This window comes from Dipodomys spectabilis, unplaced genomic scaffold (assembly GCF_019054845.1).
Source record: "Dipodomys spectabilis isolate Male_0828 unplaced genomic scaffold, ASM1905484v1 ptg000002l, whole genome shotgun sequence".
Classification (NCBI taxonomy): Eukaryota; Metazoa; Chordata; class Mammalia; order Rodentia; family Heteromyidae; genus Dipodomys; species Dipodomys spectabilis.
In genome coordinates this window covers 50,104,879-50,247,895 of record NW_024870679.1, presented here as the reverse complement: position 1 = coordinate 50,247,895, position 143,017 = coordinate 50,104,879, and the positions used below count along the sequence as shown (strand labels likewise).

At 47.9% G+C, this 143,017-nt stretch overlaps 2 protein-coding genes across 9 annotated transcripts in view; both read right to left on the bottom strand.

Annotated features, from left to right (window-relative positions):
- The window catches only part of Kdm4a (lysine demethylase 4A), a 55,089-nt gene extending 47,623 nt beyond the window's left edge, over positions 1 to 7,466 (bottom strand). For 2 of the 4 annotated variants that reach the window (XM_042677139.1, XM_042677166.1), the window contains exons 1-3: positions 7,353 to 7,466; positions 4,064 to 4,240; positions 1,664 to 1,839 (exon numbers count right to left, since the gene is read on the bottom strand). In XM_042677139.1, coding sequence (XP_042533073.1) covers positions 1,664 to 1,839; positions 4,064 to 4,201 — 314 coding nt within the window. In that variant the 5' untranslated portion in view covers positions 4,202 to 4,240; positions 7,353 to 7,466. Of the gene's footprint in view, positions 1 to 1,663; positions 1,840 to 4,063; positions 4,241 to 4,352; positions 4,375 to 7,055; positions 7,127 to 7,352 lie in introns of those variants that run through there. The other 2 variants (XM_042677148.1, XM_042677157.1) reach the window with 2 other exon arrangements.
- A 24,540-nt stretch (positions 7,467 to 32,006) lies between these two features.
- Positions 32,007 to 122,434, bottom strand: Ptprf (protein tyrosine phosphatase receptor type F). 5 transcript variants are annotated; one of them, XM_042685657.1, is made up of 34 exons: positions 122,215 to 122,377; positions 113,992 to 114,068; positions 106,786 to 106,915; positions 99,006 to 99,151; positions 98,715 to 98,856; positions 84,021 to 84,209; positions 75,787 to 75,897; positions 64,787 to 65,056; positions 61,832 to 62,413; positions 61,465 to 61,601; positions 60,849 to 60,993; positions 55,900 to 56,205; positions 54,867 to 55,060; positions 51,622 to 51,648; positions 50,281 to 50,398; positions 49,619 to 50,197; positions 48,844 to 48,941; positions 48,404 to 48,657; positions 48,221 to 48,314; positions 47,349 to 47,564; positions 46,646 to 46,800; positions 44,280 to 44,395; positions 40,276 to 40,373; positions 36,919 to 37,042; positions 36,578 to 36,753; positions 35,733 to 35,852; positions 35,301 to 35,455; positions 34,937 to 35,222; positions 34,657 to 34,835; positions 34,329 to 34,455; positions 33,981 to 34,106; positions 33,586 to 33,740; positions 33,335 to 33,470; positions 32,007 to 32,917 (listed from the first exon to the last, which is right to left on the bottom strand). In XM_042685657.1, the coding sequence occupies exons 3-34, from the start codon at positions 106,874 to 106,876 to the stop codon at positions 32,849 to 32,851; spliced, it is 5,721 nt and encodes a 1,906-aa protein (XP_042541591.1). In that variant the 5' UTR covers positions 106,877 to 106,915; positions 113,992 to 114,068; positions 122,215 to 122,377; the 3' UTR covers positions 32,007 to 32,848. The 5 variants fall into 5 exon arrangements, with proteins under 5 accessions (XP_042541591.1, XP_042541600.1, XP_042541606.1 ...); XM_042685666.1 differs by having other exon boundaries at positions 113,992 to 114,064; XM_042685672.1 differs by lacking the exon at positions 51,622 to 51,648 and having other exon boundaries at positions 122,215 to 122,434.
- Positions 122,435 to 143,017: the final 20,583 nt, after the last annotated feature.

Below are 143,017 nucleotides of genomic sequence, written 5' to 3'. Positions count from 1 at the left end.
GCCCAGAGTTCAAGCCCCATGACCGACCAAAAAAAAAAAAAAAGTCTCATGGGGACTTTTCTGCCTGGCCTGGCTTCAAACTCTGATCCTCAGATCTCAGTCTTCTGAGTAATTAGGATTACAGATGTGAGCCTCAGATGCCTGGCTCCATGAAACTCTTTTTTTGTTGGTGGTGGTAGTCATGGGGCTTGAACTCTGGGACTAGGCCCTGTCCCAGAGCTCTTCAGCTCAAAGCGAGCTCTCCACCACTTGAACCACAGCACTACTTCTGGTTTTCTGGTGGTTAACTGGAGATAAGAGACAGGGCTGGCTTTGAACCATGATCCTCAGAACTCAAGAGGCCTCTTAAGTAGCTAGGATTATAGGCATGAGTCACCAGTGCCTGGCTTCTATGAGACTTATCTCCAATTAACCACCAAAAAGCTGGAAGTAGAGTTCTGGTTCTAATAGAAGGGTAGGTTACTAGCCTTGAGCACAAAAGCTCAGGGACAGCACCCAGGCCCTGAGTTCAAGCCCCAGGAATGGCACAAAAAAATGAAAAAGAAAAAGAACAGATTTGAGACTGTAGCCAATGAGTACAGAAAATCTTTATGTTTCTGAAGACAGGATCCCCAGGGGAACTACCAAGGCCACTTTTTGACAAGCAAGGTGTATCAACAAATCTGGAAAAAGTTCTTTTCCCAACCACCTCCAACTTTCTCCTGTGTAACTATATAATTTGCCAGAGCCAGGAAATTCTTCTTTTTCTAGAGCTGGTGGTGGATCTAGCTCAATGGTTGAGTACTTGCCTAGCCTGTACAAGTAACTGCCTAGCTTATACAAGGCCCTGCATTCAGTCTTTAGGGCCTAAAAAAAAAATTTTTTTTTCAAAAAAAAAAAGCCCATATAATTATTTTACTTCTGGTAGGAAAAAATAGATTACTTTATACCAGAATATGGACTAGCCAGGTATCAATAGCTCATTCTTAGAATTCTAGCTGCTCAAGGGGCTGAGTCATAGAGTCAAGGTTCGAAGCCAGTCCAGGTAGGAAAGTCTGAGAATCTTATCTCCAATTAACCAATGAAAAATGAAGTGGAGCTATGACACAAGTGGAAGAGAGCCAGCCTTGAGTGAAAAGACTAATAGATAGACCCTGAGTTCAAGTCCAAGTACTAACACCACAAACAAAAACAAAAAACCCAATACGGACAAATTTAGCCAGGCACAATTTTATTCATCCCTGTATTTCTAGCTACTTGAAAGGCAAAAATCAGGAGGATGGGTATTCTAAGACCCCATGTCAATCAATAAAAGCTGAGCATAGTAGTATACTTATAATCCTAGCTATGTAGGAAGCATAAATACAAAGACACCATCTAAGTTGGTCTGGACATAAATATGAGACTGTATTAGAATAATAATTATAGCAAACAAGGATGGGGATATACTTAAGTGGTAACATCTATCTAGAGAGCACAAAGCCCTGAGTTCAAACCCCTATACTTCCAAAAAAAGAAGACTGAGATCTAAGGATCAGTTTGAAGCCTGCCCAGGCACTAAAGTCCATGAGACTCTTATCTCCAATTATCCAGCTTTGAGGAGAAAAAGCTAAGGGACAGTGCCCAGGCCCTGTATTCAAACCTCAGTACTGCCCCCACCCCCACCCAAAGGAATTCTACTCACTTATCACTGTTTGCAATCTTCCTGAACTCCCGAACAGTCATGGCTTTCTTCTGTATGTTATACTGGGTAAAGAGCCCAGACTGTCCAGTCACCAGCTGCTGGATGGGTGCGGGAATGACCAAGTCATCAATGTCATCATAGGATGTTCTTGGCTTCCATTCTTTGGGAGGAACAACCTACAGAGACCACAAAAAATAAAAGTCAGATGAGCTGGGTGCTGGTGGCTCATGCCTGCAATCCTTGCTACCCAGGAGGCTGAGTTCTGAAGATCGCAGTTCAAATTCAGCTCCAGCAGAAAAGTTCATGAGACTTTTTTTTCTTTCTTTTTCTTTTTTGCTAGTCCTAGGGCTTGACCACTGGGCCTGGGTGCTGTCCCTCAGCTCTTCAGCTCAAGGTGAGCGCTCTACCGCTTAAGCCACAGCGCCACTTCCGGTTTTCTAGTGGTTTATTGGAGGTAAGAGTCTCCAGGGAGCCAGGCATCAGTGGCTCATGCCTGTGATCCTAGCTACTCTGGAGACTGAGATCTGAGGATCGAGGTTCAAAGCCAGCCTGGGCAGGAAAGTCTTGTAAGACTCCTATCTCCAAAAAAACACTAGAAAACCAGAAGAGGCGTTGTGGCTCAAGTGGTAGACCACTCACCTTGAAATGAAGAGTGCAGGGGCAGCGCCCAAGCCCAGAGTTCAAGTCCTACAACCGACCAAAGACAAAAAAAAGTCTCATGGACTTTCCTGCCCAAGCTGGCTTTGAACCGAGATCCTCAGATCTCAGTCTCCTGAGTAGCTAGGATTATAGGCATGGCCACTGGCGCCCACCTTTGTGAGACTCTTATTTCCAATTAACCTCCAGAAAACTGTAAGTGGCACTGTGGCTCAAGTGGTAGAACCTAGAGCTGAAGAGCTCAGGGATAGCGCCCAGCACAGAGTTCAAGCCACATGACTGACAATAAAAAAATTAAAGTCAAATGAGAACCAACAAGGCAGTGTAGCAGCCTAAGCTGCTATCCAAACAGTGGAATGTACTACAAAGAGTGTCTCATTTACCTAGGCCACACAGGAAGTGATGCTGTCATGCTAATCCTGACCCAGTTCCAATACCAACCCTCTGCCTCCTTGCAACAACTTACTGGATGCCTCCGTGGCTTATCAGGTTAAAGACTGACTCTCTCAATTATCGCAAAATGTAACATCCCAAATATCCAGCAAAAAGCAGGGCTGGAATCGTGGCTTGTGTTACAGGAACCATCTAGTATAGAAGACCCTGAGTACAAATCCCAGTACCAAAACATATTTTTAACTATGCAATCTGTGGGTGGAGAGGGGAGGGAAGGAGTAGGTGAGAATTAGGAAATAGATGATACTATGCAATAGAAAACGTACTTATTGGGCTGGGAATGTGTCTTAGTTGTAGACTGCTTGCCTGGCATCCCTGAATGAAGCCCTGGGTTCAATTCCTCAGTACCACATAGCCAGGAAAAAAAAAAAAAAGAAGAAGCCAGAAGTGGCACTATGGCTAACGTGGTAGAGTGCTAGCCTTGAGCTCAGGGACAGTGCCCCGGCCTCAAGTTCAAGCCCCAGGATTGACACAAAAAAGAAAACAAAAATTTTTTTAAAAAGAGCTTAGGGACTGCTCTCAGAACTTGAGTTCAAGCTCCAAGACCCACAAAAAACAAAACATACACACATACAAAACAACAACAAAACATCCAGGCACTGGTGGCTCAGGCCTATAAATCCTAGCTACTAAGGAAACTGGAGAAGTCAGACTAGGCTAGAAAATCCATAAGACTCATCTCCAATAAACTACCAAAAAAGATGGAAGTAGAGCTGTGGCTCAAAGGGTAGAGCTAGCCTTGAGCAAAAGAAGCTTAGGGATCGCCGGGCGCTGGTGGCTCACGCCTGTAATCCTAGCAACTCAGGAGGCTGAGATCTGAGGATCGCGGTTCAAAGCCAGCCCAGGCAGGAGAGACCGTGAGACTCCTATCTCCAATAAACCACCAGAAAACCGGAAGTGGCGCTGTAGCTCAAGTGGTAGAGCTCTCGCCTTGAGCTGAAGAGCTGAGGGACAGCGCCCAGGACCAGAGTTCAAGCCCCACGACCGACAAAAAAAAAAAAAAAAAAGAAGCTTAGGGACAGCACCCTTGCCCTGAGTTTGAGCAGTAAGACTGGTTAATAGAAGCTCACAAACCACTCCATGCCTCACTAAGGCTCCACCTCTGAGCTGAAGAAAGAACCACAGACTCTTTATCAGACCTTGTGAAGACTACAATCAGCTCAGTCTCTCCAGATGTTAACAGCAGAAATTAGCTTACAAATCCAAGACACTAAAGTCACTGCCCCACCCAATTGTAGTCTCAACTGTGGGAAAACCAAGTCAGAAAAAAAACCTTATCCTACTCCTTACCTTGGCCAGCCCAGCCCGATGTGCTCCTTGTGATTCAATATAGGCAATGTACCGACTAAAGTTCCGGAACTCTTCCATAGTTGGATAAAAAGTCATTATCCTAGCACTGGGATTCAGAGTTTCAGATTCAGAAGCCATTTTCTTTCTTCTTTGAAGTCCCTTTGGTCAGAGAGGAATCTGAAAAAGGACAGAGAATATAAAATCATACAAAATGTAATTAATGCTGGGAATGCCAGGTTGAACGTAGTAACAGGTAATGCACAATTGTGAAGAAGCATTAAGACCTTACCTTTGGGGGCTGGGAATGTGGCTTAGTGGTAGAGTGCTTGCCTACCATTCATGAAGCCCTGGGTTCCATTCCTCAGTACCATATAAACAGAAAAAGCCAGAAGTGTCGCTGGTGCTGTGGCTCAAGTGGTAGAGTGGCTAGCCTTGAGCAAAAGAAGCTCAAGGATAGTGCCCAGGCCCTGCATTCAAGCCCTGGGACTGGAAAAAAGAAAAAGAAAAAAAAAAAGAGAACCTGATTAACAGGACATGTCCCCTCTCCAGTGATCTCAGTTTGGGGGTAGGGTAGCAGGGAAACAGACAAAACCCAGAATTCAAGGTCAGCCTAAGATATACAGAAGGATGATAGTGTCTCAAAAGTAGAATAAAAAGGCAAGGAGTATGTCTCTAGGGCACAAGGCTCTGAGTTCAATCCCTAGCACCTCTAAAGAAAGAAATAAACAATAAGTACATAAATAAAATATTGTTGGAAAAATTAAGAGAACTCAGTATAACAAAACTTCACGTATTCAAATCTCATTTAAACAGACTTTTTTTTTTTTGGTCATGGGGCTTGAACTCTGGGCCTGGGCGCTGTCCCTTAGCTCTTCAGCTCAAGGCTAGTGCTCTACCACTTGAGCCACAGTGCCACTTCCAGTTTTCTGAGTGGTTTATTGGAGATAAGAGACTCTCAGCCTCTCCTGTCCAGGCTGGCTTTGAACCTCGATCCTGAGATCTCAGCCTCCTGAGTAGCTAGGATTATAGGTGTTAGCCACAGACGTCCAGCTTAAATAGACTTTTGCTTCACTTAGAAAATAAACTTACTTGGCTTGAGGGCCTATCTAATGATACAACTGATTTGCTTGCTGCATTTTGCCCTGATTTTTTTTTTTTCCAAGTGACTGCCTCACTCTTTGTTAATCTCTTTCCTGTATTAAACACACAACAATCTCATTTTAAAAAACTACCCACATGCCAGACGCCGATGGCTCGCGCCTGTAATCCTAGCTACTCAGGAGGCTGAGATCTGAGGATCACGGTTCCAAGCCAGCCCAGGCAGGAAAGTCCATGAGACTCTTATCTCCAATAAACTACTAGATAACTGGAAGTGGTACTGTGGCTCAAGCGGTAGAACGCTCACCTTGAGGACAGCGCCCAAGCCCAGAGTTCAAGCCTCATGACGGACCAAAAAAAAAAAAAACCTACCCACAGGCTCTTTTGAACTTTAAAACAATATTCTAGACACTTGACAGTTAAATTGGCTCCAAGATTACAAAATTTAAGCTTTAAAAATTACTTTGATATTAGCAACATGGCTTACAACTATTAAATGTTTTCCTATGTTAACCAAAAGGCAGTTTTCACACTACTTAATGAAGTCAAGGTAGAGACAAGTTCAATGGCATTGTACTCAGAACACAAAGGATATAATTTAAACAGCCAATAAACTGGCAATGCAGGGCAAACTTCAATACTGAGCAGAGAAAGCCAAATAAATACTTTATAATTCTAGACCAAGACTTTAACTAAGTAGGAACACCCAAAGAGCCTGGTGACCCAAAACAGCATCTCAACTGAAAAAGAACAAAGAATACCAGCTAAAAATTTTAGAGTCAGTTTAGAAGCAAAATCTGAATGTCTTTTCTGTTACTGAAACTCCTTTCCACCAACATTCTCGCAATTCTGCTCCCTGCTCTGAAGCTGAAACCATGGCAGCCCACCAGCTAGATGAAACTATTTCCAACCAATCAGCAATTCAGTAACAGATTTGGGAGATAGCATGATACAAAGGTACAAGACAATACACACAACTACCAGGAACTCTCAGGCTTCCATGCCACTCTAAACGAGGCGTTTCTGGCCAGGCACTTTTCATAAACTTTGCATGCAGGAACACTGTTATCCCTGTTTTACATACCAGGAAATGTGCCCATCGACTATTCGTGCACCTTTCATTACTCTCTACTGCCTAAATCTTTAACTGCCACTTAAAACTAAGGTCTTGCAAAGGCGATCCAAGTGTGGAGAAACCTGAAACCTATTCAATTTTGGAGACCCTCCTTTTAAAAATATCTAAACATCTTACTTTTGCAAATTTTATTTTTTATTTTTTTTAAAATCATGTGAATACAGGTTTGGAGCCCCTTCCTCGGCTTGAAAGGGGCCCTGATAGGGCTTCATCTGCCTCTAGCCCTATTCATCTTTGTGCGCCTAGAACCCAGAACAATGCCTAGCAGAGTAGGCACTCGGGAACTGCTGAATAAACGGATTTCCTCACTCTCACCTCAGTTGCTAATCTCCTTTCTTTAGCCATAGGGTTCCCCTCCTCTCGGTCCTTCTCCGGGACACCTGCTCTCCCGGTCCCTAACACCTACCCTCTCGCAATCAGCCACAAAGCCTAACTGGTTCAAGAGCACCAGCTCCGGAGCTAAAACTCTGAATACAGAGCCGGGCAATGCCATTTGTGAGTTATGTGACCTTGACGGTGTGAGTTGACTGACTCGAGTCTCAGTTCTTCCACCTGTGAAATGGGATCCCAACCCCCTGCCCTGCAGGCTTAGTACGATTAACTCAGATGATGCAAGCGAGACGCTAAGGACTAGGCCTGGTACTTAAGCAACACAGAAAGGCTAACAACCACCCGGAACTCCTACAGCCTCCCCTCGCAGCCTCTGACCCGTGCATCCCTCGAAAGACAGCCCCAGTCCCCCAGATCGCTGCGCCTCACCACGTAAGGGTACAGCCCCTCTGCGCCCCGCAGCTTTGGATAGTGAGGCCCGACCGCAGGAAGAAGAAAAATAAGGCCCAGTGGACCCGCCCCCCTTTTCCGATGTCCATTGGCCTTAAAATATTGGAAAGGGCCAATCACAGGACGGAGTTTAGAAGTTCCTTCTTCTATTGGCCAAGAAACATGCCAATCATTTAACGTAGCAAGATCCACCCAGTAGCCCCTCCCTCACGAGAGCTCTCAATCAAGGCTACAGTAGAAATACACGTAAGGGAAACAAAACCCGATGGTTCTCACCGAAAGCCCAAAGCCCGGGGTAGGGCCCAGGCTCGATTTCGGCGGTCGTCTACTAGCCGATTAAAGTGCTTTGCCAGCAAGCAAAACCGAAGCTCCGCCTCCTCAAAGTCGGCCTCTGCGCAGCCGTACAGAGCCTCCCGAGTCAACTAATCAGAGGACGGCTACGACCCTCAGGCAGCCAATGAGCGTGTGCGGAAACCGCCTCGAAGTCGTGGAAAAATTAATCTGCTCGGCCTATGAGGCCGGCTCGGGCTGTTGCCAGGAGGAAAGGCTGTACGGCTGGGGACAGCGGCCATTGAGCATCTTCTCTGGGTTGCGATCTAGCCAATCATAAGCGAGTTTCAGGCCTTGCCTAGCTAATCGGGATAGAAAGAGGAGAGTACCCACAAATGGGCTGGTCAAATAGGTGGGTAAAGGCGATGAGGTTATTATAGAATGTTTCTGAGGAAAGAATAGCCCAAATTTTCTTGGGGTGGGTGGCCCCTGTTGCCTAAGGTAAAAGGTGCTAACTAACAAAGTCAGGGTTATTGAGAAAGTGACCAGATTGTCACAATTAGTTCCGGATGGTTTTCAAATTTTAAAGCAAAGTCCTAGCGGGGCGCCTGCGGCTCACGCCTGTAATCCTACCTACACCGGAGGCTGAGACCTGAGGGTCGCGGTTGGAAGCGAAAAGTCCCTGAGACTCTGAACTGAAGAATTAACCACCTGAAAATCGGAAGCGGTCCCTTGGCTCAAGGGAAAAAGCTCAGGGACAGCGCTCAGGCCCCACGACGAACAAGAAGAAAAAAAAAGTCCGAAGTCCTTAGAACTTACAGCCGACCAGCCAGGACAGTTCCTGAAGGGAACTAAAGGAGGAGCCCTGGAGGTCATTAGCACGTATCCGGAGGGAGGGTATTCTTCGGGTCATTAGAAAGCAGTTTCTTGGGGAGGCGGGGGGGGGGGGGGGGGCGGGGGAGGGTTCTACGAATCACTAGAGGCACTGCTGGAGGAGGGGGTCCCTAGAAGTTATTAGGAGCAATTCCTCAGAGTAGAGGGTTCCCTTGAGGAGTTCCCAGATCATCAAGGGTGATGGGGAAGGAGGCATTAAAGAACATCCTGTGGGTCAGATGGGAAGGGAGGATACTCTCATCAGAGACATAAAATAAAAAGCACAAAATTACCTATGGATGAGTAATGAGTAGTACATTGTAAAGAGCCTCAGGAGTCAGACCTGTTTTTTAAAACCATGTTCTACTTTGTGCCTGGCCTTTAATAGCAGGAAAAGGGTGGGGGGTAGGGTCTCTACCTGCAGGATTGTTGTTAAAATGAGTGTATTAGCCGGGCACCCATGGCTCACACCTGTAATCCTAGCTACTCAGGAGGCTGAGATATGAGGATCAAAGTTCAAAGCCAGGCTGGGCAGGAAAGTATGTGAGACTCTTATGTCCAATAAACCACCAGAAAACCGGAAGTGACACTGTGGCTCAAGTGGTAGAGCTCTCCCCTTGAGCTGAAGAGCTGAGGGACAGCCCCCAAGCCCAGAGTTCAAGCCCCATGACTGACCAAAAAAAAAAAAAAAAGTGTATTAATGTTGCCCAAGGGTCTGGGAATGTGGCTTAATGGTAGAGTGCTTGCCTAGCATACATGAAGCCCTAGGTTCGATTCCTCAGTACCAAATAAGCAGAAAAAGACAGTAGTGGTACTGTGGCTCAAGTGGTAGAGTGCCAGCCTTGAGCAAAAGAAGCTCAGGGACAATGCCCAGGCCCTGGGTTCAAGTCCCAGGACTAGCTAAAAATAAGCAAAGTTGTCCTAAAAGAGATATAACATAGAACAATATGGGTTTACTTATTTTTGTCAGGCCTGGGAGCTGCCCTGAGCTCTTCAGCTCAAGGCTAGCACACTCTACCACTGGAAGTGGCACTATTGGTTAATTGGAGATGAGAGTCTCACAGGTGTTCCTACCCCGGCTGGTTTTGAACCACAATCCTCAGATCTCAGCCTCCTGAGTAACTAGGATTACAGGCATGAGCCATCGGCGCCTGGCTGGTATGGGCTTATGATGTTATTAATTTATGGTGGCATCCCAGGACTGGACATGTACTTTCTGTTTTTTTTTTTTTGGGTCCGGTCGTGGGGCCTGAACTCTTAGCCTGGGCGCTGCCCCTCAGCGCTTCAGCTCAAGGTTAGCACTCTACCACTTGAGCCACAACACCACTTGCGGCTTTTTTTTTTTTTTGCTTATGGGTGCTGAGGAATGGAACCCAGGGCCTCAAGCATGCAAGGCAAGCGCTCTACCACTGAGCCACCTTCCCAGCCCTGGACATGTACTTTCTGGAAAAAAACTAAGTTTGTTACAACAGAGAGAGACAGAGACAAACAGCACTCATACTGGCTCAAGCCTACAATCCTAGGTTAAGGGATGGGAAGCCTGGAGCTAAGAAAGGGGATCTTAAATACAGTCAAGCTCAGGCCAAAAATAAACTAATCAAGATTCCATCTCAATCAATTGCTGGATGTTAAGGTGTACTCGTGCCATCTCAGCCACTCAGGGAAGTACAAATAGGAAGATCCGAGTCAAGGTCAGAGAAGGCATGAAGTGTAAACCTATTTCAAAAATAACCAACTCATTATCCTGCCCATGTAATTGTAACCCCTCTCTGTACAGTATGTTCACATAAAAAATTAAATTAAAAAAAAATAACCAACACACTTGGAGCTGGGAAGGTGGCTCAGTGGTAGAGCTCTTGCCTTGCATGCCTGAGGCCCTGGGTTTAATTCCTCAGCACCACATAAGCAAAAAGAAAAAAGCCAGACGTGGTGCTGGGGCTCAAGTGGTAGAGCGCTAGCCTTGAGCTGAAGAGCTGAGGGACAGCGCCCAGGCCCAGAGTTCAGGCCCCATGACGGACCCAAAAAAAAGAGTCTCATGGACTTTCCTGCCCGGGCTGGCTTTGAACCCTGATCCTCAGATCTCAGCCTCCTGAGTAGCTAGGATTACAGGTGTGAGCCACTGGCACCCAGCCTCCCCATTTTCTTTTTAAGGATCTAATTATTTAACAATTTTTAAAAAATTTACAAAATTTACTCAATCCAGTTTGGAACATTTCCTTCACCTCAGTAAAACCCCTCACCTATTCTTAGGGGAGGAAAACAAAGGCACAATGACTATCTGCATCTGATCATATAACATATTTATTGAAGTGAACTCCATGAAATGGAGAGGGTTTTTTTTTTTTGTTTTGTGTTTTGGTTGGTCCTGGGGCTTGAACTCTGGGCTTGGGCACTGTCCCTGCGCTCTTCAGCTCAAGGCAAGCGCACTACTGTTTGAGACATAGTGCCACTTCCAGTTTTCTAGTGGTTTTTATTTTTTTATTTTTATCTTTATTTTTTTGGGGTCCAGTCGTGGGGCCTGAACTCCGGGCCTGGGCTCTGTCCCTCAGCTCTTCAGCTCAAGATTAGCGCTCTACCACTTGAGCCACAGCACCACTTCTGGCTTTTTTCTTTTTGCTTCTGTGGTGCTGAGGAATTGAACCCAGGGCTTCATGCATGCAAGGCAAGCACTCTACCACTGAGCTACAGCCCCTTCTAGTGTTTTTTTTTTTTTTTTTTGTCGGTTGTGGGGCTTGAACTCTGGGCCTGGGCGCTGTCCCTCAGCTCTTCAGCTCAAGGCGAGCGCTCTACCACTTGAGCTACAGCGCCACTTCCGGTTTTCTGGTGGTTTATTGGAGATAGGAGTCTCACGGTCTCTCCTGCCTGGGCTGGCTTTGAACCGCGATCCTCAGATCTCAGCCTCCTGAGTAGCTAGGATTACAGGCGTGAGCCACCAGCGCCCGGCCTTCTAGTGGTTTTTATTGGAGCTAAGAGTCTCATGGACTTTCCTGCCCGAGCTGGCTTTGAACTGCAATCCTCAGATCTCAGCCTCCTCAGTAGGTAGGATTACAGGCGTGAGCAAGAACTTTTTTTTTTTCTTTGTTGCTGTTTTGTTTGCTATTTGTCTTGTTTGTTCATTTATCTGTTTTTGGGAGGATAAAAGGGATAGCCAGGCACCAGTGGCTCAAGCCTGTAATCCTAGCTACTCAGGAGGCTAAGATCTGAGAATCACAGTTTAAAGCCAGCCTGGGCAGGAAAGTCCATGGGACTCATCTCCAATTAAACATGAGAGAACTGGAAGTGGCACTGTGGCTCAAGTGGTAAAGCATTAACCACGAGCTGAAAAACTCAAGAACAGTGCCCAGGCCCAGAGTTCAAGCCCCATGACCAGAAAGGAAAAAAAAAAAAAAGAAAGAAAAAGAAATGGAGAGACAAAAGGTAAAAAAAATGTAGCAATGGTACTCGCTAGATACTATGTTGAAAATGAACTATACAACTTGTGCATGGAGACAGGAGGGAAAAACAGAGAGGAAAGGAAGGGGTGACAATGTCCAAAAGAAATTACAGCTACCTCACAGCTGTAATCCTAGGTAATCAGTAGGCTGAGATCTAAGGATCCTGGGTCAAAGTTAGGCTGGGCAGTAAAGTCTGTGCAACTCTTTTTTTTTGGTTGGTCATGGGGCCTGAACTCGGCCTAGGCACTGTCCCTCAGCTCTTCAGCACAAGGTTAATGTTCTACCACTTGAGCCACAGCGCCACTTCTGTTTTTTTTCCTGCTTATGTGGTGCTGAGGAATTGAACCTGGGTCCTCATGCATGCAAGGCAAGCACTCTACCACTGAGCCACCTTCCCAGCCCCATGCAACTCTTTTTTATTTTTATTTTATTTTATTTTTTTATTGTGAAAATACTGTACAGAGGGGTTACAATTACATGGGCAAGATAATGAGTATATTTCTTATCAAGCATTGTAGCCTCCTTTGTTTCCCCTTCCCATCCCTTCCCATCCTCCCCCTTCCCTCCCCCACCCAATGCTCCTCCCCCCCCCCCCACCGAAGTTGTAAAGTTCGTTTTCGACATAATGACCTGTATATCCCCATGCAACTCTTATCTCCAATTAACCACCAGAAAACTAGAAGTGGCGCTGTAGCCCAAGTGGTAGAGCACTTGCATTGAGGTGAAGAGCTGAAGGACAGTGCCCAGGCCCAGAGTTCAAGCCCCACGACCGACCAAAAAAAAAAAAAAAGAATCAGTTCCCTTTTGGGCTGGGAAGCTGGCTCAGTGGTAGAGCGCTTGCCTTGCATGCCTGAGGCCCTGGGTTCAATTCCTCAGCACCACATAAGAAAAAAAAGCCGGAAGTGGCGCTGTGGCTCAAGTGGTAGAGCGATAGCCTTGAGCTGAAGAGCTGAGGGACAGCGCTCAGGCCCAGAGTTCAGGCCCCACAACCGGACCAAAAAAAAAGAAAAAAGCTCAGGGATAGCACCTAAGCTCTGAGTTTAAGCCCCAGGATGGACAAAAAGGTGATAGACATTACCTTTATAATAACAATAAAAAATTAAACTTAATTTATTTTATTTTAATTTATTTTGTTGATTATGGGGCTTGAACTCTGGGCCTGAGTGCTGTCCTTCAACTCTTTAGCTCTTCGGCTCAAGGCGAGCACTCTACCACTTGAGCTATAGCACCACTTCCAGTTTTCTGGTGGTTTTTATTGGAGATAAGAGTTTCACAGACTTTCCTGCCCAGGCTGGCTTTGAACCATGATCCTCAGATCTCAGCCTCCTGAGTAGCTAGGATTATAGGTGTGAGCCACCAGGTCACTGTAAGGTATATTAAAGAGGTAGGTTTCATTAGGTAGCTGATGCAGAACACCACACGCTATTCAGGCAGGAAAAGAAATTTATTTACTGAACTGCCACCCCTGCTGTGCATGGTGGAGAGGCATGGCTGAAAAGGAATGGGGGATGAACCACCCCTGGGCCAGGACTTATTTAGGCCAGGGACAGGAAGAGTCCCTGGAAGAGGTGTGGCCAGGTGGGGGAAATGTGTGGCCACACTGGATCTGGATGGGACCTCAGGGTCTGGGACCCTCCTAAGTCATATGGGAGGCAAGTGACCAGAGGTGGCCCAGGATGTGACCTAGCAGGAGGGGAAGGTGACTGCTTCCATGTCTGCCAGTTACCTAGGTAACAGATACTGGGCAGAAACTTGTACAAGAGGTAGGGAGATGTCCCTGTGCAGACCTTACAGTCACAATCAATCTCTATTCCCCAAGCCCAAGAACCTAAGAATTTACTGTCTATGGATTTGCCTTCTGTGGATGTTTCATATAAATAGAGCCATATAATATTTGGTCTTTTGTGTCTGGCTTCTTTTCAGTGAGCACAACATTTTTGAGATTCACCCATGTTGCAGTATGCACCAGTGTTTCCTTCCTTTTTATTGTTGAATAGTATCCCATAGTACTATTGATTGACATTTGGATGGTTTCCAGTTTGGGGCTATTATGAATAGGACTGCTTGAATGTTTATTTGCAAGTCTTTGTGTGGATGTGTTGCATTTTTTTTTTTGATAGATAACTTTGGATAGATATTTAGAGTGCGGTGTAATCACTGGGTTGGTGTAGTAAATTTATGTTTTATCTTTTTTCAAGGAACTGCCAAACTCTTCTAGTGTGTCATCATTAACAATACATTAGGATTTCCATTTCTCCAGTCTTGCCAGCATTTGGTATTGCCTATCTTTCTGATTATAACCATTCCAGTGGGCGTGAAGTAATGTCTCATTTGTGGTTATGATTTGCATTTCCTTAATGACTAATGATGTTGAACATCTTTTTATGTGCTTATTATTCATTCATCTATCCTCTTTTGTATAATGTCTATTCAAATCTTTTTGTCCATCTTTAAATTGAGTTGTTTGAATTATTATTATTACTATTATTATTGTTATTATTGTTGAGTTGCAGTTTCTTTATATATTCTGGATATAAGTCCTTTATCAGATATAAGCTTTGTAAGTATTTTTCCCCCAGTAGTTTGCCTTTTCTCTTTTTTTGTGATGTCTTTTATAACACATGGCTTTTAAATTTTGAGGACTAAATAAATAAATAAATAAATTTTGAGGACATTCCATTTATTTTACAATTGAGCTTTGACATTAACATGGGCACCATTGTGATCAGCCTCCAAAATAGATCCAGAATTCTGCCCTTGATCCCAGAACCCTGGTCCCAACCATCTGTAACCTGAATAGGATAATTGCTCTGGCCTCCTAATTGTCTGCTTCTGCCCCTGCCCCCTGCAGTCTCAGCACTACAGCAGAGAGGGACTCTTTAATACTACAAGCCAGATCATGTTACTTCTCTTCTTCAAGCCATCAAAAGACTTCCCAGCTCCTTTTGGAGAGAAGCCAAGTCCATTTAACTGACTACCCACAATCCCCAAGCACCCTCTCCTCTACTTCCCTGTTCTCCCAAGTGTGTCTGGCTTGCTCCTTCTGCTCCTTGCTAAAATGTTCCAGTTCCTTTCCTGACCACCACTGCACCCTTACTCCACTGTTCTGTCACTTCCGTCTATCCATGAGTGTAGGCTCCTGGGTTCACCACTGTCCTTAGCACTTAAAGTAGTCCTGACTCTGTATTTGCTCACTAAAATTTACCAATTGGGTGAAAAAAGAATGCCTTAATTTCACCTGCATAATTAACTTTGGATGTGGGTTTTATTCCTGTCCTTATTTCAGAGTTGAGGAAATGAAGAAGCAAAGGATTAAGTCATGGAAAGGAGCTTTGGACCTGAGGATACAAATTGAAAGAGCAGAATGAATAAACAACCGGAGAGACTAGGTTTGTAGACTAACAGTAATAAGGCTTTTGGCCTTTAGTTCTTCTGGGTTGGTCAGAAAACACCCTACCTGTATCATTAGCAGCTGAAAGTAACCACTCTTCCCAGATATTCTGGAAGGCTCTGCCATGACAGGAGAGAGAGCTCCTGTTCACCAGGGAGAGAGCTCCTGCAGAGAATTTGGCTTCAACCTGGTTCTGCCAAGGTCAGCTAGAAAAGCCAGGACTTCTAACCTATAAAACATGAAAATACAAATATAAAAAGGGTTAGAGGCCAACCTATACATATCCACAAATACACCAAGCTCTAAAGTGGAACAAAAGCATCACTTTACTTCCTAACTCTGCTCCACCAAAGATGGTTCAGAGCTTCAGATAGGTGTACAGAGCCTGGGTTCTAGGGGCCATTTTTACATCACACTCGGACCTATATCCTTGGCCTCTACCAATGGCTCTATTTGGTTTTGTCTTTCAACTCAGGAAAGATATTTTAGATATCTTTCTCTTGATGCTAAATCCCATTCACTCTTCAAGATTTGGATCCAGTTCTACTCAGTTGTGCACTTGCTTAAGAATTTATCAGCATACATTAGTTGTACAAGGGGGGTTCATTGTGACAGTTCCACATTTGTATACAATGTATCTCATTCAGCCTCAACCCTCCCCGCCCCCATTACTCTCCCTTTCTCTCTCCTCCTTGTTAAAGCAATTTCAACAAGCTTCATTGTTCTAGGCAAGTACATTCTTTACATAGACTATATTCATCCTCAGTCTCTGTTAGTCCTCCCACTCCCACTGGTAGCCACCCCTCCCAGAGAGCCTGTTTTACTTTCCTGGATGCTTTTAGTTTATTTATTTTGTTGGGTGTAGAGCTTGAACTCTGGGCCTGGAAGCTATCCCTCACTAAGCTCGTCAGCTCAAGGTGAGCTCTCTACCACTTGAGCCACACGCCACTTCCTGTTTTCTGGTGGTTTATTGGAGATAAGAGTCTCACGGACTTTCCTGCCTCGGCTAGCTTTGAACCGTGATCCTCAGATCTCAGCCTCTTGAGTAGCTAGGATTACAGGCATGAGCCACTGGCACCCAGAAGCTTTTATTTATTTTTATTTTTTTGTCAGTCATGGAGCTTGAACTCTGGGCCTGGGTGCTGTCCCTGAGCTCTTCAGCCACTTGAGGCACAGTGCCACTTCTGGCTTTTTTCTGTTTATGTGGTGCTAAGGAATTTAACCCAGGACCTCAGGCATGCAAGGCAAGCACTCTACCACTGAGCCACCTTCCCAGCCCCCCCCTTTTTTTTAACCCTCTCTGTTGCTTTCTTCCTCCCCACCCATCCTCCTAGTCATCAGTAGCTTTTGCTGAGATCCCTTATGTCAGCTTCATATATAGTTGCAATGTATTTTGAAATTACCCAAGAATTATTTTTACCAAGCCCCTATCTATTTTGTGCTGGCCCTGGGAATGAAGAATTGACAGTTCTGTTCCTCTACTTAGACAATTACAAAAGCACCTGTTTGGTTCTTCCCCAATCCTCTTCCTCCCTTAGCATTCCCTGTTCTCAGCAAAGGACCAAGGCCCATCCAGGTGCCATCTTTGTGGCTCCTCTCCCTTTGCAGTCCACATTCACTCCTGATGGCTTTCCTTTCAGAACTGTATAGTGAATCCTGCTCTTGCCTCCCCCTCATTACCATCACATTGCAAGCTGCCCTTCCCTTTTACTGGCTCACTCTAACAGTATCTTAATTGGATTTTTCACTTCTGCTCTGGTCTTTTCCAACCTGTTCTCCAAGTGCTCCCAGAGTGATTTTGCCAAACATCAAATCCAATGAATTCCCTGGCCTGTTGAACATCCTTCAAAGCTTCCTATCCTGTCATCTTGAATTCTAAGTCTCTTGCTCTGGCCTTCCAGTGCCTGAGTAATTTTGTCCCCACCTTCTCTACACACCATCCTGCTCGACTCTTCCTTTGCCCTTGGTGCTGGCCCTTCTAGCACCGCTGGAGAATCAAATCTGAAATCCTTGTGCATGCTGGGAAAGCATTCAACTGAGCTACATTTCCAGCCAGTTTTACTTGTCTAAAACACTTTTTGTTTGTTTTGTTTTTTGGCTGGTGGTATTGGGATATGAATTCAGTGCCTCACACTTACAAAGAATGCACTATACATCTTAAACCCTATCTCCAGCTCTTTTTTTTTTTTTTTGGGGTCCGGTCCTGGGGTGGGGCCTGAACTCTGGGCCTGGGCGCTGTCCCTCAGTTCTTCAGCTCAAGGCTAGCACTCTACCACTTGAGCCACAGCGCCACTTCCGGCTTTTTTCTTTTTGCTTATGTGGTGCTGAGGAATCGAACCCAGGGCCTCATGCATGCAAGGCAAGCGCTCTACCACTGAGCCACCTTCCCAGCCCCTCTCCAGCCCTTTTGAACTTGTAATTTTTTCTCTCAGGCCAACCTCAAAACTGTAATCATTCTTACATATGCCTCACATGTAGCTGAGATAATAGGTGTTGGGAAAATGGAGGAGAATGGAAAAAGAATAGGCCAGACTTGATCATTAACAGGTGAGGACTGTTTGTTGAGAAAATGCAAGGGGCAAGACCTTCCCAGACCTTCCTGTGGGTTTGGAGGTTGTGCAAGGGAGTTGGGACAGGAGCTGGGTTTTTATATGAGATCTGAGCAAGGAGGCGGAGGTTAATGAAAAAGCCACTAGGTCAAGGGACATGGGGGCTTTTCAGCTGGGCCCACAATGGGACGTTTACAGCTGGGCTTAGGTGGATTGCCCTGCCAGCACATCAAACAAATTTGCACATACTTGGGATTTTGCCTGGTGTCTGTATGGACCTGGGACAATAGGGTGGGGGTCAATCTTTCAAAAGGCATAGGGTAAGATGGGGGTCTCACTAGCGCTTTGTCCGGGCTGGATTTGAACTCTCATTTTTTTTTTTGGTCAGTCATGGGGCTTGAACTCTGGGCCTGAGCACTGTCCCTGGGTTCTTTTTTTATTTTTTTGGTCCAGTCGTAGGACCTGAACTCTGGGCCTGGGCACTGCCCCTCAGCTCTTCAGCTCAAGGGTAGTACTCTACCACTTGAGCCACAGCACCATTTCTGGCTTTTTTTTTTCTTTTTTTGCTTATGTGGTGCTGGGGAATCAAACCCAGGGCCTCATGCATGCAAGGCAAGTGCTCTACCACTGAGCCACCTTCCTAGCCCTGTCCCTCAGTTCTTCAGCTCAAGGCTAGGGCTCTACCACTTGAGCTACAGCGCCACTTCCAGTTTTCTGGTGGTTTATTGGAGATAAGAGTTTCACAGACTTTCCTGCTCAGCTGGCTTTGAACCGTGATCCCCAAATCTCAGTCTCCTGAGTAGCTAGGATTACAGGCATGAGCCATCAGCGCCCAGTGAACTCTGATCTTTTTGACCTCTGCTTCCTAAGTAGCTGGGTTTAAAGGCATGAGCTACTACATTCTGCTTAAAACATTTTTGTGTGTGTGTGTGTGCTGGTACTAGGACTTGAACTCAGGGCTATACTCCTTGGCTTTTTCACTGAAGGCTGGTGCTCTATCATTTGAGCCACAGCTCCATTTCTAGCTTTTTGCTGGTTAATTGGGGATATGGAGGGGCTGGAAAGGTAGCTCAGTGGTAGAGTGCTTGCCTTACATGCATGAGGCCCTAGGTTTGATTCCTCAGCACCACATAAACAGAAAAAGCTGGAAGTGGTGCTGTGGCTCAAGTGGTAGAGTGCTCACTTTGAGCTGAAGAGCTGAGGGATAGCACCCAGGCCCAAAGTTCAAGCCCCATGACTGACCCCCCCCCCCCAAAAAAAAAGTCTCATGGACCCTCCTCTCTGGGCTGGCTTTGAACTAGGATCTTCAGATCTCAACATGCTCAATAGATAGGATTACAGGCAAAGTTGCCAGTACCCAGTTTGTTGGTTGTAAGGCTTGAAGACAATATAGGAGCTCAGACGTGGAAGAGTGGGGAGGAATTGCAGAAAAATGTCCTGATAATGTACAAGAGAGAAGAGCTGGAAAGTCAGCCCTGGAAAAAGATCTGGGACATAATGTCTTTGAGGACAATCCAGGTCCAGAGTGACATTTATTTATTTATTTATTTATGTTAGTCATGGGCTTGAACTCTGGGCCAGGGTGCTGTCCCTGAGCTCTTCAGCTCAAGGGGAGTGCTCTGCTACTTGAGCCACAGTGCAACTTCCGGTATTCTGGTAGTTAATTGGAGGTAAGAGTCTCAGGGACTTTCTTGCCCTGGCTGGCTTTGAACCGTGATTCTCAGATCTCAGCCTTCTGAGTAGCTAGGATTACAGGCATGAGCCACCGGCGCTCTGTTGACATTTTTTTTAAACATGTCATTGCTTGTTAAATCTCCATTTGAGCCATTTCTAACCATTAGCATAAGGGTATTGGAGGCAAATCCCTTCCTAGCGGAGGATGTGGGGAGATGGGAAGTCCTTTTGGAGTTGACTAGGGTATGTGCTCTCAGTGAAAGCAAAAGAGAAGGTGGGAGAGGAGGACTGAGTTCCAGCCACAGTTCTCTCAGACACTCAGATTTCCCTTTTGCCGAAAGCCAGTTGGAGCACTTCCTGTTTCACCCAGTTAGGAAACATGTATGGAGCCTCTAACTTTGGGGCAGGTTCTCAGTTGGGAGGCTCTGACATTCCAGTGCACTAGAGGAGCCAAACCATGGTTCATACTGCCAATTTACATTTCATTTCTGCACTGCAATTTCCATAATTTTCTTGGTATTTTTCCTCCCTGTGTTTCTATTTGAACAGCTGAAGAAGCAAGGAAAATAATTTCAATACAGTGCTATGGTTACTGGACCAACAACACTGCAGGAGGTAAGACTAGACTGTTAGAGGGTGGGGGAGGAAGGACTCCAAGGACGCCCAGCTTCCTTGGATGAGGTGTGTGTGTCAGCAAGGGCCTCCAAGCAGAGGGATAAATAACATCAGCAACTGTGGTGTGGTGTTTTTTTACCTTGGACAGATGCATGTCGAAGACAGGAAAACTAGAAAATGTTTCAAATAGATGGGGAATATCACTACCAGAAATTCCACTCACATTTTGGCACACATCATTGCCAGTCCTTCTCTGTCTTGGAAGCTCATACTAATCTCAGAGTGGAGTTCTGATTCAGCAGGACCAGGATGGACTAAGTCTGTTTCTCCCAGGTGTTTCTTTTTGTTTTGTTTTGTTTTTTGCCAGTCCTGGGGCTTCAATTCAGGATTCCTGTATGCTAGGCAAGCACTCTACCATTGAGCCACCTTCCCAGCCCTGATGAACATTTTTCTAAGTGTTGGGAGTACAAGGATGTGTCACCACATCTGACTGGAGTCAGCTTACTTTTTTTTTTTTTTTTTGTGGCAGTCCTGGCCCTTGAACTCCAAGCGTGGGCTCTAAGCTTCTTTTGCTCAAGACTAGTGCTCTACCCTTGAGCCACAGCACCATTTCTGGCTTTTCCTGAGTAATTTATTAGAGATAAGAGTCTCACAGCCTTTCCTGCCAGGGTGGGCTTTTCTTTTTCTATTTTTTTAATTGTATTTTTTTGTCTTTTCTTTTTTGGTACTGGGGATCAAACCCAGGACATTGCACTTGCTACGCAAGCTCTTTGCCACTGAGTGGGCTTTGAACAACTTTCCTTAGATCTCAGCCTCCTGAGCTGGTGTGCTGGTGGCTCATGCCTATAATTCTAGCTTCTCACGAGACAAATCTGGAGGATCCAGGTTCAAAGCCAGTCCAGAAGTTTATAAGTCTCCACCTCTAACTAATCAACAAAATGCCAGACTGGAGGCATGGTTCAAGTGGTAGAGCATCAGATAGGCAAGGGAAGTAAGAAGAACATGAAGCACACTCTCAGAACCAACTAAAGAAGACAAACCAATAAAAGACAACAAAATATACAGTGATAGAGGAATAGCTGTGTAGGTAATAAAACAAAGGAAAATGAACAGTTCTGGCTTAGACTGGGGTAGGTGTTTGAATGAAAAAGATTCCAGGCTCAGTTGTATATTCTATGTGTTGTAAGGAAACTGTCATGAGAAAGAGGAGCTACCACTTAAAAGGTCAAAATTATGTCTTTACTAGAGAGCCAGAGGATTGCTGGTAGAATTTGTCTCAAAGACCAGTAGCCTGAATGAAGCAAGCACAAAGCCTATATAGGCCCCAAACCACATAAGGTGTGTGGAATTAAACCCAATAAAATTACAAAGCAAAGCAGATGAGGATACTTAAACCTAATAGAAGTTAAATAAAGACAAACCACCTAGGGAAACAATTAAGGGAAACCAAGGGCCAATTATCTAGGGGAAGCATACACTAAGTTTTATTTCATATGTAACTTTCATGAGAATTATTTTTGTATGTGCCAGTACTGGAGCTTGTACTCTTGTTGTTGTTTGAGTCTGGTCGTGGGGCCTGAACTCTGGGCCTGGGTGCTGTCCCTCAGCTCTTCAGCTCAAGGCTAGCGCTCTACCACTTGAGCCACAGCGCCACTTCCGGCTTTTTTCTTTTTGCTTATGTGGTGCTGAGGAATCGATCCCAGGGCTTCAGGCATGCAAGGCAAGCGCTCTACCACTGAGCCACCTTCCCAGCCCTGAAGCTTGTACTCTTGCTCGGCTTTTTCCTCTTAAAGCTGGTAGTCTAGGTGCTGGGAAGGTGGCTTAGTGGTAGAGTGCTTGCCTAACATACATGAAGTCCTGGGTTCGATTCCTCAATACCACATAAACAGAAAGAAAAAAAAAAGTGCCAAGAAAAAAAATCTCAGACTTTCTTGCCAAAGCCACTGATGCCAGATTTGATTTTTTTTTTTTTTTAAACATCACATCACAAGAAGCTGGGAATGTGGCTTAGTGCTTGAATGTTTGCCTAGCATGCATGAAGCCCTGGTTTTGATTCCTAGTACCACATAATCAGAAAAAGCCAGAAGTGGCACTGTAGCTCAAGTGGTAGAGCTCTAGCTTTGAGCACAGAGAGGCTTAGGGACAGTGTCCAGGGCCTGAAGTCAAGCCCCAGGACTGGTCAAAACAAAACAAAACATCCTAAGAGCTGGGCACCAGTGGCTTACATCTGTAATCCTAGCTATTCAGAAGACTGAGATCTGAGGATTGCCAGCTAGGTCAGGAAAGTCTGTGAGACTCTTATCTTCAATTAACTACCAGAAAACTGGAAGTGGCACTGTGGCTCAAGTGGTAGAGTGCTCACCTTGAGCTGAAGAGCTCAGGGACAGTGCCCAGGCCCAGAATTCAATCCCCAAGACCGATCAAAAAAAAAAAAAGAGGGGCTGGGAAGTTGGCTCAGTGGTAGAGCGCTTGCCTTGCATGCCTGAGGCCCTGGGTTCGATTCCTCAGCACCACATAAGCAAAAAGAAAAAAAGCCAGAGGTGGCGCTGTGGCTCAAGTGGTAGAGCGCTAGCCTTGAGCTGAAGTGCTGAGGGACAGCGCCCAGGCCCAGAGTTCAGGCCCCACAACCGGAGCAAAAAAAAAAAAAAAAAAAAAATCACAAATTTACTTGCTTTTCTGTGTCAGTCCTGGGGCTTTAAGTGAAGGCCTGGGCACTGTCCCTAAACTTTTTTGCTCAAGGCTAGTGCTCTACCCCTTAAGCTACAGCTTCACTTGTGGTAATAGGATAATAGGTGTGAGCCACCAGTCACTAGCCTGAACAGGTTTTAAACTCTGAGTCAACAACTAAAAAGCCTGAGTGGGCTAGGGGTTGGTGTTGGTGGCCCAGGCCTTTTATCCTCCCTATTCCAGAGTCTGAGATTTGAGGATTATCCTTTTTTGTTGTTGTTGTTGGTTGTGGGGCTTGAACTCTGGGCCTGGGTGCTTGCTGTCCCTCATCTCTTCAGCTTATGGTGAGTGCTCTACCACTTGAGCCACAGCACCACTTCTGGTTTTCTGGTGGTTTATTGGAGATAAGAGTCTCATGGACTTTCCTGCTCAAGCTGGCTTTGAACCAATCCTCAGATCTCAGCCTACTGAGTAGCTAGGATTATAGGCGTGAGCCACTGGTACCCAGATTGAGGATTATCCTTTTAAGCCAACTCTGAGGGCAGACAAATCTGAGATTTTTTTTTAATTTTTTTTTATTTTGTCGGTTATGAGGCTTGAACTCTGGGCCTGGAGGCTATTCCTCAGCTCTTCAGCTTAAGGCTAGTGCTCTACCACTTGAGCCACAGCATCACTTCTGGTTTTCTGAGTGGTTTATTGGAGATAAGAGTTTCATGGACTTTCCTGCCTGGGCTGGCTTTGAACAACGATCCTCATATCTCAGTCTCCTGTGTAGCTAGGATTACAGGCGTGAGCCACTGGTGCCCGGCTGAGAAATTCATATCTCCAATTAATCAGCAAAAAGCCAGATATGGAAATGTGGCTCAAGTGGCAAACAGCTAGGTGAGACTGGAGGCCCTGACTTTAAACCACACACACACACACACATACACACACACACCACACACCTTTGAGTTAGAAATGTTAAAATTGATTGTCAGTATAAAAGATATTCTGAGACATGCAAGAATCAGAAAGCTTATAATCCTATGTGGAAACATGTGAAGAGAATTATATCCAAGTGAAAAAGGATCCAAGAAAGACAGCATCCTGAAGGAGCCAAAAGAGAAGACTTGTTTTTATAAACAAACAATTAAAAATGATGCTTATTGATTTACAATTTTTACATTGAAAGACTTAATTATATGAGTAGATCAGAAAGTATTATAAACCCTGACAAAGTGAAGTAGGTGAGTGGAAAGGTGGTTAGAGGAGGAAGCAGGAAGTCAAGTGAGCCGATTTTCTTATTTCCACACTGGTTAATCAGTAGGTACTGCATATAGGTGATGAATCAAAAAGCAGAAGAAGGCAACTGTAGAAGAATTTGTAAAAAGGTAATGTATCTCAGAGTCAGGAGGTAAAGGGAGATAAAGGTGAGGGGAGGGAACAAGTAAATTCCTGAAATCCTTCTCATTTTATAGCCCTGGAGTCAGCAGGCCTTATTTCCTAAAGGCATGTGAAAATAGTCACCATTATACTGCTGAAATCCAAAGTTCCAGAGAATGTAACGAAGCTTGACTGTTTGAGCTACTTTATCATGCACATTCAGTTCTTCTTTCACAAGTTATACTGATGACCTTTTTTTTTTTTTTTTTCTTTTTGCCAGTCCTGGGGCTTGAACTCAGGGCCTGGGCACTGTCCCTGAGCTTTTTGCTCTAGAGATAATATTCTACCACTTGAGCTACAGAGCCACTTCTGGTTCTTTCTGTTTATGTGATACAGAGGAATTGAACCCAGGGCTTCATGCATGCACTCTACCACTTCATGCAAGCACTCTATCACTAAGCCACATTCCCAGCCCTGATAACCATTTTTTTTTGGGGGGGGGGAGGTCGGTCATGGGACTTGAACACTGGGCCTGGGTGCTGTCTCGTGCTCTTCAGGTCAAGGCAAGCACTCTACCACTTGAGCCACAGTGCCACTTTTTTTTTTATCCTCCTGGTTTATTGGAGATAAGAATCACATGGATTTTCCTGCCCCGGCTAGCTTTGAACGGCAATCCTCATGTCCCAGCCTCTTGAACAGCAAGGATTACAGGCATGAGCCACTGGCACCTGGTCCTGATAACCATTTTAAAGAGCATGCTATATTTGTAACAGAATAGTATGTAGCAGTTAAAAAAAAATGAACTCCTATGTATCTCTCTCTCCCTACTCCCTACCCCCTCCTCTTCTCCCCCCTCCCTCCCCCAGTCATGAGGCCTGAACTCTGGGCCTGGGCACTGTTCCTCAGCTCTTCAGCTCAAGGCTAGTGCTCTACTACTTGATCCATAGCACCACTTCTGGCTTTTTCCACTTGTGTGGTGTTGAGGAATTGAACCCAGGGCCTCATGTATGCAAGGCAAGCGCTCTACAACTGAGCCAACTTCCCAGCTCCTGTATAATTCTTATATGTCAATTAGAAAGTAAATACTAAGCTGGAAGTAGAGCTGTCTGGAGCAAAAAAGCTCAAGAGCAATGCCCAGATCATCAGTTCAAGCCCCAGGACTGGCACACAGAAAACAAGCAAATGCTTTAAAAACACAGGCTGAATTCAGTGGTAGAGCACTTTTTTGGGGGGTAGAGGGGAGTGGTGATGTTGGTACTGTAGCTTGAACTCAGGGCCTCATGCTCTATCACCACTTCTGGCTTTTTGGTGATTTATTAGTCACTTGGACTTTCCTGACTTCAAATCTCGATTCTCAGATCTCACCTTCTTGAATAGCTAAGATTAGAGTATGTATGGCCCAGGATTGGATCCCAAGCATCACAAAAACAAAAAACACCACCTTGACATAGAAAGAAATTACAATATACTAAAATGAAAAGGTAAGTTGCCAAGTACATACAAACAGTATGATTCTAGTTTGTGTACATGCTTCTACATTTATTAAACATGCTCATGGGCCAAGTAATGGTCGCTCATGTCTATAATCCTAGCTACTGTGGAGGCTGAGATATGAGGATTACAGTTCAAAGCCAGACTAGGCTGGAAAGTCTGTGAGACTTTTATCTCTAATTAACCACACACACACACAAAAAGCTAGAAATGAAGCTGTGGCTCGCATGGTGGAACACTACTAGCCTTGAGCACAAAAACTGAGGGACAGTGCCCAGGTCCAGAGTTCAAGCTCCAGGACCAGCAAAAAACAAAATAAAACAAAAAGGTGAGTCGGTGCCAGTGGTACATGCTTGTAATCCTAGCTCCTTTGGAGGTTGAGAGCTGAGGATCAAGGTTCAAAGCTAACTCAAGCAGGAAAGTTGATGAGACTCTGGTCTCCAGTTAACCACCAAAAAAGGTGGAAGTGAGCTGTGTCACAAGTAGGAGAACACTAGTCTTGAGCAAAAAAGCTCAGAGACAGTGCCCAGGCCCTGAGTTTAAGCCTCAGGACCAACACACAGATACACACACAGACACACACAGACACAGTCTCCCCTTCCCCCCCACAGTAATAATTATACTAATCCCAGAATATAATAACTATACTAATCCCAGACAATATTAAAAGTTTGATTATTTTAAAATTACTATTAACACTTTAGAGAAATTACCATGAAGTAGAACAAAGAGGCTGTTAAGATTATGTTGGGAGATGAAGGGAGAATGATGAGTAGGTGAGAAGAGATGGATTAGGATATAGTATACACTTGTGTGGAAATGTCACAAGAAAGCTACCCTTATATTACTAATGTACACTAATAAACAAAATTAAAAATCATTACATTGAAAGAGAATCATCCATCCTTACAACCCTTTTATGTGGAGATAGTTCTGGAGTTAGGCACCCCTAGGGGTAATATTGCCAGATTCTAACCCTATTTCAATAAATGCTAACTTTACCTTTCCAGTTACTCAGGCCTAAACTGCTGGGTAACTCTTCCACTTCTTTTTTTCCTTCCTTCTTTTTTTTTATTTTTAATTTGGTCCTGGGGCTTGAACTCTGGGTCTGGGCACTGTTCCTGAGTCTTGTTTTGCTCAAGGCTATTGCTCTATTACTTGAGCCAGAACATCATTTCCAGCCTTTTCTGAGTAGTTTATTGGAGATAAGAGTCTCATAGGGGCTGGGAAGGTGGCTCAGTGGTAGAGCGCATGCCTTGCATGCCAGAGGCCCTGGGTTCAATCCCTCAGCACTACATAAGCAAAAAGAAAAAAGCCGGAAGTGGCGCTGTGGCTCAAGTGGTAGAGCGCTAGCCTTGAGCTGAAGAGCTGAGGGACAGTGGTCAGGCCCAGAGTTCAGGCCCCACGACCGGACCCAAAAAAAAAAAAAAGAGTCTCAGAGACTTCCCTGACTGGGCTGGCTTTGAACCATGATCCTCAGATCTCAGGATCATGGGTGTGAACCACCAGCTCTGACTCCTTCTGTCTCTTTTTCTTCTTTGGGTGCTGGTCCCTGGCCCTTGTGTTCTAGCTCATCCTTCTTGCTCACAATTGGTGCTCTACCAAACTCTGAGCCAAGCCTTTTGCTGGTTAGTTGGAGATAGAATCCTATAGATCCAGTCTGCTTTGAGCTGAGATTCTCCACATCTCAGCCTTTTGAGTAGCTAGGATTACATGTGTGAGCCTCTATCTAGCCTTCTCTATTTCTTTTCTAGTCTATTGGCTAACCCTCAGCCCCGTCTTCAAGATAATCACGTGGACACTTCTCATACTTGGACTTCTGCCCCATTCCCCTCCTGACCTGATTCTGCTACTCTCTTGCCCTTTCTCAGTGTCGAGGCCACCTTAGCCTCAACATACCAGGCATATTTCCACCCAGGGCCTTGGTACCAGTGGCCTCCTCTATCTCAATACTCATTCTGAAGATGGCAGAAAAAAAATCCCTCACCACATTGAAGTCTTCCTCAAATCCTCTTTCCAAAATATGTTTATTCACTATTTTTCATATCCACCTCTATCTCATGCTAGAATACACATGCCCCCAAGGGAGCAATCTGTTAGCTCAATGATATTTGTTCCATATCCAGGTGCCGCTTTGTTGCACAAATAGGTAAAACATTGGGTTGGGGGTGGAGTGGGGAGCTTGGACTCAGGGCCTAGGTGCTATCCTGTAATTTTTTATTTTTTTTGTCAGTTGTGGGGCTTGAACTCGGCCTGAGCTCTGTCCCTCAGCTCTTCAGCTAGCACTTTACCACTTGAGCCACAGTGCCACTTCCAGTTTTCTGGTGGTTTATTGGAGATAAGAGTTTCACGGCTTCTCCTGCCTGGGCTGGCTTTGAACTGTGATCCTCAGATCTCAGCCTCCTGAGTGGCTAGGATTACAGGTGTGAGCCACTGGCGCCTGGCTAGTCCCAGAATTTTTTGCGCAAGGCTAGTCCTATACTACTTGAACCACAGCTCCACTTCTGGCTTGGGGAGTGGGGGATGTCAATTGGAGATAAGATGCCATGGACTTTCTTGTTTGGGCTGGTTTCCTTCCAACTGATTCTCTGATCTCAGCCTCCAGTAGAGAGGATTATAGATGTGAACAATCATTGACTGCTCCGCTATCCATCTAATACCTTTTGCTGGTTACTTGGAGGTTGAGTCTCAGATTTGTTTGTCTGCACTGCCTCTAAACCTCAATCCTCAGTCTCCTGAGTAGGTAGGAATACAGGTGTGAGCTATGAGTGCCCAGCTAAAACACCGGTTTCTTTTCTTTCTTTTTGGTCAGTTATGGGCTTGAAGTAAGGGCCTGGGCACTGTCTCTGAACTTCTTTGAACTCAAGGCTAGTGTTCTACCCCTTGAGCCACAGCACCACTTCTGGTTCTTAAGTGGTTAATTGGAGATAAGTCTCACAGGGACTTTTCTGCCCACGCTGGGATTGAACCGTTATCCTCAGATCGCAGCCTCTTGAGTAGCTAGGATCACAGGTGTGAGCCATTGGCACCTAGCCTATAGCATTGGCTTCTAAAAGATAAAATGGGCATCAACAGAACCTAATTCACACAATGGGTTACACGAACAAATATATTTCAGGTAATTTTGTTAGGAATAGCTTCTCAAGGAAATCTTTTTTAGCAGCTGAGCTATACAAAATAGGGGGTTATCCAGGTAGAGAGACAGGGAGAACCATCTAAAACAGCTTGTGGAAAAGCGCAAGACTGAGACAGGGGAAGCTGGGGAGCACGGAAGGGAGGAGAAGGGGTTGAGTGCTGTAGAATCTGGGAAATGGGGAAGGACTTGGGGCTGACCCCAGGGCTTGGACAGAGTATTAGTATGAGAAGGATCACTCTGGCTACTGTGGAGAATACGTTGATCAGGACAGGGCTGGGGACAAGGAGACCAGATAGATGGTATGGCAGCAGTCCTAGGGATGGTGACCTGGCAACAACAGCAGAATGCAGATTGTTGAACAGGTTCAGGAGGCCATGTGGAAGTCGGGAACAAGTTGAATGTGAAAGTTTGGGAGGATGGGATGGAGGTAGGTGGGAGGTGTGGCATAAGAGGACAGGAAAGGGAGGACCCATATCAGACAATGGAACAGGGACTTGAAAAAACACCAGCAGGTAAGGACCCAGCTCTGATGCTCAGCTGCCCATGATTTCTGAGCTGGGAATCTCCTTATCCTTGAATAAAGAGTCCTCTAAAGGGGCTGAGAAGGTGGCTCAGTGGTAGAGCGTTTGTCTTGCATGCATGAGGCCCTGGGTTTGATTCCTCAGCACCACATAAGCAAAAAGAAAAAAGCCGGAAGTGGCGCTGTGGTTCAAGTGGTAGAGTGCTAGCCTTGAGCTGAAGGACAGCGCCCAGGCCGAGTTCAGGCCCCAAGTCTGGATCCCCCCCACCCCCCCCCCCAAAAAAAAAGAGTCCTCTACACAGGCCCTGAACTATAGCCCAAGCTTGCTCCATAAAGCACTTAAGATTGAGCCTATCCGAGGCAGTTTTGAATGCTGGTGTTTCTCAAGTGGAAATCTGCTCTTCATCTCACATGAAAATGTTTCATAGGCCGGGCGCCGGTGGCTCATGCCTGTAATCCTAGCTACTCAAGAGGCTGAGATCTGAGGATCACGGTTCAAAGCCAGCCCGGGCAGGAAAATCTGTGAGACTCTTATCGCCAATAAACCACTAGAAAACCAAAGTGGCGCTATGGCTCAAGCGGTAGAGCACATGCCTTGAGCTAAAGAGCGCAGGAACAGCACCTAAGCCCAGAGTTCAAGCCCCATGACTGACCAAAATAAAGAAAGAAAATGTTTCATAGTCCATTCTTTTATTATTATTTTTTTTTTTTGGCTAGTCCTGGTGCTTGAACTCAGAACCTGGGCAGTGTCCCTGAGCTGCTGCTGCTTTTTTTTTTTTTTGTCTTTTGTGGGATTTGAACTTGGCTTGGGCGCTGTCCCTGAGCTCTTCAGCTCAAGGTGAGCACTCTAGCGCTTGAGCCACAGTGCCACTTCCGGTCTTCTAGTGGTTTATTGGAGGTAAGAGTCTCACGGTAGGGGATGGGGTGGAGTGGGAAAAAAAAAAAAAGTAAAATAAAAATAAAATAAAAAATAAAAAGAGTCTCACGGACTTTCTTGTCTGGGCTGGCTTTGAACCGTGATCCTAAGATCTCAGCCTCCTGAGTAGCTAGGATTACAGGCTTGGGTCACTGGCGCCCAGCTCCTGAGCTTCTTTTTTTCAAGGCTAGCACTCTACCACTACCACGTGAGCTATAGTTCCACTTCCAGCTTTTTTTCTGTGTATGTGGTACTGGGGAATTGAACCTGGGGCTTCACTCATGCTAGGCAAACACTCTAACACTAAGCCACATTCTCAGACCTAATCATTCAAATTACAACTCAAGCAATGTGTGATGACCTTTTTCTGAGTGGTGACAGATGTCAGGCACAGAAGTAGGTACTAGGGACACAAAAAAAGCTGGTGCTAGGTTTCAATCACAGGCACTCACCAGAATCTCCTGTGCCCTTTACAATCAACTCAATATTTGGCTTCTTCTAAGCTGTGTCTCCCTACCTAACCACACTGAACTTCGTACAGCTTCCTGTTTATTTCATGCTTCCAAACCTTTATACACATCATTCTCTCCATTAGGAATGCTTTTCCTGCCTTTTACAACAAACCACTACTCACTCTATGAAACATTCATAATCGAGCTTATTACCTTATCCAGGAAGGCTTCCCTGTGGATTAGATACCTACAGAATCTCCAAAATGACTCATGATGCTCTTTCCTGAAGCAACTGCTGACTCAGGTGTTTTTCTTCACCACTTATTCTTCATCTTTATCTCTGTATCTAGAAGTTCCATGATTTTACAACTCACCAGGACTGACGTGATCACCACTAGAGAGGCCTCAAGGCTCAAGGAGTAGATGTTGCTGTGTGCCAGTGCTTTTGGTGACCAGTATCCACAATGAAAGAATTCCAAGTGACTAATGTCACAGAAACATCCTATTTCTTAGAATGGAGGTGTGTGTGTGTGTGTGGGAATTGGAGGGAGTTGCCTGAGGGAGAGGGAACCCAGTATTCCTGCCCACTGCATATGGCAACCTATGAGAAGAGGCAAGGCATATAAAGTATATGCTCCCTGGCCTGGTATTCTTCACAATTATGACGCAGAGCTTAAGTAGGCAGCCATGTAGAAGAGCCCATCCTGTGATGAATACTGGATGGCCACACAGTCCTCAGAAGCATGAAATCTCTACAACCCACCCAAGTTACTGATTTAGAGCCCAGACTCTGGATCCAAAAAGAGCTGAGACAGAGGCCCAGTTTTTAAGAAATTTGATTATTCAAATTTATTACCATCAAGAATTATGCAATGATGCTGTAGTTTTTCTTAACAAATAGAAAACAGACTGTGTACAACAGTGAACTCTACAGCACTAGCATCCACAAGGTAAAAATGAATGTTTCACCCAACATTTCCAACCCTGGATTGTTGATCTTGACTTAGCCGAGCTAGATTTCGGGACCTGGGCATCCTGTCCCTCAGCTAAAACAGCTATAAACCCTTTCCCGCCCCCACTTACCTATATCTAGATAGTCCTGCCTAGAGGAAGAGGCCCTCTCCCTGCCCCTCAGCAAGCCAAGATAATAAGATTATAGTACCATTGACAGAAATCCAGTAGTCTTGCCACATTGGTTTATGAGGGCATCTTGAAGAAGTGGAAAAGAGTAATTTTTCAGGGGCTTTGAAAACAGCTGCAAACCAGGGAGAAAATCCATCTGGCCCCTGCTGAGGACAGACATGTGCTTCCAGGCCCACTGGCCTGGACCAGAAGGGCCAGCCATGCCTTGGCTTGGCCCTGAGGTGTGTGGGGCGTGGTCCATGCCCTAACTTGTGCCATTCGCATAGCCAGACGTCTGGAACCCCATGGTCTGCACTGGCCATTATGCAATGCAAGGGGACTGTGAGGCTCTACAGGCCCGGTGTGGGTCCCAGGTACATGTCGTCGCCTTCTTGGCCATCTGAAGTAGAGGCCAGGGATGACTCTCTTTTTTATTTTTTTTCTTTTGATTTTCATGTTTTTTAAATTTTTTTTTAAACCTTTGCAAACATGATGGTGATGAGGAATGCCTTGCCAGGCTCCTCCAGACATGTCTGTGGTTGTGGGCTGTTGTGAATGTTAAACACACACTGGAATAGATGGCTGGGGATGTGTGTTTCCTATCGCCTCCCCGCCTACCACTGTCTGTGGGGCCTAAAAAAAGGCTGTAAAGGAAAAACAAAACAAAGACCTTAAAAAAAAAAAATTGTGTTTCCCTGCATTTGGCTGAAACAAGATCTCATCTGAAAGGCTAGAAGAGCAGCCCCACTGCCTCCCAGTCCACAGCCTTGCCTCGCTCAGGCTAGAGGCCCCAGCTCCACGTGAGGAACGCATACTCTGTCCCTCAGCACTAAGCCATACAAAAAAAGGATCCAAAGTGAACTCAAAAAGAAAACAAAGTGAGCTCCAACCCCTAGTGGCCCGTTCTGCAATTAAGGTTTTGCAAAAGGAAAACACAGGGAAGAGGCTAGACTCCCTATTCTAAAACCCAAACTTAAAAAATAAAAAAGGAGGCTTTGCCCCACCTCCCCATCCCCACCCATGAGAAGAATGAGAAACTCGGAGCTGAACAGAGAGCTTGAAGCGGGCTCTATTTGGGCCTGGTGAACAGAGCCTGACTGCCAGTCCACTTACTCGCCCAGATGGTCTGGGCTCTCTGATTGGTGTGGCAATGTTCCCGATGCAGTGATCCCAGTGGGCTGTACTTCACTGGCAACAGCATCCGTGCAGGAGGGCTGGACAATGTTGGTATGGCTCAGAGGAGCTGGGTCCCCTCCAGAGCCCCCCAGTGGGGGCGGCGGAGGAGAGGGAGCAGTAGTTACGTTGCATAGTGGTCAAAGCTGCCGAGGTACTCCAGGGCTGCGCGGTAGCACAGCTGATACTGGTCCTGCAAGGGCAGGGAGGCTGGTCAATGAAGGCAGTGCCAATAGATATCCTAACCACAAAGCTGAGGGCACTCATGCTGGCCAGAGACTGAGCTGGGTGCATATAGCATCTCCAGAAGGGGGAAAGAGCATCTGAAGGCTCATTGCTCCTCTCTCTCCCAGGTCCCTGTAACTACCTATAAACCATGTTCAGCTGCACCCCACAAGGACTGCTGTGTCCAATCCTATTACAAAACCAATCCACCAGTTTTCAGTCCTGAGCTACAGAATGAACGAACACATCTTACTTGTCTCTACTGCACCTGAAGTAGGACAGACAGGCAATGCTAAATGCCTGTCACATAAACATATATGCCTAGAGATGTCTATCTATAAGCACAGGCAGCTAGGGTTGCAAGGAGGGCTGCTGGTCCGCATACCTCTGTCTGCACCATTGCAGGACGCTGTGTGCGCAGGGTCTTCACGGTCTGGAACATGTCGACCACACCCTCATAGCGCATACGCTCCAGGACAATACTCAGAGTGATGAACACTCCGGTGCGGCCCACACCAGCACTGTTTAGGGAACAGCTGGGTCAGGAGGCTTGCTTGCTTGCTTGCTTCATGCAGCAGGTCTGCCAGGCCTTCAGGATTACCCTCCACCCCTGGCCCTTCATGGGAATAGCCCCACCTGCAGTGCACTGTAATGGGCCCATCCTGCCCAAACTGCTCCTTGGTCTTGTGCACCTGCCCAATGAAGTCGATGAAGCCCTCACCCGTCTTGGGTACTCCTTGCTCCGGCCAGTCTGTGAACTGGAACTGCCGGATTGTCCTCGACTGCCCATCCTGGGAGAGGTGGACAGGAAACAGTGAAGGTTTAGGGCCTTCAGCTGTAGCCCCTCTAGGCCAGAAGTACAGTAACACAGACACGTACCCACAAGACCATCCAGGAGATATGCCACAGCCTCAAACCCGTACCCCATCTTATATTCTGACAGATATCCTGTGGTCAGCCTCTGTCCCACATATGATCATATGCTGTGACGGACACACCTTTGTGCCAACAGGCATACTCTCAACACTTACCCGGGCATCTGTGACCTTGAACTCACGCAGGATATACTGGGGCATGTTGTATTCAGCCATTGGGTCAACGACAAAGTACTGGTAGCGAGCGGAGCGCTCTGCTGGCCAGTACTGGTGGCACTTCTCCTGTGAACAGAATGCCCAGCCCCCATGATCAGGTGGAGAGGACAGGTGAAGGGAGTGACAGGCTTCAGGACTCTGGGACAAGACTCCAGAGGTGGTGAAAAGGAGGGTCTGAGGCTAAGATAATGGTATGAAAGGAGAAAGGAGTAAAAGGGGCATGTTTCCCAAGGGTGGCTGGTGTCCTCCCAGGTATGGAAAGGGCACTAGAGGGAGAGGTGGGCTCACCCTGCCCATCTCCCGAAGCTTGGTCAGCATGACGATGATGGTGGAATTGTGCTCCCACAGCATGCGCCAGAAGTCCTCGGTGCTCTCTGCCAGAGGTCCTTGTGTAGCTATGTAGGCCTTCTGTTGTCTGGATGAAAATAAGACTGCATATACTGGAGGTGCTGCTGCCCCCGCCTCCCAAGACTGCCTGGCCCCTCTCCTCCAATATGTCCTCACTGTTTGTTCTACCCAGCCGGCCCCTCTGGTCTTTGGGCTGGCCCTGCTCTGCTACCATCCCACCAGCAAGGAGCAGGCCAAGGCATCATGGTGCAAGGACAAGCGCGCTGACCTATAGCCATCCAGGAAGCTGGCATTGATGTAATCAGAACCCTCCACGCCACGGATGGGCTGCAGACACACCCGGGTCAGTTCATAAGGCATGATGTTGACCAGGCGGTTCTTGAACTTGTTACAGGGCAGATTGGCACTAATGAAGCGAGATGTGTGGGCTTTGGAGCTGGCCAACAGCTGTTAAGAGGAAGGGTTTGGTTAGGCCTGGTCTCCTGTAAGGGGCCATCCCCCTGGCCCAGTCCAAGCCCCTGAGGTTAAGTAGGCACACCAAGCCCCACCTTGAACTCAAGTTCCATGGCAGTCACACTCTCCCCAGGAGGTACTTGGCCTAGCTTCTGGATGTGGGCATACAGGTTGCGGGCTGGCACTTCCGTGTGCCCACACGTGGCAGCCTCTAACAACGCCTCATGGATGAAAACATACTGGTCTTCTGTCTGCACCATGTAGTTCCTCTGTGATCGCATGCATGTCACATGGCCATAGATGTCTACTGTCTTCTCATGTTTCATCCTCTCCAGCATGGCGTCAATAACGATGAAGCAGCCTGTGCGGCCCACACCGGCACTGCAGGACATGGGCTTAGCTTGGGGCACTGTTCCCCACCTCCCACCCTACCCCATTTGACGGCACTGTGCCTCTCACCTGCAGTGCACCACCATGGGCCCTGCGTCCAGGGGATTGAACGCCTTGACCCGTCGTAGGAAGGCCAGGATTGGAGTTGGATACTCAGGAACCCCATGGTCTGGCCAGGCCATGAACTGGAACTGACGCAGCTCCCGCTTCTCACTGGAGCCACTCTGGACAGTAAAGTTGGGAGACAGGTCCTGACTAGGAGTCGGTATGCCATGACCCAGGGCAAAATGGACCCGTCACTGGGACCAGACCCTCCTCCCCCTACTCAGGACTCAAGAGTCACCTGAGGCATCCTGAAGGAGTTGTGGCATTCTTCCCATAACAGAGTCTGTCACACCACACTATCCTTTCACTTCCCAGGCCAGCACCCCCATTCCAGTCCACTGTCCTTACAAGGTTTAAGTGGAAGACAAGTTTCATGGCACTTGGGGCCATCAATACCTTGTGGAGGGCAAAGGTACGCATGGTGTAGGTGGCCAGCTCCACTGTATCCAGTAGGGTCACCTGAATGAGGCCGTAGGTCTCAGTGCCACGGGCTGGCCAATACTGATCACACTTCACCTGCAGAGGGACAAACAGAACAGGGGGCAGAGGGTACACGACAATGATGGAGCATGCTCAAACACTGACAGGCAAGAGCAGAGTGTAAGATTCAGCCCATCTGGCTACTTGGTCTGGCTACCCCAAATTTTCAGATGCACGGTCTCTCTCCTTCACCAAGCTTCATTACTGTGTCACTAACTCTGCCCTCACTGGTGGAATGGGGCCATAATTGAAAATTATTTATTTAAGACCAGATCACACCAGGCACATTTTCTGCCAAATTTACCCATAACGTTTATGCCCCATTTTCAAGCTCTGTAAATTTTATGTTCCAGTCAATGCTTTGCAGTGCAAAAGCAGATAACAGCAGCTCTTCTTCCTAATTAACTTAGGAGATGTGTTAATGCCTCAGGAATACTCTAGCATCTGGGGAACATGTGAACACCCCAGGAACATGCCAGCAACTGGGGAACACATTAGCATTCCAGAAAGTGATAGCATTTGGTGAAACACATTAACATCTCAGGAACCTAAGAGCATCTGGGGAACATACCATCTCCATTCCTTCCTCAAGCCCCCGGATACCCCAGTATTTTCGGAATATAACAATATCCCAGGAAAAGAATAGTACTTGGGGAATTCCTTGAGGAACTTCTGTCCATAGAATCAGAAGAGGGTGTCCAACACCACCTGGTGACTGAGTTATTTCTCACCCACGTCCTTGCAGGGCCCCTCAATCTCACCCGGGACTTCTCCTCCAGCCGTGTCATCATGACAACAGTGGCTGTGCGCTGTTCCCACACCATCCTCCAGAAATCACCCATGGTCTCAGGCAGTGGGCCCTGTGTGGCAATGTAGGCATTTTGCTTGCGATAGCCATCAATGTAGTTGGCATTGATGTAGTCACTCCCGGGGACCCCTGCAGAGGGAAAAGGACATGGACAGCATTAACCTAGGGCCCCCAGGCCCATCCTCTAGGCTTTTATGCACCCAAGAGTAGAGCATCTTCTACAATGAATTTTTACCCCAGTGAGAAAAGAGGAGGAAAACAGGGAAGTAGGAGATGGTGCTGTCCATGGCTCACCATCGATGGAGGTGAGGATGACTCGAGAGTGGTCATAGGCAATGACATTTGCATAACGATTCTTGGGCTTGTTCACCTCCAGGTTGGAATTCTCCCACGTGAACTGCTGTCCCGGGTCAATGGACTGTGGAAAGTAGAAGCAGGTGGGGTAAGAGACAAGACAAGAGACTGCCTTCTGGGACCCCAGCCTCTTGGGCTGTGCTCACTCCATCATCCCTCTGCAGGCCACATTACCCTCTACCCATGGTGCTGCTGAGATTGAACAGCCCCTCCCCCTCAGCCCCAAAGGTGATGGGTCTTCTATCTGGAATGTAACAGATAGCTCCAGTAACCAAGCACCAAATTCCCTCAAGTGATTAGAGTGGTATGGGATGGGGTGGGGCCAGGGAGAGGGCAGTGCACTCTCAGCTAATGAAAAGAGCAGTAAGCAGATCGAGTCAGCTACTTGGGCCACGTTGGAAACTGATGAAGGCTCTGGACACTGTGCACCTTGGCAGCTCTGTTCCAACTATTTGACTATTCCTTCTCCATCTGCTCCTCTGACCTGCCTTTCCTGCAGGTAGGACACAGGCTTCCTCTCATTTACAACCCTTCCCAGATGACCCTTACTGCTCACAGGATTCTTTTTTATTTTTTTGGTGATCATGGGGCTTGAACTCTGGGCCTGGGCGCTGTCCCTCAGCTCTTCAGCTCAAGGTGAGCACTTTACCATTTGAGCCACAGCACCAGTTCCAATTTTCTGGAGGTTTATTGGAGACAAGAGTCTCACAGACTTTCCTACCTGGGCTGGCTTTAAACTGTGATCCTCAGGTCTCAGCCTCCTAAGTAGCTAGGATTACAGGTCTCAGCCACCAGTGCCCAGCTTCATAGGATTCTTTTTTTTTGGGTCCGGTCGTGGGCTTGGGCGCTGTCCCCGAGCTTCTTTTGCGCAAGGCTAGTGCTGCTCTACCACTTGAGCCACAGTACCACTTCTGGCTTTTTTAGGTAGTTTATCTAGTTTATGCGTATCTAGGATTATAGGCATGAGCCACTGGCAACCATCTCAATTTAATTTTTAAAGTCAAGTTCATCAGGTTCCCCTGGTTCTACTGCTAGGTCTTCTCAATAGAGGGCACAATCATCCATTTACTCTGAAGTCCAGGCCAGCAGCTGCAAGTCTACCTCAAAATCTCTGTATTTCTACCCATCGCTCACCATATCTAGTGTTCCTCTCCTTAACTCTCTTCAATCTGCCACGACTGCCCTTGGTCATTCCACCTAATTCAGGCTTGCATCTCCATTTCCCTGCCTCTTCTCTCTTGCCCTATTCCAATCTACTCTGGCCTATAGCCAGGACAATCCTTCGAAAATACAGATCTGAACGTCAAGTTTCTGCTTAAAAGCCTTAATGCTAATCATGGCCTCAAAGAACAGAAATGGTAAGAGCTAAGTGTTAGCGGTTGGCACTGTTAGAAGCACTCTCATGCATTTCTTCATCAATTTTCATGGGGTAGGTTCAGTTGTCATTGAGGGACATAACCATAGTTCTCTGCATAACACACACACTTCCTATTTTGGCTCTAGCCTTGTTACTTCCATGCGATGGTGCCATTGCTTCCATGAGACCTCCATGATCACACCCACACTCAAGCTGCTTCAGTGCTCTCAGCCTCTTCCCTTTGCATGTTGGGAAAATTTAATATATATTTAAATATATCAGGGCAGATATTCTGTCACACATTCAACACTGATTACCTGTCTGCCCATGTTTACCCACTGAGCTTCTGAAGACATTTGTTTTCATATCCTCAGAGCACTAACATTAACTGAGCTATGGGAACCTAGCTGAGGGAGAGCCCACAGCTGCCTTAAGTGGTCAGAGAAAAGATGGTATTCTAAGGACGAGATATTGTAAGGAAAGCTTAGATAGAAATGAGGGGAATCTGTGAGCAGAAACCCTTTGAGTCCAGACAATAGACAGCCTCATCAGAAAGGTAGGGATGGGACATGCCACAGGTTGATTAAGAATAAAAGACAAGCCGGGCACTGGTGGCTCACGCCTATAATCCTAGTTACTCAGGAGGCTGAGATCTGAGGATCGCGGTTCAAAGCCAGCTCGGGCAGGAAAGACCGTGAGACTCCTATCTCCAATAAACCACCAGAAAACCGGAAGTGGCGCTGTAGCTCAAGTGGTAGAGCGCTCTCCTTGAGCTAAAGAGCTAAGGGACAGCACTCAGGCCCAGAGTTCAAGCCCCACGACTGACAAAAAAAAAAAAAAAAAAGAATAAAAGACAAAGGAGGCCTTCTAGCCAGATAAAGAGATGAAAAAAGGGCTCAATTTATAAGCTTCATTACTACAGCAAGTTTATAGCTAAGCAGGTCCTACTGCCTCTACAGTAGCGGCAGAAGTTTGTGCAGCAAATATGCTCATTCCTGTGTCCACCAAAGTTTAAGTTCCTCTTTGAAAACCTTGTTCACCAACTTTGCTATCTACTTGGTACCTGGCCCTTCGAAGGGCTAAGAATATAAACTGCTAAGAGTGAACATCTGACCAGAAGGCCAGCAAAAACCTAGAAGAGTTGGTCTAACCTTTATTACTTCTCATGAACTTTCCTTCCTGGGCTGATTTTGCTGGGAACCTTCATATCCTGAAATCTGAGGTCCTGGCAAGTGGAAGTCAAGGCCTGAGTAGCAAGTCTCAAGTCTCATCAGTGAGCTGTGATATCTGGAGTGAACGTGTGGGCACAGGTGGGTGGCAGCTAACAGTGTGGGAGCTGGGCTTCTCCCATAACTATTGGGTCAGCTCTTCTGGTGATGGTCACCACAGGAAGCTCAGTGACACTGTTACCTCAGGCACTGAGTAAGTGGAAGGAACCCACAAAAGTATAGGGCACTGGGTGTTAGGCAGACATGGGCTAGAATCCTGGCTCTATTATTCATCAGTTGTTTGACCCTCCCTCAGACCCACCCTCTGGTCTATAGAACGGGGCAGTACCATTTCAATAGTCTGGGGTGACAGAAAGAGAAGATGCCCAGTGCCTAGTTGCTGTGAAATAACCTCTGCTGACTATGGTTATTGATCTGTGTTGTATATAGTCTATGCTAGCCTCTAATAGCATCTGGCACATATCTGACTACCAAATTACCTTCTGAAGCACCTTTTAGCGGTGACCAGAGGGTCCAGGCAGGCCCATGGCCAGGCCCAATACCTAGAACCATCAGTTCTCCCAGCTGAAACTTGGTGCTATTGACCCTCCTCATTGTACACCAAGAAAGTCTAGAACCCCAGTCCTAGCTGGGATCTGGGACAAGACAGGAACTGGTTGTTGGCTAGGTCCAGGCCAATCACATCATGAGTGGGGACTGGGGATGTCTCACCTCATACTCCTGGGAGAACTTGAGGCCATCATTGGCTTTCAGGCGTTCAATGTTGTCTGCCAAGTCAGTGATAGGGATGGGTGGGTGGTCACGCATACCTGGGGGAGGTAGGGCATAGGAAAGTAGAATTAGCATGAGATTTGAGCAAGATGGCTGAGACAGCCCCAATGTATGTATGTGCAAATGTGACCATGGAGCACTCAGCACGGGTGGCATGGAGACAGCAGCACATGCAGCAACAGGATGGCAGTACACATAGTGGCTGGGGCGTGGCAGATGTGTGTGCTGTCAGCACATGGGAGCATGTCTAGGTGACACACCGCTGAGTGAGGGCAACAGGGTTCAGCCTGGCAGGTCTGCTCAAGAGGAATAAGAAGATTCTTCCCTCCCAGGCTGGGGCTGGAAGCCCAGGTCATCACAGCTGAAAGGATGGAAGCTGGATTTCCACCACATCTGCCCAGAGATGGCCTTCCTGCCCCTCACTGGCATCAGTTACCAGGGGAGACTTGGTGATATTGCCTTCCCAGGCACTGATTATGTTGATGAAATGGCCACTAAGTATAGAGACAATGACAGTGTGACTCAGAGATACACAGAGAGAGAAGCAAATGAAGAGGAAGACTGGAGAAAGACAGCCAAGAAGACAGGAGGCAGACAAGTGTCAGACTGAGACTAGAGGTGGCAGAGGCAAGGACGCAAAGAGATAGATAGGGCCAGTGGGAAAGAAAAGAGATTGGAGGAAAAGTAGGCAGAAGAGAGGAGTAAAGAGAGGAGGAGACAGTCAGGAGAGAGGAGAGAAGAGATGAAGGTGGGGAAAAGCAAAGAAGGAAGTGAGAAGCAGAAGGGAAATGGGATGAGAGGAGTAGAAAAAGACATGGAAGCCAAAGTTTCCCCAAACATGGGAACTTTGAAAACTAACTTGAGATATTCGGGCAACTGGGGGCACTGGAACCTGTAGAGAAAACAAACCAGAAAAACAATAGGGGTAGCCTTTTTTGGTCACTTGGATATGAGATCAGGCAGTGGAGGGTCTGGGGGTCTGGGGAGGAGGATGGGGCAGTGAGGGATGAGGAACTGACCCACCACAGGTCCCCTTGTTACCCAGTAGCAGATTGATTTCCCACCTCCAGAGTGAGTGCTCCCAAACACAGACCTGGGTGGCCTCTTGGGGCTCTTTGTATGACCAAATGTAAAGTCCAAAGTAAACTCTTGTCCCTTCTGCTATCAAAATTTGGCCTTGGATGTTTTTAGATGACTTTCATATTGAAAATTAGGGAAGGGCTGGGAATGTGGCTTAGTGGTAGAGTTCTTGACTAGCATTCATGAGGCCCTGAGTTCGACTCCTCAGTACCACATAAATAGCACTGCGTCTCAAATGGTAGAGTGCTAGCCTTGAGCTGAAGAGCTGAGGGGCAGCACCCAGACTCCAGAGCTCAAACCCCATGATCAAAATAAATAAATAATTAAGAGAAATCTTTTTTTTCCTTTTTTTTTTCTTTTTTCGGTCAGTTGTGGGGCCTGAACTCTGGGTGCTATCCCTCAGCTCTTCAGCTCAAGGTTAGTGCTCTACTACTTGAGCCATAGTACCACTTCTCACTTTTTCTGCTTATGTGGTATTGAGGAATTGAACCCAGGACCTCATGCATGCAGGGCAAGCGCTCTACCACTGAGCCACCTTCCCAACCCCGAGAATTTTTTTTTTCATTCCCTAACCCTCTCTCATCTCTTTCTAAGTACTTACCCAATGCCTGCACATTTCCCCATCCCCTGCAAGTTCTCACGAGCCAGAGACACTGGTTCTTCTCTACTCTAGGTCACTTGGTCCCCAATCCCTTGTATAGCTCTTCCCAGCTCTAGCTTCACAGATACCTGTTTGCCCTGTATCAAATGTCTGCCTTACAGAGCTTAATCCATCCTTCGTTTTTTTTTTTTTTTGGGTCCGGTCGTGGGGCCTGAACTCTAGGCCTAGGCACTGTCCCTCAGCTCTTCAGCGCAAGGCTAGCGCTCTACCACTAGAGCCACAGCGCCACTTTTGGCTTTTTTTTTTTTTTTTTTCCTGCTTATGTGGTGCTGAGGAATAGAACCCAGGACCTCATGCATGCAAGGTAAGTGCCACTGAGCCACCTTCCCAGCCCTTAATCCATCCTTCATTAACACTGTACACCACCTTCCCCTCCCTGGGCTCCCTTCTTGCGCTTGCCTTGAGAGAATGCATCTCCTTTAGATTTTTTTTTTTTGTCAGTTGTGGGCTTGAACTCTGGGCCTGGGCACGGCCCCTCAGCTCGTTAGCTCAAGGCTAGCACTCTACCACTTGAGCCACAGAGCCACTTCTGGTTTTCTGGTGGTTAATTGGAAATAAGAGTCTCACGGAGGCCAGGCGCTGGTGGCTCACACCTGTAATCTTAGCTACTCAGGAGGCTGAGATCTGAGAATTGCGGTTCAAAGCCAGCCTGGACAGGAAAGTCTTTTTTTTTGTTGGTAGTGGATCTTGAACTGTGGACCTGGGAGCTGTCTGTCAGCTCTTCAGCTCAAGGCTAGCACTTTACCACTTGAGCCACAGCACCACTTCCAGCTTTTTCTGTTTAATGTGGTGCTGAGGATCGAACCCAGGGCCTCATGCATGTGAGGCAAGCCCTCTACCACTGAGCCACCTTCCCAGCCCCTATGAGACCATGATAAAAAAAAAAAAAAAGTCTCATCAGTGTTCCTGCCCCGGCTGGCTTTGAACCTCGATCCTCAGATCTCAGCCTCCTGAGTAACTAGGATTACAGACGTGAACCACTGGCACCTGGCTCTAACAGTGTAACTGCTCATCAACTAAAGGTTGCCTAAATGAACCAGTTTTTACCATCTATAGGTTGGCAAACTTTTCTTATGGAAGGCCAAAAAGTAATAAGATTTTGCAGTCATCAGCTATCTCTTCCATCCTTCATAGTGCAGTATCCTCAGTAATAAGTGTGGCAGTGTTCCAGCAAAACCTTATTTCTGAAACACATAGTGGGAACGTATTTGGCATTAGCCATAGTATGCCAGTCCCTACTTTAAATGGTTCTATCCCTAGCCTTGAAGTCTTCCAGCTGAGGGCCCAGACATTTGGGAATAGAGACATTGCTCTACTGTGCCCTGTGTGATTCCTGACTCATAGGAACTGTAAAAGAGAATACATAATTGTTGTTTTAAGCCACTAAGTGTGAGATAATTTGATATGCAGTAATAACTAGCTCATACAAATACAAGCCTTCTGTGTGTGCTCATTAGTTCATTCATTTGTTCCACTGCTGTGTGCTCATTTCACAAGCATTCAACAAGAACCCACTGCAGGTTAAATACAAGGATGAGGATGAACACTACAGTTACTTCTGCCACAGAGCTCTGAGATTATCGTTAAGGTAATGTAGCCCTCTGTTAGTGTCAAAATGCAAATAGAGGTTCCAGGAGCCAAGAAAGCCTCCAACCCTGAATGGGGTCTCTTTCTGGGAGGTGAGCTTTTAGCTGTTCACTAGATTGTAGAGAAGAAATCGCTAGACAAGACATGAGAGGGGCTGAGGAGGAAGGACAGGTACTAAACCTTGGGCTTGGGTCCCTGTCCTTGCACGATAAACCTTGAGCCAGCTTCCAGTAAGGGTCAAGTGTGGATGTCTTACTGCTAACATGGCCCTCTTTTGCATGGAGGGGCAGAACATGGGTACACAGACTGGCCACCGCATGGCAGGAATATGGGCTCTGGTGGGCTCCTTGTATCTTATATCCAGAGGCTCTGGAGATGCACAGGGGCTAATAAGAAGCTCTGTGGCCCTTGAGAGGTTCCCAGGTTCCATCCATTTGTTGGATATGGGGCTACTCAGTCATACTAGTCCAAAGAAAAGGACGAAAAGGAAGAAGGGCAGCAAGAAATGGGGCATGAACCCAAAGTCCTTTAGTGGAGAGTCCAGGGACCTGTGAAACAGTCTGCAGGTCCGTGTGGTCTGAGCAGTGGGGCAAACAAGCCACAAGAGCCACCCTACCTGGGGTCTGGTAGTTGAGCCTCCGCATCTCCACTGGGTCAGAAGAGTGGGCCAGCAGGGAGTCTTTCAGTCCAATGGACTGCTCATCCTTTGATGATGGGGAGTGAGTCCTTTTCCTAAAGATGCAGCGGGAGGTTGATGAGAACCCGAAGTTCAAGCTCAGAGCAGCCCCATGTGCCCTATGACCCCACCCCATCCTGGGGTCTCTGAGCACAGAGGAGCCAGGGGCAGAGCAGCTTCAACATGAAAGAACACAGGAGTGTGGTAGACAGCAGGAGTGTGGAGTATACGGAAGGGCAAGCAGCAAGAAAGGGACACACAGGCTGGTGGTTCCTTTGGACAGAGAGCAGGTCACTGCTGGGCAGTGGCTGCTGTCCCCAAGACTGCCAAACCTGAGGCAGCAGAAGGCACCAGGAAGAAACATGCAATGACACATATAATATGCAAACACCACAGAGAACTGGGCCCCAGCTGTCTGGCCTTCATGGTATCTGTGTAAATTCCCAGAGCAGCAGGGGAGGGACAAGAAAAGTATCACCTTATCTGGGCAAAGTCTTCTCTAACTGGCCTCAGCCTTCCCATCCATAAAGACAGGGTCAGAGACAGACTACAGGGTCCAGCTACTGAGCAATACCCAGAGTCCACTTTCAGGTTGTGTACTATGTTGTCAAGGAGGAACTCACGAGTGTGCTTGTGTATACATAAAGACACTATTCCCTGCTGCTCTGTAGAGTGGAACAAGATCATCTTTTGCAGCATGATAACTTTCTAGACAACGGGGAGCCTGAGGAGAGTTCTGGAGAGGTCTGTAGACTTGGGAAACAATGAAGGCTGCATCGTGCATGAGCTCCAGAGGAACCTCCTCTATGGAGGAAATGCAGTTGAATAGGCAAAAGAGCGACAAAACCTGCCCCTCATGCCAATGTGGACTCATCCCAAACCAGGAAGCCAGCTGTGCTGACCAGACACCACTTGCTGCTGAAAGCCAGTAGGCAAGAGGCTTCTGGTCAAAGCACCATCCCTCCCTGCTGGCCCATATGCACAGGAATAAGAAGAAAGAAATATGTGTGAAGAGAGAAGGAATAACTCCTACCTTTCTTGTTTACTAGGTCCCGAAAGACAGGCAAGGACAGAAGAAAGGAATGGTCATTGTTTCTGCCAAACACTCAACTCTCACATGATGGAGACAATGCGGGACCCTCATAAGGCACCCACACGACGCAGGGAGAAGGGTTCACCACTGCACAGACACCAGGATCCAGGTGAGGGTGAGAAGGATGAGTGGGTGTGGGGGGACACTCCTCAGTACTACCCACAAGTCTAACCACCCTGGGATGGCAAGAACTTGTCAGGAAGAAGCACAGGGCCCAGGCAAGGTCAGGGGGACAATGGGGCACAGGAGAATGGCACTCCTAAGCAGATACATCTGACATATAGACCAGGATACATGCATGGGACAGATACCCTCCCTCTGGGCATGCTTATGTGCTCTGTGTTCGGGGACAGGAGGCTCACCACGCTCAGCCACAGCTCCTGTCTAATGGGGCATTCTATAGGAGATACGGGCTGTGTCTGGGAGGGGCTGGGGACCAAAGAAAGCCTCCTGGACACCAGAGTCTACAAGTGAGTTACAAAGGATATGGAGATAACTGCCAGGCAGTATAGAAGAGAGCTGCAAAGCAGAGGAGGGTCCAGCCTCCATAGGTCTGGGAACCATTCACTGTGATCATATTAAGGATGTTGTCAGAGACAAGGTTAGCCAGGCATTCAACTTCCAGACTAAAGGGATTGGAAGCCACCAGCCTGTTTCAAATCAAGGGTTATAAAGTTAAATCTCTGGAAACACCTTGAAGGCCAGCAGGAGAGCTGACAGGAAAGGGAGACCTCAGGGTCAGGTGCTGTGACTACTCAAAAGAAGACCAACTGTTAAAGACACAGAGGTGTGACAGCTGGGAATGGGTTGGGTACAATAGGCCTTCAGTAAATGTCTGCTAACTGAATATTAGTGTGGATTTCTCCAGGACCATGTAGGAGAGGAAGCTGGAGAACCACCGAGGAATCATGTTTAAAGCTAGAAACCAGCAGCCAGTGACATCTGGAAGCTAAAATGGAAACACACATACACTCATATTCATAGAAACAGACAGACACACATGTCTGACAATGTTCATGGAAAGCCCTGGCCCTCTTCCTATCCAGGCTGACACATACAAATACTGCTTCTGCCCATTCTGGCTTCCCACTGTGCCCAGGGGCCAGGGACCCACGCTAGAATGAAAACATTCGCTTCATATGTACCATATTAGAGAGGGCCTGAGAGGCCAGGGGCAGGTGCCGTCCCCCAAAACCCTGAGCATAGCATTTACCTTTTAAACAAGAGGATGGCAATGACAATGAGAATGATGAGGATGACTGCCAGGACGGGGCCCGTCACCCACAGCATCTCAGGCTCCTCCTGCTGCTGGGCTGGTGTCACCTGGACCACGATCTCATCCGAGTAGGGACTGGAAGCATAGCGTTTCTGTGGTCCAGAGGAGGAATAGCAAAGGCCGTAAGTTTAATGAGCCCTCCAACTTCTGCCCATCAAGCCTAGAGAGGGGCTCTGGGATTGGGATGTAGGCTGGCCCAGACCTGATCTGATGATCAGGACTGGGTATCTAGAGTCAAATTATATCTGGCTTTCGGGGCCTTGGTCAAATGTCTTGGGATACCTAATACAGATTTTTTTTTTTTTTTTTTGGGTCCGTGGGCCTGAACTCTGGGCCTGGGCGCTGTCCCTCAGCTCTTCACCTCATGGCTAGTGCTCTACCAGTTGAGCCACAGCGCCACTTCCGGCTTTTTTTCCTGCTTATGTGGTGCTGAGAAATCGAACCCAGGGCCTCATGCATGCAGGCCACCTTCCCAGCCCACTTAATACAGATCTTAAGGGATGCTCTAAGCTAAGGATTTTAATGTCTCAGAGCTAATATAGACCTAGGGATGAGGAGCTTCTCAGTAAGTAAGACTGGCCTAGTCTTGGGTTAGATCTAGGGTGTCAGGATACTGAGAGTCAAGCTGGCTCAGGCAGACCTGGTCCACAGGTTCCTTTAGGGAGGCAAGCACAAAGCACTGGTAACTCAAGTCTGGAGACAGCGGCCGGTTGTAGAAGCCCTGGTAGTTCTTCTTGTCTCCCAGGGTGAAGGTCTCAGGGAGCACATCCACCTGAGCTGCCACATATGGCTTCAGCCGCTCTGTTTGTCTCCTCCGCCGATGTCCTTCTCCACCTTGTTCAATGGCCTCTAGAAGCTGCCAGAGCAAAGTCACAGAGGGCCTTGAAGCTGGGGCCTGGCACAGCAGCTTCTAAGCCTAAGGCTCAATTTCTTTTTTTTTTTGGCTAGTCCTGGGGCTTAAACTCAGGGCCTGGGCACAGTGCCTAAGCATCTTTTGCTCAAGACTAGCACTCTACCACTTGTGAGGCTCAATTTCTGTAAGGAACTCAAGCCTGTTCTGCCCACAGCCTTTATAGGATAATATAGGTAGTGTAACATGAGTCCAACCACCAGGCCATGAGAAAAAGCCTTATATAATGTCATGGCCTTATATAATCTCATCTCAACTAGACAGTTTCCATACAGGCTGTCAGGAAAGGATAGAGAACTTCATGTATTCAAGAGAACTCAGGCTTATGGCTCACTCCAGACCCTCTATGGCCTTGACATCCACAGGCCTCTCCCATGGGCCTCTAGAACTGTGGAGCCATTTCCCATCCCAGGAGATTCTTGCCAAACACTTCTCAACACTTCCAGAGAGTCACATCAGAGTGTCCCTCTCCAGGAAGGGGTGGACTCCAAGCCAGAGAAGCCAGGATAATGATTTTAACCTACTGGCATAACCCTCAAGGAAAGGTGACCACTGCCAACTACAGTTGGAGCCATTTGTGCTGCTCTCCTGCCTCCAGGTACCTCATCTAGCTCCAGTTCCTCAGGTGTGTTCCATCTTGGGGTGAGCATGTTCCCACCCACACGATCAATGGGCACCACCACGATGTAGAACCACCTGGACAGACAGAACAGCAATTAGGGTTGTCACCTCTAGTAGCCTGTAACCCTGTCCCATCAGCTGGCCCCCAGCCTTCATATGCACACCTGACCAGCGATGGGTCCTGAACTTGGGGCATGGAGAGAGCAAAGCGACCATCTTCTATATAGGCAGAGGCAGGCAGTGGTTTGTGTGGCAGGAGGTCAGGGGCTGTACGGATGGACACGAGGTGCTGCAGTCCCCCTGCGCTGCTGCCACGGTTCATCAACACAAAGGAATACTCTGTATTGGGCTGCAGGTCTGCAATCAATTTCCTCATCGAGTGTCCATCCACCTCAACACTCTGACCGTTGTACAGAATCTGCAGAGGGAAAAAGAGCCATGGCAGTGCCTTTGGATGAGGCTCCCCACTATGTGCCAGCAGGGCACTGTGCCTATGCAACCAGGACACAGTTTACTGACATGTGATATGTGGGTTAGGACTGGAATGACAGCATACACTAAGTCTGTGTGTATGCTGGCTGGGCTGGCTGTGTCCATCACCTACCTTGAAGGGTACAGGAGACTTGTAGGACTCAGGGACCTCCCAGCTGAGCAGCACAGATGTCTTCATCGCAGCTTCCACACGAAAGTTCTTGGCAAACACTGTAGAGGATAAGGAAGGAGTTAGCTTTGGCTGGCTAACTGGGCCAGAGGATGATACTGGTCAGGGCAAGGAGGGGCCAGGGGGTTAGGAATGGCTGTAGTCCTACTCCTAGCCAGCTTCAACTCCAGCCCACTCCCAGACTAAGCTCTTCCATAGTGAGCACCAAATAGGGTAGCAGCTGCCACAGCACCTATCATCAGAAACTCTAGAAGAGGGTGGGCGAATGCTTGATTTTGAGCTTACAGACATCATGTCAGAGGGGCCAAAGGTCAATAGGTTGTGGTCATGAGAAGCATGTGTCCACATATCAGTGTATGTTTACTAGAGGTGTATGGGTCACAGTATCAAGGTTAGTGCCACACACCAGAAGTCAGTGGGTTGCACACCAGAGTGTATGCAGTGGTGCAGTTAGAAATCAGAAGGCCAAGGTCAAGGTTATGAGATTGGAAGGTCACACAGTAGAAATCAGTAGGTCAAGGACAGCAGAGGTTGGGGTCATACCCCGAAACACGGTGCCTGTTTGCTAGAGGTTAGTGGTAATGGTCATGAAAGATCGAAAGGTCACACAGCAGAGGCTGGTGGATCATAGTTGCCAGAGGTCAGTGAGTCAAGGAGAGCAGAGGTCCCCAGGCGCAGCCACACTTGGGCAGGCAGTGCCATGATTGCCAGCACACACCTTGCTCCACAGGCATGGTCCGGGACTGGATGCTGGGGCTGAGTGGGCCAGAGCCTTTGTTGGTACGTGCGCGGACTTTGATGTCGTAAGTGGTATCCGGCTTGAGACCCGCGAGTGTAAGACGAGTATCAGTGGTGATATTCTGCAGCTCCTGTTGGCTGTTGATGTCACGGTATACCACAGTGTAGTTGGTGATGCGCCCGTTCCTTTCTGCCAGCACTGGTGGGTCCCAGGCCAGTTCCGTAGTAGATGTGGTGAGTCCTGTCACTCGTAGGTTTTGGGGGAATCCACTGGGTGCATCCTCAGGGGTCATGATCTCCTTTTCATACTCCTCACCTGGGCCAGCTCGGTTCTTGGCAGCAAGCCAGAAGATATAGGTGGCCCCTTTGTGCAGTCCAGTGACTGTAAAGTGCTGGTCATCCTTGCCAAAATCTATGATGGTGGGCTGTGCCTCATCAGCCCGGCGGTACTGCAGCCGGTAGCCTAGCAGTTCACCAGGCAGCTCCTTGGGTGGGTGCCACTGAAGCAGCGCGGTGTTCATGGCTGTAGTGCTGACCATCATGGTGGGCCGCCCTGGGACTAAATAACCACGCACTGGGCTCTGGCACTGCCCTCCTCATTGCCAACCCTTGGTTCTGTCCCTGACCCCACCCTACACTTACCTGCCCCTGTTGTTGTAACAATCTTGGGCTTGCTTCGGGCACCATCTCCCTTGGTGGTGTAAGCAGCTACAGTAATGGAGTAGGTAGTTTCTGGGGTGAGTCCACTGATGGTGGTTTCCTGAGGAGGAAGGAGAAGCAGTCCCTCTCACTGTGTGCAGGAAGAAGCCAAACTGTCAGCCACCATAGTCCCCTGGCCCAGGAGGCCCCCAGGCTCATAGGGAAAGGGGTTTTAGAAAATGGGTTATACAATGCCTGACTCTGTTGCGACAGCCAGGTGGGATATGGGTTGGGAGGAGCCTGCTCATTGCAGGAGCCCTATGCCCACGGCAAACAGCTCATTCTCCTTTCAGGTAAAAACAAAAGGCCACACTGTTTCCTTCATCCCATTGTGCTGTGAATGGCACTTCATAAGGCCCTTCCACATACACACACAGAGGAAACTGAGCCTCACACGCACTGGATACCTTGCATGCCTCTTGGCACGCAAACACTGAGACCTTAGCTCCTCCTACATTAGCAGATATAGGACTATTTATAGACACTAAAGCAAACACACACAAGGGAGAAATAAGGCTTCGTACTACAGGGTAGGGTAACGCCCACTGAGGTTAGTGCCTCTGTAATATCTATGCCCTGCAAAACCTCCTGAAACCAGGGAATATAGGAGGAGACCAGGGAAGCTCCCCATACCTATTCCCTCTGATGCCTGAGAAATTACCCAGGGCATTCCTTTGCTTGGTGGATCCCCCACACCAATCTCCAGCAAAGGCACAATTTCTAGACATGCGGAAAACACCACAGGAGATCAAGCCACGCCATACAGAGAGAAGAGTAGGAAGAAGGGAGGGGACCACCGTGCAGTGGGATCAGGGCTGCCACCACCAACCCTGGCATCCCTCCAGCTCTGAGCCTCAGGTGGAGGCTCCATCCTGACCTAGCTGGAGGGTCTCTCAGGGCTGGGGCTTTAGCAGTACCAGTTTTGGGTCCTGGCTCCCTAGATGTTCTCCCAGCCTGGGCCTTGAGCAGGTTAATTTTTCACTCTAAGGATCAATAAGGTCTAATGATCAGGATTGGATTGAACTCCATCCCAGTCTGGATGGAAGCAGGGGCCAGGTCCTGGTCGATCATGAACACTGGCCTCAATTGCTGCTCAACAGGCAAGAAGTAAGGATTAGAGGAAACGCCAATCATTGCTCAGCCTGGTGCTTGTGTCTAAATGCCAATTTTCTCTGGATGTGGCTGGTGCCCTGTGGATCTTGGCAGCACAGGCTGGGAGAGGGGGAGTGTCCCATGAGCCCAGCCTGACCCAGTCTTGCTGGTGATTGCACACCTGTTACTTACATAGTCCTCGGACTCCTCTGGCTGCCACTGACCGCGAGAGAGGGAAAGAAAGGGAGACAGGATGGTGAAAGATGCTGGAGGGGACCTGGTCCAGGGGACCTGGAGGAAACCTGGCTGATGGAAGACTTGGGCTTCTACAGTGCCCACAGGGGTAATAGCCCAGGATCACTTTGCCATTCAAAAATTTGAGTTCCAGCATCACTCAGTAAAAGCTGTGTATTCCAGGGCCAAGGAAGGGAGACCTGGAAGGAAGCCTGTCTGAAGGGAGAGGGCAGATTGAAACCAAGGGATAGAGAATTCTAGGTGGAGGTGGTTTGAGAGAGAAGATACTAGATGTGGAGTGGAAGCTCAGAGTTGGGAAGGGAACACATGAGGGGCATTCATATACTCTGTTCACCTGGGTCAGTAGTCCTATCCTTGCCTTAGTATGATTATTCAGCGTATCCATCTACTCACAAAAAGCTATATGCTAGTGACTCATGTTTGTAATCCTAGCTACTCAGGAGGCTGAGATCTGAGGATTATGGTTTGAACCAGCCAGGGCAGGAAAGTTCATGCAACACTTATTGCCAATTATCCACTAAAAATCCAGAAGTAGAGCTGTAGCTCTAGTGTTAAGAATGCCAGCCTTGAGCAAAAAAGCTAAGGAACAGCACCCAGTCTGAGTTTAAGCCCCAGTACTAGCACACACACAAAAAAAGACAGGGGCTGGGAAGTTGACTCAGTGGCAGAGTGATTGCCTTGCATGTATGAGGCCCTATGTTCAATTTCCTCAGCACCACATAAGCAGAACAAAGCCGGAAGTGGTGCTGTGGTTCAAGTAGTAGGGCACTAGCCTTGAGCTGAGGAGCTGAGGGACAGTGCCCAGGCACAGAGTTCAGCCCTCAATATCGAGCAAAAAAAAAAAAAAAAAGGACCCTTAGGAATGTCCCTGGTTTCCTCCTGTGGGTGTCTGAGAATTAAATTAGACATGCCAGTTTCATAGCTGAGAGTAGGAAACTCTTTAGGCCACTAGTGTGCATAGGTGTACAAGTTGGGTAGGTAATGGGACTGAGGTCTCCAATCTGAGGCATGGTAAAGTAAAGCACATAAACATAACCCATGACATTGTCTAGGATAAAGGTGCTTTAAGAGTCTTGACCATTCTCAAAGTGCTGGTCTGTCCTCTCTGCCAGGGTGGCTCAAGTTCCCTTTGTCTGGCAAACTCTTGTCAGTCTTTGGAACAGAATAGGGAAAGATGCTAGACAAGTCTCTAACAGCTGTCGTCACTTTACAGGATGAAGCTAGGCCCAGCTGGTTAGTTTTTCTTGCTTTAGGGGAATTATGGACTGTCCAAGCCAGGTATAGGCATGGAGTTATCACATAGTATCTCTCCTGCATCAGATGCAGAACAAGAGAGAAGGAAAAAAAAACCAAAATGAACAAGGAGTAATAGGGAGGGACAAGGAAGGGTTGGAGGAGTGTTAAGGGAAGGAAAGGAGAGAGAAGAGTGAGAACATGTTGAACTAGATAAAACCAGAGTAGTGGGGAAGAAAAAGGCAGACTGAGTGTAAAGGACAAAAGGAGATGGAACCATGAGCCTCACAACCAGGCTGAAAAGGAGACAGGTCTAGTTGTAGGGAGGTCTAGGTGTGGTGAGCACATGCTATGTGGTTCTTACTAAACTGATGAGGGCCCTGGTGTAGCAGATGATATGGTAAGTGGAGAAAGACAGGTTGTGGTGCTCTTGGGAGGGAAGTGAAGTAGTCAGGCTGGAGTCTGGATTCTATCTGGTTTCCTACTGCTCAAAGCACAGGATGCTTTGCCAAGGGTCCACAAGGGCAGGCGCTCTGTTTTCAGTGGCCTACCTGGAGCCTGGGTTCAGGTATACTTCCCCTTAAGGACATAAGGCAAAGAGGGCAGCGTCCCTGATCCTCTGCCCTAGCTACCTTTTCAAAATGCTTGGGATCAGAAGGGAAGACTCAAAGTGGTTTTGCTGGAAGCTCAGTGGCCACAATTGTGGCTCTGGTCCCCTAGAATGGGAGGGGCTGGAGGAAGACATTCTTAGGATGTTCTAGGTAGGTGTGTCCACTGAGGCTTTATGAGGAACCTTCAACCAGTTCCAGGAATGCAGGCAGATAGATAAGCATGCCCTCTACTGCCACCCTTGGTCCTTCAACCCAGGGCAGGCTCATGAGGAAGAGGGCACCCTCTGGGCAGAAAGAAATTTTGCTTTAGAAGGCAGGAATGTTCACTTCTGCAGCCAGAGGCACAAAGTTTCTCTCTATGTGACTAAGACTGCCCCTCAGCACAGCCAATATAACATGGAATTTATGCTTATACTCCTGGCTCCCAGGGAGAGGTGAGAAGCTAGATCGGAAGGAAATCCAGGATCCTCCCACTGGGACTGGCTGGCTCAGTGCTAGCCCAAGGACCCCCAGGCCCTGATTCTAGATGGGTAAACCTTGAGAGCATGAAGTGAGGTGTTTTCATGCTTGAGTAGATTATTTTGAGAGGGCTCTCAAGTGAAAGTGCAGCCATTTTTCATGGGTCCAGAGACTTGGCCTCCTATCCAAGTTCTGCCACCCACATGCTGGGTTATTCTGGTTACTTGCATGACCTCTCAGTGGTCTATGTTCTCATATGAATAGTACACCAGGCCTCAGAATACCCCAGGGATCTCATGGGAAGTTGGCTCCTCCAGTTGGCTGACAGCACTTGAGATAAACATCAGGGACTGGGCCCTCCTCCTGGAGCTTTGCCATGGCCACTGGCCTTCAGCCAGAGGGTGGGGAAAGAGCCACAAGTCCTTGTCTGCCTTAGGCAGTGGCCAAGAGGGAATGCTTAGCACAGCACTGCCTGGGAAGAAAGCACAGTTCAAAGATCCAGACCAACCACTGCCACAAATGTGCTTCCTACAAACCATAAAGCCAGACCTTCAGTGTATAGTGGGGACCTGGGGGGTGAGAGGAAGAGGGAGGATGTCTGACATCTCCTCAGTGTGAATACTGGTAGCTAAGTCAGTGAAACCCACCAGGCTAGGACTGGCAGGGCCTGAGCTGGCCCAGCCTGGACAGCTCCAAGAAAAGTATCTCTGGAACCTCATCTCATCTCATTGTTTCCTCATCTCCAAGCCACCCACCCCTGGACACAGCAAGCCACCTCTAGGGTAATGACCATATATGTCAGTTGTAGCCCCCGAGGGCAGGAAACAATGCACAATGGTCTTTTTTCACCATTCCAACCACCACCATGCAATGGCGCACCTGAGCCTCAGCCAACATGACGTCCTGGATGACAGGAGGGCCTCGGGGCTCGCCATTCTCTAGTCGTACATAGGTGACCTGGTAGCCACGGATCTGGCCATGTTGCTTACTGGGAACAGGTAGCTTCCAGGAGACATGCACAGCAGTGGAGTTTAGCGGCTCTACCTCCACCTTCCGCGGTGGCCCACTGGGCACTGGGAGTCAAGTAGAGAAGGAAGTCAGGCTTGGTGGTATTTACCCTGGCTCAGGTGGGCACAGCAAACTCCAGTGCCTCCACATCCTATACTCCTAGGAAAAGCCCTAATGTAGTTTCCATGGGCTGGCTGTTCTAGTGATGAACCCTCTGCCTGTCATGGGGAAGAGGTCCCTCTGGCAGGACCACCTCCTTCCACCACCCTGGTAGAAGGGCAGACATGGGGAATAGATGAAGTACTAAGCCTTCAACCAACCAAAATCAATGCAACTTTTCATGGGTACCCATACCTTGTCAATGTCCATCCAGGTTGTAGTCCTATTGACTCTATTTATTAGTCTTTTGCACTTCTCTTCCCAATCTTAATCTCCAAAATCTTATGTAGGGCTGCTTTTCCTTTTTTTTTTGGTCAGTCATAGGGCTTGAACTCAGGGCTTGGGCACTGTTCCTGAGCTTCTTTTGCTCAAGGCTAGTACTCTACCACTTTGAACCACAGCTCTACTTCTGTTTTTCTGATGGTTAGATGTAAGTCTCTTGGACTCTCCCGCCTGGGCCAGCTTGAAACTGAGATCCTCAGATCTCAGCTACCTGAGTAGCTAGGCTTATAGGCATCAGCAACCTGTGCCCAGCCTATTCTAGTTATTTAAGGCTTTAGCTGCTTCAAAGACTATTCGAAAGATGGAACTTGGGCCCAGGCTGCCTCAGCTATATCTCTCCAATTTGGACCATTAATTCAGAACTGGACTTAAAGCCTGGGCTGGTGGAGGAAAGGTCCTGGATGTCTAGTTCCTAGGCAGTGTGCCTCCCCTTCCACCCCCCACTTGTGCCAAGGCTGCCTACCGTCTTCATCGGTGCGCACCAGCACTGGGCTGCTCTCAGGGCCAGGGCCCACATCTGTGTGTGCGCGTACCCACACCCGGTACTCCGTCCACTTCTCCAGGCCCACCAGGTCCCAGCTGGAATGCTCGCGGCTGATGCCATCCACCACATGCCGCCCGCGGTCCTCGCCGTCCACTGCCTCATAGGCCACGGAGTACTGGGTGATAACGCCGTTGCGGCTGTCTGCCGGGGGCGGGACCCAACTTACCCGGATGGTGGTAGAGCCCACGCTCACACATGTCACCTTCTGGGGAGGGGCGGAGGGGGCTGGGGAAGACAAATGGAGGGGAAGCAGGCAAATGGAGGGTGGGAATCATGGACATGGCAACTGAGTCACAAGGGACTAGGAACTCACCCAGGCAGGATACCCCACGTGCTGCAATGGCCATCCAGGGTTCCTCTAGGCAGATTGCCACTGGAACAGCCTGACTCCTTCTGAACTACAGGCTCTTCCATCACACACACACACACACACACACACACACACACACACACACACACACACACACTTCTGATAGTATCTCCTCCAGATGTATGCCATCTTGCACAAAACGTACATAATATCAAATACATATCACAGCATGGAGAATATAATTCTTCTCTTCTGAGGACAAGTGGTCCAAAAGGCTCTTTGGATGTAAGGCTGCTTTAACCTGTGCCTGTCTGTGAGCCTGAGCTCAGGCAACTGAGGAAATAGAAGGCTAGACACAAAGGTAGCCATTTATCCCTCAGGTTTGGAGAAAAAGCACCCAACAGAAGTGCTCCCAACTCAACAGGTCTCTTGGGGGATCAGGAGGCGGTGTCTTCTGTGTCCAACATTTCCAAACACTCTGCACACTGAAAATATCACTGCCAAAGCAAATGCATCCTCACTATCTCAAGTTCTGTCACTACCTCTAGCCCAGGTGACTTCAGCAGCTCTAACTCATTGGTCTCAGTCTCTCTCCTCTCCTCTCCTCTGCATGGTTATGGCCATGCTCTATATAGTACCACTCCTCCAAAATTATGACCTCCAACCTTCTCTACCATCTTTTCCCAGCTCAGCTGCTCTAGGACACCAGTACTTCTACTCTTCATTCCTTAGGTTGGTTGGTCTATCTATTCATCCATCTCTGCCTTTACTGTCTTTAATATTCAGCTTTAATGCCAAGATCTACCAGCTCACTACTCTCCCCAACTAACTCTCTCACCTTCTCATCTGTCCACCTCTGCTGGCCTGTACAAAACATGAATGAAGCAGCACTGAGTAGAACAGGCTGCTTGTCTGGATCTTCTTAGTGGTTTCCCCTGGGACTTCTTGCTGCATATTGGTGTCTGTTCCCTGCCTGGCTCATTCTGCTACTTAATATAGGATGTGACTAACTTTTTCCACACTTTCAAACTACAGATTCCAGAATAAAGTCTCTTTTTCTCCAGAGGAAATCAAGCTTTCCAACAGCAGCTCACACCATTTCTAGCTATCCAAACCCATCCACTTACCGACTTTCTCTCCTAAGAGTGGTGCTGCCATGTCTATAGCCAAGCTCTCTCATTACCCATGCCCTGCCTCCTTCCACCTCCAGAGATTCTACCAGTTAAACTGTATCTTTTTCTTCTTGTGTGTGTTTGTGCATGTGCAGGTACTGGTGCTTCAACTCAGGACATGTTCTTGCTTAGCTTTTACGCCCAAGACTAGTACTCTAGCATTTGAACCATATCTCCACTAGTTAATTTGCTGGTTAATTAGAAATAAGAGTCTCACAGACTTTTCTGCCAGGGCTAGCTCAGATCTATAGTCCTCAGTTGTTGGCCTTCTAAGTAGCCAGAAGTAAGAACAGTCATTAGCCACCAGCATCCAGCCTTAATCTATCTCTTTTCTGTGTTCCCTGTTTTCTCCTGACTCCCAACAGCATTTAAATATATTCAAGACCTTCTTCCTACCTTAAAAGAAAGCCCCATATTCAATGCTAAAGTCTCCCTCTCCAGTTACCATGCTTCCCTTCATAGCTGAACTTGACATCCTCGGGGCTTGCTGTCCTACTTCCTCATTTCCCATAGTCCCCATGCTACTCTTAACTCTTATCAGGTCCACTCTTCCACCCCCTAGATTCAGCAAGAAAGGAAGGCCCAAATTCCTCTGCTCCTGTCTTACTCCAAAGCAGCAAGAGGTCTATTTCTCAAAACAACTTTCAATTTCCAAGACACTACATGTTCTTGGATTTAGTCCCATTTCGTGTCCTCCCATCCCCCCTTAAGTACCTCTGCCTTTGGACAGTACACAGCATATTTTTTTTGGGGGTGGAGGGGGGGTGGAGTCTGGTCGTGGGGCCTGAACTCTGGGCCTGGGCGCTGTCCCTCAGCTCTTTAGCTCAAGGCTAGCGCTCTACCACTTGAGCCACAGCGCCACTTTCGGCTTTTTTCTTTTTGCTTATGTGGTGCTGAGGAATCGAACCCAGGGCCTCATGCATGCAAGGCAAGCGCTCTACCACTGAGCCACCTTCCCAGCCTAGCACACAACATCTTGAACTGCAAGTTCTCCAAACTAGGTATACTTGTGTGTGTGTGTGTGTGTGCACGCGCGTGAGCTGGTACTGGAGCTAAAACTCAGGGCCTCATGCTCTTGCTTGGCTTTCTTGTTTGCTACTGGCACTCGACCACATGATCCACACCTTCAGTGTGGCATTTTTCTGGTTAACTGAACATCAAGTCTTGCTGACTGTTCTACAAGAAAACTAGGCTAACTTCAAATTGAGATCCTTTCAGGCCTCAGTGTCCTGACTAGGATTACAGGTGTGTGTCACTGGCACCCAGTAAGGTGCCCTCTTTATATTTATTTCCTAATCTGGTAGTAGTATGCACTTCTCAGATCTCATATACCAGAACCAACATATACCTGGTTCCTGCTCCTTCTCTTTCTTTCTCCCATTCTCAATCCATCACCAACTCCTGGATAACTGGTATACCAGACAACTCTTAAATCACCACCACCTCAACCTCAGCTGAGCCATCATCCTTTGCCTAGGCCAGTGTGCAAAGGCTTCTGAGTGATCTCCTGATTCTGTGTGAGCTTCCCTATTCACACTCAACACAGCAGCCAGAGCCAGTGCCCTCTGTCCCCAGGCTCTTACTGCTATGGATCCAGCCGTTGTTCTAGCCACAGTGCTAAGGCCTCTGGCCCTGTGTTATCTGTTCTTTTTCCTTTTTTTTTTTTCTTCTTCGTCAGTCGTCAGTCGTGGGTCTTGAACTCTGGGCCTGAGTGCTATCCCTCAGCTCTTCAGCCCAAGGCAAGCACTCTACCACTTGAGCCCCAGCCTCTTCCGGTTTTCTGAGTGGTTTATTGGCGATAAGAATTTCACAGCCTTTCCTGCCCCTGGCTGGCTTTGAACCGAGATCCTCAGATCTCCGCCTCCTAAGTAGCTAGGATTACATGGGTGAGCCACTGGTGGCTGGCTTCGGTTCCTGTTCTTACCCAGTCGGCTGCCACTTTCAGGCCTCAGTGATTTTTATCTCTCCAAGGAATCTCTCTATTGACCCCTCGCCAGGGGAGATTCTCATACTATCATCTCTCTACCTGGTGATCTTCTTAATCCTACTTCACACCAATGCAATTAAAAGCTCATTTGGGTAATAACATGTGGATTCCTGCCTTACTTAACTGTAGAGTCCCTGTGGGCAGAGGCCATTCTGCCAGCTCTGTACTACTCATAGGGCCTGGTTCCCAGCAGGCATATTGCAGGTGTGCTTCAAGAATGAATCCATGAACCCAAGGTCACAGGCAGTCTCTAGACATCACTGGTTCATACACAGTCCTAAACCATAGGAATTTCACAATACTGTCATGTTTAGGGCTATCATATGTGGTTACCTTCTCAATCACATGGTGCCATTCAGCCAGCCACACCATGGCCACAAAAATCAAATGCCAACAGATGATTACACAGTATCATGCCCAGAGTCTCTCACAAACATAGCACCGAATGGTCTGCCATCTTCATCTGGTGAACTACACAGACCCATTCATAGGACCAACAGGGTCATCACAATTACCCACAGTAACAGTTACAAAGGCCATACCCATGATCCACTGGCACCAGCTGACCAGGTATAGTCAGGTGTAGGCTCATAGAGGTTGCACATATAGGGGCTGGGAAGGTGGCTCAGTGGTAGAGCGCTTGCCTTGCATGCCTGAGGCTCTGGGTTCGATTCCTCAGCACCACATAAGCAAAAAGAAAAAAGCCGGAAGTGGTGCTGTGGCTCAAGTGGTAGAGCGCTAGCCTTGAGCTGAAGAGCTAAGGGGCAGCGCCCAGGCCCAGAGGTCAGGCCCCACGACCAGACCCCCCCCCCCCCAAAGAAAAGAAGTTGCACATATACATTCATACTGTCAGTCTCCCACATGCGGAATACAACACCTCATGCCACACAATCACCACACAAATGACATGGTTCCTCAGGCAGACATGGAAGCATGTTCTATGCAGTCAGATTATCATAGACTTGTCCCTAAGCACGTGACCTCAGGGAGATAACACAGCTCACAAGTAAGTAGTATGAGAAAGGGGATGGGGAAGATGAGATGTAGGGCTATGGAAAAGACAACTGCCAAAGCAGGTGTGAGATATGGCAAACCCACTAAGTCACTGGTATGACCCAACTGGAGGGAGGTCAGAGAACAAAGATGAGTCACAGATATAGAACTTACCTGGGCGAGAGGGAAAGGAGAAAGGAGGCTGGGCAGAGAGTGTAGCAGCCTCCTGGTCACAGACTAGGGAAGACTTACCTGTCCTTTGCTTAGGGTCCAGACTCAGCCCAGATGAGAGACCAATACTGGACCCAATATTCATTCATGTGATCAGAGGGGAAGTTGTGTGCATGTGTGTCTATGTGAGTGTCCCAGCCCAGGTGTGACAGTAGTGGCCTCCGGAGACACTTACTGGACTGTGCTGTGCGGGCCTCTAAGGTGGGCGTGAAGACGCCCACCCCCATATCCGAGCGGGCGGCCAGCTGGAAGCGGTACAACGTGTCAGGCTTCAGGTCCTCTAGAGTGTAGGAGGAGGTAGGGTCGAAGGTCACCTTGTGCTGGAAGAGCAGGGGGCACGCACTCACTGCTTAGACCTCAAAGGCCATCAGAGACTGTTCCCCACGTGGGCTTCCACTTGTCCTCTGTGAGCCCACCATGGCTATAGGAGGCAGACCACAAGGTCATGTGGAACCCACAAGGAATACATGACCTGGCCCACACCACAGGTGACTCATGGACCACAGGCCATAGAAGCCACCAGGAATACATGGCCCTAAGGGAACTTCAGGGTTCTGCCATTACCAATTAACTCACAAAGCCCAGGAGAACCACAGGCAAACCTTAGGAACTCTGCCTCAAGCACAGGAGTGGCAAGTACTACAGAATTATATAAGCCACAGACTCCACAGAAAAAGCAGTCTGTGCCCACATGAGCCACAAAAACCATGAAAGCCTGCCTGGGGACACCCACCAAAGACCCTCAGGAACAGAGAACCCTTCCTTCCCCCTCCGTGTCCCCTATGGCTCACCTGTTGGCCTTCATCCTCTGCTGCCCAGTACACCAACTCATACTTGATGATACGCTCCTGTGGGGGCAGCAGCCAGGAGAGCTGGATCCTGGTGTCCGATTCAGCCTCTGCTTGGAAGTCCGCCGGCTGTGCTGGCACTGCAACACCCATCGCAGGATCTGTCAGTTTTGTGACACCCCAAGGGCAGGGGCACCCAGGGAAAGAGAAGGGGCTCCACACACTCTCTCTCATCCTGTATCCCAAGTGACCATGCATCTATGGAATATGTTGCCCTTATCCTCCCTCAGCTCTTAATCGCACAGCCTGAGGGAGGAAGGGCTCCACCACAGCCTCTCTGCAGCCCATCCCAGTGCCCAGTCCCACCTACCTCCCTGCTGCGTCTTGACCTGGATGGTGGGGCTAGGTGGGCCATCGCCCACAGCAGTGAAGGCAAGTACTCGCAGGCTGTAGGTGATGCCAGGCAACAAGCTGCCCACAGTGGTAAGGAGCCCCGCATCAGTATTGTGCTTATGCCAGGCACTCAGGGGGCGGCGTGAGTCTGGAGTATAATAAACTCGGTATCCCCGCACCAGGCCGTTGGGCTCCTCAGGTGGCTCCCACTGCACCAGCATGGTGCTGGCACTCAGCATGCGAGCCTGCACACGGCGTGGAGGGCTGGAGGGAGCTTGCTCACCCGTGCGTGCTCGCACGGACTCACTGGGTGGTCCTCGCCCAATGCTGTTCACCGCCAGCACTCGGAAGGCATATTCTGAGAAAGGGCTAAGGCCACCGATGCTGTAGCGGGTAGTGGCTACCCCATCTACCTCCTGAAAGGGGCCCTCTGTGCCAGCTGCACGGTACTGGATGCCATAGTAGGACACAGGCTCCGCGTTTCCAGAGTCCCAGGTCAGAGTGACGCTGGTGGCAGTTGTCTCTGTTACCAGAAGATCAATTGGAGGCTTTGGCAGAGCTGGGGACAAAGTATATAACACTTAGGACTTCCTGAGGTCCTGACCTGGAAAGCAATCCTACCCTTGAGCATCATCCATAAGCATGTGACCATAGCCTATCTTGAAGACTAGCACCTAGAAGGGTACAGCAAATCAGGCCCACTGGTACTTCTGGGGAGCCTTGGGTCATACCCAATGCAAGTATGTAACAAATTGGTCTACTACCTAGTAACAAATAGACTCAGAGGTGGTATGTTCTTTGAGGTCCCATGATGATGGAAATCAACCATCCAGACTAGATAACAGACACAATTCTGTAGCTTACCTATACTTATCTGGTGGCAAGTGTTTAACAAGTGTGTGGGAGGGAGATATTTCCTAAGGGGCTAGCCCTAGAGTTTAGAATGAGAGATGGGGCTACTAACATACTCCATAGATTGACTCAAGTGGAAGGTAGAGAAATCTCAGACACACAATCATCCAATGAATAATTATGGATTTCCCGCTAAATACCAGAAAATGCATGGGAGAAATAGTGCCATAGAGTGACATTCTTATCCTCATGGAGTTTATACTCCAGTGAGAGAATCAATGAACAAGTTGATGATAATCATGTACAAGGACGGCGGGGGGGGGGGGAGGGGGGGGGGGGGAGGTTGATGAGATACAGAAAAATCCACATAATCTCCTTAGGTGGGGTGATCGAGGAGGGAAAGTGTTACAGCTTGAGGTATGAGGGGAGTAGAGCCAGTGACAAGAAGGGCTGGGCAGGAAGGGAGCAAGGCAAACTGAAAACATTGTATATCAATGCATGCTAAGGACAGAAGGCAAGCTAGCCTTAGGGGACCATGGTAAAAGTCCTAATCTTTATCCCAAGAGCAATGAGAGTCACTGACAGTTGTTCCTCCCTTTCTGAATGGAAGGATCAAGGGTGAGTAAATGCAGCAGTGGTACTCACTAGACACTATGTTGAAAATGAACTATACAACTTGAGGGTGGGCATGGGAGGGAGGAACTGGGAGAGAACAAGGGAAGGGGTGACATCGTCCAAAAAGGAATGTACTCTTTTCCTGACTTATGTAATTCTAACCCCTCTGTGTATCACCTTTTGAGTAACAATTTAAAACAGTCAAAATAAAATACAACATGGGAGTGACATGGGCTGGAGGATAGTTCAGTGGCATAGTATTTGCCTAGCATACATGAGGCCCCGAGTGTGTTCCCCATCACTATGCAAAAGATGGGGGCAGGGAATAACATGATCCTAGTTCGTATCTTAAAAAGATCATTGAAGGGCCGGGAAGTTGGCTCAGTGGTAGAGCGCTTGCCTTGCATGCCTGAGGCTCTGGGTTCGATTCCTCAGCACCACATAAGCAAAAAGAAAAAAGCCGGAAGTGGCGCTGTGGCTCAAGTGGTAGAGCGCTAGCCTTGGGCTAAAGAGTTGAGGGACAGCGCCCAGGCCCAGAGTTCAGGCCCCACAACCAGACCCCCGCCCACCCCCAAAAATAAAGATCACTCAAGTTGCAGAATCGAGGATGGATAAGAGGCAGGCAAGAACAGAAGCAGGGTAACCAGTAAAGTCTATCACATCTGTATTACGTACATATGTCTGCTCCTAGGACTCCATGAACAGAGAACCCCAAACCCTAAATGACTACTTTTTTTTTTGGTCAGTCGTGGGGCTTGAACTCTGGGCCTGGGCACTGTCCCTGCACTCTTCAGCTCAAGGCGAGTGCTCTACTGCTTGAGCCACAGCCCACTTCTGGTTTTCTAGTGGTTTTATTGGAGATAAGAATCTCATGGATGTGCCTGCCGGGGCTGGCTTTGAACCTCGATCCTCAGATCTCAGCTTCCTGAGTAGCTAGGATTACAGGCGTGAGCCACCAGCTCATGCTAAATGACTATTATTTTACCATGTTTCTAGGATGCTGTCCAGTCCAAGGGTCTGGTACTTTGAAGTAGTTGGGAAGAGGCCGAAGATTCAGATCACCTAGGTTTAAGTCCTCACTCTGTCATTTACTTCTGTGTGACTCTGGGCAAATAATGTAGTCTTTCTGTACCTTAGTTCCTTCATTTACAGAACATATAAGAGCATCTATTGCCCAGACTAAAGCTAAAACAAGATAAAATAAACTGTATTTATCAGCATGATGTCCGCAACTCAATATGTGCTAGCTATTGTCATTAAGGCTATGAACAACAGAAGCCCCTCTTCCTCCAATGGTACAGAGGATCCAAGACAGGGCACCCAGAGGAGGGTAATGATGGACACCTTTATCTTGTCTATGCCCATAGTAGCCAGCTTTTACTCATTTGCTATAGGAGCTAGGATTTCTTAGAAGCCTCCGTGACAGGGAAGGGCACCAGCTGTGGCAGGTACCTGGTTTACTTACCTTTCACTGTGACCTGGGCTGTGGCTTCTATCATACCCAGCGAGGAGATGGCCACACAGGTGTAGTTGGCAGAGCGTACAACATTGCTGAGCTCCAGCACATTGCGGCCAACTGGCATCTCGTCCTCCTTGGTGAGCTCCTCAGCCCCCATCATCCACTTCACATAGGGCATGGGTGCACCCACTGCCACACATGTCAGGTTCACACTGCCACCAGGCATCACCTCCTGGCTGCTGGGAGGGATGGAGAAACGAGGAGCCACACGGCGCACTGCAGGAGGAGGGAGAGAGACACTCACAGGCTAGGTAGGACACGAGTTTGGAAGGAAGGGCAGGGGCCCCTCATCCAGGAAGCTCCTCTTGTCAGAGCCAAGCCCATGCTCAGAGACAGGAGGGGTGGTGTCCCTGGACCCTGGCTCACCATATCCCACCCCACTTTGGGGCTACAAGTAGTTCCTGCACTCAGGGACCATCTGGAATAGCACATCTTAATGAAAGTTCTTATAATCAAGTTCCCATTTTATAGCCTGAGACATTGAGGCCCAGAAAAATTCTGTCTGTCCAGGGCCACAGACAGAAGACTCAGTGCAAGGTCCAGGCCTGGTCAAGGCCACAACCTAGCTTACTTCTGACCCCCTCCCCATGCATCTCCAGAGGGACCAGCTGGGGTACCAGAGAAATCCAGGCCCTAGGGTCAGGGTCCTCACAGCATGATTGGGGCAGAGCAGTCCTCTACCTCCAGGCCAAGGGAAAGAGAAATGGCATGACCACCTGCTGGGCCTCAGCTGTGCTTGAGGTACAGCCTGGAACCCAGGAGGGCTGGGCCAGGGCAAGGGGTGAGGCGGGCCAGGGACGTGGTCTGCGGGCAGGATGGGCATGACGATGGCAGTAACAGGATGAGGGCACCGAACAGATGGCATTCTGTGCCAGTGAGCAAGGATCTCAAGAGGGAGGGTGGCTGTGTTTGGACACAACTCCCCACCTTAGACTCCCCTGGCCAGAAGTTGTCCTCAACTTCTCAGTCCAGGGTGCAGCCTGGGAACACCCCCTGAAATCGCAAGCTTGGTACAGACATTTGGAGCATGCAGAGAGAGGGGAAGACAGACAAGACCTAGCTACACGCAGGCATGTGTGGCATGCAGACAGGTCATGCAGCTGCTGGGCAAAGGCTCGGGTGTGTCCTAATGGGTACCGTTACACATAGGACTGGAGAAAGCAGACAGTGAGACTAAGTGACCCCAGGGCACTATGAGACACAACTTTCCAAGAAGCCTTGCTGGAGAGACGAGGCATGCAGAGGACCGGTGACACCCGATCAGGAGCAACTCACACAGTCCTGTATCACAGCATCAGAGCTGAAACACTGGGTCTAACTACATGAGGGTCAAACTGAGGCCAAGAGTCAAGACATTCACTAAGTCACCCGATGGTGCTAATACCATTCACTGCCTAACTTTCAAATCTTATTTATTTCTCTCCAAATACATGGGTAACTATTTCTAAAATACAAGTCACCACCTCACTCCTTGGGTTACAAGTGGATGCCATCTTCACTGGTTTTCCTGCATTGTATCATCTTCTGTACCCCACCTAATTGACTTCTCATAAACAGGTGGCAGAAATCTGCCACTCCTCCATTTAACAAGCTCCCGCATGGTTTCCAAATGCACCTTTACCAGCCTATGAAACCTTGCACAGCCCTTGTTTCCAATACTTCTGTGGCCTGCTTCACTCTGAGTCCTCTAGAGAAAAAAAACACTGGAAAGACACAGGAGAAGCTGGGCACTGGTGGCTCACACTTATAATCCTAGCTACTCAGGAGGTTGAGATCTGAGGATCATGGTTCAAAGCCAGCCTGGGCAAGAAGATCTGTGAGACTCTTATCTCCAATTACCCACCACAAAACTGGAAGTGGCACTGTGGCTCATGTGGTAGAGCGCTAGCCTTGAGCTTAAGAGCTTAGGAACAGTACCCAGGTCCAGAGTTCAAGCCCCACAACCAACAACAACAACAACAACAAAAAACCGGGAGAATGCTTAAGAACAAAGGTGCCAACAGTGGAGAGCAAACAGCCTGACCAAACTGAATATCCAACTCTAGCCCTTCCCAACACCAAATCTACTTCTACAATTTTTTAAGTTTTTAGTTTTGTAACACCAGAGAATCCTTATTCTGTTTACATTAGTTTAAGTGGAGTGTGTGCGTGCGTGTGTGTGTGTGTGCGCGTGCGTGCGTGTGTGTGTGTGTGTGTGTGCGTGCGTGCGTGCGTGCGTGCGTGCATGCGTGCTTGCCAGTCCTGGGCTTGAACTTAGGGTTTGGGTGCTATTCTTGAGCTTCATTTGCTCAAGGCCAGTGCTCTACCACTTGAGCCACAGCTCCACTTTTGTGTTTGTTTGTTTTTAGTAATTGATTAGAGATAGTCTCAGGAAATTTCCTGACTAAGCTGGCTTTGAACTGTGATCCTTAGATCTCAGTCTCCTGAGTTGCTAGTATTACAAGCATGAGCCACTGGAGCCCAGCTTAAGTAGATGTTTTTTATCATCTTTCCTAAATGCCAGGAATCAAGGATGATGATAATGTGTCACAAGTTCAGTATTTCTCATAGTAGAGAACAGGTGGATTCAGGGTGATGACTGGCAAGAGCCCCTTTCAAGAACTCCCTTCAGCTGGCACAAGGAGTGGTACAAATAGGCTGCTGCCAGTCTGGGCTCTGGAGCTAGCCCAAGGGGCAGGTGCTATGAGGTGAGGCACAGGCTGTGTGCAGACATAAGACCAGGCCTGCTGAGGATGAGTTCCAGAAGGAGAAGAAACTATAATTGACCCAGCCTCTCTGTCATTTTGGCCAGTTGCTCCTTCTGCTCCCTGTTGAGGAGTACGGTTAACAGATTCAAGAGAAAACCATTCTCAAGCACCACAGTGGCCAGAGGCTCCCATGCCATTGCCTCATAAGCACAGATAAGGGGAGACAACAACACTGACATTTTTTTTTTGCCAGTCCTGGTGAACTCAGGGGCTAGCACTCTACAACTTAAGCCACAGTGCTACTTCTGCTTTTTCTGTTTATGTGTACTGAGCAATCAAACCCAGGGCTTCATGCATGCTAGGTAAGCACTCTACCACTAAGCTACCTTCCCAGCCCACACTGACACTTTTATTTACCACCTTCAAAAATATAGTAGATTTGTGTGGTGAAAAGCTTTAGAGCCCTGGCTAACAAGGCTTTGGGGATAAAGCCAGTAGGAAATGCAGCTCCAGCTGGTATAAGAATGGGACTTTGAGGCAGGAACTGGTAGCTCACATCTGTAATCTTAGCTATTTAGGAGGTGGAGACCTGAGGATCACATTCTGAAGCCAGCCTTGGCAGACAAACCCAAGAGACTCATTTCCAATTAACTAGTAAAAAGTGAGTATGGGCTGGGAAGGTGGCTCAGTGGTAGAGCGCTTGCCTTGCATGCATCAGTCCCTGGGCTAGATTCCTCAGCACCACATAAGCAAAAAGAAAAAAGCCGGAAGTGGCGCTGTGGCTCAAGTGGTAGAGCGCTAGCCTTGAGCTGAAGAGCTGAGGTACAGTGCCCAGGCCTAGAGTTCAGGCTCTGCGACTGGACCCGCCCCCCCCCCCCCCCAAAAAAAATAAAAAATAAAAAGTGAGCGGTAGAAGTATGGTTCAAGTGGTAAGAGTGTCAGCTATAAATGGAGGGAAAAAAAATCATTAAATTAAAACTAACCCTGCCCCCGCTCCCCCAAACCAACTAGACAGTTTGTGACAGGGAACTTTCAGGGAAGGCTGCTAAGGCTGGTCAGTGATGAATCCTAAGATCAGGTCTCAGATGGCAGAAGCAAGAGACCCAGAAGAAGGAAGCGGGTGCTTGACCAATAAACCTTAGATCTGTATCTAGTCAGTCCAAAAACTTAACTGGACCTTACCCCCAAACACTCCTAGAAGACTTTGTGAATTCACTTTGTGAATCAGCCCTGAAGGTCAGGCCAATTTCCTGGGACACTCCTTTAAAACCTTCAACCTTAGCCACTGTAAAAAAAAAAAAAAATGCCCTTTGGGAAATGATGCTAAGAATGCTTTTTTTTTTTTGGGGGGGGGGTGTCAGTCCTAGGGCTTGAGCTCAGGGCGTGTGTACGGTCCCTGAGCTTTTCACTCAAAGTTAGTACTCTACTACTTCCAGTTTTCTAGTGGTTAATTGGAGATAGGAGTCTCATAGACTTTCCTGTCTGGACTGGCTTCCAACCTTCATCCTCAGATCTCAGCCTCCTATGTAAATAGGATTACAGGCGTCAACCACGGGTGCCTGGATCTAAGAATGCTTTTCTTTTCCCCTCTTCTATGTGTAGGTGGCAGGTGGCACTCCAGTGGCTGGGGGTGCATGTGAGGTTACTTAGGGGTTTCCCCAATACCAGGCAAGGGACTTAACCCCAGAGGCCCCTGGGGGCATTGTTTTTACTCTTTCACAAAGAAACCACATGCAAGGAATCTGGAGTTCAGTTTCTTAAAATTCACATACCACTTCCCTGTGGGCTGGGAGGTCAGAATATCTGAAGGGTGGAGGGAATCTCTTGTTGTCCCAAGCACCAATGGGGCCCTGTGTCCTAGGCCTGTCTGGAGAGCCATCCCCATGCCAACAGCCAGGAGTGGCTGATGCCTCACTGATGGCAGCCCCACCATCTTCCTCCTGCTGTCACAAGCACAAGGCCTCCAAAAGGAGCTGGACTCACCCTGGCCTCAGTCTATTGACAGAAGCAACAGCAGGGAAGGAAAAACTGGAGCTGGGAAAAATGCACTTAGGGTCTAATCTCAAGCTCCAACAATGCCGGTCTATTACCGTTCCCTGAGTATCCTTAGTGCTGACATTTTATAGACAATTTCCAAAACAGGGCCCTGCCATTTCTGGATTATATTTCAGCTATAACTTTTAAGTCTAATTATTTGCGCTGACAACCCCCTATAATAGGGCGGTGCGGCGCCCAGAGGCATCAGCATTCAGTGGAGTGACAGCCTAATCGCAGGGGGAGGCAGCCCCGCAATCTGCATTCACTCGCGGAAATTTCTCTGATGAAAATAACACAACATTAAGGAGGGGATAAGGGGCAGGATCCACTGTATCAAGATAAAATAACTCTTTAATAAATAACCTTGTGGCTGCCGCAGAGCAGTAATTAAATGCTGGCGCACCCAGCACACAGTTTTAAGTAAAGCTGGAAAAATGTAAGATGCAATTATCAGCGCCAAACAAATTACCAGCCTGGCAAATCCCCCTGGAATATTTAGAAACTCATTTCTCCTTCCCATTAAATATTTGTGCATGTGCTTATTTTTGGTGGGACCACAGTGTGGGTGGAGTGGGGGAAGGGAAGGGACAAAGGACCCAGAGGGTGGGTGAAGGGGCGTTGGAGAAGTGGCTGTAGGCTGGGCTATCTGCTGATGACTGTTTTCTGACCATCCTGGCAGATCCGCCCGGTCAGCGAAACGGTATAACTGAAATGTCCCAGAGCTCAGGAGTGCATATAGATGCACACTCATAGCTGATATTTGAGCCCTAGGATGCAGCCTTCCTCCTGAAAGAATCCTCTCCCTCCTAGAGAAAACTCAAGCCACCAAGCATGATGCAAAGAGGACTAAGTGGCTTGGGTCTGCTCCCTAGGGCTATGCTTCTACCCTGAATTCCAAAGTCCAGTGGATATGCAAATGACCACTAGACACTAGCTGGCCCTACATTGAGGGTAGAGGCCTGGCTCCAAGAAGAGACAGGAAGGGCTGGGAAGGTGGCTCAGTGGTAGAGTGTTTGCCTTGCATGCATGAGGCCCTGGGTTTGATTCCTCAGCACCACATAAGCAAAAAGAAAAAAGCCGGAAGTGGCACTGTGTCTCAAGTGGTAGAGCACTAGCCTTAAGCTGAAGAGCTGAGGGATAGTGCCCAGGCCCAGAGTTCAGGTCCCACGACTGGACTCAAATAAATAAATAAATAAATAAATAAAAGAATAGACAGGAAAAACAAGCCCCAGTGGGATTGCTTTAGAATAGGCTAGAGGGTATCTCCAAGAAGCCCTACCTACCCAACCCAAAACTAAGTTGGGTTTTTTCCAGGCTCCCATAAGGCCTTGCCAAGTTACAGTTGCCTGTTTATTCATTCCAAGTGTAAGTAACCTGGGTCTGAGTGCTCAGCACTAGTGATTGGATAGGGATGAGGACTACTGGCTGGTTGACAGAGCAAATACACTTTACCCTCTGAAAGACAGAGAGGCTAGCTGGGAGGCTCAGGCAGAGGGGCAGGTGGGCTGATGTTCATTTGAATTTGGCTGAAAAAAGTTGACATTGGGGATTACTCAGTGAGCCAAAATGATGATCCTTGCTCTGGGTCATGGATACCGAGCTCCTGAGGTAGGTCAGGGCTCATCTCAGCCAGCCCTAGTGTGCCTCACTGAGGCTTGCTGAAGCTCTGGGAGGTCTCCAGGCCAGGGTAGACATTGCAGACTCTCAGAGGAACAACTCACTCTATATAAGCTTCTTCCTTGTGTCTTCAAGTAATTGTAGCTTTGCTTAGCGGAATGGCAAAGGTCACAGAATCCCCCTCCCCACCAATTACATGTCAAACACTATAGCTCTACAGTTCCTTCAGACTGTAACTTCCCCAGCTATCCTGAACACTACCTGGAACAGATAGCTTGCCTAGCCTGAGTGCAAAGGTGGAGTGCGATCTTGGGCCATGCACATGCCTGCCCAACAACTCTACAGGTACAGGAGAACCTGGCTAAGGGAACATGCAGACACATGGTGCATCAAGGACTCAAGCAGCAGAAACATGCAGGGCAGGGGGCCTGCCCACCCATCCCTGGTCCTGCCTGCCAGCCCAAACAGTGATGAGCAGAGGCCAACAGGCGGGCAGGCACAGCAGGAGTGAGCCTGAGGAATCTGACCGAGCCCGCTGGTCCCTACTGACGGGCATATCCCGTTGACAGACGAACTGTAGATGGATAAGAAGTGAAAAGGACCAACCTTCTCGCTGATCTGAGAGATGAGAGTTTGGGTTGATGGCAGAGTGCGATGAGGATGAGGAGGGAATAAAAAAAAGACAAGGAGAAACACAGAGAGAGTAAAAACAGGCCAATCTTCATCTGCCCACACAGCACGGAGACAAGACAAGACTCCTGTGTCCCCTTGCACACACATGTGCACCCAAGTGCACAATGACCACGCTGCTCACAAAAGACTCAGGACTTATGGAGGACACAGTGGACAGGGCTGGGGCCCACCAGCAGGTGCCAGGGACGCCAAGGGCAGAAGTGGACACCAAGGGTGGAAGGAGAGCATGGGCCAGTCCCCATACCCTCATACACACCCCACAGCTCAGACAGACCCAGTGAACTGGACTGGACTCGGGTCAGAGTCCACCCAACCCACCAGCCCGTCAAGGCACATAAGCCCCTAGACCCCCAGCAGCTTGAGGAAGCCCCCATCTGGGTGCCTGTGAGGAGAAGGTCTGCGGTATTGCCCCTGCCTTTTTTAGGCAGCTGTGGTCCAGCAGCCAGGTCTCTGTAGAGAATGAGAAGGGTGGTGGCCTCGATACAGGTAGGCCAGGCTCTGTGGAAGGCAGGACTCCACCCTGGTCCTGGCAGCTGTATGGTGAGAACTGAAGGAGAGACACTGTAGATGGAAGGAGAGAATGAATCACTCAGGAAAAGACTCAGATGGTGATAGAAAGAGGCTGGTCCTCTTAGCATGCCTGGGCCTGCTAGACTGTGGGTGGAGCTGCGGGCAACTGTGAACAAAGTCAGACATAACTGCAGGATGCATCCCCTACTCAGTGCTAGTCTAACAACAACAGAGGACAATTGACCCTCATGTGCTCCCGGTATGCCTGGCACTGAGCCAGAAGCTTTATGAGTACTATATTGTCCCATGGAACACAGCAGTACAAGGAGGAAGTGAGAGCCCTGAGTTTGGGGAGCAGAGAAGGGATGTGAGGAAGACACTGAAACTAAGTCTGAAGAGGAGATGAGGCCTAGGAGCTAATGGACACAGAGAGAGGAGAGAGACCAATGGAGACAAATGCCAATGAAATTACTGATCCAGAGCAGAGGGGCTCTACAGGGTAATTTGCCCCTAGGTGGCATGTGGCAGTGCCTAAATAGTGTGGTTATGTAGACTGGCTTGATTAAGGGCTGTCACTACTGGCTAATCAGCCAGGGATGCTCTAAGCATCCTACTTTGCACAAGAGAGCCCTCTGTAACCAAGAATTACTTAGTCTATGGGCTGCAGACCATACCAACCCAAATCCAGAGACTCGGGCCCTGACAAGAGCTAGGACCTAGCCTTCTACCTCTGCAGGGAGAGAAGGGACGGATGCCATTATGAAAGGAAACCTCAAAGCTTTGTGCTAGAAGACAGGTGGGTTCCAGCCAGTGTGCTGGTACTAGGGGCTCGTCCATGGCTGTCCTCCATAAACAGGGCTCCAGAAAGCCGGTGGTCAGAATGACATAGACTAGCTGGGGCTGAAGGACTGCCAGCACTGCTAGAGACAAAAGGCAAGAGACTTTGCCATATATGAGATGAGAACGTATGGGAAATCCTGAGGCAAGGGTCTCAGGGAGCTGTACTTTTTAGCTGTGTAGAAATTTTCTCAAGCAATAGGACCTGGGGACAGAAGATTAGGGAGTAGTCCTTAAAAATCAGGGCCCACAAATATGGGAGGGAGAGACAGGACAGCCGAAACGAGGCTGGCTGAATTAGCATCCCTGGCAAGAAGAGCCCCTACATTCCCCGCTAATGGATCTCAGGAATGGAGCCAGCAGGATAAATTCAGAGTGGTGGGTGAGAGATGGGCCATGGGAAGAACCATTTGGATCCTGTCTAAGCCCACTGTGCAGATGATGGGGCTCTATAGACAAAGATGCTCCAGCTGGTGGAGGTTAAGACTTCCTTTTCTTTTGTCAGTGTCCCCACTGGTAGTTTAAGGCCACCTTGAAAGATAACCACTACCCTATCTCCAGGGCTAGAGCTAGCATGACTGACATCGGACAAGGTTGCTCAGCTAGGAGGATGACACAGGCTCTATATATCTTGGATCTGGGCCTTCTCTTGTTTCAGAATTGTCTCTGGCAGCTCCATCACCCCAAATAAGCCCATATGGCAACATCCAAGCAGGTGGCCTGCGATAGTGTCTCTGCTGGGCCTCTCCTCTCATTGGTACAAACATATATAGACAGGGTTGCCTAGTTGGGGCCTGAGACCTCTACACTCTCAATCCCTCAGTGTTTTGGGAAAGGACCCAGTCAAGGGGGGGGTCAAAGGTTAAGTCATTGCAAAGGCTCTTTCCAGCTATTAATCTGAGATTTGCCTCGTGTCCCTCTATCAAATGTTCAGCTTAGATCAGAGTGAAGTGAAGGCTGTGCTGTTTGTAACTCTATTCTACTCAACCATTTGTGCTCCTGATTTCTCTGTCCTCAAATTGTTGCCAAAGACCGGCACCAAGTCAGCTCAACAGAACCTTTGTGAGGACACCTGATAACAAGTGGGCAGTGGGGACTTCTATCCCATACCCACACCCACGAAGTGACTTCAATTGTCTGGGGCACAGTTTCTCCATCACAAATGGCTCCTCAGCTTGACTGGGTCATTAAATGGGCTGGCAGCCAGTGGCCTCTTCTGAACTACCCTGTGTCCTGGTACACAGCAGGTAAGTATTATTGCTGACAGTCTAATTCTATCTGCTCTGAGTAAGCAAGGCTGACCAAATGGCCCTAAAGAGTAGGGCAGGACACTGTCTTGTACTGTAGGGCCAATGGGACGACCCTTTGCAGAGCTATAGTAAAATGATTTTAACGTGACTGCAAGGAAGCTGAATTCCTTTCCTCTACAAATCCCAAGTAGAAACAGTTTCTTTTTCTTTTCTTTTTTTTGGGAGGGCCAGGGGTGCTAGTACTAGAGCTTCAACTCAGAGCCTCTTGCTCTGGCCACATCTCCTGTCTGCCTTTTTTTTTCTTTTGCTGAGCAGAGAAAGAATCCTGTGGACTTTTCAAGGTTCTGGCTTCAAACCTTGATCCTCTAGATCTTAACCTCCTGAGTAGGTAGGATTAAAGGTGGGAGCCACTAGCATATGGCCAAGACAGTTTAACTATCCTTCCTTCAGGAGGGCTGAGGGAACAGCAGGTGGGTAGAAAAGGCTTCATGACTCTTCCTGGGAACTGTGGACACCAACCCTGTTCTCAGGAAGGGGCAAGGTGGTCAGTTTTATTGTCTTTGGGCTGTAAGTAGGATAAAGACTGGATACCCCAAAATGGTTTCCATTCCCCTCTGCTATGTACATAACTTTGAAAAGCACAATATCTTCTTAGTTCCTATATGGAACACCCAAACAAACATTTGTTGCTCACCCATGGTGATCCAGAGGGGTTCACAGCATCCTCCGCCTGACCACCCACATGAGGGGTCTGGCTGGTGATGGAAGACAATAGGTTCCTCCTAGAAGGGTTCAGGGGACAGGTTTACCTGGTCCCATTCCTGAGACTTGACTGATCTAGAGTGAGTGGCCCTGGAGCCTAAGATAGGTATGAGGGCAGATAGAAGGAAAGCCAGGCCACACGTGCACACTAACACACAACATATGTGTGCCTGCGCGCGCGCGCACACACACACACACACACACACACAGAGAGAGAAAAGTCTGCTGAGAAGTCTCCAGACTCCCACAGGGCTCTGCGCCCAGTCAGCAACAACCTAGAAGAGATACAAATGCTCCCAGGGGTGAGTGTAGGGGTTGTTTGTCTGTTTCCCCAAGGACCTGAAGGGAAGGAAGGCAAGTAGTGGCACACGCTTGGAGTCTGCCCAGTGGGAGCTGCTGCTGTGGCTGCTAGTGCTGCTGCAGAAAGAGGAGAAGGGGAGAGACAGGGCCCCAGGCAGTCCCTCAAGCATTTGCATCCAGGGCTCCAGGCAGAATGCCTGGCAAATACAGCTCAGCTCCAAAGTAATAGGAGCCGGCACTGCTGGCTTCTTACCTCGCACATACAGGTTTGCAGGGGCTGAGTACCGTGTGCCTGCGGAGTTGGTTGCCACACACTCGTACTTGCCTTGGTCTGACTCCTCACTGCTCTCAATCTGCAAGGCACCTGTGGGGACACCAGAGGAGAGGTCAGCCATGGCACATGTTGAGCATAGCCTGGAACACGGTGCTCTTGACAACACATGTGGCTGTGCTGAGCAGCTGTTGCAGCTCACCTGGGCTGTCCTGTACCTGTGCTGCTTCCACGAAGCTCACCTACACAAGCCAAGTGGCTTCTGGGCTAGAACCCAGGGTAGTACTTGGTACACAATCTCTGATTCACCAGGGGCTAACCTCACCCTTAACTGGAGTGTCCCATCTCCTGATTCTCTAGAAGAATCATCAGTAATCATCTCTTGGATCCACATCCTGCCAACCTCCAGACCTATAGACCTGGAAGCCCTCATTGGGCAAAAGCCTGACACTCTGCCACCAGACGGAAGGAAGGGGCTTGTCAGAGAAAGCCTCTGCTTCTAGCCCCCATCTTCTCCACCCACTCTACCCCCGCCCCCTGTAGGCCCCACCCATTCCGGCTCCTCTTCTCCGCCTGGTCCCCACTAAAGTGCTTCGACCCACCACAGCTTCTGCATAATTCAGGAGGGTAATGGAGGCTGTAGTTCTCACTCAGACCAGTGCCCTGAGGGGCTGCTCTGGCCACAGGCGGACAGACAGGAGCCAGGAAGGGGGTGGGGTGGGGTGAGGAAGGCAGCTGAAAAGGACCCTCCCAGAGGGTGGAGGAAACCTGGGCTTGGGCTTCATGCTGGCAAGTCCAGGTAAGGAAAGCCCAAGGTGAAAGATCATTTCTCTTTGTCAAGCCCCAGCTCCAGCAGTAACACTTGAAAAAAACTGTGAAAGCAAACTGGGCAAGCTGTCTGTGACAGTGAACCCCATGGCACAAACACCAATCCCCTCCCTGGAACAATTTGACAGACAATTACACCCACACAGGACAGTCCAACGGACAGTTATTAGCCCCACAGAACACAGTCTGACAGAAAATCACCTCCTGCACAGAACAACTGAAATGATTCTAACAGCCCCAAACTTCCACCCCAGGGCCATAGCTGAGGATCACACCTACACAGGACGGATAGAAGTTGCCAAGCCCACCTAGCTGGACTGAATAGGAATCACAGGAAGACTTCCAAGCAATGCTCTCACATACGAGGGCCAAGGAGAGACCACTATGGGACAAGGTATAGCTCTTCATGATGGTCCACCTTCTACTATCTACAACCTGGCAAAAGCTATGAACACTAGAACATCTGGGAGCTGGAGGTGGGGCTAGAAGGGATGTCCATCAGTGCGCAAGGATGAAGTGATGGCCTATCTCTAGAGTCTTGACTTCAGCTCACTCCCACTGACATCAAGGATTATCAGAACCCAGTGGACATGCCAAACACCCATCTACTGTAAGAACAGCCCTGACAGGCAACCAACAGTTATGTTTATGGGATGGATGGACATTATTACAGAAAATGTTCATTCAAGCAGGTGAGGGTCAGGCCCCTGGCTGGTGAGGGCTGCCCTCAGGTCAGTTTATTAGGGGTATCAGGGATATGGGTGGCTGTCACCGAAGGCTAGGAGCAGGACGTGGCACCTGGGTAGGATTCTAGTTCACAGGAGAAGGAAGCTCTCCTGCGATGAAAGCCTAAGACTGGTTAGGAGACCCAACACAGACCTTGTACCTATTTGCACAAGGAAACTGCCAAATCTGGTACTGGTGCCAAGCCCTAGCATCAGAGAATGCTGGGTCAGCAACTGTTGATCGGATGTACAAGGGAGTCCAGAGGGGTGGGGGAGGATCCAAAGAAAAGGGAGTTTTGTCCTGAGGGAGGGATGACAAGATGTCTCAAAAGAAGTAACTGCTCCTCCTAGCCTTAATTTCTATTCTGAGAAGGCCGACTTCAAACTCTAAACTCAACACTGAGGAATATCAGAAAAAATGATAAGCTATCATTTTACAGGGGGTCTGCATATGGCAGACACAGTTCAGATCCTCACTTTTTTTCCTCGAGGTCTCATGGACTTGTGGGTAGGTACACCTAATTCAAAGAGAAGGAAACAGACTCCTGAGAGAGTTTCTCTGAAGGTCACAGAGGTGGTAACACTTAAATCCAGAACATTAGTAGTCCGGAGTCTGTTCATCCTAACCACTAGGTTTCAGGGCCCTGTAGTCAGGCAGCACCAAGCTGATAGATCAGGTGACCTAGTTATGCTGGAGCTTGTTTACTTCCCTGTGTCATCTCAAGTCTTAAGCACTGAATGTTCCTCCCAGTCCTTGCTGGGCTGAAGGGATTTAAGGGCTGACCCTAATTCAACTACAGGACCAAAATATTATAGGGGAAGTCAAGTAATAGTTGAGGTCTTCAAGAAAAAGGAGGCTTTTGTGGAGAAAGGCTTGGTAATGCTCTTCAACCTCATAGGAAGCTTCTCTATTGATGTCAGCTCAGAGGACAGGTTGGCCCTCACTGGGGGGATTGATTTAGTCCTTTTTGTGTGGCTTGCCTGGAAGGCCAGGGCAGCAGGGCTTGCCATGGCAGGTGGGGCTCAGCTCGAGTCTCCACATTCAGACTTGCAATGGATGAGTTCACAGGAGGGAATGACTGAGAGTGGAGGTGTGTGGTGGCTGGTGGTACTGGGGCCATAGCTGGAAATGAAGAGGCTGGAGAGGTCAGGATGGGGATGGGGAGGTGACGGACTGGACTGGATGGAGTGAAGGTGACGGCAGTGGAGAGGCGTGGCGAGATGCACGGACAGCATTCTTACCTCTGATTGGTGAACCACCTGGCGAGGTAATTTGAATGCAAATAAGATTAGAGAGAAGCATTAGTACAAAAGGAAGGAAAGCCAAACCAGATAAAATAAAACACAAGAAAGGTCCTTAAATATATAGCGTACTTGAGGCCTGAGTTTAGTGGACACAGGTGATGTGTGAGCAAGCACCAGGCTGAGGTGGGTGAAGCATGTCCTCCCAAGGTCACTAGCATTGTACTGTTGGGAGAGTTGGTGACCAGGGCTGGGGGGTGATAGGAGTCAGGAAGGTGAGTCAGGGCTCCTGCAGACCCTGATGGCTGGGCCGATGGAGGGAAAGGGAAAGAAAAGAGGCACCAATACCTCATAGGCCAACCAAATCCCACAGTAGGGTAAGATGGCAAATAGAACACTTACCAAAACCAAACCAGGGCTTTTAAGCAGGCAGGAAGAAAGATTAAGGGGACTGCTTGCATAGGCTACCTACCACCAGACATACCAATCCTGGCAGCTGGTAGTGGAGGTACAGCACTCAATCAACTCTCAACCCAGTGATAAGATTCTCTGTAAATTCCACCCTCCCTCCCCCCAGGACCCTAGTCTCACTAGAAATGGAGGGACTACTGACCTCCCTTAGTCTAATTAGCCAGAGGCAGAAGCAGAGCCAGAGGCCAGCCATTTGCCCTCCACTTCCAGGTCAACTATGAGGCCTTAGCAGTATTTCCTCCCCACAGCGATTCTAGAGGTAGTGATTCTAGTGTTGTCTAGAGGTCTTTAGGGAAAGACCTCTGAGAACCTTTTAGAGGGTCCATAAGATCAACATCATTCCTATAATACTAACAAATTATTTGTCGTAAGCAGCCTCTTTCCTTCATGAACACACAGTGGAGTTTTCCAGAGGACTTACGAAGATTGATACCGTAATAGGCTGAATGTAAAAGCAGATTCTGGATCCAAATGCCTGCTGTAAAGCCCCAAATTAAAAGAGATTTGTAGAAGTGTAAAACAAGGAAGTTATCCTCATAAACTTTTGTTTTAGAGAGTACAACTTTTGGGCTGGGAATGTGACTTAGTGGTAGAGTGCTTGTCTAGCATGCATGAAGCCCTGGGTTTGATTCCTCAGTACCTCAAAAACAGAAAAAGCCGGAAGGGGCCCTCTGGTTCAAGTGGTAGAGTCCTAGCTTTGAACAAAAGGAGGAAGATCAAGGACAGTGCCCAGGCCCTAAGTTCAAGCCTCAGGACTGGCCAAAAAAAAAAGTATAACTTTTCCATTCAGAAATGTTATTTATATTAACACACAATAGGTTTTTTAAATTATTTAAGATTTAAATTATTTAAATATTTAAGATCTCAGTGTTAATATCTAATATATAGTAAAGTGGTGGACAGGGTGATAATACACATTAGGGGACTAGGACCACTGACACCTGGCCTCAGCTATTCTAAGGTCTAACTTGCTTCCCTCTCAGATTATACTTTCCCCACCAAACTGAGAATTTGCCTTTTCCATTTTACAAGACAGGTGTGCCAGACCCCAAGAGTCAGCTTCTCTAGGAGTAGTCTCATCCAAGAAGTGTCAATAAGCTTAGGGCCAATAGGAAATTGTGAGCATGCACTGAGTGTTCTCTTCTGGACAGTCCCAGCCAAAAGCAGAATAGAGTAGAGGAAGAGGTACTTCTGGCTAGACTGGATCCAGCCAGCAGAATGAAGAGTCACAAGCATCCCCCCTGAGGGGACCATGAGCCAAAGCCAGATGCTACTGCCTTGTCTGTTTTGTTTTGGTGGTACTAGGAACTAAACTCAGGGCTTCACACTTATTAGGTAGATACTCTACCTTTGAGCCATATCTCTAGCCCTGCCATCTGTTCTTAAGGCTGGTGGATACTGGGGGTGTGGAAAAGACAACTCTCTGGGTGAGAGTGTCCTTTACAGTGAGTGGCAGGGACAGCAGCTTGCACAGTTAGGCCACACAGGAACAAAGGAAGTCTCCTCAGGGCCTTGTTCAGGCTTGACAGAGCTTATAGGCTAGCAGTAGCTCCCAGGATTGTGCCTTGAGCCCCACTCAGAGGTGAGACTGCTCATGGCTGACACTGCCCAGTCATGACTCTATTGCTATTCTTTACATACTTAGTCTCACTCCTCTTGGGCCATTCAAGCTCACATGGCCCTGTGGCAGCATGTTAGCTCACTTCAGTAAGGAACGGGCCTGTCAAGCAGAGCTCACCTTGGGTAGTACATGTTGCTAATCACGTTCTGGCCAGGTCTTGCTCTTGGGCCACACCCTGGTTTGATATGCTATGGCTCAGGTCACAGATACTGGAGGAATGGGGAAGGATGCAACTGTCTAACTCTAGAGTCCTAGTGGGGTCCAGCTTCCCCTCAGTTCTTAGGTTTGGACTATACCCAGGGGTAACTGCCTAGAGGAGCTGCTAGATCCTAAACTCCATATGTGAGCCTAGGTGATTTCCTTAACTCAGCTGTAAGTGGGCATAAAAATCACAGCCTGACCTACCTCCCAGGGTTTCAGGAGACACAGTGACAACAAACGGGCAGAAAGTACAAACTCTTGGTGACACATGAACCATGGAAATTTTTGTAAAGAAACAGTGCTTAGAGGCATGAATCCACTCCATGAAGAGATGTCCCTGGAATATCTTCAGTTTCCTTCTAAATGTTACAAGGACAGGGATAGAAGCTACGGGGTGAAGAGTCACAGGCCAGCATCATGTAGGTACCCTACAGAGGAAGGATAACTAAGACTCCTGAAGAATTACATGGCTCTATACCAAGAGCTAGACTCATTTATGAGCCTTAGGTCACAGCTTTCAGGTGTAAGAAAAGGAAATAAATAAGTGAATAAATAAAATAAAGCAGATATTAGTCTTAAGTACAAGTACCAAAGACCAAGTTTATAAAATCATTTATTCAGCAAAGGCTTAGAGACCTGTTCTACAGTTTTGTTTGTGCTGGTCAAGAGGCCACTTCCCCAAGCAAAATCTGTCCCAAGCCCTTCTTGCAAGAAGTACCCAGACTAGGTAAGTAGGGTTGGAACCAGATGAAAAATAGTATGAAGCAGGATGAGTCCTAAGGGAGGAGCTAAAGCTACAAACAGTAGAGACCTTCAAGTGGAGGAACTAAAGATAAGCAGAGGCCAGGAGGTGAGCAAGGATGGCTCAGTGTGGTCAGTACAAATGGGGGAGTGATAGAAGGTAAGAAATGCTCCCTCCAAAGAGCCTTTACCTTAGGCTAGGTAGAAAACTCACACCAACTGTCAACTGTCTTAAGAAACCTCATGATCTCAAAGGAATTGATTTAACTGAGGCTATAGAGCTGGTGAGGATGCATCTGGGACTTGGTGATATCAAGCTGGAGATGTGGCCAGGGGAAGAGCCAGAAGGGTTTATGAGCCTTGCCTGAAGTATGCACTTGACCACATAGGCATGATCCAGGGTCACAGACCTAAGGTCCACCAATGTTGTCAGTACACAGGAGAACAGGATAGAAAATCCTGCCACATTCGCAGGGAGAGACCGGAGGTAGGGAGGGCAGTATTCAGTGCCTTGTGACAGAATGGAGACAGTGAAAGAAGAGAAAGGGACCAATTTGAGAGCTACATGGGTTATACATCAAGAAGACATGATTCCTTACTAGAGTAGGAGGTAGTTGCCTCCCAGGTTTCAGGTTCAGTGGCTGCCATTCAGAGAGAGGGCCAATGAAAAAGGGCATGGCTTTGGGAAGGAGGCAACTGCTCATTGCAGAAAAAGTGATAGTTGAAAAGTGGACTGAGTGAGTTTTGGTCCTGGAACTCTGACAGGCTGTCTGGGCTGGGGAGGCAGAAGTAGGAGTTTCAGGTAGTGGTGAGCAGCTGAAGCTCTTGGTGCAATAGGCACTCTGCTTGGGTAGGCTGTCTACAGGGCAAAGTTAAGACTCTCAGAGTCCTGGACTAAAGAAACCAACAAACAGATGTGTATGAGCTACAAGATCGAGGTAGTAGAGGAGTCAGGAGAGGCAGAGACCCAGGGGAAGGTGGGAGGGAGTGGCTAAAAAGGAAGGAAGACTGTCAGCTACTACTGAGGACAAAGGAAGAAGCTTCAGAGGCTGTGGAGCAATCCAGCAGAGTAATGGGCAGGAAATGAGAAGCACAGGGCCTGGCACACAGCAAACACTACATAAATACTTGATGAACAAATGCTGTCAGTCTTCCCAGAACTATTGCCTACCACAGACAGTCAATGCCATTTTGGGGAGGGGTTAGGCCTGTTGGGAGGACTATCTGCCTGCTTGGGAAGCCTGCCTGGGGGACCTGTGAGCGAGCGCCAAGGAGCTAAGCCATGCCGGCTGCTGTGCAGCGCTGGGCAGCAACCAGAAATGCCGGACTGTTTCCTGCCTTGATTATGGCTGTTTTAATTAACTGCGCTACAGCTGCCTCCATCTTGTTGAGTTTTAATTAAATTAAATGAGCTAACACTTCGTGGGCTGTCTCAGGCGGCCGTGTATAGGGCCGGAATCCTGTCCTGCTTGGGCAGCTCATCTCTTCTTCCTCTCCCTAGGCACCAAGAAGGTGTGGGTCTGATGGGAGTTGATGTGGAGGGACTGGTATCTCAGGGACTGGTGGGAACCTCTGAAACCAGCAGCGTCTTGAGAGAAACAGAGTCACATCCTTCTTCTCAGTGCCAACCTCACAGCTGATGGGCAGTAGGGGCTCTGGCCAGTGCTGGCTGTACCACTCAAGGCCCACCTTCCCAGAGCTAGCAGGATTTCTGGAACAAGGTCTATGGGTCTAGCCCAAGCTGCCAGCAGATGCAGAATGCAGCCAAGCTGATTCCAGCCTCCTCTCCCACATGCTCTGTTCCCACAAAAACGGAATCAATTTTCTTGGCAGGAGCCTCATAGGCAGATCGATCATCAAGGCGACACCTTCCTCCTAGTCACAATGGCATCCTTGTTCTGAAGGCTCCAAGCTGGCTCAACTTAGACTTCCAGAGAAGACAGGTGACTCTGATGTGGTTGAGGGACGGCAGCAAGTCCCCCTAATTCCAGGCCCCGGAGGTCCATTTGAAGCCTGATGAATCAGGCATCTCTGGCCTCTTTCCCCCGCTAATCCCTGCCATCCAACAAAGCAGAGAAGCATCACCCCAGGATGGCTACAGGGAAAGTAGATGAGTATTCTCAAGACACCTTCCCAGAGCCTGCTGTGCTGCCACATGACACATGCTGGCAACAAAGCTCTTACACCAGTTCCTCTTTCCTGGGTCAGGTAGGCCTGTAGCAAGATGCAGCCCACCCTAAGGGGCAGGGGAGAAGAGGGGTTTGTGGCTGAGCCCTGGAGGGTCAGCCTGAAGCTGACCGAGGCCTAAGAGGGACGCTGAGCTGGGCTGTGGCAAGAACTCTTCTCTGGAGTCTTCATAGCCCCTTGGCCCCTGGCCTTTGGCTCACCTGAACGCAGCTGTTTGATGCGGCCATTGCTTGCGGCAGGATCCACAGGAAGGAAGTCCTTGAACCAAGAGATCTCAGGGTCTGGATTTCCGCCAGCTGCACACAACATGGTGGCTGTACGTGCTTTCTCCACCACCTTCAGCTGAGGCCCCATGTCTATGGAAGGGAACCCAGATGGCAGCTGTTCCTCTGAAGAGAAATAAAAATGCACGCATTAGGGCTGACCCTGTCTGCCTCTTAGGACCTCTCAGTGAGGAAGCTTCCCCTGACTCCAGGGTAGGCATGAGGCCTACCCTGATATGAGGAATGAGAGTCTTCTTAAGTCCCTTTTGGCAGGGACAGGGGTTGCCATGGGCCCTGCCCCTGCCCTGTCAGTTCCCAGGTCTGAGAAGCATCATCTCAGATTGAAGATGTCAGCACTTATCTCTTGAGGTCCTGGGAAAAACAAGGATCAATGCTCTGCTGGCTGCAGCAGAAAATGCTGCATGGACACCAGGCTGGGGGAGGGGGTTGCTCGCAGAACAGCAACAGCCACAACTCTGCCCCAGGCTCTGTACTTCCAAGCTTCCACTCCCTTGTTAGCACCCGCAGTGTTTCTCTTCTGCCTGCATCCCCTTCAGCTTCACTATGTGGCAGAGCCAAGATCCCTGGCTCTGGGTACCCTGCTCTATCACTGATCCTCTTCTAACTCAGGTCTTGACCCTGACCAATTCTCTACTGCAGCCTTGACCGTGCTTTCTCTCTCGTGCAGTCCCAAACCTGGTCAGGTCTGGAAACTATGTCTGAGTATATGTAAGCTAAGAAGATTAAAAAGCTCTATGAACACACCAAAGGTGAAACTCTTCTCTGGCCTCTTCTCTCAGTTCTTTTTTTTTTTTTTTTTGGTCGGTCGTGGGGCTTGAACTCTGGGCCTGGGCACTGTCCCTCAGCTCTTCAGCTCAAGGCGAGCGCTCTACCACTTGAGCTACAGCGCCACTTCCGGTTTTCCGGTGGTTTATTGGAGATAGGAGTCTCATGGTCTCTCCTGCCCGGGCTGGCTTTGAACCACGATCCTCAGATCTCAGCCTCCTGAGTAGCTAGGATTACAGGCGTGAGCCACCAGCGCCCGGCTCTTCTCTCAGTTCTATATCAGGTGGTAGCTCCCAAAGGTGTCACTTCCATGGGACCAACAGGAAGGGATCTCAGCAGTTGTCCTTTGTCCTCCTCCCATTGTACATGGACTTCTGTAGCAGCACTAATGAGCTGAGAGTTGAGGCTATGCTACCCCATTCTTTACCACTGGGAAACATGAAGAGCTGAAGCTGGGTGGGCAGGCCCTGGACTAGTACAGGAAGTCGGACTCCTTTCTCCACCAGTATTAACACTAGGGCCTGAGCATGTTCTTTATCTGGTATCTCTGCTTTTATCTGCCCACTTGGGTTCAAATGCTCATCTTGTAAAGCTACCAGGAGAGCTGGGGACTGGTGATTTATGCCTATAATCCTGGTTACTTAGGAGGCTGAGATCTGGGAAATATGGTTCAAGGCCAGCCTGGGCAGAAAAGTCTGTGAGACTCTTCAGTTAATCACAAAAAGCTAGAAGTGGAGCTGTGGTTCAAGTGGTATAGTACTATGAACACAAAAGCTCAAAAACAACACCTAGGCCCTGAGTTCAAGTCCCAGGACTGGCATTCATATGTGTGCACGCACGTGGGCACGTGCGCACACACACACACACACACACACACACACACACACAAACTACCAGAAGGCCTATATTAACATAATGAATATTAGGGGACATTACTGTGACTAGCAAGTGTAAACCATTGAGGCAGACAGATACTGAGACTAGGGCCTGCGGTCCCCTTTTCCACCCTAGGCTGGTAAAAGTACTCCCTCTTGGGAAAAAAACCAAACAATAACAACAACAAAAAAAGTGATTTCTAGAACTCAGTAGTGCCTCTGTACCAGTGTGGATGCCAGGCATACCCAATGGAAGTCCTGGGATTGCCTATCCTTTGTCAATCTACTGGCAAAGAAGCTGGGTTCTGTAGTTCTGGGTTCTGCATCTCCCTCCACAGGCCTGGTGAATGGGAACATTTGCTGAGGTCAAGCTCCTATGTCAGGGGAAAAGTACATGGCATCCTCAGAAGGGAATAAAGAAAAGGCTGGTAAAGCTGGTCTTCCCTGGAGGCTCTTGGAGACCCAGGGGGAGTGATTATGGGGACAGGCAAGAGACAAAGCTGGAGGAGCTCCAACTAGCAGGGTCAAGATACATTTATCTGCCATTAGAGCCCCGGGAGCTCCACCAAGACTCCTGCCGCTCCCAAAGGGACTGGAGTTCATCAGAAGAGGTCTCAGTCTAGAGGAGCAAGGAGGACTTCTAGCATGGTCTGGTCTCCTAAGCCTTTCCAAGGATCTGGCTACACACTTACCTACTAGAAGCCCTATAAATTCCAGATATAAAGTCAGGATTGCCTTGATTGTAAGTATGATCACACAGTGTCCTGACTTACAGCTCTGGTTTTTAAAAGGATAATGTTAAACAGTGCAAGAGAACAGAGAGAAGATAGAAAAGAGAAGGACCTGAGATGCACCTAGCAGGGCAACAACTTCTCTCAGTCCTGCCATCATTTTCTTTCACATAAAGCCAAAGCAAGGCCTTGGGCCCAGAGTTCTCTCTTAAGACTACCTGTAGCAGCAAGGGGATACTTGGGGCTGCTTAGAGACAGGGTACCAGGGAACCAAACTAGCTTCACTTCTACCTGTTCAGCCCTCCTGAGCAAAGTAGAGGGTTGTACGGGAAAAAGCCTGCCAGAGTAAGAGTCCAGGAGTGAACTAGTTTTTATTTCCTACAGGCAAGGTACTGATCAAGGAGAAGGAAAGCGGTACAAATGCCTGCAGCATGATGTCTCAGGAATCTACTCTGAATTCCTGACACGGGGAAGGTCTTTGGGATTTATGCCAAATTAAGGACAATTAATTTTCCTCCTTCAATTATCACGCCCTCAATGGCTGTCCTTGGCTCAGATCATCCCTTAGGCACTGCCACCAGAGCCTGAAACTAGCAAGTGTGAAGAGCTGTCCATAAAACAGCAGGACCCAAAAGCCTGGCCCCTCTGCCAACTAGACTTCTAGGCAATGTAGGAAGACTGGGCTTCTGCCACTTCCAGAAGGGGGTGGGTGTCTCACAGGACTCTAGCCCCTCAGAGGTGAGGTGACCTGCTGTCAACTCTCCTACCTAGAGGCCTCCAGCACATCCAAACCCTGCAAAGGCAGCAGTCTTTCCCTGATGCCTGTGGTGCGCCTGGAGCTGGGTGGAGAGTAATCAGTACCATTCAGGGGTGAGAACTGGATAGACCTAATTCCTCAGGCTGATGTCACTCCAAACCTATCAACAACTGAGAAAACTGAGGCCCAGATACAAAGGATATAAGGTTCCCTGCATGAAGCATTTACCACATCACAAGTACTATGCTTAAAATGCTTTACAAAATGACAATCTTTATCAAACAGATATGAGGTATATGAGGAAATGGGGACTTGGAGAAAGCTAGAAACCTGCCCAAGGTCACTCTGTTAAAATAGAGGTGGAGCTTAGATGAAAGCAGGGGAGAGAGGTGAAAGGCATTCTTTTTTTTTTGTCAGTCGTGGGGCTTGAACTCTGGGCTTGGGCACTGTCCATGCACTCTTCAGCTCAAGGCAAGTGCTCTACCACTTGAAGCACAGCACCACTTCCAGTTTTCTAGTGGTTTATTGGAGATAAGAGTCTCACGGAGGGGCTGGGAAGGTGGCTTAGTGGTAGAGCGCTTGCCTTGCAGGCATGAGGCCCTGGGTTCGATTCCTCAACACCACATAAGCAAAAAGAAAAATGCCGGAAGTGGTGCTGTGGCTCAAGTGGTAGAGCACTAGCCTTGAGCTGAAGAACTAAGGGACAGCGCCCAGGCCCAGAGTTCAAGCCCCACGACCGGACCCAAAAAAAAAAAAAAAAAGAGTCTTACGGAGTTTCCTGCCTGAGCTGGGCTGGCTTTGAACCATGATCTTCAGATCTCAGCCTCCTGAGTAGCTAGGATTACAGGCCGCCCAGCTGCAGGGCATTCTTTTTTTTTTTTTCGGTCGTGGGGCCTGAACTCTGGGCCTGGGCGCTGTCCCTCAGCTCTTCAGCTCAAGTCTAGCACTCTACCACTTGAGCCACAGTGCCACTTCCGGCTTTTTTCTTTTTGCTTATGTGGTGCTGAGGAATCGAACCCAGGGCCTTGAGCATGCAAGGCAAGCGCTCTACCACTGAGCCACTTTCCCAGCCCTGCAGGGCATTCTTGAGGGAACCAAATCCCACCATGACACTAAGCCCAGAGCTAGTTCCCAGACTCCACTGCAAACCTCCTGTACACAAATGGCTTTTCCAGCAAAGAGAGCTACAGTGCTCCCCATCTTAAATGTGGACACTCTCGACATGAACCCACATTCCAACAGGATGCACAGGTCCTACTGAAGCCCCTACACCAGCATCGTGTCTGCACAAGGTTTGCCTGTTCAGGAGAGCCCCGCCCCCCTCCAGGCCACCAGGTAACCATGGTGACAGCGGAGAGGCAGTGCGGAAGGGCCGCGTGCTCACATCTGAGCTGCCAGCTTGCTTGCGGCCTGGCTGGGCACCGCCCTTCCCGCCTCCACATGGGCGGAGTGGCCAGCCCTCTCACAGACCCTAGCTCCCAGATCTCGGGAATCCTTCCCTTTAGGCTTTCAGGATCCACCAATGGGGCACGATCATCTCTGCCCAGGGCTGGGTGGGCACAGTTCGGAAGGCCCTCAAGCTGCCTCTGAAGACGCATGCCTGCCTTATCTGTCTCAGCCAAGCCCTGGACACATGGACAAGTGTCCCTCAGAAAGAAAAGAAGCTCACTAGGGCTTTAGAACCCACCAGGAACCTACCTCTGGCCACTCATATAGTGTACACACAGATATGCATGCATGAATGGCTTCCGTTCCCAACCCACTGAAGATATGTTCCCTTCCCTGAAGAGTTTCTGCTGCCCCAGGGCACAAGGACAGGAGAGGGTATGTGTGCAAGTGGGGGAACTGTTGGGGAGTCTGAGGCTGAGGATCTGCAGCAATGAGGCTGATCAATCTGAGTCTACCACTCATCTGTTATCTTGGCTTGATGGGAGAGAGATTCAAATACAGGAGCATGGGTGGGGCAGAGAGCTTTGGTGGGGCTGCCTGAGCCAAGGCTGTGAGTAGAAGGGAGCAGCATGGGGGCTGGGGCATGTGTTCTGATAGATGAGGCCAGTGTGCAATGACTGAGGTTGGGGGGGGGGGCTGCCGAGGCACCCTAGAGAGCACACACAGGTCTCTTTGTCCAGCTCAGTCTGTGATGTCTGGGGCGGAGTCTGGACCAAGGGAGGGGGTTGCTTCAGGGAAGCTAACAGATGGAGATGTCGGCCCAACAGGGTCTGGGGGCAGGCAGCGCCGTCTGTCAGCATGACCTCCTCACCCGTGTTTACCCAGCTTCATGGTGTCTCTATGAATAAAGGTACACACACTCATGCACAGATGCAGGCTCCCTGGAGTGACAGCATCTGTAACCCTGACCCTCTTCCCTATGAGTGTGGGACCTGGCCTCATCCTATCTTAGAAACATGTTCCACCAAGGACTCTGAGAAAGGTATGGAGAAAGAAACAGGTGCAAAAATAGAAACCTATGTGTGCATGTGGAGGGACATCTGCAGTGACAAGCACCTGTGGAAACAGACTCTCACTAGCAAATCCAGAGGTGGTATGGCAGACATATGAAAACACACATGTGGAGACATGTAGATTCAGAGATACATATGCCCAGACACATGTGTCTGGTGACACAGAGACAAAAACCAGGAGGAAACCTTGTGGGTGGCAGGGATGCCAGTTCCCTCTGGCCTTTAGGCATTCCTAGGAAGCCAAGACCACATCAGTCTGGTCCCTGGGTATCTATATCCCCACCTTACCTAGCAAGCAGAAGACCTCCCAGACCAACATTCACTTGAGAGCCCAGCTCCAACCCTAAGCTTCTAGGCAATAAGGGGGGTCTGGGGAGCCTTGGGCCCATCTCCCTTCACAGTTTTCAGTCTCGATTTTCAGCTGTTTTTTCCAAGAGAAAACTCCCACCTCTTCTAGCACTCAGATTTCATCAAACTTGGCATCTTAAAAGCCTGTTTTGTTTTTGAATCTGAGCTGTTTGGGGCCTGTCGGCAGCCACGGACTCCTCCTCTCAGTAATCCCCCCTCCCTCAGGCTTCCTTCCCGGTGTTCTATATCACCCTACTCAACCTGGCAGATGAGGCCTCCCTACCACACATACCCTGTGAGCCCAGGGGCTTTCCTCTGGTCATATAATGGCTCACACTGGACCCTCCTCTGGAGTTCCCCTTCTTCAGTCCTGCTGCAGGGAAATTCTTTTCATCCATTTACCCCCTAGGTTCAGGCCCTGCTCTGTCACTCCAGACCACTGACAGCCTCCCACTCTCTCCTCAGCCCCCTGTAGCCCTGCTGCCACCCCCATTGCCTCCCACAGAATGCTCAACAAGGTCAACGACTCTAGAGATCTAAATCCAGAGAACACTTCCCTTTGCTCTTCTTGCCTGGCCTCTCTCTTCCTCCTTCACATACTTTTCCAAGGCTTCACAATTGGCTCTTGGCTTCCCTCCTATCGCTCAGGAATTCTCCCAACATGCAGAGTTAGTTGCTTTCTGCAGCTCCTTCTCCTATCTTGGCTCTGGCTCCCTGAGATTTGTCACTTCTTGGCCCTCTCAATTTCATCTCTAGATGTCTCTTGAGAGTGCCAGGCAAACTCATACCAGGCCTCCTTGATATCCTTGTCCAGATGCCTGTGCAACTATGTTTCAAGATTTGAATTGGACTCAACTTGCCCTCTCAGACCTGGGTCTCCTCCAGTATTTGAAGTTTAGCTGTCTACTCAGCCTTGGAGCCAAGAACCCAGGCAGCCCCTACCATCTCTCTGATATCACAGGAGCTAGAATGGCTTCTATGTTCCTAACCTGCTGGTGGTTCTAATTCCCATCCCCTTTTCTCTTCTACCTATATTCAGGTCAATGCCAGCTCCCACCTGGGCTGTACTGATCTTTCACTGCTATCATAACCTGGTTTTATCCTTTTTTTTGGGTGGGGGGGAGGGAAGGACCTGGTGTTTGCTAGGCATGGGATCCAGACACACTCATATCACTTTTTACTTTAGGTATTTTCCAGGAAGGGCCTCATGTTTTTATGCCTGGGCCTACCTGGACCTCAACCCTCCTACTTTGGCTTCCAGTATAGCTAGGATGATAGGTGTACATGACAACATCCAGAAGTTTTGTTGAAATAGGGTCTCCCTAACTTCCTGCTATGGCTGGTCTGGAATAGTGATATTCCTAATTTCCATAGTTGATAGCCCAATTGTATTCTACTGCACGCTGTACCACAGTGATTTCTCTAATTCATAAATTTAGTCATGTTGTTCCCTTAAAAATCCTGTCTACAGGAAAACAACAACAGCAGCAACAAAAAAGCCTCTCTCCTCTGGCAAGGGAGTGGGCACCAAAGTTGGAGAATATTTACATGCAAGGGTATTTAAAAAACTTGGGTCAGGTGCCAGTGGTTCACACCTGTAATCCTAGCTACCCAAGAGGCTGAGATCTGAAGATTGATGTTCAAAGCCAGCATGGGCAGGAAAGTCTGTGAGACTCTTATTTCCAATTAGCCACCAAACAGCCAGAAGTAGAGCTGTGGCTCAAGTGGTAGAGCACTAGCCTTGAGCACAAAAGCTTAGGGACAGTGCCTAGAACCTAAGTTCAAGCCCCAGGAGAGGCTTTAAAAAACAAACAAACCCCAACCCTTAAACAAACCAAAAAAACCCTCCAACTAACTTGGAGAGCTGTTTCCAGATCTGCTGGCCCCACTGTCGTTTTAAGTTTGGAGAGAGGAGCGTAAGCAAGGCACATAACAGGCCTAGACTAAAACTGGGCCTTGCAAGGGTTGGATGGGGAGGACGGGGAGGCCTGGGAGGGCAGGCAGGGCCCAGGGCAGGTATTGTCTTCACACCTAACAGAAGAAACAGCAGTTCCACATCATGGGAATCTATTTAGGCCCTTGAAGATGATCATTACTAGAAAACATGGAGGATGCAGGGACTGAGAAACCCAAGGTCTGATCTTCAAGACCCCCAGGCAGCATTGACCTATCTGGCATCTCTCACACTCCCAGAACTTCATGTCTACATGGTCCTGAAATCCTCTGTGGTCATAGGGGACAGAAGAACAGGTCACAGGTCATAGCCACTAGATAGGGGAATGCCCACACTCCAGTTGTCAGGACAGAGGGGGTAGTCTAGGTTTCAAGTTCTAGGACCTTTTTTGTCTATGGTAGCTCTCTTCACCTATCAGTCAGTCAGGCCTGGGCCAAGACACTCTACTGTGGGTGGAGGGAACAGACAGGCCTAGGTAAGATGACTCCCTTGGAACACACCCATCTGGCGCAGCCCAGGGGACAGGGACATATGTTGTTTTATTGGACATCTGTCCCTTAGGGCTGTTCCTAAAAGGAACTGAGTGAGAAGGGAGTGTTGTTTCAAGAGGCCTTCATCACCCAGGTCCTAGAATTACTGTAGAACCTGGATGTCCAAGCCTAGTGCTCCACCCTGGCCTCTGGTGCACACAACTGCCAGTCACTCCTCCCATAACCTTCCCCAAGTAGGCAACGGCAAGCACTCCATGCAGACAGCTATACTCCTGTAGCATGGTCCTGTACTCCTGGTGTGATCTTGATCAGTTAGAAAACACCAAGGTTGGGCTGGGAAGATGGCTCAGTGGTAGAGCGCTTGCCTTGCATGCCTGAGGCCCTGGGTTCGATTCCGCAGCACCACATAAGCAAAAAGAAAAAAGCCGGAAGTGGTGCTGTGGCTCAAGTGGTAGAGCGCTAACCTTGAGCTGAAGAGCTGAGGGACAGCTCCCAGGCCCAGAGTTCAGGCCCCACGACTGGACCCAAAAAATAAAAAAAGAAAAAAGAAAACACCAAGGTTAGATGGGAACAGGCAGAGAGGAGCCTAGTTTTGGTATAGGGAGGAAGGACAAATGAAGAGAGGGTTCTGATATCTCCCTCTTGGCGTGACTAGACAGGAACTGCTAAGGCGCCACTGTAGACGCTGACTATACTTCAATACCTGTTTGCCTGTGGCCCCTTGTCTATCCCTGTGCAGCTTTTCTGGATGACCAACAGATACAAACAGGGATATTGAAGGTCTGAGACACTGAGCCTGGACATACACCTCTAACCTCCACCAGCACATTCAGCTCAGGCCGCTGACCCCCTTTTGTTGTCCACACAGCTTGTAAGGTACATACTGCCTATGACCCACTCACACTTTACACTTATGCGTGTGTACCTTTACACCCCTCTGTGGTGCATACTGCCTGAGGAATGCACATGCACAGAGCCTGCTTCACTCCCACACCCACACATTTCACACGTGGCACACTATCTCACAAGTGGCACACAGAATAGCCACACCACACAGAGCACATTATTTGCTGTGGCCATGACAAGACAAATGTTGTCACCTGCACTTGGAACCAGGCCCCCAGGACAAGTGAGAACAGCTCATCCCAGCTCCACAGCCTCTTTTCTTTCCTCCTCGCCCTCTCTCTTTTCCTCCTCCTCCTCCTCCTTCTCTTCCTCATCCTCTTCCTCCTTTTCTTCCTTCATCAGTGTCAATTTCAGAACCTACTCAGTTACTAGGACAGAGCCCACATCCCTGGCTGGCCTTCTCTTGGAGCTTTTCTTGACTACAGTTCTGCCTGGCCTAGACCCCACTGCCCCTGGCAAATCTATGACCTTCAGATGTGAGCTGAAGACCCTCCCTACCCCCACATCTTAGAAGGAAAGGCCCAGAAGAAAGGCCTGTGTCCCTTCCCCCAACCCCCTCCCTCATGAGGGAAAATGTCAGATTCTCTGTCTCAGTGGCAGCAGCGGGCGGGTTGGAGGGGGAGTGATTCAGCCGCCGCCTCAAGAGTGCAGAGCGAGAAGAGCTTTTCCTGCCATTACTCGGCGAGGGAGAGGCTGGCGCGCTAATGGCTTCAATTACCACTCAGACAGGAACGCTGGGCGGCGGGGCCCTGTGCTAGCCCAGTCACAGCCCAGGACAGGCTCAGCCCCAGCCAGCTTGTGCTGAGTACCCCTGGTCTGTATCTCACCCCCCTCCTCCAACCCCACTCCCAGGATGGTAAGGCACAGGACTGGCCATCCCCATCCCAGAATAGCCACCTGGGGCTCACCAATCCACAGTGGAAATGGCAGTCCTGCTCTGGAACACAGTGCAGAGAACATGAGAGACCTGGCATGGCACTGTCCCCAGGGGCTATAGTGGGAGTAGCCCAAGAGAAGGGAGCTGGTGTGAGGAGAACTAGGCCTAGAATGGAACAAAGCAAGCAGAGGATACTGGATGGACTTACAGAGCAGGGATTCCTTTTGGGGAGGTGCACAGAATCTGCTCCTGAACAAGGGAAACCCCAAGCCACCCCTCAGCCACAGTCCTGAAGTACCTAGCTCATGGTGAGCAGGTGCACACACTTAAATGCTTTGAGGAGCACATGCCCAGTGTGATTTGGGTAGGAGACTCACCCTTATTTCTCAGCCCCCAAAGAGCTTCATCTTCCCCCGCTCCTTGGACCCTACAGGGGCTTCCTGCCAATAATGATCCTGGCTGTCCCCTGACCCTACCCCAGAGCTATCCTTTCATCCAGTTCCTGGCACCTCAGCTTTCCTGCCTCCTAGGAGGAAGAGTTAGAGCGGGTGGTCCCTTGACCTGGTCTGGCCCTCAGGAACTCCTTTATGCCAAACCCAAAGCTGGTCAAAGTTACACATACAGCATTTTGTGCTGCAGGTGCTGTGTTTCAGCAGCCAGAGGATCTCACTCAGACCCACAGTTTCCCTGTTCCAGGGGAGCAGAAACAGGGCAGAGACCTAGCCCACACTCTCCCAGCCTTATGGGATACCTACCACAACCCAGAGGCACACACATATAGACCCAATCCTTGGGCTGGGGATATAGCTCAGTGGTATGACAGCTCAACTCAATTTGACTCTGGGTTCCATCTCCAGTACCACATGAAAACAAACAAAAAACATAAACTCTGGGCTGGGAAGGTAGCTCAGCAGTAGAGTGCATGCCTTGCAAGCATGAGGCCCTGGGTTCGATTCCTCAGCATCACATAAACAGAAAAAGCCAGAAGTGGTGCTGTGACTCCAGTGGTAGAGCTCTAGCCTTGAGCTGAACAGCTGAGGAACAGTGCCCAGACCCAGAGTTCAGGCCCCATGACCGGCAAAAAAACAAAAACAAAAACAAAAAACAAAAAACATAAACCCCAAGTCCTGAGAAAAACGCTTGACCAGGAAGGCCATTCCTAATGGAGACTCTGCAAGTCTGAATAACTAGCCTCCTCCCCTCACATTCTTGATGACCACCCTCATCCTCCTCAGTCCTTTAAAATATAAAGCTCACAGGACAGTGGTGGAGGTAGAAAGGTTCCTCAGCCACAGAAGCTGGACTTAATGACTTGCAGTGAGTTCTCTTTCAATGCTACCAAGGAGTCCCTGCTTACCAACCTGAGAACCCCAGAAAATTACCCTCCAGGACAGAAGCCATAGTTCTAGCCCCTTGGCTACTATCCAAATGCCAGGACAGGGATGATAACTCCCTGCTGGAGCAGATGCTAACAGCAGGGAGACAGTGCAGAAATACTTTCCTCCAGGTCACAGAGGGGAAATCAAGGTTGGAGGTGGCAGAGATGAGCTTCAGCAATCAGCATCTAGCCAGGGCCAGTCCTCAGGGCCCCTCCTCCAAAGATTCCCTCCAAACAAGGTAGATCATGAGGATAGACCAGGTAGTATGAAAGCCAAGGATCATCAGATAAAGTGGCTAACCCTTAGAATGTACAACTTCTAGTCCAACAGCAGCTACCACTCACACTAGAATTCTTGGAAACACTTAACTGCGTTGATTTTAATCCTCCAAACCAGCTTGCATACCAACTACTATATCCCAGGTTATAGGTGGAACAAATGAGGCTCAGAGGCAGAGTCACTGGTCCAAAGTCACACAGTGTGTTAAGTGGCCCAGAGTTCACCTTCACCATTGTTCTCTATGCCCCTGCTTAGCTGGAAGGTCTATGGAAGCCTTCTAGAACCCACTGATTCACACAAGACACACAGATCCAAGACTTACTGAATATATGTGTGAACACATAAAACCACAGCATAAAACGGCCAATGTAAAAAGATGTTCAACTGTTTTTGTAATCAAAGAAATGCAAATTAAGTTGGGATGTCATTCTTTGCCCATTAACTTGGCAAAGACATTTTATAATAGTAATTTCTACTGCTGGTGAGGATGTGCAGAAAAGAGGCCCTCTTATGCCCTTGCATGGCAGAAATATAAACTGATATAATCTTATAGAAATATTGAAGACATAAAAATGCACATGCCCTTTGACTTAGCAATTCCACTCCATAAATGTAGAATAAGGAAATGATCAGCAAAGTGAATACATCTATCTTCAAGGACACGTATGGCACTGTACTTAGAAAAGGAAAACATTGGGAACAACATATGTGTCTAACAATAAAGAAATTAGGATATGGGGGGCTGGGAAGGTGGCTCAGTGGTAGAGTGCTTGCCTTGCATGCATGAGGCCCTGGGTTCGATTCCTCAGCACCACATAAGCAAACAGAAAAAAGCCGGAAGTGGCGCTGTGGCTCAAGTGGTAGAGTGCTAGCCTTGAGCTGAAGAGCTGAGGGACAGTGCCCAGGCCCAGAGTTCAGGCCCCATGACCGGACTGAAAAAAAAAAAGAAATTAGGATACTTCTATGTGACAGCAATTCATAGCTATTAAAAATAATAATGCAAGCTTAGCACTCCTAGCAACTCAGGAGGCTGAGATCTGAGGACACAGTTACAAGCCAGCCCACGCAAGAAAGTCTGAGAGACTCTTTATCTCCAGTTAACCACCAGAAAACCAGAAGTGGAGCTGTGGCTCAAAGTGGTAGAGTGCTAGCCCTAAGCAAAAGAGTTCAGGGACAGAGCCCAGGCCCCAAGTTCAAACCCCATTACTGATAACAACAACAAAAGATGCAGAAGAATATTTAATGGCAAGGAAATGTTCAAATGCGATTGGACTTTTGTTTATTACCAGTACTAGTTTGAACTCAGGGACTATATTTAGCTTGCTTGCTCAGCTGGTACTCTATCACTTGAGCTGTGGGTGTTAGTCCAGCTTTTTTCTAGTTATTGTGGAGTTAAGTTTTGTAGAGTTTTCTGCCTGGGTTAGCTCTGAACTGTGATTCTATGATCTCAGCTTCCTGAATAGCTAGAATTATAGGGGTGAACCAGAAGTACCTGGTATACGTGTACAAACACACACACACACACACACACACACAGAGTGCAAAGGGGCTCGGGATATAGTTCACTGGTAGAATGCTTGCTTAGCATATATGAGGCCCTGGGTTCAATCTTCAGCACCACAAAATAAAACAAAGCAAAAAACAAAAACAAAACAGTCCGCAAATCAATGGACAGTATCTGATTTCTTTTCTCTTTATAGCTGCAAGCAGCAAACACACACACACACACACACACACACACACACACACACACACACACACACACACACACACACACACACACACACACACACACACACACACGGAAATAACCAGTACTGGTAGAAGTAGGATAATGAGTGATTTTTATTCCTATATAGTATTCTACACTTTTCAGATTTTTAGCTGAGAACAGGTATTGGTATTGCATTTAAATCAACAATCAATGCTATACTTTGAAAACACATTCAGACTGATGTAGCTGTTGCATCTCCCCACCCCTGTGTCTTTCTATGCCCCCAGAAGCGTTCATTTTTTAATTTGATATCATGAGCTCTTTCTTTCAACCTCCAGAAACATGCAGAATTGTTTTCAGGCCTTCTGTCTGTGCCTTCCACATCCCTGACACCTGCCCACTAAAAAAACCCAAACTAAACTATTTGGAGCTCATTCTACCTTGCCTGCCTGTGAGCTTCAGCACATACTTGGACACCAATTGACCCCTAGATTCTCTTCCTCTACTTTTGAGACCTGGCTCACACAGTAAGAGCTCCTCTTCTTCTTCTTCTCATCAGCCCTCTGAGAATTTTCTCACTAGATGCTGCTCAATTTGAGGATAGAACCTGGTGAGATGACCTTCTGGACTTTAGTCAGTCCAGAAAATGCTTATGAATGAAGATTTGCCAAGTGAAAAACACACTAAAATTCACATTCAGAGCCATAGCCCCAACCTGGGACCCTTGCTCAGAGGAACAACAGAAACACACCCAAAACCTACAGCCAGACTCTACATGAAAATTTCACCCAGTGCCACTGCCACATAAACTAAGGGATACAGGTGTAGCTCTATTTGTCAAGTCTGACCCAGACCCCACCAGAGCAATGACCTGGCCTAGCAGAAAGACACAAAGGCATCTAGCCCACAATTAGCCTCAGCTCAAGCCAGCAATCTAGGCATTTGAAACAGACTTATCCATCTCCAAATGGCCAGTTATTTCAAGCATACATGCCCATGGCAAGGCCAGAGCCAGCTGGCTTTCTCCACAGCAGTCTACCCACTACCACGCCATGCTCCTCCTGGCACATACCTTCAAGCACTGAGAGCTTGGCACTTGTGTTGATCTCTCCCAGGCTATTGGTAGCTGTGCACTCATAGATGGCTTCGTCTCGTTGTACGCGCAATGGCTGTATCCTCAGCACTGACCCTGCTCCATCATCAAACTCAATTACCTGTCAGAGAACAGATATGTGGTCACAGCCTAGTGGGGACCTACTGAGGCCAATCTTTCTTTTACCTCCAAAACAGGATCAGGTGCAGGACTGGAAGGAAGAGTAAGCCAACTCTGCAACCTTTCTGGCCCCTCTGCCCAAGGACATACCTCAAAGCGCTGGGAGCTGACTTTCTTCCCCTTCTTCATCCATGTGATCCGTGGCTTGGGTTCCCCTGTGGCTTGGCATACAAAGGAAGCCACTCCTCCGGACAGCCCAGTCTGATCCTCTGGGACCTTAACAAAGACAGGTTTGCCTGAAAGAGATATAGACATCAAGTTACCACAGGCACCGTCCCATCCAGAATGGCCAACACTACAGGTGACAGTTGGAGGGAGGGGCAAGAAAGATTTAAGGGATAATAGTAATGATCTCTAACCTTTATGTAAGGCTTCATATGTGTCAGGTGCTGTTCAAAGAGCTAAATGTTTATTAACTCTTTGACACCTATGAGGTGGTCAAGGCACATGGAGGCTAAGGGATTTGCCCTACATGACACAGCCAGTAAGGGGTAGAGTATAATCTGAACCCCAGCACCAGGAGCAATGGTTTGTTTCTTTTGTCAGTTTCCCACCCTAGTCATTCCAATCTCCAGGACAAAGCATGCCATAGAACTAGCTGCTCTCTGGGAAGAGCCCTTCCCTCTTGCTTTCCATTTCCATAATAGCACTCCATCTACCCCTAGACTTGAGCCAGAAACTGTAACTCCTCTTTCCTCAGCCCCAACATACTAGCAGTCCCAAAGGACTAGACATTCCAGCTCCTAAGTATCTCTGGACTTCTTCCCAGGTGAATGCTTTCCGGTAATGGGCCCCTCCCTACTCCTTCCCCCTGGCTTGATGGTTGCTTTTGCTGTTCCTTGAATTCTTCCTTCAGAAGGCAAGGGAAGGGGGAAAAGAGAGGGGCTCAGGCACTGTCCTGCCACATCTTTGGCACTCTGGTATTCACATCAGGGCCCACCCATAGCCCCTATCCCTATGAATCCCACCATCCAGGGTCATAAGCCAAACTTGTTCATTAAGACGTGGCAATGCCTCGTTAATCCTGACAGCAGATCTATTTCCAATTAATCAGACCAATGAACAGCTACTAGAAGGGCTAATGCTCTGAGAAATGACCTTTTAGACCACCTGCTTAGTACCTAAGATATCTCAGGCCCAGGCCAGGCCTGATGCTAAGCATCCACTCTGCACCAGGTACTTATTTAGTTTTTCATCATCATTATTTCCAGTTTCCAGTCTGAGAGATCAAATCACTTGCCCAAGGTCATACATCCAGGTCTTGAATTCAGGCCTGCTAAGAGTCCAAAATAACAAGCACAAAATAGTTCATGGGGGACTGCTGGGGACTAATCAAGAGCAGGTCCAAGCAGGCACCGGTGGCTCATGACTGTAATCCTAGGTACTCAGGAGGCTGAGATCTGAGCACCATGGTTCACAGCCAGCCCAGACAGGAAAATTTGTGAGATTCTTATCTCCAATAAACCACCAAAAAATCGGAAGTGGTGCTGTGGCTCAAGTGGTAGCTCACCTTGAGCTGAAGAGCTTAGGGACAGTGCCAAGGCCCAGAGTTCAAGCCCCATGACGACAAAAAAAACAAAAACAAAAAAAGAACAGACCTCTTGGAGTTGTAGAGGAAAAAGTCAAACCTAAGAGGCAGTAAAGTGAGCAGAAGTGAAGAAGTGGAAAGGAAGCACAGCAGACTGTAAGGCAGACTGGCTGTGATGGAAATAAGGATAGCAGCTGGAGTAAATGACTGGAAGGTTGTAATTCTTGGTTTTTGTTTTTGTTTTTTTCCAGGACATAACACCTTGAGTTTTCTTCAAAGACAGCTATTACTCATTAATATCACCATTCCACAAAGGTATGTTATCACCTGAATTTTAGAATCCAGGAAATGAAGGTTCAAAGGATGAAAAGATCAATGAGGTGAAGTGTCCAAATATTCAACTCATTTTGTGACCTTGTGGCTCCTGGAGGAGGGAAACTTGGGACCCATGTTTTCTGTTCTTGGGAGTTGTAGAGGGGTGAGGGCAGCTAGCTCAGAGGAGCCAGAGAAGCCAGAACAGAGTGCTGGGCCAGAAGGTTATGGGGATGACACCTCCATTTGAATCTCTTTTCTCCCTTTAAGGGAGGCTTGGGATTATCTCAGTGCGCGCAGATCTGTAGTCTGTCACTGCTTCCTGCTCCTCTGAGAGTGCTCTTTTCAGACAGGATACCTCATGCCCACTGGAACAATCCCTTACTTCCCACCCCTCCACCGGAGGACCTCCTGACAGCAGCTCCCAGCTCTCTATCTCTACTCTCACCACCTTCAATCCAGACACTATCTCCCTGTTCAGGACAACCCACAAGCTGGTGTCCCTCCTTCCCTTCTCATCCTACCCCACCTCCTCTATTCTCCGTTCAGCAGACATAAGACAGCATTCCCTGATCAAATCTCTTCAAAAAGCCTCCCACTGCTCTCAAAACACTATCACTGCAGACAAAACCCTGCCAGGGCTGACCCAGCCACTCTCTCCAGAGTCCTGGCTTTGGAGCCCTGAATAAACAATGTTCTCCATAGCCTCAGGGCCTTTACATATGTTGCTCCTTCTACTGAGAACCTCTTAGACCACCCACTCTACCCACAATCTCCTAATAACCTTTCCAGTCTCAGTTCAAACATGATCAACCAGCCCTGCCCCCTATCCGCTCACTCTCAGTTCCTGGTTTTAGGCTCTGCCTCCTGCCCATTGTTTATACCTGAGTGTGAAGTTATAACTTTTGGTTGTGTACCTGTGAGGCTATTACTTTTTCTACATTTTTGTTTAATAGTGCTTCCCAAAGAGAACATAACCCTGGTGAGATTTTGAGCCTGTCCAGTTTCCTGCCTTGTTCCAGTGTCTGACCCAGCTCCTGGCACACTGGGGTGTAGAATGAAGGAAAGAATGAACAGAGAAAGGAATGTGTAAGGCAGGTGGAGACTGGGCCCCTACAAACACCTTCCCTCTCAGCAAGGGAGAAACTCCAGGAAAAAAGTCCCCCTCCAACTCCTGCCTCAACGTGTCTACACCGAAACCAGAGGCAGCAACCTGCAGAACCGGAATGGCTGGGAGTACACTGGGGGGCAGGGCGAGGAGGGGCCTCCTTGCCAAACAAAGAGCAAAGAAGCTGGGGAGGGGAGCCAGGTAGAGTCAGGAGCAGCCAGGAGGGACAAGCCTGAGAGCTCAGTGGAGGCTGGACTGTGCCCAAGGCCTGGGGCCATTGAGAAGGCAGAACTACTCCCCTCCCTTGGAGCTGGCGAGGAGCCAGCGCCTGGCCCCACTCACTGCCCTGGGCCAGACTGGCAGGGCTGCCCAGTCCTACACAGCTCGGGGCTCTTTGGTAGGCCTTGCCTTGCTTCCCTCCAGCCTACCTCCTCAACCCCCGGCCCTCACACAACACCAGAGCCAAACCCCAGTTCCTCCTTATATCAGACCCCATCAAGCCCTTGACTTTTCTGTTCACCACGGGAGCCCACCATTTCTTACCTACAAACCTGTCCTCACATAATCTTTTTTCCCTTCTCAAAGATGCTCCCTCTAACCTTCCAGCCCCCACCTTCTATCTCTTCCAGCACTTTTGAGCACCTACTACTTGTTGAGAACAAAGCATAAACTATGATAGACTTAGCCTTATCATAGTTTCCTCCTTGCCTTTGGTATGATTTGCTCTCTGGTGACTGGTCCCACTCAAGAGGTTGTAGAAGCCTGCTTTCTGTGCCATGATTAGACTGAGCATCCCAGCACAGATAGCATCCCAGCATTGATCACATCCCTGTGACAACCCAGATGCTCATGCACAAGGACAAACCTCTGTGACCACTCCTGCTCTGAGCCTGATACACAGCTGGTCAGAATACAACTTTTGAATTTGTGTCAATAGGGTGCCAGCTGAACACACTGCTGCTGCCCAGCCTGACAACTCACCAGTGTGTCTCCCTCCCCTCCCCGCCACACAGGGTCATGGGCAGCACAGAACCTTGGGCTCCAAAGGTATACACTGAGGTATTCTCAAGAGCAAGCCTCAAACCCTGCAGATTGGGATAAAGGGACCTGGTGGGAGGTAGTGATTTAAGAAAGGAACTGGCCTGGGCTAAAGGAGGCATAACCTCCAGGGAGATTCCAGGGACAGCCAAGCTGGGCTACCTCCAAGGCTCCTCCGCAGGGAGACTGACTGCTATTTTATGCCTTCTCTGAGGAACACATCCACACATGCACATAAACAGCAGAGTGAAACAGAGGGCAGACACACAGTGAAGGACAGACAGAAGGCAAGGGCAGAAAGAGCTCCTGGAGAGGCGATTTCCCAGGCTCTGACCTGCCTAATGAGCTAGGGACTCATTAATGAGCTCCTGTGACTGCCCCACTCCCCTCTAGGGCTCAAAGACAACCCTAGTTCCAAGTCACTCCTGAACTCTTGGAGCCCAGTCATTGGCCTCCAATAGGGGGAGCATTTACTAGGTGCCAGGTGTCTTGGCCACATGACCTCAGTTAACCTTTCCCTATAGTAGTGATTAACTCTGTTGTGCAATAGGAAAACAGAGAGAGAAAGCATTAATACCGGAAGTTCCTGAGGGCAGAGTCTAGACTGGCCACCCATAAACATGAGGGGGAAAGCAATGCAGAACCTGTGTACAACACCCAGCATGTTCCAGCTTCAGGGGCTCAAAAGGAAGGCAAATGGTAGAAATGCACACACCACTGGCTCCTCAGGCCCTGGCCTTCTGTATCTTCAGCACCTGCCCACCCCTCTAGCCACCAGGTATCCTATTCTGAGCTTTAATGAGTCCAAGTAACTGGGCCATACCAACTCACATCTGGTCCTGAGGCCCTGTCTCTGTTCCACGTTATATGTGGGACTCGCTATGGATTTCCCATGAGCTCAGAAGCCCAGGGACCATCTTTCCTCCTTCCAGTCTCACCCCATTATGCAATACCCCTTACCACTACCCTTGGTTTTCTCTTCCAGAAAGCCTCCCAACACCTGTTCCAAGATCACTGCCCACTGCCTGTGTCAACACTGCCCAAACTTGCACCCACATTGTTGCATTGTCTACTTGAAGTTCTGTGTCCCTACATGATTGGTACTATCCTATGATAGGCCTGCATAGATTCTTCCCATCCTGGCTCAGAACCACATCTGGCCTCACAGGTCTCTCCTCCTGAGAAGCCACAAAGTGCTGGGCTGGGGAGATGGATGAGAGGAATCCATCCTCACAGGCTTGCCCAGGTTTAAGTGCTTGTCCAGGTTTCAACTGGAGCTGAGTAGGCATTGATGCTGGGCCTCCAGGCCAACTCTTGGCAGGTACTTCTCCAGCTAGCTTCCCTCCACTTCCCTCCAAGGCCAGGGCCCCCATTCATTTGTCTCGTTAAGAGGCCTATAGAAACACATTTGTCCATTCCGCGCTTTGCTGCTCTAGTCGTCAATTCTCTGGGGTGCCTGCCTTGCCTTCTATAGCAGCCTCTGCTGTGTCTGGCGGTTTGCCCCTAGTGAGGAGTCACCCAAACTCAGTCCTAGCCTGGCCATAGTGGAGATAGAGCCAAAAGTGAATGCAGCTTAAGGCAGGTTTTTTGCAGGGGAAAGTCTAATCCTGGGACCAGGTCACTATGACCCCCAGTTGAGAATCTTGTCCCATAGTTCTAAGTGTGGGAGAGAGTCCAGGTGACATCACTAGAACTCCCACCTTAGCAGAGGCAGGATCTCAGCTTCTTCAGCTGGTAACTACCTTTAAGACTTTGGTCCCTTGCTTCTGGTTACTAAGGAGCCAGCAGGGAGATTCCTGGAAATCTGCTTTAAAAACTGTCCCCCCACAAATGCCTATTGAAGTACAGGCCCACTCCATCTCTCTACTTACCCACCAACCACACATTCTAGGTCCTGAGTTGGGCAACACCTGAACTTCCCTGACTCATAGTCAGTGGGGCAGAATGCTACAACTGTAGTATGTAACCAAGGACAGAAATAATAGAAATAAAGGCCTGGACACAGGCAGTAAGTGAGCCAACTCAGAGAAGTGAGTATGTGGAGGAAAACAAAAGAAAAGGTTGGCAAAGGTTCTGAACCCTGAAAACAGGGAGGGGTAAAGGAGTTAAACTGAGGAGTGACTCAGTGTAGTTTTTGTTTTGCAACAAGACTCTCATTGTAGAAAGGGGAATGAATTTGGAGGGGAGACCAGAAACAGGGAAGCTATCAGGAGGCTGCTGTGTGCTAAAGCCTAAGTAAGAGCTGAAGGTGGCTTGGATAAAGACGGTAGAAAGAAGTGGATACATTCTAAAGATACTCAGAAGGTAGAAATAACAGAATGTGCTGATGGGTTAGATGTAGAGTATGAGAGGAGGACCATGGTGATGCTATTCACAGGAAGAAAAGGAAGCAAAGCAGGTGGGGGCATACTGGAAATGAAGCCGGAAGGAAAGCAAGTTGCTTTCCCAGAACCCAGTTTCGTAAAGCTCTAATACTAGTTGCATATCCTCTCTCTCTGCCTTCTCAGGCCCTAAGAATGTCTGGGTTGGGACAGGAGAGCAATGTTAGTCCTTCAATGTTCAAGGGATCCTAACCACCTCTCAACAAGCCCATGTTTCCCGGCTGACGGCAGTCACACCCAGTGAGGTCTTCCAAACTGCCCGTCTAAGTACCAGCTCTCTCCCAGCAGCTCCAAGCAGGCCTGGAGGTCACTCCCAACTCCTTCACATTACTCCCTCCCCCTACAGCCTCTAACTAGATCCCAGCACTGCTCCTTGTCTAGCCTTCTCACGGCCAGCAGCTCCCACTGCTCTTCATCCTCCCCTCCATAGAAGAATGTCAGCCCCTTACCCCTTTCCCTTCTAGCTCCACTCAGGACCTAGCCTCTGAGGACAAAGGGCAGGGTGCTTCGGGGCCACCCCTCTCCAACATGGCTCCTGAATAATTAATGAGCCATTAGGAGAAAGAGCCCTGGTAGGGCAAGACTTTCGCCCAGAGACCTGGGGGTGGAAAGGACAACTATGGCCTGCTGACCCTTGAATTGGTCCTGGACGGCTTCTGGGCTCTGGACAGGCTGGGAACATCCCCTTCCCCCAGGGACCTCGACTCTGACCTTGCCCCTCCCCCTAGCCTGCAGATTGGTTGAGCCTACCCTGTGCTCCACCTCCCACCAGTAACCAAGCAGTGGTAACCATGGCGACGGGAGGGCTGTGGCCAGTCTACTGTAGTGCCAGGCTGGGGGAAGGGCAGCAGCAGGAAAGGGACCAAAGTTCAGAATTGGACCCGGATAAGGGACAGATTGCTGTCCAACACGTGCACACGCGCGCGCACGCGCGCGCGCACGCACGCACGCACACACACACACACACACACACACGCGGAATTGGAATTCAGCTTCCTGACAGCTAAGCAGCAGTCTTTTCCTACTTTCCATCACTTTCCAGGGATGAGAACCTGGCTGATGAAGAGATGCCCCTGGCCTTGAAAGATTCCTAGTAAAAGGTGAAGGAAGGGGCTCAATATCCCCATAGTGGGATCCAAGGGGAAGCTGCTGAGCCCTCTCTGGACATTTGGCACCCCATTCACACATCCATGCACACTCTCTAGTCCTTGTACACACATCTGCAATAAGGACACACAGCACATGCCTGAGCATGTCACATAAAGACCACATGAATTCAGGACATGTCTTCCCAGCCCCATAAAACTAGATCATGCTTAGGCATGTCTTGCCCCATAGAGCCCAAGCGATACACAAGTACTCCACAGGTACTTACAGGAAGCAGTAAGGCTGAGTACTCTGGGCACCCTATTATTCCTGTAAGTAGTTCTGTCCTATCCCAAAGAACTGCTAGGAAGACTGTCCTTTCAACCTGAGAGATCTGCACCTTGAAGGGTTACTTACTGTCGCCGTGGACACCCACCACCAAACCAAGCATCATGAGTGTGGGCACAAGGGGCACCATCATCCTCCCTGGGGCTGGCTCTAGGGCCATCCAGGGCTCTTCAGTCAGCCACAGCCCAAGACAATGCACCTGGTAACAGAGAGAAAGGTAGAGCCAGTCAGTTGATATCCATCAGTATCCCTACTGCCCACCCCTGCTTTCTTCTAGTCTCCACTCATCCTCATGGTCCATCCAGACACTAGTTCAGCAAACTAGTATACAGGAGGCCTTCAGGCCATTCTCTAAACACCATCAGAAGAACAGTGAGCTACTGAGACCAGGGTGTACAAGGATGATCCATCCTAATTTTGAGCTTCCAACTCACTCCATGAAGTAGGCAAGGAAATGGGGTCTGAGACACACAGTCAGAGACACAGAGACTGAACCAACAAAAATAAGACACAGATAGGGATCAGCTAGGAACTAGGCAGATCCACACAGGCCAGGTACTCCAAAGGGGCATCCTGTTGCCCCCCCCCCCCCCCCCCCGCTCTGCTCCTGAGCAGGGAGGGAGGCAAGAGGCCACACCTCCACACAATGAACACAGATCCCAGAACACAGACTTGCTGGCAGCAGACAGATCAAGGTATCAAAGGATTGTAGCCAAAGCCACAACCCATCAGGGCTGGCCAAGACTGCTCTTGACAAGCTGCAACTGCCCTGCCTGGCCACCTTCATCCTACCCAATTCCCATGATGCCTTCCCATTCCAAAGAGAAACCACAGGGAAGCTTCAGTGGCCAGGAATGGAGGTGTTAGACCCTAGACTCAATCCCCATGCCTCCTATTCCTTTGTCCCAGAAACCAGAAGAATATCACAGAGAGGACAGTAAGGGACTGTGTCTGGAGGTCTTTGTTCACAGGCTCCTGCATGAATGCCCTCTCTACTCTGTAGACACCAGTATGATACCTTCCTGTGACCATACAACATACTGAAAACATTGCCATCATTCCTCAATCCTAGTGGCAAGCTCCTAAGGGTCACTCTTCCACATCCTATGCCTAGGATCTAGGAGCTTCAGGCCATATGCAGCAGTGTCCACCACCTCTGCATACATCTTGCCAAGGGTGGGGAACTGGCACTTGGTCAGGACTTCATTAATACTCTAAAATTTCGACAAAGCATGGGGAGTGAGTGGCAGTGACCATGGCTTGGGTACCCATAAACTCTGGTGGCGTCATGGTCAGACTCAGGTGCCTGACTCATAATGCTAAGAGAATTTGCAAGATTACAAGGTAGATAAACAGGAGAGATAGGGATCTAAGATGGTTCTGGGCCTTCCTAGAACTTGAACCTTTATTTCAACAGGAGCAGTCAAAGGTCATGAGGTCAGAGATCAGTAGATGAGCAAAGGTGATAAGACCAAGCACAGATGACTGTGAAGTGTGATAGAGGATAAACACAAAGAAAAAGGGAAGATGTCCCTTGCCTTATGATTTTATATATATATATATATATATATATATATATATTTTTTTTTTTTTTTTTTTTTTTGGGTCCCGTCGTGGGGCCTGAACTCTGGGCCTGGGCGCTGTCCCTCAGCTCTTCAGCTCAAGGCTAGCGCTCTACCACTTGAGCCATAGCGCCACTTCCGGCTTTTTTTTTTTCATTTTGCTTATGTGGTGCTGAGGAATCGAACCCAGGGCCTCAGGCATGCAAGGCAAGCGCTCTACCACTGAGCCATCTTCCCAGCCCCTGTCCCTCAGCTCTTCAGCTCAAGGCTAGTGATCTACCACTTGAGCCACAGCGCCACTTCCGGCTTTTTTTCTTTTTGTTTATGCGGTGCTGAGGAATTGAAGCCAGGGCCTCAGGCATGCAAGGCAAGCACTCTACCACTGAGACACCTTCCCAGCCCTGCCTTAGGATTTTACTGAAACTCGCAGACAAGAACTGAGCCAGAAAAAGCAATTAAAGCTGAAAGGACATTGAGTATCCAGCCCCATTTGCACCAAGCTAGGGGTCCTGCTTAGTGATCACATAGCTGAGGTGGCTGAGTCCACAATGATGTCCTACACGGTCATGTCAGGATGGAGGTCCAGAACTGCTAAGACTGTGCTGGATTTGGTCATCATAGCACAGTGGTACTGCAGTGTAGCCAACAGTACAATCCAACTTGTCAGCAGACATCAGGTAATGAACTACCTAGCCAGGTTATCATGGAGGCACAGTGCCCTGATGCAATCATCCTTCAGCTGCAGAACAGATACCATAGGTGCAAGTCAATAGTGTTGTACCAAAGGACAGGTGTAAAGTGGCCTAGGACAGGTATCATGGAGTGTGACAATACAAAGTCAACAGTTTTTTCCAAGTACATAACCCCCAGTGTAGACACCACAGGGATATAACCTCTTGTAGAAATATCATGAGGGTACATCTCTCTGGTACAGACATAAAGGGATGAAGCTAAACAGAACAGACATTATGAAGTACAAATGCACAGCACAGTCATGGTATGAAACCCAGCATAATTACCACAGAGGCTTAATCTCCTGTAGCTGCCTTTGTACAGCAATCATAGAACTGTAACTCCCAGGTGTAGACATTATAAAGTGTAGTGTCTGGCCCAGATATTATATGAGTATACACAGAGGGTACACACATATAACAGTATAACTGCCTGTTAAGGACAGTATACTACCAGAGAGGCATATCTCCTGTCATAGACCCCATGGGTGTCAGGCCCTGCTATAGATATTAAAGGAGTATAAGGCTCCATCTAGTAGAGCCATCATGGACTATCACTAACAGAATAGACCAATCTTGGGTGAGATTCTGGCTACAGGGGTTAAGAGACCTGGATTGAGATACCCAGAACATTTTGTTCAGATTCACAATGTAGGACAGACAAAGGCAGAAAAATGGAAAACAAAGTCATTTCCTTGTGGAAAAGCTTCTCCCAGTGGTCCATGGACACAGACAGGGACGTAGACACTCAAGAGATACAAAGAAATACAAGGACACACACTCATGAACACCTTTTTAGGAACTACCCTGGCAACCACACAACTGTCTGAGCCAAGATGTCTCCTAGTTAGTAGCTCTTGGCGTGAGCAAGCAGTTCCCGCCTCTAGACTGCAGAGCATAGAGCCTGCCCCACATCAGGTGGTTCAGGCCACTCCCAGCTCTAGGGCCTCCTACAGCCAGAGGAGAGCAAAGCAACTCAAGAGTCCCCAAGCCTGGCCTCAGGGCTAGACCTTGGTCCTGCCCTCACCCCCCCCAGTCACAGGTCACCTGCTAACAGAAGGCAGAGAGGAACAGGGAGACAGGACTACTGCTAGCTTTACATAACCACCCTATAAGAGAGTACTCAGAGCAGGGTGTCTACTTCACCAGCAAGGCTGGGTAAGTCTGGGCCTTTGATGGCTCAGATGAAAAACAAGGCCCAAATACTTGGGCACTCAAGCTCATCTCTGAATTGCACTGTGGACTATCAGGTCTAACAAACTGACACACTTCAACAGGAAAACAATTACAGGCCATGTGATATTATCGAACATAATTAGATGCAATTTTTCTACATTCAAGATGGTTTTTAATACATCTTTTTTCTTTGCTACATCAGTGTAAATCTGCCAACTGCCCTTTCATAGGAAGAACTGTCCTTTATTCTCAGATTTTGTCCTTGGTACTAAAATGTCCTTTCCTGTATGACACGATGGGGATAGCAGATAAACAGTTGCTACTTACAATGTCCTTACTTGGCAAAATAAAAAAAATTGCCAACCCTATGTCTGGCCTCAAGAACCTTTGGAAACTGAACCAGTTTGTGAAACCAAAGAGCCTGGGAAAAATAGGAAGCAGGCACCACACCAAGCCACAAGACCTGTACACCAACATCATGGAAAATGTGTGCTACACAGAAACATCACCTCCATGTGGCCCACCCTAATCACCCCTGCCAAAACCAAAGAGAGATTGAGGGGCCAGGAAGGAGGGGTTCCTGGCTGAAAAACAGCTGGGATCATTCCGGAGGCCCCCTTATGAATATGCAAACACAGATTGATTTGTTTCCCTTGGGCATGGGTTATTATTCACAAATATTAATTAGTCTCCAAATACCACCTGTGCCTATTCCTCTCCTAACCCTTCCCTAGGCCAGGACCCTGGCTCCTAGAAGACCGGAACTCAGAATAGACCTAGGCAGAAGGAGTAACCCAGGGCCACATGGAGTAGCCAGCCAACAGGAGAGGCCAGCACTTGGGCAGCAAAGCACATTGGGGAGGGAAAGCTGGGAGCTACTCTTCTTCTAACTGGTGGCAGCAGCTAACCAAGCCCTTCTGTCATGTCCTGGACAGTTTACCACGTGGCACTGCAAAGGCAGCCACGGAGGCGGAAACGGGCCTTGCTACACTTGGGAAGGGAAAACCAACATGTTTCCAACTCTCACCAAACCAACCACAGGATTATGACAGGAATAAATCACAGCCTCAGCCAAGACCCCAGCTTCACGAAAGAGGAAGCTGGCAGAAGGGGGCCGAGATTGCCTTCTTTCTTCTAGCCAGGGGGCCAGAATCTGTAAGCAAAGCCAGGAACAACTCTCTCTCTCCCTCCCAGCTGTATAGAACCCCCATCCTCCTATAGCCCTCAGCTACAAGGAGGGAGTGATTGGAAGTGTTGAAGTCTCTGGGATGGCAGCCAAGGGCCTAGGAGGGGACTAGCTGGAAAGCATGAGATCAAAACAGACCAGTAGAGGTACCTTCCTACAATTACAACTCCTAAGCCTCCAGTCCCCTTCCTCTCGAGGTGTGGGGTCCTCTTGCATTAATGCGCACTAACTTTGCTGCCTCTAGGCCTCTGCCCTTGCTTTGTCTTTTCTGGGAAGGATGCCTTTCTCCTGGCTAGCCACTCACTCAGCCTTCAGAACTAGGCTCAAGTGACACATCAATGTAAATCTTTTCCATATGATCCTGCTCAGTTTTCTAGCTTTATATAGCATAGAGAAAGGCACAAGAGGTGATACAGACTAGTGGTTGCCAATCCAAGGTGACTGTTCCCCCATGAGATTAAATAATGCCTGGAGCTTTTTGTTTTTTTGTCAGTTGTGGGGCTTGAACTCTGGGCCTGGGCCCTGTCCCTCAGACCTTCAGCTCAAGGCTAGTGTTCTACCACTTGAGCCACAGCGCCACTTCCAGTTTTCTGAGTGGTTTTATTAGAGATAGTCTCATGGCCTTTCCTGCACAGGCTGGCTTTGAACCATGATCCTCAGATCTCAGCCTTCTGAGTAGCTAGGATTATAGGTGTGAGCCACTGGTGCCTAGCGCCTGGAGCTATTTTTGATTGTCAAAGGCAAGGGTGGACAAGGGTGCTACTGGCATCTAGTAGGAAAAAATCTGCAATACTGTTAGTGCTTCTATAATAACAGGTCAATCACTAGAGCAAAAGGTCATCTGATCCAAAATATCAACAGCACTGATATTGAGAAACTCCACTGCTAGTTCAGCCTATACTCTGAAATGGCCCCAGCCCCAGAACCGAATCCCTTAGAAACATCCTGGGCCACAAGCCCAAGGCAGCCACAATTTCTCCTCTTAGCTGGTTTCGGATCCTCAGGACCTCAGAGCATCTTCCCCAGCCCCAAATCAACCTACCCTCCATAAGTTGGTTCTGCAACATACACAAACGTGCCATCACCAAGTGGCCTTCACAGAGGACAAAGGGATCCCCTTTTGGTAAACTTTCAGGCAGCCCAGACCATCATTTGATGAGCAGGTAAAGGGCATACTGTATTCCTACACCCACTTTCCTCACCTGACCTTTCCAACCTGAGGGTCCTGCGGACCCTCTACCTGAATCCAATGTTCATTTCCTCCTTGTCTAGGCCAGACCCATCTTTTCCATGGACTTCTTTGTCCAGTCATCCATTCAGAACTGTTCACTGCCCAAAGGCAAAGGTTCTGTCTTCAAGGTGTTCACAGAGAGTTAAGAGGCCCACCAAGCCCTTGGCTCAGGACCGTCTAGTCCCTCTTCATCCAAGAGTCCTAATCTTAGGGATCGCATCTCGGTCTACTTAGTCATTCAAGCCAGCAAGTTTTCTTCAAATGTTCCCTTTCTCCATCCCATATATTCAACTCACCAGCAAGTTTGAATCTGCCTTGCCTCCATCCCAATCACCTCTGGCCTCTTTAGTGGGCTTCATTCCCTTCCAACCTGTCCTGAACTCAATCAATGGTGCATCTAGTTTACAAAAATGAAAAATGTAGCCAGGCACTGGTGGCTCACACCTGTAATCATGGCTACTCAGGAATCTGAGCTCTGAGGATCATGGTTGGAAGTCAGCCTGGGAAGGAAAGTCTGTGAGGCTCCAAGCTCCAAGCAACCACTGTGGCTCAAAGTGGTAGAACACTAGTATTGAGAAAAAGAGAGCTCAGAGACACTGCCCAGGCACTGAATTCAAGCCCCAGGATCAGCAACCCTCAACCAAAAAGCAAATGCAAAAATGTGTGTCATGGGTACCATATTTGCTGCTTGATCCCATAAAAGGCGCTCAAGCAAATGTTCTATGATTAAATGAGTGAATGGACAGTTAAACTGATAGAGGAATATGCAGATTTTGCTTCATCCCCAGAAAAAAGTTTATAGTCTTTAGCCTGACATCCAAGCTCATATAATGCTAACTTCAAACTCTCAACTTCATTCTTTGCAACTCAAGCCCACCTCTGTGCTTCTCTTGGAAAGCAGTGCTTCTCATAGAGACTTTGCAGCGGGAACTCTGCTCCTTGTACCACAATCTTTAGTTTGCAGCATCTTTTCAGAAGAAACAGTGAATGAAGAAGCAGACAGATCCTGGTGTAAGCCCCAGAATGTCACCCAGAAGCTTATTTCACACCTACAGCAGTTGATGAGTTGTGTATCATTCCCCACCCACCTCTGTCATCTATTCCAGCCAGAAACTCCTTGACACCTCCCTGCTTCATGCCCCATATTCATTCGGACTGTCTACTCTACCTCCGTAAATAGCACTCAAATCCTTTCTTTCCCTCTTATCACTGTCTTCCTGGTAAAGGCTTCTACCACCTCTCAGCTATATGAATACAGGGCCATTCCATGCCCTTGTTGACAAGTCCTCCATGGATTTCCATGGGCCATGCATCAAAGCCAAACTATTCAGCCTGGCACAGAAACTATCCTGCACCCTTGCTTCTGGTCATACTTTGGGGCACACTTACCGTGTTTCTGCCTGCTCACAGTCACTCCTGCTGAACAATCAGCTCTGAAGGCAGGGTATGGGGGTCTCCGCTCCTTGCTGGACAGAGAGGGAAAGATGAGAAAACAAGAATTTTATCACATCAGAATAGGAATTGACACAGATGTTTAACATTTGCTGAGGAAAGGGGGCTGCTGCGGGCAGGAGAGACAGGTTATAGAACTGGTGGTGTAGAATTTAGTAAAAATGCCAATTTTTTCAAATCACTCTTTCATTGATACTCCCTGAGCTCCTAGTATGTGCAAGGCATCCTTCCATATGGTTATAAACAACACAGAGCAAGTGTCTAACTTCAGTAGTAGAACTTGTGTCCACATTTCTCACTATAAACCTGGCGCTAAGCAGTCACTCAGCCTTTTACTGGCTGAGTGAATCCCACCTGCCCATGTTCTCCTCCTACTAGCCAGCTACTAGAACTTTCTCTTCTGATCCTCAAATGCACCATTTTATTTTTCTTGTCTCCCAGCCTTGCTTAACTGTGAGACCCTGTTGGAAATGGGCTACCCATGTTCTTGTAGTCCATTTGTATGCTTGTATCTCAAATCCAATGGCACTTTCTTACTTTTCATGATGTGCTGACCCTCATGCCTGGACCCTGCTTTGGAGCAATAACCACAAATGTATTTATGTACTTATATACTTACTGAGTCACTAACATAAGCTCAATAAGAACCCAAGTCATGTTTGCCTAGCTTAGTTTCCTATTCTTAATGTCCAGCAGGGAACCTGGCACATAGTAGGTGTTCAGTCAATATGTTTAGTTGAGTTGATAAATGCATGAATGAGGGCTGGGAAGTTGGCTCAGTGGTAGAGCGCTTGCCTTGCATGCTCAAGGCCCTGGGTTCGATTCCTCAGCACCACATAAGCAAAAAGAAAAAAGCTGGAAGTGGCGCTGTGGCTTAAGTGGTAGAGTGCTAGCCTTGAGCTGAAGAGCTGAGGGACAGCGCCCAGGCCCAGAGTTCAGGCCCCACGACCGGACCCAAAAAATATATATATATAAAAATAAATGCATGAATGAGTTCACAGAAAACAGATTGGAAAACACACCCCAGCATACATGCCAGTCTTCAAAGGAACTTCAAGAGCAATATTTATTTTTGACTTTCTGCTTCTCTATAATTTTTTAAATGAAGGTGTGTCCCTGCATGCCTCCTCCGCTGGCACACACAGTGCAACCAGAGCCCAGCCTTTCCATCCAGAATCATTACTGAACCCCTATTAGCATGGGCACCAGCAGGGTGAGGGAAAGGGTCAGTAACTCTCACATCATTTAATCACCATCTCAGCTCAGCTACTAGGCTCTAACAGTGCCCACTCAACTTTGTAGAAGGCTTCTCCTGGGCCTCAACCCCACATGTAAAGACAGCCATTCCCTCCCATAGTCCTGCCACCATGGCTCTTCCCAAAATGGACACACAGGCACACTGGTCATAGGGTCTAGGAATATCACCACTAACCCAGTCATTGACCCTTATTACCAGCTCAGGACCAAGCCCCCAGACCTGGGAATTATCTTAAGATTGCTAACTTTTGGCATGATGAGTGTGTGTGCACGTTCATTCACACGCATGCATACACAGAGGTATAGCATCTTCTCTGGCCACGGGTCATCCTGACAGACCTATAACAGGTCTCACCAAATCAATGCCATCCTTACCAACCCTGTCTTGACAGCTGCAGAGCAGCGGTACTGCTCCCCACAATGAAATAATGTTCTCATCCTGGCACTGGTGGCTCACCCCTGTAATTCTAGCAACTCAAGAGGCTGACAGCTGAAGATCGAGGTTGGAAGTCAGCCCAGGCAGACAAATCTGAGGAACTCTTATCTCCAACTGACCAGAAAAAAGCCCAGAAGTGAGGGCCTGGCTCAATTGGTAGAGCACCAGGGTTGAGTGACAAAAGCTAAGCAAGAGTGCAAGGTCCTGAAACAGAAAACAACCTGCCCCACCAGAAATAACAGCCCTGGGCCTCAAAATGCCCACACACCTCCCTCCTCCAGCCTACTGTGTTGCTCCACAATATTCCCAGTGGTCATTGCTCCCAGTACACAGGCTGCCAGGCGGGTCTGGCTAGACAAACCAGCTTCCCAAAACTCAAAGGCCCGTTTGTCTAGAGATGTCTGCCAGGCTTCACTGAGTCTGACATGAGGTTGCTGGCTCTACTGCTGCTCAGGAACCCAAGCAAAGGAGCAGTGTCCAAGGCACCAATGTCACACTCAAGGCCATGCCAGGACCCCAGGCCTTGGGCTTGGAGAAGAGAACAGGCTCTTCATCAAGCAGGAGCCACATCTGGAAATAGGCCTGGACTCAAAATGGCCAAGAGGTGAGTCCCAGGACAGACTAAAACACACACAGGTGGAAAAGCACTGAAGCACACAGAATAGCACCAATACACAATTCTCGAACAGCCCAAATAGCACTTGGACCACACCAGTCTGGGACAAATTGGCCCAAAACAACCCAGATAGATCTCTCTTAGATATACAGATTTTTCCAACAGCAGCTCCCAGAACCACTTTAGACAGATTGGGGCAGATTTCAGAATGGTAGATCGGGGCATCCTGAGAACAGACCAACGTTGACACTGGGAGGCAAACTGGAAAACTACTCAGAAAGGACTTAACTGGCATAGGAGCAAAGTTAGCAATCATACTGGGTGCCTACCAGAAGGGCCTTGTAAGGTTAGTAGGCAGACATGACCAAGATCACACAAGGCCCTGGGCAACAATCCAGATGGCCCCCAGCAGGGTTCTCCATCATCATCAGGTCTGAAAGCTGGCTCTAGCAGTGGGAGCAGAATCAAGTGGAAATCTAGAACACAGACATGGTTTGGAGCAGCCCCCAGGCAGCCCCTGTGGCTGCATCAGGAAAAGTTCCCAGAAACAGCAATGAAAATACAGCCAAAGAACTAAACTTGGAAGTCTTCAGAACCACAGACATGGTGCTTTTGGACCTCTAAGGCGAACTCGGAGTAAATCTCTAGAGATGCTCACATTTCAGGAAGGGCCAAGGAATTGAGGAACTAGACAGGTGAGGCTGCTTCTTCCCAGAATTCTACCCACCACAGCCCTCTACCTTTATTCTTCTTACACTTGTCCAGCTGAAGGTCAAATATATCTGAGTAACATACAATCCCATTGATAATGATGAGGGCTGAGGGCAAAAGCATTCTTCTCCTTGTCAAACTACCTACATGCTAACTCCAGCTCAGAACTGCAGCTACTTTAGGTGACCAGTATAGGTTTTTTGAGGCAATCTTGGGTGATTCTGATGGGAAGTGGGCTTATACTACTCTTGTTGTCAATGGTTAAAATGATTAGTACCAACACCACTGAGTAACAGTACTTAGGAGGTATCAGACCTAGTTCTAACTACTTAATGCATATTAACTTTAATCCACCTTACAACCCTATGAGACATGGAATTTTATTATATTCACTTAACAAATGAGGAAATTGACTCAGAGATGTTAAGCAACATGCTCAAGTCAAGTCAAACTCCAGTAATTCAAAACCAAATTCTAAGCTCTGTACCACTGTCTGAAGCCACCTTCTCTTGATGAGTATCACTGTCGGCTCTCCTATATCTGTGGCTCTCCTTCTTTGGCACAAAATGTCCTCCCAGATTCTATTTTCATATACCCACCTCTGCAGAGCCCCCCACCTCCACTGAATCCCAAGTGCCCAAGCACCTCAAAGACAACACATCAGACCCTGAATTCAGCATCCACCTGATGTGAGGTTCCTACCCAGGACTGTCCAAATGTTTGAAGGCCTTCAGGAAAGCCCTACCTAGCTTCCTGGGAACTTGGGCTCCTTTCTCTTCCTCACTCCACATCCAATAAGCTATCCTGTCCTGACCAATGGGTCTTCCTAATGGCCCAGGCCCCCAACTCTATCAGGCCTCTATCAGGCCACAGTTCTTTCACCTAACTTCACTCCAGTATCTTCCTCACTGAGCATGCCATCCCATCTCTACTTTGCTTAGCCCAGAAGCCATCTTCTAGAAAAATAAATCTGACCACAGCACAATCCATAGCCATCACCCTCACTTTAAACCTTTGGTGTCAGCCAGGTACTGGTGGCTCACACCTTTAATTGTTGCTACTCAGGAGGTTAAGATTTAAGGATCGCAGTTCAAAGCCAGTCCAGGCAGGAAAGTCCATGGAGTCTTTTTTTTTTTTTTGCCAGTCTTTAGGCTTCAACTCAGGGCCTGGGCACTAATCCTGAGCTTCTTTTTTGCTCAAGGCTAGCACTCTACCACTTGAGTGACAGTGCCATTTCTGGCCTTTTCTGGTTATGTGGTACTGAGGAATCAAACCCAGGGCTTCATACATGTTAGGTAAGTACTCTACCACTAAGCTATATTCCCAGCCCCAGTCCATCGATTCTTATCTCCAATTAATCAGCAAAATGCTACAAGTGGAGCTGTAGCTCTAGCGGTAGAGTGCCAACCTTGAGTGGAAAAGTTAAGGGAGAGTACCCAGGCCCTGAATTCAAGCCCCAATACTGACACAAAGCAAGCAAACAAACAAAAAGAAAAATGTTAAAATCCCCTGTTTTCTTTTTTCTTTTTGTCGTGGGGCTTGAACTCTGGGTCTGGGCACTGTCCCTTGAGCCACAGTACCACTTCCAGTTTTCTGGTGGTTCATTGGAGATAAGAGTCTCATGGTCTTTCTGCCCAGGCTGGCTTTGAACCATGATCCTCAGATCTCAGCCTCCTTAGAAGCTAGGATTACTGGCACGAGCCACCAGCGCCCAGTGAAATCCTGTTTTCTAAGTCACAGGTAACTCTCAGAGCTCTGTAATGTCTAAATGCCCTACAAGTGGTTTCTCTTACTCTCTTCGTATTAGATTTTGTTGTTTTTTTTTTTGTTTTCTCTACCAATAGTGTTCTTTCTCCCTTCTTCAATTGGTAAACTCCTGTTCAGCCCTTTTTCCGTCTCCTCTGGGACTCATCTCACTTTGACCTCAAACTCCTCCATTTTATGGTGAACTCCCCAATCTTCTAATCTCAGCTCAGAACTGCAGATGCTTTAAGTTAACTGATGCCACAACCTAAAGGATGTACTACCTCTTCTACACAGCTGTTAGTCCTACAGAAAGCAAACAACCTGGCTGAATGTGCCTAGCTTTGGTGCCTCCAATGTAGTCAGCAATCAATAGTAGGTTACTGAATCGCTTTTATAGTCCCATGAAGTTACTGCCATCGCTGAGAATGTACTGCCACACAGTTTCAGTGGCTTCTCATAGCAGCCCTAAAGCTCACAAGGGCCTGTTCTACCAGGGTTAAAACTGAGATTGGGGAGAAAGTGACCTCCTTGAGGTCCAAGGCTGGAGGCTGGAGGAGCAGGTGCAATATGTAACAATCTCTAGTGCATTAAGTCTGGGTGCCACCACTCCCTGACAAGAATCCCAGGTTAGGGCTGCTGGGAAGAAGAGTGAAGAAAGCACAAAGCACCAGGGCCACTATTTTATTGCACATCAATGCAATTCCCAAAAGAGGTTTAGCCAATCTAGTTTTGTTTCAGTCTACCAAATCCTCTGCCAAACTGCTTCTCCAGCATCCAAACCCACCCTGCTCTTTGCAAAGTCCTATATACCACACTAGCACCAGCTGGGCTTGTGGGTAGGATGTAGCACATACTGTACACAGGCAGGACAGAGGGAGGGAGGTCAGCAGCTGCAAAATAAAGAAAAAAGAGGAAGGAGATGGAGGAATCACCTTAAAATGCTTCCTGATCAAGAAATGAGCCGGGTGCTGATGGCTCAGGTTTGTAATCCTAGCTACTCAGGAGGTTGAGATCTAAGGATCACGGTTCAAAGTCAGCCCTGGGAGGAAAGTCCCTGAGGCTCTTATCTCCAATAAACCACTAGAAAACTAGAAGTGGTGCTGTGGCTCAAGCAGTAGAGCATTCACCTTGAGCTGAAGAGCACAGGGACAGTGCCCAAGCCCAGAGTCCAAGCCCTACAACCAACCAAAAAAAAAAAAAAAAAAAAAAAGAAAGAAAACAAAAATGAAAGAAATGAAAAAGTAGCCGGGCGCCAGTGGCTCACACCTATATAATCCTAGCTAATAAAGAGGCTGAGACCTGAGGATCAGGGTTTGAAGCCAGCCTGGGCAAGAAAGTCTGTAAGATTCTTATCTTCAATAAATTACTCAGGAAAAGCCAGAAGTGACACTGTGGCTCAAGTGGTCGAGTGCTAAACTTAAACAAAAGCAGCCCAAGGACAGCACCCAGGCACTAAGTTCAAGCCCCAGGACCAGTTTAAAAAAAAAAGGGGAGGGAGCAATTGGAAAAGACACAAAGACATTTCAAGTGATAAAAGAGAAATTAAACAAGCAAAACTATGCACAGAAGTGCATGTACCAGAAGGCACAGGACTGAGTATGCATGTACACAGGTGTGCTGTAAGTGTGCAAGCACAGCGGATTTCTGAGCCCTGGTTGGCATGAAGGTAAGAGCAGGCAAGGACAAGAAGGAAGGGAATGTGGAGCGTGTATGAGGGTATGAGATTGGGAAGGCAGGTGGGAAAGGAGAAGTATGCAGGTGCGTGGTGTGTGGCCTGAGGCCCAGCTGAAATACAGAGGCTGTACTCAAGGAAGCCCTGGGCTCATTCATATAATCAGGAAAAAAGGGATTTTCATGCTCCCTGAAGCAAGAGTTTCTAAGAAGCCAAACAGAATTTCCTTGTATTTCCTGTCAGAACTCTCCTCTGGACGCTATCAGATCCCTGACAGGATCCCTTCTTGGAAGGGCTACCCCATACCCTTTTCCAGGCCTCCCACCTCAGTGCACTACACTTCCCTGGATTCTCCAGCCAGAGCCAGCACTCCATCACTCAGAATTCGTCCCCAAAGTGGGGCCTCAGTCACCAACGTTTGGCAGTCCAGCCTCCCTGGTCCTCCCCCAGGGGCATCACTGTGGCCCATTTCACAGTTCAGGCAGGTCCTGCAGCTGCTCCCACTCCTATCCCCTCCCCCCATTCCAACTTTGGGGCCCCGCAGGGGAGGTTGAAGTGGGGAGACGGGCTAGCCCCTCCCCCTCCCCCCAGAGTGGAGGAACCAGAGGGGCAGCATTCCAGAGAAGTGGGGGAAGGGGCCTACCAGAGGGGGTACAGAGACACTAGCACAGAGAGACCCAGGGAGGGAGACCTAAGCAGAGAGAACGCAACGGGGCAGAGAGAACAGGGCAGGGAGAGAACACAGGGACCGAGAGAGAAGGGAGAGACCCCGGAGGGAGAAGGGAGACAGCTGGAGAGAGACTCTGGGATTGCAGGGGGTGAGATAGGAAGGCAGTGACACTGGGAGACATAGAGACACGTAGGGAAATAATGCCACCGAGATTAAGACGGGGCGCAGCAACTGGGGACCTGGCACGGGACGGGACAAGGGGCGGCGACGGAGTGAACTTTCGGAGCGGGTCCGAGTGGACACGTCCTCACGGGACGGAGCGTTGCAACGAGCGGGGGTGGGGGGGTGGGGGTGGGGTGGGGGGCGCCGCCCGCTCCGGCCCCTCCCCAATCCGCGCCCGTCACCCAGCGGGGGGGGGCGGGGGGGCGGAGAGGGGGCCCCAAACTCGCACCCGGCGCATCCCGGGACCGCACGTGCGCCGGGGCCCGCGAGCGAGATGGGGGCGCGCCGGCTGCGGCTCCCCCGCCGGCTGGGCGGGGGCGCCGGTGCGGCGGGGGTGGGGGCGCGGCCTGGACCCGCCCGGAGCTGGGGGTGGTGGTGGGAGGCTGAGAGCCGCCCCCGAAGCGCGTCCGCGCCGGAAGGTGGGGAGCGGGGTGGGGTGGGGGTGGGGGAGGCCGGGCCGGGGAGGGGGCGCACACAGGCAAGGGGAAACTTTGCACCAGGGGCGCGGGCTGCGGCTCAGGTGCGGCGGGAGGGAGGGAGGAGAGGGGCAGCGGGGAGCTCGCGGGCCGCGGCGCCGGTGGGGGGCTGGGGGGGGCGTCTGCCGCGGGGTAAACGCGGGGAGGAGCCGCCGGGCGCGGGGGCTGGGGGGGGGCCGAGCCGAGACTGCGGGCGCGGCAGGTGGGGGCGCGGCCCGGCCTTCGCGTCGCCCCCCCACCAGACCCCCGCCAGGACCGTCTCCCCCGGCGCACACGGGGGAGGGGGCGAGGCTAGGAGGGTGGGCTAGGAACTGGCGCGGAGAGGACCTGAGGGGGGCCCTGGGGGTCACTCACCGCCTATCCAGGGGCCGTCGGTCCGCATGTCCCCCCACAAGCCGCCGAGGCCGCCTCTCCTGGCTCCTCGGCCGCCGCCACCACCACCACCTGGTCCCGCTCCCGCCACCACCGCCCGGGCCGGAGCCGGAGCCGGAGCCGGTGCTGGAGCCGGAGCCGCCGCCTCTGCTGCCGCCGCCGCCACCGCTCCCGCCGCTCCCGCGCCAGCTCCAGCCGCGCGTCCGCGCTCGCGCCCGCGCCCCTGCCCCTGCCGTGCGCGCGCCCGCGCCGCCCCTCCCCTCGTGCACTCTCGCTCGCTCGCTCGCTCACTCGGAAAGCCGCGGAGCCGCGCAGGCCCAGCGAGGCCACAACCCAAGCCCGAGCCTAATCCCCACTGCAGCGCCAGCGTGGAGCCCGAACCCCAGTCTTGAGCAGGCACAGCCCCAAACTCCAATCGGAAGTCTAGATCTTTCTAGTGACTCTCAATCCTAACGTGAACTCATTGTAGTACTAGGACCCCCATTTCTATATCCATTTAGATCCAAGCCTGAGACGTAGCTCAGACCCACCCTTAAACTCAGTATTGAGTCCAGACTCCTAAATTGGTCCTGAAATGAGCACGAATAATTTTAATCTGAACCTCTGGACACTTTATGGGCCTCTAATTCTAAGTAATGCCTTCATTTATTTCCACCTGCCCCAAAGCTTGAGAAGTGATGGATCAACCCTAGACTCTGGATGGACTCCAGTACTAATGCCAAGACCCTGCCCCTAAGTAAACCCCAAAGTGCAGTAGCTATCTTGCTCTGAACCCCAATAATATCTTATGAACCCCAAGTCTTAAGCAAAACCCTGATACCACACTCCCATTCCCAGGTCAACACCAACACACTTCCTAATTAGGATGCTCAGTTTTAATGACAGAATGGAGACTAGATAATCAGAAAAGGCCCCATTGCAGACACTAACCTCAAATCCCACCCTTCGACCATTTAGCACACCTTACCCAACTCTAAAAGTAATCTTGGGACCTGAGAGGATTGGCTTTGCAGAGACCCCCTAACAGGCTTCCTTCATCCCCACATTCCACTTCTTAGTTCTTGGTCAATGCTCAATATTACACCAATTCCAAGAGAACTGCTCCTTAATTCAAGATTTGATAATGCCTCAGACCTGATATAAACCTTGGCACTGAGTTTACGACTTCTCAAACCAAACTTGAATGCTGACTCATAAATTTTTCTGGACTAAACCAATAGCCTACCTAAAGATTTATTCTAGGTCCTAATACTCCAAGAACCAGCCTTGGCATTAAAGCTTTTAGACTCGCCTGTCCCCCTCCAGTCCATGCATCAGCCAGTCACACAAAGCTCTTCCTGTCCTCCACCCTACCTCAGTTCTTGCTAGGCTTCACCATGAAGTTCAGGGGATTACCTCCACTTGCCCTGGATCAGGTGAGACCCTTTGTAAGGTTCCTTATCTTCTGTGGGTGTCTCTCTGATTGTCCTGTGAGTTTGGAGTGCAGAGAGAAATAAACATGATGTTGGGATTGTTGAGAAACCCATACCCATTTGAGAATGTGTAGGGCACACATTGTGTTGCTTTGAGTTTAGAGAGGCCTGGATTGAGGGCTCAAATTCTGCCTAATTCACTGCCTGCTTTTGTCCTGGATTTGGATTCAGAAACAGTGCGTGTGCGCCCCCTCGTGTGCGAGAAAGGGATGGGGCTGGCTCCAGTGATTCTGGGCAAACAATTTGGCCTAGATGACAAACAGATAAAAAATGAATACTTCCAGTCAGTGGTTTCTCACTCAGAGGTAATTTTGGTTTGCTAGAGGGACTGTTAGAATTTTTTTTGTATCTTTAGACATTATTTTGTGTGTTTTTTTCCAGAACTTTGAGGGTTTCGCTTTCCCTTCTCCCCTCACTTAAAAAAAGTGTACTTTGCAGCAATTATACATGTTGGTTGGTGAACTTATGAAGACACTAGTCTTCACTGGCCTAAGCACTTCCCATGGGCTATTTTTTCCCAATTCCTTTACCATCTCTTCACTTCCATGGCTCCATCCTAGGCTTTCTTTCCCTTCTCTGCTTTCTGAGCCACCATCTCAGCCACTATCAATCATGTGCCAATGACTTCCAAATCTCTCTTCTGAGATCCACATCCATATTTGAAGAGCTGTCTCCATACCACTTCCTGGATATCTCTTAGGTAAACAAGTCTCAGCTTTCCCACTCAAGTCTGCTCCCCTTCATCCTCTGTCACTGGGCCAGAAATGCAGACTTTTTCTCAGCATTCTCCCCAATCAGTCATCAGTCCCAAAAACTTTCAGGAATAGAATGAGGCTATAGACCATATATCTCCTTGAGGGACAACATAGATAGAAAGAAGGAGAGAGAGAGAGAGAGGGATCATACAATACTAAAGTGGTCTTAAAATCTCATGCACACCCAGGAATTGGTGGCTCATGCCTGTTAGCTACATAGGAGACTAAGATCAGGATGACTGAGGTTCCAGACCAACCTGGGCAAAACAAAAACAAACCCTCATAAGATGCCATTTCAACAGAAAAGACTGTGCATGGTATAGTAGAAAGCATAAATGGGAGCACTGCAGGCCAAGCTTGCCTGGGGGCAAAGGTGAGACCTTATTTCAAAGATAACAGAGCAAAAAGGTCTAAAGACATGACTTCGGGGCTGGGAAGGTGGCTCAGTGGTAGAGCACTTGCCTTGCATGCCTGAGGCCCTGGGTTCGATTCCTCAGCATCACATAAGCAAAAAAAAAAAAAAAGAAAAAAGCCGGAAGTGGCTCTGTGGCTCAAGTGGTAGAGCGCTAGCCTTGAGCTGAAGATCAGAGGGACAGCGCCCAGGCCCAGAGTTCAGGCCCCATGACTGGACCAAAAAAAAAAAAAAAAAAAAAACAACAACAAGACATGACTTCAAGCTGTAGAATGACTGCCTAGAAAGTGACAGGCTCTGAGTAAAAACTCCAGTGCTGAAAAAAAAAAAAAAAAAGCAAAATCTTTTGCATATAGTTGTACAAGGATATCCCTTGAAATTTGCTCTACCTACCTGGATTAGGTTTCAGTACCCTTGAGCCAATACATACCTATTCAGAACCATTGCTAACTGGGTGCTGGTGGCTCTTGCCCTGTGTAATCCTAGCTACTTAGGAAGTTGAGTTCTTAGGATCACAATTCAAAGCCAGCCCAGGCAGGAAAGTGTATGAGACTCTTATCTCCAGTTTACCACCTGAAAACTGGATGTGGAGCTGTGGCTCAAAATGAGCAAAAGAGCTCAGGGACAGTGCTCAGGCCCTGAGTTCAAGCCTTGGCAGAAAGAAAGAAAGAAAGAAAGAAGAAAGAAAGGGAGAAAGGGAGGGAGGGAGGAAGGAAGGAAGGAAGGAAGGAAGGAAGGAAGGAAGGAAGGAAGGAAGGAAGGGAGGAAGGGAGGAAGGAAGGAAGGAAGGAAGGAAGGAAGGAACCATTGCTGTCAGGTGCCAGTGGTTTACACCTATTACCCTAACTACTCAAGAGGCTAGGATCTGAGGATCAAGGTTTGAAGCCAGCCCCAAATAGTTAGCGAGACTTATCTCCAATTAACCAAAGCCAAGTAACAACCTGAGGCCCTGAGTTCAAGCCCCTATACTGGTACAACAAACAAAAGGCCCCATTGCTTCCTCTAAGAAGCCATCTTTATCTCTGAATTAACTGGGTTAGAGACTTGCCCACTGGAGCTTTAAGTCTGGATGTCATTAATCTGTATCTATTTCTTCTGTCTATAGAGGAACTGTAGGTTCCTTGAAAATGAGGAACAAATCTGCCTCAACCACCTGCCACTTCCCAGTGGCCAGCAGCAGGGTCTGACTCCTGATAGGTGCAGGATACATTATTGCTGAGGGAATGAACAGACAGATTTCACCTCTTTTGTGTTCAAGGGACAATCAGGCATGAATGACTAGGAGAAGAAAGAACTCCCTGACCAAGCCTTGCAGCTTGTCTGAACCTTAGTCTTCTGTAGGCCTGGCTGGCATGTGCTGAAAGAGGGACTTAAATCTTCTGTCCCATGTGCCTGCTTAATCTGAAGTTCTAGCAGTCCTTTTTCTCTGCTCAATGCTCCCCAGCCTAGTGAGTCCCACATCTGCCAGGTAAGGAGGCAGGACCAGGACCCCTGTATTTCCGTGGCTAAAGCCGTCAGACCTGCTTGGTGTTGTACCAACCAGACTCTTACTTTAAGCACTGCAGGATTACATTCTGGGGTCTCAGAATTTCAATCCATTGGTCTCTAACCCACTGGTCACCCATCTTTCAGTTCCCATGTGCCAAAGGGTGTGTGCAATCAACAGGAGAATGCTGTGAGCCACCTATTCCAGTCTCAGCATGAAAGCCCAGGGAAATGAAGCCAGAAGCCCAGGGCCCTAAGCCATATGAGGAGAACCTCAGGTGGCCAGGTTTAGGAGAGCTCGATAACTCATAAAGGAACAGAGCCAAGGCTGTGTCCAGATTGCCAAACTCTGAACACAGGGGTCCATGTGGGGCTGCCCTGCTGCCCTGCTCCTGGGCCTGGCAGGGAGGGATGTCCTTGTGCTCATCTGTGAAGGCCAAGTGGTGTCACGTGGTAGCTCTGTGTCTACTGTGTTCCAGCCGCAGGGTGCAGGGTGAGGGGAGAGCCAGATGTCAGTTCCCACTCCCTGCTCACCCTCTGTCCAGAGTCTGGACCCACTGGACACTCCTCAAACAAAATGACGTCAATACATCTCTTACTCATCTCTTACTCAGTCTAAATCAAATTAAATTCAGCTTGAATTCCCACCCACCAGATCAGTAAGATTGCTGTTATCACTAATAACTTTCCTTTCTCCTCTCTCTAAAAGGAGACCCAAAGATGATCAGTCTGTGTTCCAGAACCTTGAAGGGAGAGCTGACACTTTTTTTGGGGGTACCAGTACTGGGGCTTGAACTCAGGGTCAGAGCACTGTCCCTTTGCTTTTTTCACTCAAGGCAGCTATTCTGCCACTTGAGACATGGCTCCACTTCTGGCATTTGGTGATTAATTGAAGAGTTTCACAGACTTTCCTACCTAACTTTTTTTTTTTCTTTTTGCTTATGTGGTGCTGAGGAATCGAACCCAGGGCCTCATGCATGCAAGGCAATCACTCTACCACTGAGCCACCTTCCCAGTCCCTCCTACCTAACTTTAAACTGCAATCCTCATGCAGTTCAAAACTAAGCCGAGGCAGGAAAGTCTGTGAGGCTCTTATCTCCAATTAATCATCAGAAAAGTGGAAGTAGAGCTGTTGCTCAAAGTAGTAGAGCACTACTATCGTTGAGCAAAAGGAGCTCAGGGACAGTGCCTAAGCCCCAAGTTCAAGTACCATGGCTGACAGAAACAAACAAACCCTGCTCCTCAGATCTCAGCCACCTGAGTAGCTAGGATTACAGGCATGAGCCCCTCTGGTGCCCAGTGTGGGCTGGCACTTTTTTTTTCTTCTGCCAGTCCTGGAGCTTGAACTCAGGGCCTGGGCACTGTCCATGAGTTTCTTTTGCTCAAGGCTAGCACTCTACCACTTGAGCCACAGCGCCACTTCTAGCTTTTTCTGCTTATGTGGTACTGAGGAATTGAACCCAGGGCTTCATGCATGCTATGAAAGCACTCTACCACTAAGCCACATTTCCAGCCCAGTCTGACCCATTTTTCAGAACACTGCTTCTGTGGCAGCCATCAGCTATCACTGTGATGAGTTTTCACTATTTGTTCCCCCATCTGCAAAGATTGAATTGCCCAGCCCTGTCCTTGGGAAGGTTCTTTCAAAGGAGTCTCTTCCAGAGAACCCCTTCAAGTGGCAACTCTTAGTCCTTAGCATTTTGGGTTATATGTGTTCCTGGGGAAAGTAGGGTAAGTAGAGAATATTGTTCACCTGTCCTTTTCCACCTGGATAATCAGCTCCCCAAAACATTATCAGCTGTCCTCCCTCAGCTGTCAGGGAGAATTCATACACCAGAACTATGACATGGTCTGTTTACCTTTCCAGGTACAGGAGAAATAAGGCTGAGGCCTTAGAACACAAAAGCCTTTGGTTCCTTCCTGATGAGTCACTATGGTGAGGAGTCTGATATAGGAGTTAATTTCTCAATAGAACTCCATTGCTGATAACCTCAACTCAGGCTTCGCTTGGAAAACAGAAGCCACCCCAGCAGGACTCCCTCATGTCCTCACTACCAAGTCTGCACAGCCACCCACACCAGCCACTTCCTGTCAGCTTCCATCCTAGCGGTAAGGGGGCTGGAGCCTGCCAGCTAGTCGAGACAGTGACCTGTGCTCAGGATGTGTGGCTCCTCCAGGACTCTGCTTCCCTCTCCCCTGTCCACTGCATCCTATTTGCTGCCTCATTCATAATCATGCTCAAGCCTCTCCCACCCCACACAAAAATCCCCTCCCTTCAGCCCACACCTCTTCCAGAGTGGGAGAGACTTGAATACGACTCTCCTTCCTGGCAAATGCCAAAACAGTTTCTGCATGATGCCTTCATTCTTCCATGTCTTGCTCACTCACTCAGCCCACTAGAATCCGGCTTTTGGACCAACACTTCACTAAATTGCTTCTAACATACTGACTGTTCACTTCCATTTTGCCAAGTCCAGTAGCCTCTGTGCTCAGGTTAGTGGCCTTGGCCACTTGGCCTGACATCTTCAGCTTCAGAATTCATAGAGGTCAGCTCCTTGACCTCCTCATAGCAATGGCTGCCTCATACAGGCCACACTGAGCCTCATCCTCATCCCAAAATGGAGCCCCTCCCCACCCCAGCTGCACCTTACCCATCCTCCTCATGCGAACTGTTCTGTCTCACCAGACTACCCTACTAATGACCTCTTTGTCTTCTAAGTGTCTCCTCCAGGTCCAACACTTAAAACTCTTGTCAATGGGCTGGGAAGGTGGCTCAGTGGTAGAGTGCTTGCCTTGCATGCATGAGGCCCTGGGTTTGATTCCTTAGCACCACATAAGAAAAAAGAAAAAAGCCAGAAGTGGTGCTGTGGTTCAAGTGGTACAGACAGCACTAGCCTTGAGCTGAAGAGCTGAGGGACAGCGCCCAGGCCCAGAGTTCAGGCCCCATGACCGGACCCCCCTCCAAAAAAAAAAAAAAAAAAAAAAAAAAAAACTCTTGTCAATACTCCAAAGCTCTTTATCTTTTTTTTCTTTTTTTTTGCTTGGCATGGGGCATGAACTCTGGGCCTGGGCACTGTCCCTCAGCTCTTCAGCTCAAGGCTAGCACTCTACCACTTGAGCCACAGTGCCACTTCTGGCCTTTTTTGTTTATGTGGTGCTGAGGAATCAAACCCAAGGCATCATGCATGCAAGGCAAGCACTCTACCACTGAGCTACCTTCCCAGCCCTTGTTTATCTCTTTTTATGTTACCTGATGATAGAAACCAGATCTGAATGGGCCCTCCTGCCTGCCAACTCAAGTGACAAAGTGACAAAGCCACATACTTTCCTTATTATATATTTCTTTAGTGGTACTAGGGTTTAAACTCAGAGCTTTGCACTTGTGAGGCAGATGCTTTAACACTGGAGCCACACCACTATCCTTCTTTGCTCTGCTTATTTTTGAGACAAAGTCCCACTTTTTACCTGGGCTGTCGTGAGCCACAGCCCTCCTATTTACACTTCCTGCAGTAGCAGGGATGATATCCAGGTACCACCAAGGCCAGTTTTTTCTGTTAAAATGACATCTCATGAACTTTTTTTTTTTTGCCTAGACTGGCCTAGAACTGCAATCCTCTTAATCTCACCTTTTCCATAGCTGAGATGTCAGGTATGAAATATCATGCCCAGCTATTGGTTTAGATAGAGGCTCACAAACTTTTTGCCCAGACTGGCCTCTAATGGAGTTCCTCCCAGATCTCTGCCTTCTCAGTAGCTAGTATTACAGGGGTAAGCTGCTGGAGCTGGGCCATGTTGAATTTTTTGTTATAAGACACGAATTAGTGAATTAAGCACATGTACAGAGCAAGAACCTAGCTTGGTGGGAGGCAGGGAACTCCAGATATATGCATAAAATGCCACATCCATTTTACAAAGGTAGGACAGATATGGTCAGTTCTGAGACAGAAAATAACACTCTAAGGATGTCTATCTCTCTGGGACCCCAACCCTTTGTGGAAAGTGGGCAATGTAAGCAATAGGATTAGGAAGTAAAGGTGGAAGTTTCTGGCTAGGTGCTTGGAGCTGCAGAGTTGCATGTTATGAAAACTCTAAGTTTTCAAGGCTACTCCAGTTGTTGCCTATACCACCCAATGCCCCAGACCAGGCAGCTAGGGGAAGACCTGGTATTGGAGAAACATAGACCTGGGTCTGGATTATCTCCATGACACTTATTAACTGTCTTAGACAAATCACTTTTTTTTTTTTTTTGGTCCATCATGGGGCTTGAACTCTACCTCAGCTCTTCAGCTCAAGACTAGCGTTCTACCACTTGAGCTATAGCACCCACTTCTGGCCTTTTCTGTTTATGTGGTACTGAGGAATCAAACGCAGGGCCTCATGCATGAGAGGCAAGCACTCTACCACTGAGCCACCTTCCCAGGCCCAAATCACTTCCTTTCTCCTATCCTCAGTTTCCTCTTCTGTAAATGGGAATAATACTTTGCAGGAGGAGATTGTAAAGTGCTTCATCAGAACCTGACTTATCCTAGGGTCTTGAACATAGAAACTATGCGATGATTATTAGAATTAGCATAAGCAAGCCTGTTCTAGCACCAGTTTGGAGAAGCTTTTACAAGCTAATCCCACCAAGTCCCATATCCTAGTTAATCCTCAACTACTATCTGAATGAAAGCCCAGCTTTCATTGCCCATCAACTTTCTTCAGCCTTTCCCTTCCCCTCATCCAACTTCCTGCCATTACACCCCCTACATCTCAGAGCAGCCCCTTTAGATCTCCTCCCTCAAGCTCCTGCCTAACTGAGGATGAAGCTATTGTCTCAGGGGAGGCTGCAATTCCTCAACCACAGAGCAATGAGAAGGGCTGAGCCTTCTCAACTCCAAAGCCACTCCCAGATCATTATTCCTGCAGCCTCGTGGAAAAATCCCACTTATTTAAGGTTCATGCCATCTGGCTCTTAACCATTCATTCAACCAAGATTTTATTAAGTGTATTCTGTCTCTCTCTCTCTCTCTCTTGTCTTTTAGAAAGGGAAAATTTTATATACATATATAATAAGATTATATATGATATGATAATATAACAACATATTATATATAATATGTTATATATGTGTATATATGTGTGTATATATATATTATATATATATATAATATATATATATATATATAATATATATATATATATATATTATATATATATATATAATAGGGGTCAAACATAATGTAATCCCAAACACTTGTAATCCCAGCTATTTGAGAGGAAGAGATGGGAGAATTTCTATCTAAACCCATCTAGGGAAAAGTTAGTGTGAGGCCCTATCTGAAAAACAAACTAAAAGCAAAAGGATTGGGGGGGGGGGGAACATTTGCAATTGTGAGGCCCTGAATTAAAATCCTCAATACTGCAAAATACAAACAAAGGAAATATCATGTCATGAAAGATATGTGACACATACTAGATTGAGTTTTGTCTCACTCAAACAAGGACATAGAAGATTCAATGTTATTCCGGACTCAAGTTGTTCAGCTAGGAAGTAGTCCATAATTTTAAATGTTCTTCTAAGTTCTGCAGGGCATCTCATCTCATAATGTAGGTCACCACCTGGAGCTGTTCCTTTCCTTGAGCCCCAGCAGTTCCCCCACCCTCCACAACATCCATGTTTTATTCTCCCCAAGACCATCACCTGAGCCTGGGTTGCCACATGTGACTTGCTTTAGTGAAGGACAGTGCAACTTAAGACTTACAATGTAGAAAGAGAATATTGTACAACTAGGTAAGAACTAGGATTTCTCCAGAGACCAAAAAAAGAAAAGTAGCAGGTGCCAGTGGCTTACACCTGTAATCCTAGCAATTCAGAAGGCTGAGATCTGAGGATAACTGTTCAAAGCCAGCCCAGGCAGGAAAGTCCAAGAGACTCTTAACTTCAATCAACCAGCAAAAAACTAGAAGTGGAGCTGTGGTTCAAGTGGTAGAGCACTTATCTTGAGTGAAAAAGCTAAAGGACAGCACCCAGCCCTTGAGTTTAAGCCCCAGTACTGGGAAAAAAAGAAGAAAAGAAAGAAGGAAGGAAAGAAGGAAGGGAGGAAGGAAGGATAAAAGGACCTACAGTAGATACTAACTGTGCTCTCTGGTCCTCCAGCCAATTCAATAGCATCAGTCTGGATGACATCATTCACAGGACTTTTCACTTTCATACTTTCCTTCCCCTTCAGGGCAGGGCCTATCTTCTAAAGTCCTTCTCTTCCCTCCCCCCTCCCCCCCATTCATTTGTTTGGATTGGGGTAACCCTTCTGGAGTCACTCTGCAGGCTTCATCAGGTTGGTCAGTAATGCTCAGATCTTCCTGAAGATCATTTTGAAGGGAAGGGTACTGGCATCCCACCTTCCAGCCTTCAAAGTGAGCAAGGAATCTCTAAGTGGGGCTTTCTTTTGAATGTTCAGTATTCCTACTGGTTTCTTCTTTATGTATCAAATCTGCTAAACAAAATGTTTTCATGCTCATAGCTCAAAGACAGACAATACTTCTTAGGTCTAGTACATTCTAAAGCCATATTGAGAAAGGAAATAATTCCTTAACTGCCTCCTAATTAGCAGTATGTCTTCCCTATTCCCTGAGAATGAGTAAATCCGATTATTGTGGCAAGGGTAGATGTCTGTTCCATTCTTGATCCCCTTTGGGGTTTGTTTGAATAAGAATATGGTTGTAGTCCCTTTAATGGCTTTGCAATGATTTTCATAAGAGAGGCCTTGATGGTTTGATTTTAGGAAGCCTCAATTACATTCTTGCCAAGGGCTAATATCAATTTGGGGATGATATATTCTCTCAGTTAAATAAAATTAAAGATAAGTGTATGGAGAAACAGAAAGAAAATGAAAACAAGGACAGTAATCAAGAGAGTATGGTTATAAGGATAGGATTATAAATCAATAGAACAGAACAGAGAGTCCCAGAATAAACCCTTACATTTATGGTCTGTTGAGTTCTGACAAACCCTTACATTATGGTCAGAGGTAGCAAGGTAACTCAATGGAAAAGCACAATTTCTTTTAGAAAATGGCCTTGAGCAGGTTTCTGTAGTGTAGTGGTTATCACGTTCGCCTAACAAATGGCTCTGAAACAACTGGATACATACATGGAAAAATATGCATTTAGACTCATGCCTTATTAACTTATATGTAAAAATTAAGTCAAAGTGAACTAGACATAAATGTAAGAGCTAAAACTATAAAAAGTCTTAGAATAAAACAGAGAAGTAAATCTTTATGACTTTGGACTAGACAAAGAGTTCTTTAAAAAACTTGGATTTTATAACAACTAAATGTTTTCAAGAAGCTAGTGGAGTGTCTCAAGAGGTAGAACACCTGCCTAGCAAGAATGAGGCCCTGAATTTAAACCCAGTACCACCACAAATCAAAAAGCAAAACTAGCTGGGTGCCGGTGGCTCACACCTATAATCCTAGCTACTCAGGAGGCTGCGATCTGAGGATCATGGTTCAAAGCCAGCCTAGGCAGGAAATCCGTGAGACTCTTATCTCCAATAAACTACCCAGAAAACCGGAAGTGGCACTGTGGCTCAAGTGGTAGAGCCTTGAGCTGAAGAGCTGAGGGACAGCACCCTGGCCCAGAGCTCAAGCCCCATGACCAACCCTCCCCCCCACCAACCACACACACACAAAAAAAGCAAAACAAAGCAACTTTTTAAATTAAAAAAAATTTTTTTTGCCAGTCCTGGGCTTGCTCAGGGCTTGGCACTATCCATTAGTCTCTTTGTGCTCAAGATTAGCACTCTACCAGTTGAGCCACAGCACCATTTCCAGCTTTTTTCTGAGTAGTTTACTGGAGATAAGACTCTCTTGGGGACTTTTCTGCCCGAAGTGGCTTCCAACTCTGATCCTTAGATCTTAGCCTCCTGAGCAGCTAGAATTACAGGTGTGAGCCACTGGCACCCAGCCAAAACAACTTTTAAATAAAAAAACATTAATAAAGTGAAAAAAGACAAATCATACAGTCTGGGCTAAAATCTGTATAAGTCATGTATCAGATAAAGGATTTATATCAAGAACATACGAAATAGAACTCTTAAAAGACTCATAATAAGACAAATGATCCAAATTTAAAACATGAAAACAAACTGAACAGGGATATCACAAAAGAGAATATAGAAGTACTCCATAAACACATAAATATAGTCAACATCATTAGTCACTGGAAAAATGCAAATCAAGACATAAGGAAATGCTACTTCATGCCCACTAGAATGGTTCCATTCAGTAGGACAGGCAATAACAAGTGTGGATGAGGATATGGAAATACCAGAACCATAAGACCTATATTGCCTGTGGGAATGAAAAATAACACAGAACTTTGAAACAATTTGGTCAATTCTTAACTCAATTTTACCCTTTATCATGTGACCCTGTATTTAACTTCCAGGTATTGTTAGCCTAAGAGGAACAAAAGCATGTATATAGAAAGATTGACATGTGGGGCTGGGAAGGTGGCTCAATGGTAGAGCGTTTACCTTGCATGCATGAGGCCCTGGGTTCGATTCCTCAGCACCACATAAGCAAAAAGAAAAAAAAAACAGCTGGAAGTGGCGCTGTGGCTCAAGTGGTAGAGCACTAGCCTTGAGCTGAAGAGCTGAGGGACAGTGTTCAGGCCCCACAACCTGATCTCCCCCCACCACCAAAAAAAAGATTGACATGTGAATACCCAAAGCAGCATTATGCATAGTAGCACAAAAGTAGAAGTAATACAAATATTTATCATTTGATAAATGATAAACAAAATGTAGAATATCTATATAGTAGAGTATTATTCAGCTATGAAAAGGAATGACATTCAGATGAATGATGCTACTGATGAACATCAAAAATGTGGCACTGAATGAAAAGAAACTAGATACAAAAGACCTTGTTGTGGGCTAGGAGTGTGGCTCAGTATTCCAGGGATAGCATATGAGATGCCTCTAATTCAATCTTAAGTACCCCCCCCCAAAAAAACCCCATATGATATGATTCCACTTATGTAAAATGTCCAGAAATAGGAAATCTACAGAGACAGAAAAATAAGTGAGAGGTCACTGGAGATATGATATGACTGAAAATGAGCATGCTCTTTTAGAGAATGTTTTAAAATTAAATTGTAGAGAATGTAGCACTACTAATAAATTTGCCAAAAATCATTGAGCTATACACACACATACTCACACACCACAACAAACAAACAAATAGACCAGATACAATGATTCATTCTTGTAATCTTAGCTACTTAGGAGGCTGAGATCAGAAGGTTTGTTGTTCATGTACCTCCCTCTTAACCATTAAAAAAGTTGGGCATGCCTGTCACCCTAGTTACACAAAGAGTATACATAGGATGGTTGTGGTCCAAGTCAGCCCAGACAGAAAGTGAGACCCTGTTTAAAAAAAAATAGCAAAAACGGAAAGAGCTAAGGGTATGCCTAGCAAGTCCTGAGTTTACACCCCAATACTGCCAGAAAAGGATAAAGAAAAAAAAAAGATAACAGAGTAGGAAAGATATGGAACTGAAGGTGATATCAATATTCAAATATACATTGGGGCTAGAGAGGTGGCTCAGTGGTAAAACCTAGCACCAAGTAACAAAACCCCCAGAGAGACACACATGCTATAAGTGGGCTCTGAATAGGGCTGAGCTTCCTACAGCCAAAGGGAAAAAGGGAACATGATTGATTATGACCTCGAAGCGGCCTTAAGATTAAAAAAAATTAAATTAGTTGTTTAGGAGCAGCCTTGCTTTTTCAGGTTCATAGACAAAGAATAAACTTTCCTAGCAAAAAAGACAGTATATGGCATTATGAACATCTTAGACACTTCACTGCAATCAATTTAATTGTTTCCTTTGACAATTTCACATAATGTCCCTTATTGCCATTGGAGGAATTAAAGTAGTGTTGGGCTGCCTTATATAGTAGAAATTAGTAGCTAGTAAAATTAAAGTTAATTAAAATTCAATAAAAGTAAGCCAAGCATTGATGACTCATGCCTGTAACCTTACCTACTCAAGAGGTTGAGTTCTGAGGATTGTGGTTCCAAGCCAGCCCAAGCAGGAAAGTCTGTGAGACTCAAGTAGTAGAATACCATCCTTGAGTGGAAAAAGCTAAAGGATAGTGTCTAGGCCCTGAGTTCAAGCCTCAGTACTGGTACACAGACACAGACACACACAGACACACATACATACTTATATACACACAAAAAAATCAATAAAAGTAGAAATTTAAAGGGCTGGGGTTGTAGTTTAGAAGTTCAATGCTTTCCTATCATTTACAAAGATATGGCTTAGATCCCCAATACCATAAAAAATTAAAAATTTAATTCTTCAATTACCCTAGTTACATTCCCAATGTTCAAGAGCCATATGTTCTAGTGGCTGCTATCTTGGACTGTTCACATAGAGAACATTTCCATGTCTGTAGAAAGTTCTGGAAAGTTCTGGATTAAAGAATAGTTGAGTAACAATAAATAAAATTTGGAGCTTAAAATGTTGGTGAAGAAGGAGGGAAACAGGAAAAAATACAGCAGAGGGGCCCATCAGCTGTATTGGACATTGATGAAAGTGAACTAAGCAACTCAAGAGCAGAGATGGGAGGGAGGGAATAAGAGGGAAAGAGGGAACAGCTTACACTAAGCAAAAGGAAAGAAATGTACATATCACCTGATTTGGAAAAAATAGCTGTAGTGTTAAAGTTTATACAGACCATAAGCTTTATAGACCATAATAATGACAATGCACCTTGTGAAGGTTAAAATGTATTTATGACTTTAACTAGTCACTGTCCCACAAAACTATGACTTTTATGAAATTTATGTAATTATTTAATCTCAATAAAGAAAAAAACATGTTGGTGAAGGAAAGACATGGTCCCACCTTTGGTAATCTCAGAGATTTTTGTTGTTGTTGTTGTTGGACATTGGACTTGAATTTAGGGCCTGGGTACTGTCCCTGAGTTCTTTTGCTTAAGGCTAGTACTCTATCACTTTGAGCCATAGCACCATTTCCAGTTTTCTGGTAGTTAATTAGAGATAAGAGTCTCATGTCTGGCTTTTAACCATGATCTTCAGATCTCAGCCTCCAGAGTAGCTAGGATTATAATCACCAGTGCCTGGCCATCTCAGAGGGTTTTTTGTTTGTTTGTTTGTTTTTGGTCATGGGGCTTGAACTCTGGGCCTGGGCACTGTCTCTCAGCTCTTCAGCCTAAGGCTAGCACTTTACCAATTGAGCCACAGCTCCACTTCCTGTTTTCTGGTGGTTTATTGGAGGTAAGAGTCTCGCAGACTTTCCTGCGCAGGCTGGCTTTGAACTGTGATCCTCAGATCTCACACCTGAGTAGTTAGGATTACAGGTGTGAGCTACCAGTGCCTGGCTTCTCAGAGATTTTTTAATAGCATTTCATTGACAATAAGGACAGAAAGAAAAATTTGGGAGAGGAATAGAAATTTTATTTTTAAATTTTTATTTATTTTATTTATTTATTTTTGTTGTTGTTGTTTGTGGGGCTTGAACTCTGGGCCTGGGCATTGCTTCTCAGCTCTTCACCTCAAGGCTACCACTCTACCAGTTGAGCCACAGCACCACTTTCAGTTTTCTGGTGGTTTATTGGAGATAAGAGTCTCACAGGCTTTCCTGCCCGAGCTGGCTTTGAACCATGATCCTCAGATCTTAGCCTCCTGAGTAGCTGGGATTACAAGCGTGAGCCACTGGTGCCCAGCAAAATTTTATTTTAAAATAATGAGATTTAATATAGATATATTTCAGCTTCTTTGTTTCACTTGTCCATGAAATGGTGGGACAACTAGAGGCCACTAGGGCACACTCGAGGAACAATATTTGATTAGATTCGCTGTTTAGCTAATGAGCAGACTTCTGTTGTTCATAGCACTCTTTGGCTGGCTTCTCTTTTGCTGAGTGGTAGATTCTGGCTGGCAGGATGCTGATATACAAAGCAGGATGGCCTGAGCCAGCAGGGAGCAACTGGAGCTCCTGAGGTGAGGGAAATGGAGGGGAGATTGGCAAGAACAGGAAGAATATGGCCACTGAGGAAGGGGCTTGTTAAGGGGAATGTGGATTTTTCTTGACAACATGACCTTCTCTTCCAGCTCTCTAAGAAACTTCCAGTCACTTTGGACATTGGGTTTATTTTAAAGGGAGTTCATGGTGGTTAGAGATTAGCTTCAATTCTGGTTAATGGTAGCAGAAGCCAGGGCTTAGTGAGATGCAGTCATGTGTGGGTTAAAAAATTGGCCTTAATCTAGAATATATATATTTTTAACCTATGAGTGGTGCCCAGCTGCATCTTGAAATAAATTGTATTCCTCAAGCTCCAGAGTATCTCCTCACTAGAATTGTCATGCTTGCAAATTTATGGCATAAAAAAACGAAGATTGATCAGGCCTGAGAAGTGATGGAATTTGAAATAGCATCTCAGAGTTGGATCTCTAAGATCAACATTAGAACTTTAGCACTACAAACTCCCCTCCAGGCCCACATCTGCCTTCCTGAAGCATGGAATGTACAAAGGCCAGAGTCACAAAAGGGACCTGTGGCCAGTCTTGATAAAAAAAAAAATGGCTCTCTTTCTGCACAGTAACACATAGGCCATATGTCAAGAGGCGATAGGCATTAGTGTTATGAAAAGTCTATCTTTTCTGTAGACATTCTACCAAGCAGTCCCCTTCGCTTCACCCTTTCCCTTCCCATCTGGAGTGAAATCAACTGGAATTGAGTAACTGGAATCTTGCAACAGAGTCCAAGGAGATAGAGGCAGGCACCTGCAGGAGACAAGGAAATGGTTTATAGGAAACAAACAGGTGAAGGCAGAGAAAAAGAGTTAGAGGGTTGGAAGTAGAGGGTTTCTCCCTTCTTAAATGGAGTTGAAAATCTCATGGACTTTCCTTTCTAGTCTGGCTTTGAACCATGATCCTCAGATCTTAGCCTCCTAAGTAACTAGGATTATAGGCATGAGCCACTCGTACTTGGCAGTTTTTCCTCTGTTCTTGAGAAAGTGATCATTTGGGGTGCAGTGGGAGCCTCCATGGAAAAGCCCTTGATTATGGAATTGCTTTTAGGGCTCAACCTCTTCTGTAAATAGTTCTTGGGATGTCCACATGGATTAGAATGAAAACTCAAGTCAGAAGTCAACAGTAAGTTTGTACATTGTTCCTTTGAGCGTTCATTTTGCTGGTTACTAGTATGGTGTTTATAGTAAACAACCATTTCCTTCCTTCTACATTTGGAGTGTAGTAGTGAAGTGAAATCATCAAGAAGTATTGACAAGGCAGGCATCAGCTGTGACCAAGTTCTATCACATTAGTGAATACAACCATCATGCTCCAGCATGGCATCTGAATCATGGCAAGAAATGCTATGAGAAATAAAGGACATCCAACATGATCCGGAATGAGAAGCCAGGTGTGTTGGAGGCTTTAGTTACACCTGGTACTGGAGCTTAGTAGTGCAATTTTTGAGAATGTAGTTTCCAATCAGATAGCCATAACTCAAAATAAGGTGTTCGGTGAATGCAGCTGTGTGGACATACCTGGCCTGAGCAAATCTAGGGCAAGAACTATAAACACTCATCATCACTAAAGCATGTGATGATCTACTGACATCCTCCAAGGCCTCTGTCCTTCTTTGGCTATGGAGAATTTAATGGTATGTGAAGAGAATCACGAATTCTATGTATTTCAAGTTGTTCAGGGTTTCAGAGGGGTTGTATTGCTTTCATTTTGTTTGGGTGGGGGGGGGGGGGGAAGGGGAGAATCCAGGAACTTACACTAGGTCTTTCCTATGGTGTGGAGGGGGTGCTCTGAATCTTTATAGGTCAGGATCTGGAGTGGGGATTTGGAACTGCTGGTGCTATGAAGCTAAAAAGAACGATTACAGTGTAGGGCTGGGACTTTGCTAGGCTTCTGAGAAGTGGACTCAGATTAAGGCCCCCATCTCATACACTCCCAATCGAGCTAGTGGACCACAAGGGCATCTTGGAGTGGTATAATCAACAGTAGCTCAGAGCCAGTGTCCAAGGATCTACATCTTGAGGGCAGCCACCGGCTCTGAAAGATGGTGTTCAGAACACCAGAGATCCATGCTCTTGCATTCACCTTGCCTACCCACCTTTGTCTCCCTTGCCGCTTCCCCTTAGAAGGTATATTAGCCATGGTTTTTCCCAGGACACTTGGAAAAAGAAAGAACAATGTGTTAATTTATGGAATTGAAAAGTCCAAGATGTAAAAGAGAAAGTTTGAATTCTATATTGTGTTTTCAGTAGGTGTCTCTTGTAATTAGCATTTGTTTTTCTTGAGTAACGTATGCAAGGGGGGGTGAAAACCTTACAAATGCTCTCTCTTAATGCCAAGGAACCCAACCACTCTGTGCTGCTTCAAATAAAACAAGAGCACTACAGTCAGGCTCTGTGGGTTAAATATTATAAGGTTGATGGAAAGTTCAATTTCCTATAACAAACTTACAGTGAGTAAATATAATTTTCTACAATAAACAAGCATCATAGTCTTAAGGTTAAGGGTTCCAAAATAATAAAACATTGTTGTTAGAGTAGAATATTGCAGGAGAGCTTCTTGCATACAAACTACTCAATATTATGATGTTAAGATGTAACAGAAGAATGAATGTAATTTGAAATAAGACCTTAACTTCATATGGTTCCCTCTCTCTAAACTCTCTGTAAACTCTATCTTTCTCTTCCCCTTACTCCTAATCCTGACCACATTAAAATAATTCAATCAGGTCCAGTACTTTGTATTCTCTTAAAAGTCCTTAGTAACTTCTCATTCTCTCAAGATTCCTTATCTGTTGCTATTAAAACCTCTCATTCCAACTACAGTTTTAAATAAAGATGAAATTTGGAGGCTTATAATATTTAATTTCCTTTAAGTATGGATATTCAGAAATGGCTGGTCCAGGGACTCAAATCATGTTCATCAGGTTTCTCTCTGTCTCTGTATCCATGTCTCATCACTGCTTACTTTTTGGGTCATGCTGTTTACTGGCCTCATTCTCTTCTATGCACTATTATTACTAATTTTATTAATATATACTATAATTTATTAATTATTCCTTCAAATGGACAGTGAAATGGTCACAGAGAACTCCAACCCGCACTCTCAGAGGACAAAAGAGCATTTCCTTGATAGTGCTAATAGAAAACTCCCAGGAAAGATTCTGATTGGCTCGCTTGATCACATGCTCATTCCTGAACTCATTGCTATGGCTAAAGAAATGGAATAGGCTGTTTTTCAGTGATACTCAAGGCCTTTGGGTCCTGGGTTTATGGGAACTGAGTGGGGAATCAGTGCTTCCTAAACTACAGGAAATGAAGGAGGGGTGATTCCCTAAAGGAAGAAATGCAAGCTGTCAACCTTGATGTAGGACAAAGAGATGGAAGATAGCATTTTATTATGTCAAAGGAAATAATAACACTGTGGCTGGACACTGGTGGTTCAGGCCTATAATCCTAGTTACTCCGAAGGCTGAGACTTGAGATCACAGTTTAAAGCCAGCCCAGGCAAGAGAATTTCTGAGACTCATCTTCAATTAATCACCAAAAAGAAAGAAAGAAAGAAGGAAGGAAGGAAGGAAAGAAAAAAGAAAGAAGGAAGGAAGGAAGGAAAGAAAGAAAGAAAGAAACTGGAAATGGAGCTGTGGCTCATGTGGTAGAGTTCTAGCCTTGATCTGAAAAAGTCCAGGGACAGCACCCAGACCCTGAGTTCAAACCCTAAGACCAGCACCAGGAGAAGAAGAAAAGAAGAAGAAGAAGAAAAGAAGAAGAAGAAGAAGAAGAAGAAGAAGAAGAAGAAGAAGAAGAAGAAGAAGAAGAAGAAGAAGAAGAAGAAGAAGAAGAAGAAAGAGAAGAGGAGGAGGAGGAGGAGGAGGAAGAGGAGGAGGAGGGGAAGGGGAAGGGGAAGGGGAAGAAGAAGAAATAACCCTGTGGTCTATGGCATTTGTTCATCAGTCTATTTGGCAGTGTGGCTCAATGCCTCATTAACATTCAAGAATTTTCTTTATTCTTGCAGTGCTGAGGATGGAACCCAGGTCCATGCACATGATAGGCAAGCACTCTACCACTGAGCTCACCCTCCTCTACTAGTTTTCCTGCTGATATGGGTACCAAGAATATATCTAAAGAGTATGAAAGTGGAATGCCCTCTAGGATGCCCTGTCATGTCCCTCACGTACCAGCACTGAATTGGATATTAGGAGATACTTGGGAACAGGCAGGGTGGAAGCTCCAGTGGCCTGAGAGTTTAGCATTGTGATGTTCTCTGAAGATGCAGCTGCTGTGTTCCAAAGGTCACTTCCTCGTGTCACTGAAGCCATCTTTAATGAGGACATCTAGGCCCTTAGGAATGAGAAAGGGGTCTGGAAAAGAAGTTTGGCTGACAGCCGGGAGCAACCCTCAGAAGCTGTACTTATAATCTTGAATTATTTCACTCAAGTCTTCTTCCCCACCACAAGTGGGAGTGGGGGGATTGTCAAGAGTTTAGCAGGATGACATGGAGGTATGTTTGATGGATGGAGGACAGGGCCTCTGGCATTGGGGTACAAAGCCCCTCTTGAAGCCAGAAGCTTGATTCTAGGAATGACATAGATAGTCCTAATGAGTGGAT

Excerpts from the sequence above, each read along its gene's own strand:
- Ptprf (XM_042685657.1), bottom strand. The coding sequence starts at position 106,876 with ATGGCCCTAGAGCCAGCCCCAGGGAGGATGATGGTGCCCCTTGTGCCC. Across the intron at positions 50,198-50,280 it reads TGTTACAACAACAGGGGCAG|TCCCAGGGCGGCCCACCATG; the intron begins GTAAGTGTAGGG and ends GTGGTTATTTAG. Across the intron at positions 33,741-33,980 it reads TCAAGGTCACAGATGCCCGG|GATGGGCAGTCGAGGACAAT; the intron begins GTAAGTGTTGAG and ends CACCTCTCCCAG.